Source organism: Pithys albifrons, chromosome 6 (assembly GCF_047495875.1).
Source record: "Pithys albifrons albifrons isolate INPA30051 chromosome 6, PitAlb_v1, whole genome shotgun sequence".
Lineage (NCBI taxonomy): Eukaryota > Metazoa > Chordata > Aves > Passeriformes > Thamnophilidae > Pithys > Pithys albifrons.
The window spans coordinates 10,565,997-10,708,422 of record NC_092463.1 but is presented as its reverse complement, the minus strand read 5'-3'; the positions used below and the strand labels follow the sequence as shown (position 1 = coordinate 10,708,422).

At 42.9% G+C, this 142,426-nt stretch overlaps 3 protein-coding genes across 17 annotated transcripts in view; 2 read left to right on the top strand and 1 right to left on the bottom strand.

Moving 5' to 3' along the window:
- The window catches only part of MARK3 (microtubule affinity regulating kinase 3), a 62,286-nt gene extending 4,212 nt beyond the window's left edge, over positions 1-58,074 (top strand). Inside the window, exons 1-20 of one of the 12 annotated variants that reach the window (XM_071557445.1) lie at positions 2,710-2,749; positions 4,603-4,641; positions 9,088-9,279; positions 15,040-15,093; positions 22,056-22,104; positions 22,796-22,861; positions 25,327-25,397; positions 30,290-30,346; positions 31,250-31,486; positions 31,575-31,694; positions 32,367-32,466; positions 32,716-32,828; positions 33,546-33,699; positions 35,215-35,432; positions 40,584-40,687; positions 45,363-45,527; positions 46,258-46,515; positions 48,852-48,878; positions 53,390-53,434; positions 55,601-58,074. In XM_071557445.1, the coding sequence (XP_071413546.1) occupies positions 2,735-2,749; positions 4,603-4,641; positions 9,088-9,279; positions 15,040-15,093; positions 22,056-22,104; positions 22,796-22,861; positions 25,327-25,397; positions 30,290-30,346; positions 31,250-31,486; positions 31,575-31,694; positions 32,367-32,466; positions 32,716-32,828; positions 33,546-33,699; positions 35,215-35,432; positions 40,584-40,687; positions 45,363-45,527; positions 46,258-46,515; positions 48,852-48,878; positions 53,390-53,434; positions 55,601-55,946 (2,430 nt within the window). In that variant the 5' untranslated portion in view covers positions 2,710-2,734 and the 3' untranslated portion in view covers positions 55,947-58,074. Of the gene's footprint in view, positions 1-2,709; positions 2,750-4,602; positions 4,642-9,087; positions 9,280-15,039; positions 15,094-22,055; positions 22,105-22,795; positions 22,862-25,326; positions 25,398-30,289; positions 30,347-31,249; positions 31,487-31,574; positions 31,695-32,366; positions 32,467-32,715; positions 32,829-33,545; positions 33,700-35,214; positions 35,433-40,583; positions 40,688-45,362; positions 45,528-46,257; positions 46,516-48,851; positions 48,879-53,389; positions 53,435-55,600 lie in introns of those variants that run through there. The other 11 variants (XM_071557443.1, XM_071557444.1, XM_071557446.1 and 8 more) reach the window with 11 other exon arrangements.
- Positions 58,075-78,547: 20,473 nt separating this feature from the next.
- CKB (creatine kinase B) lies at positions 78,548-86,536 on the bottom strand. Of its 2 annotated transcripts, none has more exons than XM_071557440.1 (8): positions 86,431-86,536; positions 85,348-85,560; positions 84,071-84,225; positions 83,025-83,157; positions 81,965-82,136; positions 80,366-80,489; positions 79,477-79,666; positions 78,548-78,914 (listed from the first exon to the last, which is right to left on the bottom strand). In XM_071557440.1, the coding sequence occupies exons 2-8, from the start codon at positions 85,538-85,540 to the stop codon at positions 78,736-78,738; spliced, it is 1,146 nt and encodes a 381-aa protein (XP_071413541.1). In that variant the 5' UTR covers positions 85,541-85,560; positions 86,431-86,536; the 3' UTR covers positions 78,548-78,735. The 2 variants fall into 2 exon arrangements, with proteins under 2 accessions (XP_071413541.1, XP_071413542.1); XM_071557441.1 differs by lacking the exon at positions 85,348-85,560 and adding an exon at positions 84,707-84,894 and having other exon boundaries at positions 86,431-86,521.
- A 4,570-nt stretch (positions 86,537-91,106) lies between these two features.
- TRMT61A (tRNA methyltransferase 61A) lies at positions 91,107-135,760 on the top strand. Of its 3 annotated transcripts, XR_011698154.1 has the most exons (7): positions 91,107-91,187; positions 93,930-94,294; positions 104,968-105,234; positions 114,328-114,540; positions 133,732-133,921; positions 134,811-135,284; positions 135,440-135,759. XR_011698154.1 is itself a non-coding variant. In XM_071559383.1 (4 exons), the coding sequence occupies exons 2-4, from the start codon at positions 93,964-93,966 to the stop codon at positions 114,654-114,656; spliced, it is 927 nt and encodes a 308-aa protein (XP_071415484.1). In that variant the 5' UTR covers positions 91,107-91,187; positions 93,930-93,963; the 3' UTR covers positions 114,657-116,640. The 3 variants fall into 3 exon arrangements, 1 of the variants encoding a protein (XP_071415484.1); XR_011698153.1 differs by having other exon boundaries at positions 134,811-135,760; XM_071559383.1 differs by lacking the exons at positions 133,732-133,921; positions 134,811-135,284; positions 135,440-135,759 and having other exon boundaries at positions 114,328-116,640.
- Positions 135,761-142,426: the final 6,666 nt, after the last annotated feature.

The following is a 142,426-nucleotide window of genomic DNA, read 5'->3' as shown; positions in this document are numbered from 1 at the left end:
TAATGTGAAAACTTTGCTGTTGAAAAATGCCAGCAGGATGGCAACTGTGCTTGCACAAGACTATACAAAAGGATTCTGTGCAGCAGAAGTATCACCTTCTTTAATTTAAAAAGGTTTAGTAAAGGCAGGGTTAGGTACAAAATTGTAATTTTGAAATACTGTGAAGGTTAGTGCGGTATTTCTTGGTTTATTACCAATTAACTATGAAATGCATTAGAGCATTTTCAGACAATATGCAAGCTTGCATTGTTCTATATATTATTTATCAGTCTTCTCCTATTACAAATAGATCTGTAATCAGGATGCTTTCTTCCGTAGCGTGAAATCCTATGGGTTTTTTTAAGGAAGGGGATGAGGATGAGGGAAGTGTTCTGTGGCCACTTTCCATGTATTTCCATATATTTCACGAGTTGTAATAAATATTCTGGTTAGAATTAAATCAGGTGAAGGTGGCAGAATAACGAGAAATAAAAAATATTTTAGGAATTCACCTGGGATGTATTTTTTCATTCCAAACTTTCACAGACCTGAAAAATGGGGGGGTTGTGCATTTCTTCCTGCCTGGGGTGCCTGGTAGGCCTGGTACTGGGTTTGTACTCAAAGAATACCTGGTGGGGTTGAGTGACATTGAGAGTCACTGATAGTACTTTTATATTTTAAAGTGAGAAGTTTCATTCTTTAGCTGTGCTGAGGTGTTTAATCATCTGGTTTCAGTCAGCCCGAGCTGATGGGAGGCTGCTGGGGGGCATCAGCTCAGCTGCCTCTTCCCACCCACGGTTTGTGCCGGCACTAATTAATTACTGTGGGTCTGTGTGATGGCTCTGCTCGTCTCTGATCTGACGGAAATAAACCCTTAAGAAAATTTGGTTTATTCCCATTCTGTGTGGCAGCAAATAACTGACACAGAGGAGGATGGTAATGTCCAGTTCAGGTAGGGAGGTCTGGAAATGCTCCTTACTGTTTTTGTTTTGTTTTAAGTTAAGCCAGTTGTAGTGCAGCAGCCTAGGGCTAAGGTAACTTGAGTTATGCCACAACTGCAAACAGATAAACAACTATGATGATGCATCTTTCACAAATTATGGTGTTGTGCTCCTGGAAAAAACTTTTTTGTTTTCCTTACCTCCCCTTTTTCCATTTTTTCAGGAATTCAGAATAGCTAAGCTACAGACCTTAATCCAAAAGTTGTTAAAAAGTCAGACTTAGTTCATTAGCATCACTGAATGTGATTTTAATTGTGGCCTTAGGAGTAGCAGTCTGAAAAACAAAACACACCTGCAGAAATTACTGAAAGAAAATAAATGAAAGGAAATACTGTATTTCCTAGTCTTTCTTACCCACTCACCTGGTATCCTCACCTGCTCAATTCTCCATTTTAGTTCTAGTCAGAAGACATATTCATGTTGATGTCAGCAGACAGTTCCTGTTGACAACATGTCTCAGGTGACTCAAGTCAAAGGAATTCTAAGAGTGGAGGCATTTGTCTCTCCAGATCTCCATTTCATGTGATATATAAGTAGCATGTGTCTGCAACTTCCTCTTCTTCTCAGTCAAGTAATGCAGCCTCATGGATGTCAGCCAGATCAAAAATGGAGGTCATCTTTTTTTTTTAGGCTTGTGGCATATCAAGGTTGGCTCTGCTTAGTGTGGAGATCATCTGCCACTAAAAAACTTTATAAAATATGATAAATAGATGCTTACTGCTCTTAAAATATAAACCTGAAAGATACTGAGTGTACCTGTGGCAAAGCTCCAGTCAGTCTACTGGATGAAACCCTTGAGTTAACAGGAATTCTTGGCCCATAAAGCACCAAATTGTTGAGCTCTGTGTGTGTGTATATATACATATAAACAGAAATAGGCTTTCAAATAAAATTTGTTCCTGCAGGGTTAAAGCCTAAACAAAGTTCTCTGTCTGCAAGCTCAATGTGGTGTTTGAAAACCAACTGTGAGGGGTTTTTTTGTTTTGGGGTTTTGTTTTTAGGATGTAATTACTGACAGTGATGATTCTGGAAACAACTTAGTTGTCAGTATTGCTGATGAAGAACAGAATATGGTTGGCTCTTCAGCTATTATTCCCCAGGCTGATGTCAATAAATACCCATTTTAATCAGCAGCAAAGAAACTTTGGCTGGAAAGATATGATGAATGTCAGACCTTGATAATGTGAAGCAACAAAAGAGCTTTTAAAGAGCTTTTCTAACCGGCACCAGACTTATCTTTCTGATTATATAAGCAGGATTTCTTCACTGTTGTGTTGTTCAGTGCTAATCATGGAATTACAGATTCACTCTCTCATATACTGTATAGAGTATGAACCAAATGGTGTCAAACACAACACAGAGGCTGTAGTGGTTTTACATGGAAAGGACTCCTGAGCCAGACCCTCTGTGTCTGCAAAGGGGCCCATCCTTCCTTCTCGGAAGGCTTAAATGTTGGCTGTTGGTGCTTTTCCACTCTCATCTTCAGACCAGTGGTGCATTTGTCACCAGCAATTGCACTGCAGTTCCCTGGTCAGTGGCCAGACCTGTGAGTGTGCAAGTGTTGCTGTGGGTGGCAATGCTCCCCCTGCCAGCTGGAGGTGTTCTGTGTCCGGCCTGTCCGTCTCCATCAGGCTGCCCGGTGTAGGAAGTTGCGTTGCTGTGCTCAGTTTCAGCTGGAGCTGCCATGTCCTGAGTATTACTCCTGGGTTTTTCCTTTATTTCGCCTTTCCCTCTGAGGTTTGGAAGAATCAGGAATGTGTGTCAAAGAGGTAAAGCTTACGTGTGCTAAAGACTATTTGCTCTACAGGTTCTCCATTTAAACTGCTTGTTTGACAGATACGACCTAGTTAAAGTAGCCAGTCATTTTCATGGAGTGTCATACTAATTACAGGAATTAATACTCTGACAGTCTCAATAAAATCTTCCTCTTTTGACAATGGAACATCCAAAATAGTGTTTTCTCTCCCTTAACATCTGTATTCTATTTCTAGAAGGTCTTCTTGTCTCTCTTGGTGAATTCTCACTCTTCCAGTTGTTCCACTCAATCACAGCATCCATAATGGTAGGGCTGTAGTCCACTTCAGGGAGTAAATCTGCCCTCATGGATTGGTAACTTTAGTGCCACATTGGGTAGCATTTTTCTTTGTTAGGACAGCATTTAAAATTTTGTAAGATGGAAACCACGACTGTTTACCCTTTAGACAGACTATGTAGCAAGCTAGTCTAAAACCTGCCTTTTAATTATATATGCTGGAAGAAAATAATTGGTTATGCCAACATCAGCATGTGCGTATTGGATCTGACAAAATCCACCTTATTCCATGCCCTGATTTGTGCCCTGGTCAGTGGTAGGAGGGAAGTAAAATCAGAAATAGTACAGGCCATCTTCACCTGATGTGTTCCTCCTTTATCATCTAGGAAAATAATGCAGTATTTTATGGTTCAGGTTGACTTAGGGATTCCCAGAGCAGTAACTGGTATATAAACAATTGTGGTTGAGTGTTTGCTGTGACACCTCTTGGTGGTTGCCAGAAATGTAAGTCTCTGTTTTGACTTTCCAGTAGATTTCCTTCCTCAGCAGCTGCAGGATGCCCTGCTGTGCTGGTTCAGGGGTATCTCTGCTCAATAAGATGTGAATATCCTTAGGGACACCTTTTTTCTCTCACACTGCATAGTACTCAGCAGTCTGTGTGTTCTTAAAGACATTAATGATAAATGGGAAGTAAAATACAATAGATTGTTTGGAAGAGCTGCAATGAAATTTTGTCTTTGCATGTTTCATTTAAAATATTTTTCAATTTTTAAAGAACTATAATGTGTTTCCTGGGAAGTTTTTCTATAAAGAAGAGTTCTGTTGGGGACAGCACAGCCAGAAATTACTATGTATTTATATACTGTGTGCCCAGGTTAAGGTAATGAAGCAATTTAGTGTCTCAAATGTTCATCATGTCCTGTAATGCTTACATGATTAATATTGCAAGGTATAGGTTTTAAGTGCAATTTTCTTACTATAATTAAAAATGCTGAATTGAATGAGACTGTCATGATTGTTACTGGTCTGACAGCTTTCCAAGAAATTTTATAATACCACTCTGTAGTATTTCACACAGAGATGAGGTAACAGCTAAGGTAATAGGTATTCCTAGAGATTTTTGTACAATTAAATTTCATTAATTCATTTTGGCTGATGAGAAGGTAGTTTTCACTATTGTATTAAAAATACTTTTTTAAAAAAATGTTGATGCCATTTTTCCTCCCTGTTTTAGAAAGTGTTCCCTACTTTTTGTAAACAAACACGAATTTTTGCAGGTCTTGAACATTGATTTCTTAACTGGTTTTCAGCTCTTCAAATGGATATCAGATTCTGTCTCTTTCAGGTTTTTCTCAACTGTTGGCATCTGCTTAAGCAGTTCGAGAAAGAACTCTGATGCTACTCATCCTCTGCCCTGTGTGTTTCTAATGCTCTGAATGTTAAGATATCTGAAATCATGCAGATACTGGATAAAACTAACATCTACCAAAAAGATTTCAGTTGTCAACACCTTCATGCTTCATTTGCTTTTTACTTTTTTTCCTTTTCTTTTTCTTTCTCTTCATGCTAATCATTATCTGGCTATGAAAGGATGTCGGCTCCTCATTGGGGGAAGGCTTTTGCGAAAAGGTGGGGTTTGTGTTGTGTTCCAAATACAGCTGGTCTGAGGTTCAGTCTCTCCCTCGCAGTAAGGTCTCTCACCAATGGAGATGTTTTACTCCATTTCCTTCTGGGTGGAGTAATAACAGGGTGGAGCTGGGAGGTGGTGGGGAGGAGAATGTTTTGTTTTGTTTTTATGAGAAAGGTTGTCTAGCTGGCTTGAAAATAGATAATGCAAAAAAAAAACCAAATCCAAAACCTTTTAAGTATTTAAAAGACCTTGAAATAAAACCTGATGCATGCCAAGATGTAGAAGAAAGTGCTTTCTGGTGAGTGGATTTCAGGAGACTTGTCTTTTCAAAGAAGGGGTGACTGGCTAGCCTGAAGTCATACAAAGTGCCCAGTCTCCTTGCCTCAGTTCCCCATCTACAGCATTATGGCCTTGCTTTGTGTTAAGGCAGATATTTTGGGAATCACTCAGCCACCGTGAGTGTCATTAAGGAGTGTTATACAGAACGCACCTCCAGGAGACACAGCTCACCTACCACAGTGTATGGAAATGGATCACAAATAAAAACATGCTTGTTTTAAATGTTATGTTTTTAAGACAAACACCATGTCTTCTTGAAGCCATATAAATGTGGACCTGGAAAAGAAGCCTGAAATTGAACAAAGTTTTTGGGAGTCAGCGTGGTGAGGCAGGCAAAATCAGCAGAGTTGGTTGAGGGTCTACCTGGGAAAAGACAAATGACCTGCATCACAGTTTGGAAAGCAGAGGATGCTATTACTATTTCTCCAGGCTGAGATTGGTGCTGGTAATCTTTTGCTGACAAAACTGCCCTGAGAAGTACCCAAGTACAGCCAGATGCTATACAAGCCAGTGTGTGATTTGAACTTTTCCTGCACCACCTACATTTTGCTTCTTGCCTGCACCATTTAGTTTCCCATCTACCTATCATGGTGTCTTGAAAATTACTTTGTTAGGAGAAGCACTTTCACTCAATTTTGAGTTTATGTTCTTCTTCCATCATTTCCATATGCAAAAGAAAATCCATGTTGAAATGGAGGATCTGTTTTCTGTGGTTTTTAGAAAGCTTGGGTTCTGTTCAATGTAATAATACATCTGACAGAGGAAGAACTTGGTGATAGATTTATTTATGTGGAGTCCAAATTAAGTATGGGTGCAAATGGCTGGATTTCTACAGAGTGAAATGTGGTTATGAACAAGTCAGTTGGAGAGAACTGAACTGCTTAGGAACGCAGAGCTTGATGCTCAAAAACCATAGCTCTAAAAGGTCATATTCTTGAAAAGCAATAATCTGGGTTAGGGTGGAAATGCAAACCTCCATACAAGGAGTTTGTGTTCAGTTTATCAACGCTAGTCCAAATGAGCTGTTAATTCAGCTAGGAAGTATCAGAAGAAAAATGATAGGACACAAGAAGTCGTTTCTCAACAGAGGACAGTGAAGCTCTCAAGGTGTATTAACTGGGTAGTTTACTATGTGGAATAGAGTTTGTTAGTATAACAATCTTTCTTTTGCCTGATACTTCTTGTATTAAATAGGAGATGAGGAAGAAGATCCGTTCTGAGTAACTTGTACAGTTTCTCTGGGTTGGGAATATATGGTAGCTGGTGCCCACGTCTCAACTGCCTCATGGGCTAGCTCAGGACTAACACAGTGTATCAGTTCAAGCACAAGACAGCACAGGTTCAGATACTCTGTTTTCAGAGTCAGCTGTGTGGTTCACAAGCAGCCTGTGTGCTCAATCTGTCTGCTGGATAGCCTGAACTACCAAGCCCTGCTGGGCGACAGGCTGGCCCCTGCTGGAGCCAACTGGTGCGCCTGTGCCAAGTGCCCAGTGTGGAAGGGACATAGTCTGAACAGTTCTGAGGCACCACTCCTTCCAAAAAAAGTTAACAACTCGGTGTAGTTTAGTGCAAGAAGTGCAGTTGTATTCCTGGGATGCTGTACTTGAAGTGAGCCTTCCTCTAATATATCCAAGAAATATCCTTGTGGCCCTGTATGGAAGATCCCGGTGCATGATCCCCGCAGGTAGCAATGCAGGAGGATGTTGGCATCTCGTATCAGCAGTTGCTGCTCTTTTCTAGCTGGTCTGAATAATTTGATACTAGAAGGGACAAAAGGAGCTGACAGAGAAATACTCTGCATTGTGTGTTGCAAGGTTTCTTAGAAGTCAAAGTTTAGGGAAGTGTAGGGGATTGTCACTGCAGTGCCTGTACACACAGGAGTGACTAAGATGGCCTGAACAACCAGCACCAGTCTGACATTAAGGACATGCAGAATACTGAAATTGTTGATACAGGATTTCACTGGCTTCAGTAGTTCCTTCTGCCAGTGTCTGGTCTTGTCATTCCTGTCCTTGAGAATTACTGATTGATAAACACTTACCCAGTTGTTGAAGGTCTCAAAATACTATTGAGAACATTGAATTGTTATCAAGACTTGAATTTTTACTGGATATTGTTACAAGTGGCTTCTTGTTCTTGTGCCAGTCATTAGTGGTTGGGAAGGAATGTCTACTCTTCATACTCCTGAAAACCAGGATAAAGATTGCTAGAATATGAAATAGGTCAGGATGGGCAAGTCATGAGGAACATTTAATATCCTGCGTGAGGAAAACTCTTTGTTTCACTTCAGCCAAATGTGCAATCATGCATGTAAGGATCCAGGAATGAAAGTCATGTTATGGTAAAGGAATGGAAAACAATAACTTTTAAAAAAAGAGTGAGGGTCAGTGTTGGTGGTCAGTTACAGATGTCTGTTATGCCAAGAGGGTTAGTTCTGTCCCTGTGAAACTGACGGAGTGTTGAACAGAAGGTGCAGTCTCTGTGTTTAGTCCTACTGCACCTACTGTTGATACGGCGTGTCCATGTCTAGCATGAGCCCCACTAAAAGATGTTTGAAAAATAGGAGAGGGTTCTGAATGCAAGTACAGGAAGGGTTTCCTTGTCTTTAATCATTCTTACAGCAGCATGTTAAGGAAGGTCAGTATACCTATCACTTATTAAAGCAAAAGGGGTATTGTGATCATGGAAAGTACCTTAGGGGATGTATAAATGTGGCAATGCAGTAGCCAGGCAGTAAGAAGATAAAGCCAGATTGATACTAAAACATGATATGCACCACCCTGCATGGGTTTTTTAAAATAGTAACTATTGAAACACTTTTCCAAGAGTTGCCATAGACTTCTACCAGTAGTAGTTCTCAAATGAAATGAATGCCTTTTTAAAAATAATTTGATTACAGCTGTTGCACTGAAGTTAATAAACTAAGAAATCTAAAATGCCAGAGTATATGGTCACAAGGTTACATCAGGTTATTAAATAGAGTGTGAAACTTGCCAAGTGTCGTGCAAGCACGGATTTGTTCATTTGTGCCTGTACCATGGTTGTTAGCTCTTGAGGTATGATCTCATCTTCATGCTACAATGATTTTCAGACTAAATGTTTCTGTATGCCAGTTCCTTGGTTGTCCCTATTGGGTTTCAGCAAGAGGAGGAGTAGTAGAAGAGCAAGATCTGGGGTTTCTGGGTTGACTCTGAGTTTAATGCATCATTCTCAGTGGAGCCAGATATTTGCTCCACATTTCAAGGCTACTGAGCATTTCTAACTAATACTTTAATTAGTGGGATTGGTCTATAGGCCTCAACCATGATGTAAGAACATAAGGTGACCCCTGCTCTTTCATAAACAGACTGTCAGGAAGTGAAAAAATACTTTAATCTTCACCATGTGATTTAATGAATAAAGGCTATTACAGGTATGATATATGCCTGTTCATTTTTGCAGTTCATAGCTGTTCAGGGAAGCTGAGTGAAAGGAACTTAACAGATTGCAGTGTCTCAGATCTCTGATACTGGTTCTCAGCCTATCAGTATCTGAGATGTCTGTACATTAGGTAAGATTTCTTCCTTAGTTCTCCAGGCTGTCCTGGGTATTGTCAGTCATGTGGTTTTGTAGGAACACTAGTATAGTACAAGAGGGGAAAAAAACCCTTTTATTGTATTTTCAGGAGTATTAAGTTGTCCATCAGGGGTTAACATTTTGTGCTCTTGGAAAAGCTTTATTTGTATTTCCTTTCCAAAGGCTTTCCTGCACTAGTTAGCACAGTAATGCAAATAGGAAGTAATATCAAACACCTCCGTGTTTCATAACTCATTTGGCAGTCCATGTAAGTTTCTAAAAATGCTCAACTGTTGCTGCAGTTCAGGTGATGTTCCACTTGGTCTTTACCAGGTGATGAAATAGATACTGTGTGGATTCTGTGTTTACAAACTGGGATCCTCTGTATTATCCCCATCAGGGCAAAGTTCAGTGTGAATCTGAAGTTCAGCTTGGATCCTTTGAAGGTTTCTTCAAAGGCATTGCTAACATTTTTGAATATTGTGTGCTTCTCATCATTTATATGTTTTGTCTTAATGTCTCAGCCTGATCTGTGTATGTTTTCCTTGCAGCACACGTCCCATGGAGACGGACGGCAGGAAGTTTCCTCTCGCACTGGACGCTCTGGGGCTCGCTGCAGGAACTCCATAGTCTCCTGCGCGGATGAGCAGCCGCACATTGGAAATTACAGACTCCTTAAAACCATTGGAAAGGGGAATTTCGCAAAAGTGAAACTGGCAAGGCACATCCTAACTGGCAGAGAGGTAAAGTGGTATGAGTGGAAACAGCAGTGAATTGCTGTAGCTGTGAAGGTTCTCTTAGAATTAACATCATCTAGGTCTGTGAATGTAGAGCACATTTTACTGGAGATATTGCCACAGATGTAGGAAAAAGTGGTAATTGAAACCAGTAATTTTTAGAGATGATTGCAAAACCATTTCTCTTGAAAATGGTCTTTTAAATTTGTGTTTTTGACAAGTCCCTGTCCATCTGTATTGTGTTACAATTTGCTACTAATATTCTTGGGTAAATCCTCCATTTTCAGAAAAAGGGATCAATATACAGCAACTAAATAAGCTTGCTGGAAAGTCTGCCTCTTGGTGTCTCTGTGCTGCACAGTGCAGGACTATATGGAAGGGAAGCTGGGAGTGAGAGCTAAATATCATCTTGATTATGGTGTGAGTAGCCCAAATGCAGTATTTTTTGCCAAAGCAGTGTCTCTCCCAGAAGTTCTGCTGGTGTCTGTAGTGCTGGGCAGCTTTGGAAGATGCTCCAGTTTGTTGAGAAACAGTTTGTGTCTCAGTGTGTGTGGTATATACAAGCTTTCTCTTGTATCTCTTCATAGTGTCTAACTCAGCTCTGTAATAAGTTTCTGCATGCCATTGCAATGCAATTATTCATTTGCAGTTAATGGTGGTTCTGATTTGGTGACCTGTAGTCCTGTTTGCTTGTTACAAGAAGGTATTTCTTCGTCTTGTTTTATTAACAGTAACTCTTAGGTACTGAAAGAGGGAGAAACACCTTGCTGACCTTTTCTTTCCAAATGTCTTATGAAGTAAATGTTTGTTGATACTAGCAAGGATTTGTACAGAAAGCTGTGTGGCTGACTGCAGTGCTTTGAGGGAGTTTCTCTTTTCTGAGCTAATAGAGTTCAGTAGCTCTGGGAAGAACAGAGGGAACATGGTTTTGCAAGAGATGTGTTGAGGGATTTTTTTTTTAAGCTGACAGTTCCAATTGCCTTCTGATGTTAAAGTTAGTGCTCATTTGTAGAGAAAGATTTAGTTAATTGCTTTCCACTTAAATTCCCTTTTCTTTTTCCTGATACTTAACATGAGACATGCAAGTACTTGGTTGGTATTTCTTTGCTATTATTATAGGTATAGAACTTAGAGATACATATCATGTGTCACACTTTGGAAAAACTGAAGTACATTTTCCTTCTCTTACACATAAATGTGTTGAATGAACTCTTTTCCATTATTTTCGTTTGAAATTTCAGCAAATAAAGGAGACTGTATAAAATTTTCGACTAAGTTTGGAAAGATTTGAATACTAAGTTTCTTTAACTCTCAGGGAATTGATGTCATTCAGTCAATTCAGAGCATAAATACTTCCCAGGGTGTGGTCATTGGTCCTGGTTACCTAAAATGAGTGCCATTCCTTAGAAGGGAACAATTAAGCTGGTTTTATAGGAATATCTTCAGGGTATTTAAAACTTTTTTTCTCTTAAGAGGGAGATGAGCAAAGTTTTTCTTCTTGCTAGATGAACTAGTACAATGTTGGTAATAGTTACATCTTTTAGATGTTTATGACCAGAATTGTTCACACAGTTCTAGACAGCAGTTTCTCCAATATCGTTACGTAACCCTTGCCCTTACAAAATACTTATCTGATCCATCTTTAGACTGCTAACCTTTTTTATTGTTCTGAAATAGATGGGGTTTACTTGTGATCAGCAACAGCACCACCTTGCACTTTGTTGAATTTCACTTTCGTTTCTAACTCATCTCCAAAGTTGTTTAAATCAGTTTTACATTGTATTTGATGGTGCCTTTTAACTCCTTCAATAGACTGAATCATTATGGTTTGACATCCTGTGCCAAGGCCACTGATACAGATATTAAACAAGATTGGTCCCAAGTCTTGTCCTTGAAAAACTCTTACTCGTTTATTTCCAACCTGATATCTCTTTAGCCATCTTTTTCCTAAAAAAAAAAAAAAAAGAAAAATCTCTGTGCACTTTTCAGCTTATCTAGTTTGAAAATTTCCATGCATCCTCCTAGGTGAGACTTTACAATTGTCCAGGTAGTCATATCTTGTGTTTTTCCACAGGGCACAATTAACTGTAGGAAAATATGATGCATTTAACCCTTCTGTCCATTTCTATGGGATTTTTTCTTGCAATTTTTTGCTTAGAAGTTTTACGGGAAATTGGAGAAAAAAAAATTGAGTCTGATAATTTCTAAACCTTGCTCTGCCATTTTGTTCTTGGTAGATGCTAGAAATCTGTGCTACAATAGTGTACTTTTTTTTTCTTTTCCTTTAGACCTGCTGCTGTTAAGAATTCCAGGGTAATCTTCTCAGTCTTGGCTTAGCCAGATGGCACTCATCCTCCTGAATTTGTGATTTCCTGCTTTACACACTCATTCTTGCTGCCTGTCCTGTCTATGTTCCTGTTCTTTCTTCCATCTTACTTACCAAAACATAAACCAAGTGCTTGATTTTGGGAGTCACACTTCAATGGGTTTTCATCTCTGCTGTCTTCTGACTGCATTTGAACCTGACTTACCAATGGGGCCCTGTTGTTAATGTGCTTCTTTATATCTCTGCACTGATTAACTTCTAAATCTTGAAGCAGATCAGCACTTTTTTGTCACTTCCTGGGAGGAATGTTTGTTCAAGCATTCTTCTAGGGTAGTTGCTCATCTCCTTGCATCTGGAGTCCTTCCCTGAGAGTTTTCCTGTTGCTTGAAATGCAGATTTCATGTTCCCAGTTGGAGTAAGTTCCAGAACTATTTCGCATTTCCGTCATTACTGTGTCTGCAGGATGCATGATGAGAGCCCAGCCTCAAATTATGGAAAGGGAGAAATGTTGAGGCCTTTCAGGGCATGATCAGAACATCAGTGTAAGCTGAGGAGGTTGAATTGTCCTGCAAGGAGTGTGTAGCCTTTACTCACTGCAGAGCCTCACTGCACTACAGCTGGTGTTTGGAAACACTGTTTTGAGATCCTCTGCCTAAAAAAGTGTTATTTGTAGTCTGTCTGCCCTTTCAAAGCCATGAATCTTCATTGTCAGTCTGCTTTTGTTCATTCTTTGAATGTAATCCCTGTATTTTCTGTTGTAGTTTTATCAAAAGGGTATTTCCTCTGACAAGTTTCCCATACTTGCCAAAATTAATCTAAAAGATAAAACTAAATTCTGCTGTTACTGAAGTGGCCAAAATTATTATGGACCCTTCTGTTCATTAAAGGCATGTGTTCAATTAGTAGCCAGGGAGTTGAAGTTGCCTAGTGAGACAGAATTCTTTCATGATCCAAGTCTGACTCCAAGGAATCTATTGTCATCTTCTTTCTGTTGTTCTCTTGGAAAAAGTGAAATTTAAGAAGGAAAAAACACTTTGAATGGTAGCAGATTGGCCGATTTGCTCAGTGTCCCAACTTCTCTTTGCTTTATCTCCCTCATTCAAATCATGTAGAAGGGATTTTTTATGTCATGTTATTATGAATGGTGAAAGCAAAGTCAATTTTAATTCTACTAATTATTTCACACAGAATATCATGGCTAATGTAGCAGTTTAATAGTGTAGGTGGACTTGCATTCCTCCAGCATTGGCCTCAGTACACAGTACTTGAAATTGTTCCAGACTCACTTCAAGTGAAGAGTGCAAAGTTTCTTCTTTGGAAGGCAATTGGATGTTTTATTAACTGTACTAGTAAAATGGAGGACTTTCTTTCTCAGGCTCATCAGAGCTATTCTTGAGGGCAGGTTCCCTTTGCCTGTGATTTGCAGACCTTACCAAGGCACCTGAAGTTGCTCCCTGTTCTGAGGATGGGTTCAAGTTCTCAAAGTTCATGTTAACACATTGTGTACTCTTAGTGTTCATGTGGATAGGAATTCTCTAAATTCATTTTGCCTCTGAGGCTGTAATTAGTGGCCTGAACAGGCCTGAGAGTCTGTCTTTAGGAAAAGAAGTGTGTTCTTTCACTGTATCTCCAGGGCTGAATTTGTTTGACAGTGTCAGAGACCTCTCTGATCATCTGGCACCAAAGCACAGTGAGAGAGGTGAGCTGGTTTTGCAGAAACCCAATACCTTAAGAATTTGTGGGTTTAAACAAGTTTACATCTTTTAAGATGGACCAGAATGGTACAGCCCAGAGCACAAATGCCACTTTTTCTGAGTGGAATGCACTTCCCAAGTGAACAGCCATCTTCTGTGGCGTGGGTAGGCTTGGGACAGCAGGTCACTTTCAGATAACATTATCTGCTGTTGACAAAGGCCCTGGTCACTCTAGATCCGGCATGGATTTGTAAGAGATTGCAGGAAGTGAGTAACTTTGAACTATTGTAACAAAGTTAACAACAGGTATAAAGGTAGAGATAAAAATCTTTCACGGTTTTGTACACAGCTGCTAATATAAAAATACCTATTGCTTAACGTGTTTCTCTCTTGTTTTTATTTTCGAAGTGATTTCTCAAGGTTTTGCAATGGAATTTTGCCTCAGGAAATAGTGATCTTTAATAAGCCTGCCTTAGAAGAAAATGCTCCCCAAAGTAAAAGCATTCTTAGGTGGCTGCTTGATTATGTCTCATCATATTTTACATCTAGAAAGGCTCAAAATACATCTTGAGTATCAGTTTCAGAAAACACCATCTCAATTATATAATTCTGTGATGCACCCAAGGGTTCAACACCCTTCCCCTCTTACCCCCTCCATCATGATGATCCATTCCTGTGTTTTTGCCCTTGAATGTAGGGAGATAAATTTGCTTTGATGTAAGATACTCTTTATTCCATATGTTTCCGATCCCAAATTAATGAGGTGACAAAGATAGCATGAAGAAATGCAGGGAAATGGGAGCTGTGGCATGGGAAGGAGCAGCATGTACTGTTTGAGCCAAAAATTGAAGGGGAGTTGGAAGCCCTTGCTTTGCACTAGTGAGTTTCAGCATCTTGCCTCTTCTGAGAGGCACCATCTCCTTGGCTTCTGTAGAGCTTCTTCTGGTATCTGTAGTCTTTAATTTAGAAAGGAAAAATACCAATTGGCATGTAATTCTAGAAAGATTCCTGTTTCCTGTTCTAACTCATCCAGTATCCAAATTGCATTGCACTGAAGTTTCTGTTGCCTATTCATTGCTTCAAATCTGACCAGTTATCATGGTACTGAATTTCTCTTTTGCTTATTTTGTGAAATGTTTATTTTGTTCTTTAATATTTCTGTGCAATATTTACTGAAAACATCAAAACAGTAAAGGAATGAATTTGCCCAAATTGTTGTACTACAGTCAGTGGGGTTTTGTTGCTGCACAAGTGATACTTTTTTTGTTACTACCCATCAGGAAGCAAATTGACACAAATATTTAGTGACTTTCCAAAGACAAAATTAGTTCTTGCCAAATGTGTGTGGAATTGCTTTAAATTTGCTCTGAAATCTCTGTTTTTAGAAACTGCCAATGCCCAGTCACTACTGTGTAATCTGTTGTGTAATTATGCTGTGTAAATTTTATCTGTAGGCACGCTGCTCTATCGGGGCACTGTCTGGTGTTGGAGCTCTCACTGTCATGAGTGTGATGGTCTTAATGTCAAGTAAAACATTCAGCAAGCTTCTTGTCTTAATATGCTTAAAGTACCAAGGTTTTTCCTCTCTCCTGTTTTTGTTTCAAATGCAAGTGCATAATTTGCAGAAGGAACTTCAGGGTTTCCGTGTAATTTTCATGTTTGACATTTCTGTTACTGGGTTCTAACGTGTTGTAGTAATTGGGGGTTGTTCCTATGGAAAATACTGATCATGAATTCTCCCTTTAGGTTGCCATAAAAATAATTGACAAAACACAGCTGAACCCAACTAGTCTACAAAAGGTACGTTTTTACATTTAATCTTTCAACTGTCTTACAGCTTTTTTGCTTCACCAGCTCCTTCCATTAACCCTGAATGCCAGTGCTGGAGAATCCAAAGCATTGCATACCTTGCACACATCTGACTACTGTATTTAATAACTAGTTTTGTAACAGATATTTTTGACAGCCATGCACTTGTTCAAGCCGAACTTGTACAGAGCTGTAAACTGAGCAAATGGTGTGAGCCACTTCCTTTGTCTCCCCAGCTGAGCTGGCTCTGTGGGGAGGGCACTTGTGGTTTGGTGTCATGCCCCGTGTCTCCTTTGGGCGGTCACTTCGTTAAACTTAGAAATGCAAAGCTTGTGTTCTGTCCTCTTAAGCTGGCCTTGAAAATGCTGCCTGTGGACTGAAGGCCAGGCAGTATCTGTGCCTTTCATGTAGTTTGCAGCAGGAGAGGTGATGCAGTTTCATGAAACAAAGTGGGGCATGACTATTCTGGTTTCTTCCCTCTAGCTTCAAATGTTTAATGTGCTGTTACACAGTTGTACCGCCTTATCTGTTTTAGTACAGGGTGATAAACCCTGCCCTTTCATCAAGCAAGCCAGTCTGTTTTGGAGTGCATGCAGGAAGTACATCTAAATGTTTCTTTTACTCAGGACTTTTCTAGCTTTGTCCTTTTAAGTGCTGCAGTCAAAGGCGCTTTGTTTGCTTTTAAGTGCTTTGATAAAAAAGCTCCTTGCAATATTTCTGTTTGAACAAGAGAACACCCATAATCTACCTGTAAATAAAATGAAGTAGTGTAACTGGAGTAAATTGGAGAATATACCCATTTGTAATTAGGGTAAATACAAAAAAGATCATGTGAGTAGACATTTTTATCAAGATTAATGGTGCAGAAGTAAATTGGAAAGACATGCAAGTTTTTATATTATATGGTTTGGTTGACAGGCAAAGAGTAACCTATAGAAGAAAGGCTCCATCGTCCAAGTAGGTAGCAACTTTCTGCTGACTCTGTAGACTGGGTAAAAGTGGATAATGTGGTGCTAGTTTTCTTAGAATTTTTCCCAGCTTAATCCAGGTTGTTGGTGGTTTCTGGGTAAGCAGGGCAGAAATAAAATGCAAATTAGGTAATATGATGGATTAGATCAAGATGATTTTTGTGGCAGATCTGCACAACTTGGAATACCTGAAAAAGTTGTTAAAGCACTTGAAAAGATAAACAAAAGCTGTGTGATACCAAGGGAAGGCATCAGCCCATGGGAAGAGTGGTCAGAGAGGAGTAGAGAGGCTTTGTTTTCAGACAGAAATATAAAATCATAATCCTTCTAATGGTGTTGAGATTGGGCTGTAATGCCAGTTTGAGCTCATTACAAAGCACAATACAAATCTTTTACAAGGTGTGCAGTTGATAAAGGCACAGTCTGGAAGTGTGCATGATGGCCCTTTGATTCCTGATTTCAGCCAGCTCTGTCCACTCATGGCTCTATCTCTGCTGTAATTTAATTTTTATTTACAATTTATAAAATTAGATTATAAAATGTGATTTGTACTTTGATGTTCTCAGCCACTGGGTTTCTTAACTGGGTGTCTGGAAGTGTAGTACAAAGTAGAAGGGTAGAAATCAGATCGAATTTTGAGGGTGAGATTGGTAATGTGCTCTCCACTCTGAGTTCATTTTTGTATGAGCACAGGAAAGACTTAGCAAGATATGTCAGAGTTCTCAAGTCAAACATTGAAAGGAATTTTATTAAAATCAAATGCCTGCTTGCCATAGTAAGCAGAGTGAAAGCACAACACGTCATTTGCCAGGTTTTTGGTTGCAAACCCTTGGCCCTTTCGAAACTGCAGCACTGCTGGCATTGCTGTAGCCTGGGTGCGTTTGGAGCCAACTGCGCACGCGACCTGGAGATGCAGGGGAGGTTGAGATGGAAGTGCTTCTGATCTTGCACTTCTGGAGAGGGTGATAAAATATTTGAGGTATGGTGGGGAGGGAAGGGCCGTGCCGAGGAGAGGGTGTGGTGTACAGTGTCTCAGCTGCGGTGTAGTTGCATACCCGAGTCATCCTTAGGTGGAGAAACAAATGGTGATTAAGGCTGCCAGTTCTGATTTCTTTGTGTTACATCTTCCACATCGATACTTCAGCTGCCAGGAAGAAGTTAACCTTGTTAAGGACTGGCTTTGCTTTCCGGAGCAGTAATTCTTGGTATGCCCTCGCTGCAGCCCTGACAGCTCCATACTGAGCAGCAGCTCTTCAGAAGGGTCAGGTTTCTGCTGCTGCTGAGGAAGTCTGTGGCAGCCACATGCAGCTACTCTGGACTGTTGTTTTAGGACCTCATTGCTGCTCTGATGCTCTTGCTCAGTGAAGAGGAAACTGTTAAGCGGTACTTCCCTGCTTTGAAAGAAACGGGAATTCTTAGAGCTTTTTTCCCATGCTGGTGGTGTTAGTCATAACCACTGTTCTCCACAAATGGATTTGTGTACCCAGTTCCTCTGAATATCGGTCTCACTGGAAACAAGTGCTGATGCCACAGTAGTTCACTTCCTCCTAGACAAAAAAAATTGTTTGTTGTTTTTTTCTTTTGAATTAGCAGTGCGATTATATGCAAGGCTTTTTTTTTTTTTTTACCAAGCCCATGTAATAGCACTAAATCACTTCCCATGTTCCTTTTTTAGAAGTTGGCTCCTCAGCCACGTATTTTTGTTCATTATGTGCGGATGTTTTGCCACTTGTTTGGGCTTTATTTTTTGTTGAAGCATTTTAGACTTCTTTCTTACATCAATATGAACATGGCCCATGTCCTTTCTGGACATCAGTCAATCATTGCTTTAAAAACTGCAGGAAAAGGATGGGAATTTAAAATGCTTAGGCTTTTCTGTTTATAACAAATATTCTTTGCTGTTTTCGAGTTGTGGTTAGTTAGAGAGAAACTTGTGTTGTGTAAAGGCTTTTTGCTTGAGGCTCTCATATGTAGGACATATTTCAGTGAGCAGTTACCAGGAGAAGCCAAATACACAGGTCAAACTTCAGCTTGCTTGGGACAACATGTCCTTCAGAGACAGGCAACCAGAAGAGGTTGGTGCTGTGCAGCTGATGACTGTACTGACTTTTTAGCAAACTTCTTACATATTTTTAAAATAATTTGCTACTGTCAGCCTTGCAGTAGCTATTGCAGGAACACTGCTAATCTGTCTTTTGCTGTGTTTAAAGAAGTTGGCCTAAAAGAACCAGCTTCCATTGTTGGTTCGCTGGGGTTTTTTTATTCAGTTTGTTGGCTAGCAGCATTAATTAAAAGTGATTCTTCCCCTGTATCTGACATGGATTACAGTCAAAGGACCAGACAACAACAAAGCTGAAAGCCATTTGTTTGGCAGACTAAGAATGTTTGCCTTTGCCTGGAAACATTTGTAGAGCTCCTGTTGACAGAAAATGAGCTATTCAACAAGTTAGGAGTAGTTTTTAATGTCGGTATTAGAAATTAAACTGATGAGAACTGATTTCTGGTTTTTGTCTGCCTTTATAATCTCATGATGACAAGTATGTGTGTATGGGCGGTCCTGTGGTGTAAAGGAGAGCACTCAGGACTCTGAATCCAAGGACCTGAGTTCCAGTCTCAGTGGGGACCGTCCCCTGTTAGTTCAATGCCTCCCTGCCATCCCATCCCGTCACATCTCAGATGCTCAGCAGGGTCAGCCCCGGTCAGTACCGGGTGCTGTGACAGTCCCGAGGACTTCCCTGTCACTGTCCAAGCTCGCTCAGCCGTGGCAGAAGGACCTTAGGACTGAAACGGTGGGACCAGTTCTGCGCACGCTGTGCCCTACCTAAAACATCCCCTGCACAGGCTGGAAGGGCTCACCCACGTGGGGAGAGCCCTGCCCAAATCTTTGTTTGCGAAGTTTGGCCATACATGACAATTAAGTTCCTAAAACTAAGAAAATAACTTTCTGTATTGATATTACACCTTGTTCTGTGTTCCTGTGGCAGGGAACCTCATAGGTGTGAGGTTTTATCATACCCATCTGTTGGCAGTGAATTTTACTGTGTGATGAGAGTTACTACTTCATTTGCTAGAGGTTGATTCATATGGTATTTTGGGGGAACAAAATCTGTGAAACCTCTATTCAGCAAACTGTGTGAAAGTTGTATGATATTTTACATCGTATTCCTCTATCAGCAGCAGATTATAATACATAATAAAATATCAGGTATTTGCAGATATGCTGGTGGAAATTGCTGTGTTAAAATGCCACATGTTAAACTGACGGAGGGTGCACAATCTGAAGTGCATGTATCCAACTAAAGCTATAATAAAAGAATTTGGTGGGAGTTGTATCCTGTTCTCAAGTATTTTTAGTTTTAATTTCCTCTGAGGCAAAAATAGTCTTTTATCAAAAAAGCTTATTTCTAGTCACCCACTTCAACAAGTGGCTCATAATGTAGAATCTGATTTTTAACATGTTTTATTTGGGTTAGTATTGCAGTGTAGTTGTCTTGTGGGCCAGTGTTTTAATGAGGGTCTGACTGGTAGGCTTTATCTTGAGTATTGGGGGTGGAAGATATCAGATATCAGTGGAGAATTAATTAAGTGAACTGTCTTCAAAACTGCAAAAACTGATCAGAGGCTTTCAGTTACATAAGCTGTGATTAAAAGTATTAATGGAGTATTCAGAATATATTATACACCAGTTCAACTGAACTGAATGAAAAACAAGAAAAAAATAGCTATAGATCAAACTGCTTTTAGGTTTCCGATGATAAGTAGAAAGATGATGTAGTCTGCCTTTTATGATTACATATGAAAAAGCTCCAGAAATAACATAGTTTAAAAAAAGAAGGCAATTTTACCTCTCTGGAGGATAAAGAAAACAAACATGCGTAGGTTTTGAAACTTTTGCATGGCCAATAATTTACTTAATCAGTCAACCCTAGTTTCATTTAAGCAGCTTGATTTGTTTAAAACCCACCCCTTGCATTTTCTTTTATGAAAAGTTGCAAAGGCCACAAGGATTTTGTTTTCTTGACTCTTTGGTTGTTTTTTTTGTTTGTTTGTTTCCAATGTTTCACCTCTTTTTTTGTTTTTATTGAGTAAATACACCTAGAGATTTTTGAGTTGCTGGTAATACATGTAGACATATTAAATGTCTTCATCTGAAATCTGACCTCAGGCATACCTTGCAGCAGCACTTTCTCTTCCTTACTGTCACAATGCTGCTATCCCTTATTTGCAAAACCCTTTGTTTTTTTCCCCCATGTCTGCATTCCCTTGGAGCTGTGGACTGACATTCTGCTTCAGTCTCTTTACATTAAGTTCAAAAGTAATTTGTAAGGTTACTGGTATTTCTGTAGAAATTTGTGTTAGATTTCTAATAAAACCTTTTGATTACTTCTACTTTTTGAAGCATGTTGTTAGAAAATAACTGATGCTTAAGAACATCAACCCTCTGGAGCCTTGGGCTGGCATGGAGGGAACTGTGGGGGGGAAAACAGCTACACACTCTACTGCCATACAGTGTACTGCATATAAAGAGAGAATTCTTTGGTTTTTTGAATACAGTAGTATTTGCTCTGTAATATTTTGTAATAACATTTTATCTTGGAACTACTTTTAATTCATCTTCTAGCAGCCAGCTTTGTTAAAAGCCAGGTTCACATTGCAGTGACAACACCTGAGGCATTTTTAGTATTACAGTTACGAATTTATGTGTATCTTATAATTGTCTCTTGCAAAAGAATTTTGAGAGGTGCAGATAATTAACAACTGATCAGTAACAGACTTTGCTTTCATTTGTAGTTTTAGGTGTCATTCCCTTATTATCATTCAGTTGCAGAAGGACAGTTTCCTCTGTGACAGGTCAAGTTGAAATCTTCAGAAATAATTATTCAGCCAAAGCCCTCCTCACATTGGTATTGGTGGGGAGGAAGAGACAAACACAGGACGTGGGGCACAACAAGGTCCTTACCAACAGTGTGCTGTCTGTGGATTCAGTACAGTGAGTGTCATGTCATGCTGCAGCTTGAAATGGGCAGTTGTCCCTCACCACCCATCCTGCCAAAACAGATGTGCTGGGGTGGGCTGGAGAGTGCCTTTATTGGGGAAGTTGTGTGTTTTGTGAGATTTTTCTGTTAAGTTTGTTCCCGGACCTTGTGTGTCAGTCTGGGTTAACACGAGTGTTTGTGTAAAGGGAGGCAGCACGGTGGGGTCAGGAGAGCACCGTTTGTGTTCTGCCCTGTTAATTTTGGCAAGTACACTCAGCGTGTTGCACTGGCCGGGCAGGCTGGGAGGCTCCGTGTCTGGCCATGAGTCAGTGGAGCTGTGCTGGCAGACCTGGGACTGGGTGCTGCTGTCCCTCGGTGGCCTTGCAGGAATGCTGCTGAAGGGCACAGGGGTGGCCTTGTCTTCCCATCCCTCCTTACAGCCTGCCCCTTGCTGGTGTAGTCAGATAAAACGCTGTTTGTGCAAAATAAGCAGCTGGTTTTGCACTCCTGAGCTGCTGTTGTAGCACAGCAGTTCCTTGGCTTTAACATAGTACTGAAGAATGCTGTGTTCATACCAGTAACATACTGCAGTGGTCTCGTAAAGGGGCTGAGTGGGGGTTCACAAAACTTTGGAAACTGCTTTCTGTGAAGGGAGTGAAGGATCTGTGAGATTAACTGGTCATCAGGGATCTGCGTGGGCTCACAGTGGTCTTCTGGCCTCAAAAGTCTGCAAACCACAAGCTAAGGTCACTTCTTTCCTGAGCTATCCGGAGTCCTTTGTGGGTGTTTTCAAGTTTTTGAGGGTTGATTTGTTTGGGAGGGGTTTTAAAAGGAGCAGACACTTAACTCTTCCCTCCAGTAAGTGCTGCTTTCATGAACTTCATTGAAATGCTAATAATGTTTGCCCTTTTTGTGTTTAAATAACTATACCAAAATCATCAGTCTTCAGGAGGACTGGCTGTTTGTTACCGATTTCAGTAACTTATTTCATGTTTTATGTTTATTTCAGCTCTTTAGAGAAGTAAGAATAATGAAGATCTTAAATCATCCAAATATAGGTACCTTGTTTCTTTCACATAATTTCCAACAGGAGAAATTTTAGCTTTTTCACTGTTAAAATTGTTGTGGCATGAGTTGAAAAGATTATTTTACATTAGGGTGTCTATACTGTAAAATAGCAGTAATAAATACTATTTCAGAGCTGTGTTTAAAAAAAAAAACCCAACAAACATTTTGGTCCCTTTGCACAAAACTGTTACATAGCCAGCTGCTCATTTTACTTCTTTTGAGTATAATACTAATTTTGACTGAATTCAGACTCTCATTAATAATAAGTGCATGCACCAAAATTAAGAAGTGGTCAAGAATTTGTTCAAGCTTGTACATTTAAATGACATATCAGCAAACTAACTGATAACTGATTCGTCACCATGTGTGCCTGTTCAGTGCATAGAAGTGGCTATTGTTGATGCTCAAATATGTGGAAGTTCTGCTTAGTTTAGTTGCTTTCCCATGCAGCAGAAGCAAAGTATTGTTTCTTGAGGGTATGTTGTTCTGTATGAGTTGACCAAACATGTCAGAGTATTTTCTGTCCAGGAACATTCAACGGAAAAAGCTTCTTTAAAGAGTCTGATATTACCAAGTGGCAAGCAAATAGTTTCGGGTGTTTTTCTCTGACAGAATTCTGCATGGAGTTGACATAATACTTGTGCACTAGTTAACTGATAAATAAATGTCCTTCTTTTCTAGTGAAGCTGTTTGAAGTCATTGAAACTGAAAAAACTCTCTATTTAATAATGGAATATGCAAGTGGAGGTAAGTACCTCTGCTGTGGTGACACATGTAAGCAAATTACCAAGTTAGAGGATGCACTTATTTTCCTGAAAGTTTTGCTTTCTTTTTGCAGCAAATGTTTGTCAAGATAGTGTAAGATATCAAGGAAAATATTTAAGATTCTCTGGGACTTCTTTGGTCAATATAAATACAACTTATAAAACTTATAAAATAAGCTTCTAAACTTATTACTGCTTAGTTGCTTTGTTTTCACAACTTAAATTTAATGGGAATCATTTTTTCAGACATGGGTTGTTCCTGTCCATGACAAATACTGACCTTTTCAATTTATTGTATTCAGTACCCTACCTCTGTCCTGTTTTGAACAAAATAATTGGTAAAAACGTGTTCAGAGGAAACATTTCTGGGTTTCTTTAACTGTTGCTTTCAAAAGCACAAGCACTGCAACTTCTGTTTTTAGATGTTGATGACATCTTACGTATCTTAATCACAGACCTTCCACTGTCAAGAATTCTTGGGCTTAGCCTTATGCCATTTTAGAAGGAACTTAAACATTTTTCCTGATTGTAGATGGAATGGAAAAGTGTATATCATGCAGCGTCAGATATTTTCACCAAAGGCAAAATTAAGGTATTTGGGCTTAAGTTACTCCTTGCTGGCTAAAATGTCACAGTGCTCAGTTTATCAGTGTGGCCTTTCAGCATCAGCATCTGGGAATCTCAACCAGTTGAAGCTTTTCTTTAGTTTTAGGAGGGACATAGACTTTTTTTCCAGAGAAAATCAGCATTGAATTCAGACTCTTGACATTGGATTACATGAAGTTTAATGAATTACTACAAATAAAGCAATATTCTCTACCTGCCAATGTTTTCTTCTAGCAGTTCCCTAAATTTTCAGCCAAGATTTACCCAAGCAGGAGCAGAGTAGGTATGATACCATTAAAATATTGGCTAATACAGGTGTTTCAGGAGGCATCTCTGTGCTGTTTGATGGTTCTGGGCATAAAGGTGAAGTCCTGTTGCCATCTAGTGATTGGCTTCTGGGAGGTAGAGAGGGCACTGCTTCTCTGAGACAGTGAAGATCTTTTTTAGAGTAATAATGGAGAGATATATCCTCTGCTGGTCTAAAGGCCAAGAGTAGTACCTTTTGATGTGCCATTCTGTGTAGGACAGGAATGGATGGTAATCTCAGTGACAGTCTTCAGTTTCCCATATTTTCTCTTTATCAAGGTACAGGTCATCATAATGCACATGAACTCTGACTCCAGGATGAAAGAAACTATTGCTACAATCGCAACACTTCACTTAAATCGGGGATAATTCTTTCTCTAGTGTTCTTTTCCCTGAATTATGAAGAAGTGTTCAGGTTTGCTGCTTCAAGGTTTTGTAAGAAACAGCTGTGAACTGCAACTGAGAGTTACCTGAGTTGAGTATTAAATAATGTACTGTAGAGGGAAGTAAGGCATTTTTGTAGGAAATCCTGACGTTCCCTCAGATGGCTCAGTTGTTACCTTTCTTGCTGCATGGCTGTTTTTTTTTTAATTGGTATTTGGTGGAGTTGCTTCTTGTAAAAAATAACTGTGAAGTTACTCAGCTCTTCTTTGTGAAGTGGCTTTCTACAAAACAGTATTTTCTTGCTTAGTAAAGAATATTCAAATATTTAATCCACTTCTAAAATTTTATATGATTTTTGCATATTGGCAGGGAGTTTGTAAAACTGCCTGTTAGTCTGTGTTTGTAGACATTAGGTACAAGACTTGGCTTTTAGTAAAGAAAATCTCCCATGCTTTCACAAACATGTCAGTGGTTCATGGAACAGTTGGCCTGCACCTAAAGCCCAAACACTGGAGTCTGTATTGATGTCCTGTAACATGACTGCATTGATTAAAGGAGGGGGGAAACCAAAACACAGCAGATCTTTAGTCATCCACAGCCATAAAACCCTGGGTTTTTTCAGGAGTAATCCTTCTCAGTGTATTTTACAGGTCTGATGGGTGTGTGATGGATTATGTCATTGTGTCCTGCTATGCTCGTTATTGTGACCTTCCTTGTGGGCTCCTCTTCCAATCCTAGGTTAGACCTGAGGTTTCTGATTTTGTTCAGAACAATTTCATACACGTGCACAAATAAAAATTCTCATATTTGAAGCTTTTTTTTTACGGTGGGTCAAAAGAAACTCTTGCAGGAAAGTCTGTGAAGGGGTAAATGTCGTCTTTGTTTACAAAACAGAAGTATGTTGCTCAGTTTCTATCCTAAGTAACTGGAAGGAAATGGTTTCCTTTGTCTACATCCAGTCACTCATTATTTTCTTGTAAAAAAGATCATGGTGCAGTAAATTGCACAGCAGTTGTGCCTTGTTCTCTTGAGCTGTCCTGTAATCATAAACTTGAAGTACAGTCGTTCCAGTGAAGCTGCTGTGGGCAACTGCTGGAGAGGAATTTCTGCATTCTGAAATTGGCATTAATGTATCTCATTATTGAATTGTAGGGGAAGTGTTTGACTATCTGGTTGCACATGGAAGAATGAAGGAAAAGGAGGCTAGAGCTAAATTTAGACAGGTATGTATAACATTCCTATATGTCAGCTTTCCCCCCGCCCCTGTTTCTGCTGAAATGAGTAAAACAGCTGTCCTTTGCATTTGACTTAGAGGACTGTTCAGCAAGTTGTGGACTTGCAGCTCTGAGTGAGAAAAAACTTGTGTTTCAGTAGTACTTTGAGGAAGTTGGTAGTCCATTCAGTGGTGCTGGTTTCCATAGTGCTGAGTGCCAGGGTGTCTCAGAACACAGAGACTGCTGGATCTGGAAGTGTATTCCATTCCAAAATGCATTTCCTCTGACTTGATTTCGTATGTCCTTAGCTCAACAGGTCTGTAACATTTTGGAAGTTACTCAAATGTAACAGGCTTCAAACAAGGCAGTGTCAAAAGCAGAGAGTTCATGTAACAGGGCTCTGGTCACCGTCTGTCTGCTGCACAAGAAGATATGCAAGTAATTGTTCTGAAAAGTCATGGAAAAATAATTTCTAGTCTTGTTAGTGAAGCTTTTTATGATGGATAAACTAGCCCTGCCAAGATGTTGGAATTTCATTGATCTGTAAAAAGCATTTCCATTCCCCAGGAAAGCAGTACTGAACATAACCAGATATTTTTGCATAACTAGTTAAGATCCAAGTGTTTGCTCTTGTAGCATCTCGAGTTTCATTCGCAGATCTTACTGGTCCGATACACTTGTTTTCTGCTCTTGTGCAGAAATTTGTAAATGTCTGTTATTTCCATGCCTTTGGTCACTTGGATAACCTAAGTAATGTTGTGAAAAGTAATAAATATCAAAGCTAAGCTCAAACTTTAATGACACTTAAAATAGTAAGTAGAGACAAAAGTGTCACTGAATGATCTGTAGGGGTTTTAAACTGGTGAATTGTGGCAATGTGTCGGTTTCCCTGTTGGAAGGAGAGGCTCTGATGGCTTCACTTCTTAAGCATAGCCATGCGTAGAAGAAATTTGATATGAGACTTCCAGGAAATTAATTAATGACTTTCACAAAATGCTTTGCAAAGAAAACTTCTACAGTTCTCTAATGTGGTTAGCATGACTGAAAAGCATGGTACGTGTTTCTGTGCTGTGTTGGGGTAGATCTGATGGGATGTGGAGCAGTCATTCCCGCTTCAGCCATCTCTTCTAAATCCCAGACTGTTGCCTTTCTCTTTGTAGTGTCACTTGAAAAACTTCAGAGTAGCTTGAGAGGATTGACTGTTCTCTCTCAGATGTGAATATTGAAAATTTCTGATGATAACAGTTCTCTGCTCTTGGTCCTCAGTTGCTTTTATCAGGAGCTGTGTGGAAAAAGATCTTGCAGTAATTGCATTGAAATTGCATGTTTGTTCACCAAATACCTATTTTTTTCCTAATAATTTTACTTCCTTTTAAATGAAAACTTAGAGAAACAGGTCAAACATGTTTTTCAGGTACACTTACTGCTTAAATCTGTGGAATAATGTGGGTACAGGATATATGTAGCTTCATTTTTCAGAAAAGAAATATGAAGGGAAAGAATTTAAAAGGGAGTTACCTGCTGGGCTGGGTGTTTGACCCATCAAGAGTTGATTATTTTGTACTTCAGATTCTCAGCTTGTTTACTTTTTTCGATGTGTTTTTTTTTTACTTCAGTAAAATAAATGCTGTTTGTAAAGATGGATAGGTGGGCTCACTTGTATGCACTGAAGTGCACAAGTATGTTTTCAGGGATTTTTTTAAGTCTTGCAAGTCTCCTGGCACAGGCAGCTGTGCTCTGTCATCCTTCAGCAGCTGACTTCCTGGCTGCTGAGCTCAACCAGCTTTAGAGGACCTTGATCTCGAAGATGGGATGTTCATGACAGCTTCAAAAGCCTCCATTTCTGGGAAGAAAAAGAGGGAACCTTAGAAATGAGCTGAGGAGAGAAGTTGTAGCACAAGCTGATTGTGCTTTGCCAGAGGGAAGAGCATTCATGCAGGATGAAAGTCAGGTAGCTTTGATCAGAGCTTGGCATTTATTAAATGCTAAAACTCGGGCTGAGGGACAGTGTCAAAGGAAACCAGATCTTGCTGGGTTCATGGGTCATGAAACTATTCATTTCACCTTACTGTAGTCCTGGAATAGCTTCGTCTCGCTTTTAGCCATTGTTGGAGGAAGAACGCACTCTGCAGACCTTTTATCTGATGCAGTGCAGCTGTTCTCTGTCAGACAGAGACTTATGACATAATAGGCATTTTTTTTAAGTTTGTTAACTGGTTTAACTGACAGTGGCTCTTTTTTAAACTGAAGAAACAGTTGTGCCCTGGTATTGAGCTTAGTTCTTACAATAGGTTGTATTATATCTTGTTTTCAGGTCATGTTTCTTCTTTCAGTAGATGTGATTTCTGCATCAAACACTTGTGTTTTGTCTGAAGAGACACTTCCTCTCTAGCAGGCAAAGAGCAGAATTTGGTAATTCTCCCTTCTTTGCTTGTTAAAAGTTAAAAAAATATTTTTAGTCCATTTTGTTACACATAGTAACAAAATGTTTTTAGCAGGGAAAAATAATGTAAAAGACAGTGACATTATTGCAGCTGCACTTGACAAGGAACACAGGGAAAGTTATAAACTCTAAAAATACAGCTATGCAATATAGTTCTCCATTTCAAACTCCTTCTGTGTAGCCATGTGTGACAATTTCAAATCCAGAACAGTTTGCATTCTTAATGTCACCTTATTCTTCTCTCCTCTTCCAGGCTTCCAAGCAGTTCTGGTTCAATCTTATCCTTTTTCCATAGAAAAATCTGATGCAGGGCAGAAGGTCTTCTTAAATTCATGTGTATTAATTACCTTTCTTTTCTGCAACCAGTTAAATCTGGCCTTCTTCAGTCTTCCCACTGTTTCCCTGCAGAGGCAGATTAGAATTCTTAATGCAGGTGGATGTTGGGACAGGTCTTGGAAAATAAAACGTACACAAAATACGTCTTAGTTGTATGTTACAGTAAAGAAACAGAATACTCCTGGCAGCGTGGAAGGGACCTTGAGAGGTCATTTATCTATCCTTTTGTCATTTAATCCTTATAAAGAATGGTTTCTCTGCCTAGAGACAACTTGTCCTAACTTGTTCCTTAAAACCTATGTTTATACAGATTTTTGAAATGCCTCCTAAGAAATATGTATCAATGCTCCAATTGCTACATCTAGCAAAAAGCTCAGCTGTTTCTTCCCCGCTTCTCAACTGCCAAGTGTCAGAAAATTCCTCACACTCAAGTAGCTTGGGAGTGAGGGGCCTGTCAATGGAAATAGTGATGAAAGGTGGAAAACAAGGGAGTCAGTCTGGTGCAGCCCAGCTTTGTGCTATTTTTCATTCAGTTATTACTGCTGTTCTTCAATTATTAATTCATACACATTGCATTCTTTCGCTTCTGTATGGATTGGACTCACTTTCACAGTCTCTGTGCCATCCTGTTGTGATGCAGAGCAGTTCAAAAGCATCTCCAAAGGAAGCTACTGATTGATCAACTGCTCAGCCTTCTACTCTTAGACAGCCACAATAAAGCAGTTCAGGAGTGAGTGGTACAGTGCTGTGTCTCTGCAGTCCCGAGTAAAGCTTGAGGTGTTTGTCAAGCTGTCAGCCCTGGAAGCCTCTGCAGAGTGAGCTTGTGACTGGCACTAAGGTAATGGTGGCAGAGAGGAAAGGAAGGGAAACCAAAAGGATGGTACAAGTGGTGGCGTGGGAGCACTTTGGCAGTTTCAATAACTGTAAGAAGCTGAACTTGGAGTCTGAAAAAGAGAACCAGTACATAAAGGAACAAGCAAAACCAGAATGAAAATGTAGGGAATGGAAATAGTACTGCTGCTTCTCATAGACTTCTTGGTCTCTAAGGTGGCATTTTGCACATGCATGATTGAGTAATACAGGGCATAAAGATCACATTGGTGCTTGTTGTTTCAAATACAAAATTTACTGGTACATCAGTTCTTTGACCTACCAAGAACCTTACTTTCACCTACTCTGAAATAAATACTGAGGTAGACAACATTTATTCCTTAGCAGTACAGGAGGATCCTTACACTAAGCTGGGTGATCTGATCGTGAGTTATTTTTTATAACGTCTTTATGTTGGAAATCTTCTTAATCTTGAATGAAGGCTGAAAATACATTCATTAGAATAATGTTATTATTTTTATATGCAGTTCCACTTATTTTAAGAAGCCATCATGTCTGCCTCAATTCTGACCATGCAGTCAATGACAAATAAAATGCATTTAAGAAGCAACATACTATGACACTGCACTGTGCAAATAGCTTACAGAGTTTGCTATATAAAGCAGGAAAATCTTAATGATATTAGGAAATTATGATGGAAGAAATTATTCCGTATTGCTTGAGAGACAGTTTTTTCCTTTGAGCTTGCTATTCTTCTATGGTATACAAAATACAATAAACCATATGCACTTAGACAGCAGACCCCTGTCAGATGCATAGTTGCTTCTCACTGGGTAAGTTCTGACAAACAAGCTGCTTCCCAGTAGTTTCTCCAGTAGCTGAAGCCCGTTTCTTGCCCTTTTCTCTCTATGGTGTGGCATGAAAAATCACCTTTAGAGAGGGCCTGGAAAACATCAGTCTAGGGGGAAAGCTTTTATAGCTGTATACAGTATTGAAATGGAAATACTTCAGTAACCTTTCTGAAAGTCATCGCTTCTACTGGTCTAAAATTAGCCACACAGGAAAAACAAAATCCATGTTCAAGTATAGGAGAAACCAAATAGATCAAATGACAAACACCTACGTTATTTAGCAGCTTTTCCCCAAATATGCTGGTCACTGTAGTAGGTGATTATGTAGCTCTGAGTGGATAAGTACATGTCAACTTCAGTAATAAATGTTAAAAATCTTTGATTAAAGCTCCTGTTTCTTTGAGATGTCACTTACATAATTTGGCTTGTTTTCTATCCAGATAGTATCTGCAGTGCAGTATTGCCATCAAAAGCATATTGTTCATAGAGATCTCAAGGTGAGTAGGAAAAAGTGTGTGCAGTGTATGTGTATCAGCCTCTGTACCTGTGGATGTGACCTTTAATTTGCCACTAAAATACTAAGCTTTCTGATTTATTTTTGTTTGTTTATATATTTTCATATTTTATAGCAAGTTTTGAGAAATAATTAGTTTAGAACCTTTTCAAATGAAAAGGATTTGTAAGGCTTTTAAATACAGAAATTTAATGGCTGCTGAAAGATAACCTCTCACCCTGTGGTCACGTTCAAATCTGATGCAGGTCAGTGTTAGCTGAGAAATTTTTTTTTTTAGAAAAAGTTTTTTTGATAGAGATAAAAGTTTTAGTCTCAAAGAGAATGAATTACTGGTAGTGATGATGGAACTGAAATATGGCTTTTTGTAGCTTGGCACAAAGTGGCATAATCCCTTCTTTAAACTGTGCCTTTTATATTAATAATGTTGCTACATAATTTGCCCAACTTGTCATAAGCTTTGTAGCTTTAAAAAAAAACAAAAACCAACAGCAAAAAAAAAACCAAAACACTTGAAAAAAGTTTAAAGGTTAAGTTTATTACCAAACTATTGCAAGACTTCCACGTGCCATAAACTGTGAATAGTGAGACTATATCTTGTTTTCTTCTGAATAGATCAAAATGTATGAATGATGCATTTCTGTGGAGAAAACAAATAGATGATAATAAGTTTTCAAGTAGTATAACAGCTCCCATAGTCTGAAGCCATTGTACAGAGATATTTAAAATAAGGGATATATGAATGATGCCTCAAGCATACCTAAAGACCTTGCAAGGATGGAAATGTTAATGTATTTCAGTTGTTTCGGTTTCTTGCCTTTTAAGAATGAGTGAAAGCAAGTACTGGTATTCTGAATCAGGTATCTTAAAACCATTCTTTCTCTTCCAGGCTGAAAATCTATTGCTCGATGCAGATATGAACATTAAAATAGCTGACTTTGGTTTTAGCAATGAGTTTACAGTCGGAAATAAACTGGACACCTTTTGTGGCAGCCCACCATATGCTGCTCCAGAGCTCTTTCAGGGGAAGAAGTATGATGGACCTGAAGTAGATGTTTGGAGTTTAGGTGTTATTCTTTATACTCTCGTGAGTGGATCTCTTCCCTTCGATGGACAGAACTTAAAGGTGCTTTTTTTTGTAGAGTCTGTTGATTTATCTAATATTTTAAGTGATTTGCTGCCTACAACTTACTCTCTATTCTTCTGTTACCAAGGAACTTAGAGAAAGAGTGCTAAGGGGAAAATACAGGATTCCTTTCTACATGTCCACAGACTGTGAAAACCTCCTCAAACGTTTCCTGGTGCTAAACCCAACAAAAAGAGGCACTCTAGAGGTAATGGCACAAATAAGGTGCATCATATTTTGCAAACCGTATTTTGAGCTGTAACTGAGTGACATACTGTTCCTGAGCTGTGTATTCGCAGTGGGTGCAGGAGGTGTGATGGTTGACTAAGGCACATGACTCCTTTTAAAGACATTGTTTACTGGGATTTGTTATGGGTGACACACCTGACTCCACAGGTGCTGTGACTACGCTTCTTATGTGATGTAACTTTTCCTGATGATTACCTTGTGGGTTCCTGCATTAATGGATGATCCACCAGGATATTTTCCTTGATTTTCCACATCTTCAAATGTAACCTGATTGATGTGGTTGTGTTTTCCTTGCCCTTTGTGCCATCATGGAGGAGAAGGCTGATACTGTTTTGGCCTTCCATGGACCTACTAGACTTGTCAAGAGTAGTCACACAGCTTCTGGTCTGTGTTACAGCCTTTTGGCTTTAAGCTGTGATCTAAAATACATCTAACTGGGAAGCAGCTTGGCTTGATGTGCATAGCTGGTTCTCCTCACTGGAGCAAAGCAAAATGGAATAGGTGTTGGATGTTCTGGAAAAGAAAAACTAGAAAAGACCTTAGTGTCTGGTAGATGGGAGTGTTGTGCTTCCAACAGCTTATTTTCTTTACTGATTACTGTATTGTACTAACAAAACCTTTTCTTTCATAGCAAATTATGAAGGACAGGTGGATCAATGCAGGGCATGAGGAGGATGAGCTTAAACCTTTTGTTGAACCAGAACTAGACATCTCGGACCAGAAAAGAATAGGTAATCAAGTACTTTTCAGAGTATGATACTGTTTGCATGATGTGGGAGAGGTGGGTTTTTTCTCCACCACTCTGTGTTTGTTTGCCAGTTGGAAAAAGTAACTAGTGTTTTAATACTGTTATTTCATTAGGTTTATGTTCTCAAACTTGATGGTTTTAATTCTTTAAATGTTCCATGCTTTCTCTTGAACACTCAGCCAGCCTGAACATGAGAGTTTCTGTTACTTAGAGAATGCGTGTTTGTTTTTAGATATTATGGTAGGAATGGGATATTCTCAAGAAGAAATTCAGGAATCCCTTAGTAAAATGAAGTATGATGAAATCACAGCTACATACTTACTGCTAGGAAGGAAGTCATCAGAGGTAAGTACCAGTCTTAAAATTGGAAAGTGTCCCTAGCAAACTTAGAAGCAAAAATATAAGTCAGTAACTGGAGGCATTGCACTGCTGCACAGAAGTCCTTTATGCTTAAAGTCGTGTTATTCTAATCATCAGGAGTCCAAATGATGCTATGTTTGTTCTCACCCTGATTCTGAGTCGGTAAATTCTTGCCCTTAGGTTCCCCAAAACTCCCTGTTTGCTCAGCAGTTACTCCTTTGAAGGATTTTGTATGCAGTTACTGTCCTGTTCAGCCCAGGAGCTGAAGTGTGAACGTGCCAACTGTAACTGCTTAAAGAGAAACAAGGAGCAGGATGATCAGCCTGAAAAAGCCTTTAAATTGTAGATGACCTTTCCATATGATGCTGAGAGGGCTGGGCCTCAGTGAGCTGCCCTTGGTTTCTCTGTTGGAGGAGTTCTTGTGGTGGCCTCTAAAAAATGTATCTTCTCTTCTGTTAAAATCCTGGAGAACTCTGAGGAAAGAGTACTGAAAGTAAAAATGGATTTTCCTTATCTGGTTCTCCTTTGAGGAGCTTCAAATTTTGTTGACAACCTAAGAGAAGGTGGGCCCTCTAAGCACCTACATGTGCTGTCTCTAAATTTCCCATATAGCAGAACCATCTTCCCTGTTCCACTCCTGTAATGTGATGGATGTTTGTTTTGTTTGAACTCCTTGTTTTAATATTCTCATTTATATTGTAGTTGGATGCAAGTGATTCAAGCTCCAGCAGCAATCTTTCACTTGCCAAAGTTAGGCCAAGTAGTGATCTTAATAATAGCACTGGACAATCTCCTCATCACAAAGTTCAGAGAAGCATATCTTCCAGCCAGAAGCAGCGGCGGTACAGCGATCACGGTGAGCACTTCTAATTTTCAGCGTACCAGAATACTGGGACTTCCAGTTCTGCTCAATTTCTGGATTTCTTCATCCCCCAAGTGCAAGGACGATGACAACAGTGCAGTTAACAGCATGATGGTTAAACATTTTGCTGAATAATTATTTTTTTTAATTGGTTTTGTTATAAAGTCTTCATAAGCAGCTTGTGGAGGAATGCTGAAGACACCACCTTAATTCTCTTATTGTGCCTTGTGTTGTCCCTTACATTCCTGGCCGTGCTGGGAAAATCTTGTTACACAAATGGAAGAGAATGTTGCAACCCCCTTTTTCATGAAAAGCACAGCACTCCTCCCCCATGCTCTTGTATGTCTGTTCAGCTTTTGTTTTCTTTTGACACTAGTAGGTCAGCTTGTGTCTAAAGCTTGAAGAAATGTCAGTTTGCCAATATTTCTTGTTTCCTGTTTCCTGAGGGTAATGTCACTTGATTGTCCTGCAGGAATTAAATTTCTAAAGAACAATGACTCAGACAAACTTACAACTCTTCTGCTTAATGAGAGAGCAATATAGTAGATGAGGGCTTTCTAAATATGTTAAACATCTTCCTGCTCAGACTTAACTCATAAAAGTAGTCTCAGTTTAGGTTTATTTTGAAATACCTTGAGTGCATTCAGAGGTTGCTTTCCTTGGGAAGTCTTCCGGGATGGCAGTTCCCATGGGGTTTTGGTGCTTTTAAAACCTATTTTAGTTAGGTATTACATATCGGGAAATATTTACATGTTTATGTGTATTTTTGTCTGTGTATATACATACACTTCTTGATTAATGCTTATTAAAACACTGTCAACTACAAAGTTGATGTAACTGGATGTATCCTGTTCAGAGGTGTAATTGAGGCACCAGAAAACACAGTCTGACACCCTCACAGGCTTTTCCCGGTGTCCAAGAACCTCTTAAAGCAAGAGGGAGCTTGGGACTGTTAAAGGGGCTGCCTCATTCCATTCTCAGGTGTGCTGGATCAGTTTTCTGTTCCTGGCACACCAGGGGAGGCTGGTGCCAAACTGCTGACGCTTCGGGGGCAATTCACCAGCCATCAGTGCTGGTCTGGGGTGGTGTCACCAGGTACCTGTCTCAGGAGCCCCGTTTCATCAGGAACTGGCTTGAACAGCCTATACCAGCTTTGTGCTAGTGAGGGATGGTCTGGTTTGAATGAGTCAGTTACTTAAGTGTCTTTAAGGTGATTCTTAACGAGTTTTCCTAGGAAGCCAAACCAGAAACATTCATGAAATTCATAATTTTTTTATGGAAATCAAGTAGTATCTTCACCTGGAAAAGTTTTTCATTATGTTTTATTGTCTCCTGAAATATTTCAATATTTTAGTAATTTGATAATTTAAATAATTACCATTTTGCAGCTCTGATTCCCAGTGTCAACTATGTTGATTCTCGTGTGTGAATACATTTCTGCTGCAGTGAAAAACACTGGACTTCTGAGAAGAAAAATCATTTTCCTGTTTCTGTTGTTTGTTTTTTAAGCTGGACCATCCATCCCCTCAGTAGTGGCATATCCCAAAAGAAGCCAGACTAGTACTACAGACAGTGACCTCAAAGAGGAAGGAATTCAGTCAAGAAAATCCAGCAGCAGTGCTGTTGCAGGAAGGGGGATTGCACCAGCTAGTCCAATGCTTGGAAATGCCAGCAATCCCAATAAAGCTGATATTCCTGAACGTAAGAAAAGTTCAGCTGTTCCTAGTGTAAGTAGAAACATTTATTTATCAAAACTGTGAATTTTTGAGGGATGAAAAAACCTGTTAAACCTGTGATTTATCAGTGGTACTGATCTTACCCACATTTACTCTTGATGAATGAAAAGTATCTCACACTGTTGCATTTTCCCCCCTGCAGTTAGTCAGCTACTCAAGTTACCTCCTAATAGTCTTGAAGCGGTCAATATTCATAATTAGCACTAGTAGCTCTTAGTGACAGGCATCATTTGGGTATTGGAAAAAAAGGAGTTATGTTACTCCTGATATCACCAGCTGCTCTTCTGTAGCCTCTGTGCAAAAGAATTAATAGTTTCCTGTGTATAAGAAGACACCTAATCTTTGTCCCCAAACAAGTCATAGTTATATTTATTATCAGTGTAGTTCTAAGAACTGTTCAGAGGTGCATTTCAGCCTGTATTCAAAAGCAGGGTGGTTGGGTTTTGTCCTGGTGGGCTTCTAAACCACAATCACAAGAAAAACACCTAAGATGCAAAACTAGTGAATGTACATGGTCAAGCAGTAGGCAGAGTGCCAGAAGAAAGAAGATCCTTTGTTCAGCTTGGCTTTAACTTGTGTCCCCTGTGGTTCCTCCCTCTGAGACAAGGTTGGAAGTCTGTTTCCACATAATAAAACTTGAGTCTTGTAACATTTTATTTCCAAAAATTCAGGATTTTGTATTGAAAAACTTCCCTCTTTTCAGGAGAAAAACCTTCCCAATCCTTTATTTAGCTTTCAGTGGAGTGATTTTTTCCCTCTCCCCTCCAAAATTATTCCACAAAGCTGTCGTATTTGGTCACAATACTCAGCCCCAATACTTAGAACAGATGAGAGCAGAACTACTGAGCTCACTGCTTTTTGACAGTCTGAAGCAAAAGAAGTAAAATAAGACTTGTTTCACTTTATTGGCTCTTTATTGTCTGTTGGCTCAGTGGCTAACAGTGACTTGACTCAAGACATTCAGGCAAGAGATTGTTTGGAAAAACACAGCTATTGTAGCAGCTGTTACTCATAAATGTGAACAAGAACTCAGTATTTCATGGACCTTTTTCTGATTTTTGTGGTCCCCTGCACTTTCCCTTTGTTCTTGATCAATCCAGCAACCATTCAGATCTGTTTTTTTCTTACATGTCAGTTCTTAGCTGCTGAATCTAGGTAGGATAGTCAAATCAGTTCTGTCCTACATTGGACTTCACTTGGTATTGTGTAGTGCCTTTTTCAAAAGCTTAGTGTCACAGTTACAATGTATTTTACATTCCATACCTTTTCACCTGCTATTCTATACCACTCCCAAATCCTGGGGATTTATTCCAATAATCTTATTCCAAATTTCTTTAGCTGCTGTACCTGAAATAATATTTGAGCTCCTCACCATAGGATACTTCTCTGACTCAGTGTGCAAGTGATATTTTACAAGCAGTGATACAAGGTGGTGAATGTGGAATGAGACCTGTGATGTCACTTAATAATTAGTGTTTAAAATTGTCTCTATTTATGGCTCTCTTCATGTCAGGTAGTGCAAACTCTTTCCCTGCTAAAGATGAGTCTTTGGCTTTCTGGCTGTTGGGGATGAAAGGAAGCACTGACTTATTACACAGTTCCTGCAACTGATTAGGAAGTTTTATTTCTTACAATATTGGCATGCCTCTAGAAGGAAAAAACATTATTGGAGTTACCATATTGTCCTGAAGTTGAAAAAAGTTTCAGGTGAAAGGAGTTTGTATTCTCACTGAGCAGTGAAGTCCTAAAATCTGTAATAGGATGGAAAAACACTGAAGAGACAGAAAATACTTTATGAAAACAATTACTATTTCAACAGAACAGCAAAAGCAGTAGAACCAGTCCTTGCTGGAGACCCTTAGTCAGTTGTGTGCTGCTCTTATTAAATAAAAAAGCTTACAAGCATGCCCTTAAGGTTAAGAGTTGTGCTTATGAAGCAGATAGCCAAGTCTGGGGTTGGAGTAAGGGGCTCCAGGCTGTACTGCTGAAGTTGACAGAGCAATTCAACTCTTGTAAACTAAATAGCTCTGCAAGCTGAACAAGTGCCTATCAAAAATCTTCAAGCTTATTGGGCAAATAAATACCAAAAACCTGCTACAGGGCTTGCATAGTTAGCAGCAACTCATAACTCCTTGTTTTAATCATTCCTTGTTTGTTACTCACAGCTTTGGATTTTTCCTCAGTGTTATAATAGGGCTGCCACAGAACCCTTAGAACAGCTTTAAGAAAACTGGAAAAGGAGAATAGATGGTACATTTGGAAAATCATTTAGGACCACATACCATACTGGTTCTCTAAGTAAATAGATTGGCTCACTATTTTAAGTCAGAAACTGGCTTTTTGTAAGTTTTTTGTCGGTCCTTGCCATGGTGTCTCTTATTGGGAAGACAGCCTGTCTAAGCAGTGCACACAAGACTCTCTCAGGAAAAGAGGAGGACTCTGTACCACAAACTCATCCTTTGTGCTGTGATTGGACCCTGTACATGTGCTCACAAGTCTCAACATGTGCTTTTGCAGTGTCAGCACTCCTGTGAGCAAGGCAGACGATGCCATGAGGGTGAACTCGGGCAGCTAACCCTGACCCTAGGGGTTGTCATTCCATCGGGAAGCAGGGTGCCATTGATACCAGTTCCCTGTGCTGTGCACCTGTGCCATTTAGTCATGCCCAGAGATTAGCAGTCTGTAGATGGGCTGAACAAAAAAGTCGCAGCTGAGGAGCTTCCTTGATGAATTGTGAAAGGTCATCTGCTAAAAACTCTAAAGGCTCCAGTACCATGACTGTGCTTGCTAAAACTGAAATTTGAAACCTTGAAATGATTAAATCTCTTCTCCCAGCCTCTGAAATCTGAGCCAAACAGGAAAAACTGTATACTGATCCCTCTGTCTTCACATTTCAGAATGAGCAGGAGAAGTGCATCCTTACAGTCCTCTGATTTCAGATATGAAGACCAAACCTAAAAATGCTTAGTCTTAGTTTGGTCCAGCACAGAGATTAGTCTTGTTTTTGCAGATATACAGCATCACAGTGCATTGTAATATTATGTGGTGTCGAGGGGAACAAATACTTAATGTTCAAAGGGAGCAGGTGGAAAGAAAGAAGCCACTCATTATTGTGGGTGTTTCCCACCAGAAAACCACTGTTGGATATTCCAAGTGCTCTGTTCTCTTAATATGTTCAGGAACACAGAACAAAGTGATCTGCAAATACTAATATGCAATACTTCACTGTACCATTAGTTTGCAAGGCCTCCACAAAGTGTGACCTTGCACAGTGTGACCTCCCAAGAGCACATAAACAAAACTTCACCTCAGGTGCTGCCAAGTTTAGTAGAGAGAGGAGAGTTTGCACAGGGACAGAGTTTGCACAGGAAAGCAGAAGAATCAATGGTGTTCTTTTAAAAAATAAACACATTTGAAGACAAGGAATGTGTAAGGAGTAAAGCATAAGAAAAGGGCCACGGTGACTTCTGGTGATGCTTGGCACGTGCCTGAGGAGTATCCAGTGAAGAATACTTGAGAACACTTCAGATAGCTACATCCACCTTATGATTTAATTAATAGTTCTGCTGACCTAAAATACTGTTGATATTATTTGTACTTTTTAACACTAGGAGACTGCACACTTCACTGTTGTATTTTAATTTGTACATTCACTAAAAAGATACATGACAAACAGGTCAGTCTCTTAGACAAGATGGCTTCATTGTTCAATCTGTAGCTCAGGGATTCTGTTACTTGAGACTCCTTGGTTAGCAAGTATTTTGCTTTAAGGCACTGGAGGAGCTTTTGCTGGTTATTGAGAATACTCCGCTTTTAACAGTTTTGTTTCAGGTTCGGAAACAAAAAAGGTTTGGATACTCTCTTTTTATGCTTGAACTAGTTTTTCTTTTTTTTTCCTAATCTTTCTTCCCATGGCTCTCTCCTGTGACCATTTATGCAAAACCTTTTCTTAATGCTATTTTTAAAATCCACTGAATTTCCCTTGTCTGTCATAGCATAATTCTTCAAAGAACTCCAAAAGGTTAGTTGAGCATGAAGTCCCCTGCCTGATTCTTGGTGGCCATCCTTACTCAACATGTGCTTATCCAGGTCCTGACCAGTCGTTCCCTTAAGCCGGCCTCCTCCAAGACTTTCCCCAGCAGTGATGTTTCAAGTTAATAGCCTATTTTGCTTCCTGCTTTGCCCTGTGATCCTTTTCTTTAAAGAAAACTTTTAAAGGTTTTTTTCCCACTTTCCAACCATATGCAGTTTCCTGTGTTTTGTTTTTGGGGTGGGAAGAAAAATACAAGGCTTGCCGGCTTTTACTTCCTCTCTGACCCGGGGGTGCATGTTTGTCTGGACCACCATGCTTTTCCTACAGTAATTGCATCTAACTTTTCATAATTCTGTTATCTGTGAATTACCTGTAGCTTCTCAGTCGTTCCTGGAAAATTGACCGCCAACTTGGGCATATCTCCACCCTCTTTCTCTGTAAAGACAGAGGCAAAGTAATTCTATTTCTTTTCTCCCCTCTAAAGTAAGGTCTGTAGTTTAAGTTCCCCTGGTTCTCTTGTCCTCAATGTATTATGCTTGTATTTAAATGTGTATTTTTAAAAATGTCTTACTAAAATTCTCTGAAACTTGTCTCTTATTCTTCCCTGTTTCTAAAACTTGCCTAGTGTTTTATAGTATCTTAATAATTAGAAGTCCATGTTTAACTTCCCACTGAATTTTACCACATTTGTTTGTTAAGTCTTTGCTTTTCCTATCTTGTTTAAGGGTATGATTTTAACTTAAAGGAAAATTCTACAAGCTACAAGTGGTAAAGTATTTAAAAAATAGGCTATAAAGACACAAGCTGTCCAGATGTAGATGAATGCTGTATATGCTAAGAATTTGTAATTCAGAGCATCAGTACTTAAAAACTTTAAGCAGTATTCATTTTGAGTCTGCAATAGGAAATACAAGAACAACTTTTTAGAATTATTTTTTCTGATTGCCTTATTCTTTAAAAGTAGTAGATGGTGTATGTATATTCATTTAATTATTGTCAGTTTTACAACTGTGTAGAACTGACATTAAATAAAACAGCCTTTGATTATCTGTAGACTTAACCCCAGAATCTTTTGTGGGTAATAACAAGCCTATGTTTTTTAATTGTAGAATAATACTGCCCCTGGAGCAATGACACGGCGCAACACATATGTTTGTAGTGAAAGAACCACTGCTGATAGGCATTCAGTGATACAAAATGGCAAGGAGAACAGGTATATGAAATGTCTTCCTATGGTGTATGTCCCTTGTCTTCACATTTCCAAAAAATTGTAATGCCTAATTTAGAAACCACTAGTATTCTAATGTAATTCATAATGAAAGGTGAGTACAGATCTTTGGTTATGGAGCACCAGTAAGTATGTTGGGGTTTGTTGTTGTTTTTTTTTTCTATACTCAATTTGTATAGTCTTTATAATTAGAATGTGAGAGGAAATTTCTAACTTCTACTTAAATACATGAAATATTTGTAACAGCCTTCATGTTAAATCTGTTGTGAGCTCCAGTGCCCACACAGCCTATGCTTGCAGAATAAGCTTGCTTAGTGTCAGACTACAAAGTCCTTCTCTCTTGGGCCATTCTCTTTTTACATTTCACTCTAAACTGTGCTTCATTAGGACTATTTTGAATACCAATTTTGCTACAAAGTCTCAAGGAGAAGGTATGTTTTTTCTGAGCAAAGATGAAATAGGCCACTGCCTTGGACTGATAGCATTCCATAATCTGATCCTGGTAGTCTGGTTGCTTCCCAGTATTTACAGGACTCATCTTGAGGGGGGAAGCAGCTGTCTCTATTCTGAGTGAAAACAGTCAAAGAAATAGCAAGTTTCTTCTTACTTCACTGAACCAAACCCTGACTAGAGCATGCAGTGGAACTGGAGTCAACCATGTGGTGTTTGGCACTGTAGTCCCTTCTGTGCCATCCTGTGAAGGCTGAGAGAGCTGTCAGAAATAATATAGTAGTGAATGTAGACATTAGGTATAGAGTAACAATCAGAAGAATACCACCAAATTTCCTGGCTGACAGAGGTATTTTAAGTTCCAATCCCTCTTCAGAATTCTGCTGTTGTCAAAAGCTGGTAACAGTGAGTAGTTGACCATTGCCAGGAGAATGCCTAGATAGCTGGTACTTAATGCTTAAGCTTGGAAGAATGTGTACACCTCTCCTACTCTTTCTAATTTTCTCCACTTCTTCCTAATTTTATATTTTGAAGAGTAGGAACAAAACACCTATTTTCTAACTTGTGATGAAGTTGGTGAAAGATCTGCCATTTTTGCACAAAACTTTTCCTTTTGGCAGTTTATGAGTGGCCAAGTTGTGATGTTAAATGGAAGGTCTGTCTGTCCCCCATTTGATTCCTGGAGCCACGGGATAAAGAACATGATTTTGACCCTGTCTCTTCCTCCTAGCTTTCTGCAGTAAAGGAAACAGTCAAGTATAGGTTTGAAGACTTTGCCAAAAGTCTAGTTGGCCAGCTGGGCCTGCAGTCAACTGTCTTGTGAAGTACAGCACAGTGTCTCCTGGTGTGTCTGCCTCAGCCTTCATTGGTTACTCCTTGTTAATGTTACCAAGTTTGTTTAGATTAAAGTTCACCATCCTTTAATTTGATATGGTAATAGCTTTTTTCCTTTCCAAATGCTCTTTGGAAAATTAATCTTTCTGTCCAAAATAGTTTTGATCATTTTTTTTTACTTAATGCTTTGGTTTAATGTAATTCTTGTTCATCCATGAACTAATATCTTTGCAATACCTTGTCTACAATTTCTTTATTACATTCTTTAAATTTACTTGGTATTGTTTACTAGCAATGGTTGAGATTCAGATGTCCTCTTAATTTAGGAGTAATTACATACTCATAAGGAGCTATCTTTTGAATGGTTTTTTCCCAGCTTTGAGTTTCTCAGCAAACTGATGTCTTTCTGGTTTGTCACATATGGACATTAATCTAAAAGTTCACATTGAGTAGCACTTGGCAATTATATCAGTAGTGTTTTATATCTGTAACTGGTTTTCCTTGTGTAATTTACATTTTATTGTCAGTATGATATTTCAACATTGTTTGCTTTTCCTACAAATTAGCCTTATTTGGGTCATTTGAAGTGTCTGAGAATTTATACATATATGTATTTCTATATATTCATTGTCAGGTAAAAAAAATCTTTATAGCTTTTATCATGTATGTTTGAGTACTACATTCATTACTCTTTATAGAGGGTTAAAAAGAGAAAAGATAATGAGAATGCATTGCTAATTGTATTACAGTTGGAGACTTGTCATTGTCTGAAATGCTTTAGTACTAAACTGCATGTTCATTTTGGCACAGTTTCTAATTACTGTGATTTGGCACAGAATTTATGTCTGAGTATATTTTGCTGCTGTAACTGGGTGAAGCATTGACTGGTCACATGAAATGCAGGGATCTTTAATGCAGGCTAAATCAACATGGCTATTGATGGGACTGGCTGTCCAGAATGAATCTCCAGTGTTACTGTACTCTCAGCTTGGCAGAAACTACCTTTAGAAACTTGTTAATTTTTTGTCTTCTGTGAAGCAAGATCTGAAGTAGAACCTGGACTTTGTACAAATCCCGGGTTTCACTAAAACTTGTTTCTGTGCTTTTGAAATGTCTATTGGTGGCAAATGTTGCAGACAGAAGTAATCCCTACAAATGTTTTGTTACAGATTGGATGTTAGATTTTCCATAGCCAATCAGGTACTGACTGTGACCCAGTCAAAACTTAAGAGACTTACCCTAAAAGGCAAGATACACAGAATTAGTGTCTCTATTTTTTCTGTGGAGAAAGTGTTAAAATGTTGCTTGTTCTGTTTTTATCTTGCACATTGAATCTGAGAAGGCACTATTTGCAAGTATGAAAACTTTGAAGAATTGATAGTCAGCTATTTGATGTTGGAGAAAGTAGTCTTGAAAACCCCGTGCCAGACTGGAAGAAGAATCGGGTTTTTCAAGTCTCACATCTCTCTACTTTAACACATTGTGTGGCTGACACAATCATTCTGCTGGAGATGGTTCTGTTGGCTTTCCTCCAAAGTCTGAACATTAATTAACGCACTTGGGGACTCATGAAATGCTCTTCATAATGATAGGCAATTGCGTTAAATCATTCGTAACACAAAGGATTTACAACAGCTTCAGATTCTTAATAAGCCTTGGCACTAATTGGTAATTGTTAGCTCGCCGTTCCTTTGTTCCCGAGGTAGTAATCCAAGGATGCTGATTTCTAGAAAATCATCAGAGAAAAAGATATAAATGTTTTAATGTGCTCTGGTCCCTTATTGATACCTTTAGATGTCATGTCTTTGGAGGCAAGTGCCTAAGTAAAACTGGAGTCTAGCATGTTGTAAAACTAGATTCTTTCTTTTTTTATCTTCTGCAGCAAATAGAGAGGAAAGGAGCTAGAAGTTGTTGAGAGGCTAGTGACCAATTATTTGGGGATTATTTGACTTCAGGGTATTAGTTTTGAGATGAATGTTCATTTTCTTACAATTTCTTAATACCCTGGGGTAATTTAAATGCTGGGCTATGTTGAAGGCTTCGTTGTAAGTAGTTCTTATAGTTGGCATCCCGATGGATTCAGCATTATAAAAAGATGCATGTGTGACTCAGGCGAAGTTTTCTAGATCCTGAAAAGTTAAAAACAACCTAAAACCAAGAATATGTTGCTAACCATTGCAGTCAGCCATTCAGAAGTCTGAGCTGTGTGGTCTTTTGTACCAGTGCTTTAAGAGCTAAGCCTGAGAAGTGGATCAGCTGACACTTGTTGATGGATTGGCATCCGCCTCTCCAAAGTCTGACAGACCACAGTTAGATAAATGGGACTTGAATTTTTGTGCATGTAACCATGAAGTAACTTGGAAGTGAACAAGCAGTATCATGAAATGGTCACTGGCAAGTGCTGATTTCTTAACCTCGAGCAATATTTCTGCATTACAATTGATTTACTTTTAAAGCAAACTTCAGATGAATGACATGTGATGGTGTAGTCTGAAAGGCCCAAAACATGTTGTGGCCTCTCAGTTTTCTCCTGTCCTTATCATTTCTAGATAATGTGAAGGCTGCAAAGATTATTTTGGCCCAAAGAAAGAAAAATATTTCATGCTCCTATTTTAACATATTCTAAAGCTGACAGCTTACTGGCCATTCTTCTGTCAGTGCTGACAGTGCTGTATATATTCTGGGTTGGTAATTTGCAAAATTTAATGTTTGTGGCCAAGCAATAAGAGATACTGTTCAACAGTCATATTTCTTTCTTCAGGAAACAGCAGGTGTATTCATTGCCTACTACATCTACAGGTTGATGATTACTAGTAGCCTTTTCTGTTTTGCCTCTCTGGAGCTGTTAAAGATTGTTGTCTTTTTGGTTTCAGTTGTACCTGTGAAGTCCCTCAGTTACCAGACATAGATTTGACAGCTTGCCCAACTTACGCTAATTTCTTTTTAACACGGATACATTCTGAAAACAAAGGATTTCATGGCAGTAATGGAGCTAACATCAGTCTTTTGGAAACTGTTTTGTGGGGGTTTTAATGCATTCCTTGCTGTTAGACCAATGCAAGTTACATAAGTGCTTTATCCCAGGGCTTTGGCACAGAATTCCGAGTTATTCAGGGTCTGTACATCACTGCAAACTGATGCTAATGGTAAGAGCATGGTCACTTCATAGATGTCAAGTGCTATAGTAAAGATACTTTTTAAGGGAAGCGTAGGGTAGTTACTGCTGTATACATAGAAGAGGGCTCTTAGAGTTCGTGTTCTTTGATAAATCAGTTAATAGACGGAAAAGTTTGCTTTTTTTTTCCTATGCAGTAGTTTGTTGTTGGTCCATCATGCTCTTCTTTCTGCCTCTGCCTGAACCCAAACCCCCTCGCAGCCTGACAGAAATGTTCGCTTACGCAGCTAGCCCTGCTTCAGTTTGTACCACATCCTTCTCCAGTGTTCGGCTGCGACATCAGAAGTCGATGTCCATGTCAGCCTCTGTGCACACGAAGATGATGTTGCCTCCAATAGACAATGGCGCAGATAACTTCAGGCCTATGTAAGAACCTGAAATCGTTGTGAAACTAACTTATACCCACTGCTTCTTAACTGTGCTGTGGAATTTTAGTCTTAGATTGTTCTAGTATATATTGCCCACAAGATGTGTGTTTCCTCATTTTTTAGTCTTGTTTACATTTGTCTTGTGGTGTGTCAGGCTGTCTGTGACATAATCCTGCAATAGTGAACCTTAATTTTTTTCCTATTGTTAGGAGTATTGGACATTCCCTATTGTCAAAGTTTGTGGGAGACTTAAAACTGTGTATCCTGAAGGACTTCACTGCTTGGAGTGGTTTGTTTGTGGAGAATTTTGTATAGGATACTTTCAAATTAGCAAGACTTTCAAAGATGTATGTATAGAATGTGGAGGGAGAGACATTAAAGTTACCTATTGCTTCTCTTTCCTGGGAGGAAACTTTACTCGTCTATTCTTTTATGAGTCTTCTCAGTGAAACACCATATGCTTAGTTTATCTGGTCTTTTCCAGGATACTCCTGTTTGCACTTTTCTGCCTATGTAGGTTTCTGTTTCGGCAGCCTTTTAATCCTAACTTCTTACGAGTTTTGATTCCATACAATGCTGTAATAATGTTGGTATTTCCAACCCTGGCCTATATAAAAGTGTCTGCTTATGCTTTACTGTAGAGCGTAGTGTTTTGTGTTTCCTGCTGAACCGTAGTGCTTCCGTAAAGAAGTTCTAGCATTGTTTTTTTTGTTTGTTTTCTGCCCTAGCACTATTCCCGATCAAAGAACTCCCGTTGCTTCAACTCACAGCATTAGCAGTGCAACCACCCCTGATCGTATTCGTTTCCCCAGAGGAACGGCCAGTCGGAGCACGTTCCACGGGCAGCTCCGGGAGCGCCGCACCGCCACCTACAACGGGCCTCCAGCCTCCCCCAGCCTGTCCCACGAGGCAACGCCGCTCTCACAGACTCGAACCAGGGGCTCCACTAATCTGTTTACTAAACTAACTTCAAAACTCACAAGAAGGTAAGCCTCCTAAAACAGTGATGCCTTTGCCCTTTTTCTTTCATTTGTTTTTATAGTAGAAACACCTAGTAACTTGTTATTTAGGTGGTTTTGTCCACATTCTCTGATTAATGGCTTAACTTCTGCAACTTAAAATGCACTTGCTTTTGAGTTTTTCATAGTTCTTTTTTGGTTACAGAAGCCATTTGTTTTTAGCAGTTCAGTCAAATGGGATTAAAAGTTTGGTCTGTGGTTTTTATTCTGTGCTCTTCAACCTCATGTCATGAGTGCTGCAGAGATGAAATGTTTCAGCTCAATTGAAAAGCTGCTCACTGACTGTGTGGTCTGTCAGTAGATGGCATAAACTGGGATCCCAGTCTCAATGTTTAATGTAGCATTAGAAGCTCAGCTTGTGTATCCCAGTCACTTACTCTGTCAGTGTTTCCAGAATAACCTTGCTGGCAATACACAGATAGAAATATGACAGGTGAAAGGGTAGGGGCGGGAGATTGGCAGTGGTGCTATCATAGGCCATCTTAAAATTGGCAGTACTAGGGTTTCAGTCTAGGCAGGAGTCTAGTCAAACCTTGAAAACAGACTCCTGTTTTGACCTTTAGTTCATGTGCAGGTTCTGGTTTTGGTGTGAAGGTGTTTTGGTCTAGCCAAAGCCTGGCTTGAGCAGGTGTTGATCCTGCACTAACAATTTTTATTCTAATCAGACTTCTAATTTCAAATCTATGTATGACTTAAATCAATTCCAGCAAACCCTATAATTGTAAACCACCTTTTTTCCTTCTGTATTAAAACCCATCAGTTCACATACCACATACTTCAGGCTACTCTGATATCTGAACTTGTGTTTGCAGAACTTAGGGCTTGTTTGCCTTTGCTTTAAGGTAATCAAGATTTAGTACCCTCCTCATCATGTGAAGTTTTTTGGACACTACCATTTTGATCCAGGCCTGCTTAGCTTTTGGTTTAGGCTTATATCACATCAGCACCAAGCCATTTCCTTCCTGTTTTATGATTACAGGTGCCTCCCTCTCAGTATCCTCTTTGTAGTCTCCCGTTTCTACAATAATGTTAAGCCAAACTGTTTTTTCACAAATGACTGATTTCAATTTAGAGAATGAATTTCTTTGAAAATGTAGAAGTTGTTTCTGTGAAAAGAAAAAACATGACAGTTTAATAAATGCTTTAATTTGCTCAGTTCTCTGCCAGGTAACACATCCCTGGGAAATACTGTGCTGTAGGAAATTGGGTTGAGTGTTTCCCCCCCCCCCCCCCCCCCGTCTTTTCTACTGAGAGAGACAGAAGTTTAATTTGAATATGTTTTAAGCCTTAAGTCATCTGCTTTATATCAAGTGAAGGCTTAATCAGACACATCCTTTCAGTGCTTCTTTCATTCTGTAGTTTTGTTTGTAATATCCCTACTTAATTTTCCATTTGACATTCCAAATGTGGACACTCAAACTGCGAACATGCAAACTTTTCACTCAGTTGTTTAGACAGCATTCAAACTTCTATCATTGCCTCCAAGTTTCAGCTTTTGCAGTGCAGTGTGGTTTTCTTGAAGAAGTTTTTCCCCACGACTTTTGACAGCAGTTTAAATTCCATCTGGACTTGATTAAATAACATTCAGTTGTAACACAATAGCACTGTTACAGATGGTTAGTTTGCACTTGGAGGACCTCTTACAGCTGGGACTCTCATACTTGGTGTTGTAAAAATTACTCAGGAGGTGGATAGTGCCATCGAAGGACAGGGTTATGTTTCTGCTCCTTAAAAAATGTTTTTAAGCATTAAAATTTGTTAGTTTATTCTAGCATTCTGTGTGGGGAATCAGAATTTTTTTATTATGAACTACTTCTGTCCTACTGCAGACAATTGTTACAGCTTGTGCCACTAAATTAGCTAAATATTTAAGGCAGTTTTTGACACAACATGGACGACCTGATGTTTCGAAGGAAGGAAGAAACCTAACTCTGAAGATACTCGAGATATAGTTATAGTTGAATTACTGATATTTGCTTTCTATGGGAAATATATGAAGAAAATCCAAACATATTTTTATGTGACCTTGCAGATTTTGAGTTGTAAAGTGTTTTGACATCAGTACATATTTTAATTCATAATAAGTACTGGTGACATATTTCCCTGGAAAATATGGATGTAGCAGTGCCAAGAGTTTGACTCTTCAGACCCTAAATCATCTGCCTAATCTGATAATGTATTGAAGTGTAATTTAATTGTGCATTTAAAATGAGATCTTTTTGCATGCTTCACTCTAAATGCCTTTTTCAATTTATTTTATACAACATTTTTGTTAATAATTTTTTTGGCTTAATTTCTTTTAGAAACATGTCATTCAGGTTTATCAAAAGGTAGGATTTATTTATATTTAAAAAAAAGTGGCTCCTGCAATTAACAACAGATTTGGCTTTTCTAGCCTTGGTTTTCTGAAAACTAAACTTCCTGCTGAGAACTAAATACTTTCTTTCTTCAGAGGAAAGCATAGAATAAATCCATTAACTCATGATGATACTCAAGAATCTGTGGCACCTGTATAACAAGATGCTAAGCATGCCTTGTGAATTCTTCTTTCTTTGATAGAGTTGGTAGTGCCAAAGCAATTCTGTTCTCTGTACTAATACACTTAGCATGCTTATGTTTGAAGAATGAGGTGTTTGATAACTGATGAAAGTATAAACAAAACATAAGGTTACAACCAAATAAAGGTAAGTGATGTTAAATTTACATTATCTCTTTTGATATTTAAGAAAAACAGAAAGATTGGAAGTGTTGTCTGCAGCTGATACCATGGGAAGCAAACTGAGCACAATTGAGAATGGAACAGTTTTGTGTGGAAGATTGAATGGAGGTGCAGTGATTGTGTGTTTGCTTTTGAATGGGACACATTTGCTGAAGTGAATTGTACAAAAAATACGTTTATGCAAATTTATTAACAAAAGGATAAAGTTCAAAAGTCTGAATCACATTTCAAACCCAAAGGATTTCATTTAGTTTTGCAATCTGGGAATGGATCAAGCTGCTATGTATGATGTTAATCCGTTATGATTCATGAAAGGCAGTTACACAATTTTGGTGTTCAGGTAAATTTTCCAGTAGAATTTTGTAATAGCCTGTTTAGTTGTATCATGTCTTGGTGCTTTTTAAAGGGTGGTATTCAGATTTCCTACTACTGATCAAAACCAGGGAGATGGGGCCAAAAATCAGACATCTGTTTTAACTTTCATGTGACTTTAACTTGTGCATGTGACTTCTAATTTGAAGTTCATCAAGGAAATACATAGATTAGGGAGGCCTGAGGTATGCAAAATGCTGCCTAAATTTGGATTTATTATGTACAGTCTGAGGCTAAAGGTACCCTGTCTGATTAAACAAATAAATTCCATGCCATGGTAATAATAATCAGTGCTTTTCCAGACATGACCACGTTTGAAACTCTTGTTGCTTGGGCTGGTTGGCAATGTCACAGCTGACCTGAGAAAAGGAACACGCAACAACTGTTAGTTAAGGAAAGAAACCACCCAACACAGCGTACAGATGAAACTGAGCAGTGGCAATGGTTTTAACCCATCGTGCATCATGAGCTGTGGGGTGCAGACCACTTTATTAGAGGGAGCTTTTGTCTCTCTTCTGTAGTCACATGGCTTTTAAAACAAAGGATTGTGATCTCTGCAGTCTGGATGCATCCAAGTTCGTTACACTGCTGCTCTGAAGATGGGAAATGCTAATAGGAGTACAGTTTTAAAGTAGAAGGTTACTGTTCAAATTTGAGACTTAAGGTAATTTTTAGATCATTTAAAAAAGAAACTTATTTTGACTGAAGACCAGGAGTCTTAGACCATTGTGGAAATAGCTGCTACAGCTTCCACAAATATGTCTTTGAATAAGAGATTTGCCAAGTCTTACACCACCTAAACAGGATCAGACTGTGCTTTTTAAATTCTGTTTTAAGTGGGTGTGATGTCCCTCCATACCTGATCTGTGTGCAGGTACAAAACATGAAAATTTTGAGGGTTTGTCCAATTTCTTCTTGCTGTGTATGCTGTGAATCTTACCTAACATCACTGCACTTGATACTGAAAAAGCTACTGTAACCCAGTAGCATAGTACAACCATCAATTCTAGGGAGCTGAATAGAGGTGGATAATCAGTCACTCGTTAAACTGCTGAGTTGTAGTATTGTACTCAGTACACAGATACATATATATGTATACGCACACACGTATATGTATGTATGTATATCTTGTACTATGCACTGTCCTTGCCAATCTGCATATTGTGGAAGTCTAACTTTTTTTCTGACAGCAAAAGTGACTCAATGTTCTGGATTTTATTGCAGCATCATTTCTCCATTTCCACAAAATTATTTTATCATCTTGCACTTTTGGTTGGTTTTCCTTTAGACAGTTTTCTTTGTGTTTATTTGGATTTTTTAAAACTGAGTATACAAAGATGTAAAGAACAGGAAACACAGCATAACTCAGGACAGATGTGTGGAAACAGTCTGATTTGTGAAAGCCTTTCACAAACCATAAGGGAGATAATGTGTAGGTATTGCATGACAAATGAGAACATAACTTGTCTGTGTATTTGTTCCATTCTCAAGACCAAAGGAGGAGCATCTTGCTCCATTAAATCAATTTTTGTGAAAACACAAGGAAAAGCAGGAAATTTAGAACACAAACTAGTACAGAAGTGAAGATTGTATTAGCAGTGAGGAGGCCCGGGGGCTGTGTCTGCCTTAAGGACCCAGGGAAACAATACTGGCAGTACAGTAAGTGACTGTTCCCAAAGTGCCGGTGCTGGGCTGTAGAACTGGACTGTGACTGTGTCCATTATGAAGGAAGGAGACACTGTCACAGCTCTCCAAAGCTTGGCATTGTCCAAGCTCATATTTGAGGGAGCATGTCACTGAGCTCGAGCTCAATGAATGGAACATTGATGCATAGAAAAACTGAACAAAGTGAGGGGTTTTCTGAGAGGCTTCCATGAAAGGGCATTTATTATTTCAAAGTGGCAGGTATATTATAAATAATGACCTTTCTTAGATTTAGAGTACAGTGGTTTACAAGCTGAACAGTTTGGCTTAATTTCAACCTGAAAAGGGTGTCAGAACATCATTAGGGATTTTTCCTTACAGACTTCTCTGGGCAGATTCCAGTAACAGTAAGACTATTCATTGTTGCAAAAACTGGTTGTGCTCCCATATTCTACAACCTTTGGCAAGATTCAAACCAAAACACAAAAAATTCCCACAAATATCCATAAATGTTTGCAGCTCTTAACAAAGCTGCCATCTGCCACTTCCTAGGAACACAGTAGGCTTTTTAAAATTCAAGTACTCTCAGTTTTCCATTGAGGAGTGTTTTCTGGCTTGGTTGCTTTGCCCAGTAAAACAATAATTTGAAAAGTGTGGATCTGCTCCGTTGGTACATGAGATGGTTCCTTCCTACCTACCCCTTTTTCAGTTCAGAGTTGCAGTAGAGGATGACTGTGGGTATACAGACATGAAAAATCTTTTTCCACCTTCCCATGAAAACTACAATAGCTGCCCCCTTTGAAGTGCTGGGATTAGTCAAGGTCTTCCCAGTTGTTTTCATCTCATTTTTGCCATACCCCCTTTGCTTGTGGCACCTGTGCAGTACCTCGGAGAGCTGTGTCTGGTCAGATGCTGCTGTGAAAGCAGCTCGTAGCTGAGTAGCTTCCCACTTTATTAGGTGCAGTTGCATTGCAATATCATGTACATTTGGATTTGAGCTGCCTCTGTGGCCGATGAGCAGCCCCTTGCTGTGCCTGCACAGCACCTGGTCCCTTGTGACAGGGACTGCCAGAGTCTTCTTACAGGGCTGATCTCTCACCACAGCCTTCAAAAGGAAGGAAAGGAAGAAATTAAGCCTCATAACACCCCCCACACCCTGATATAAATACCACTGTGCAGCACATTGCTGACACTAGACATCTGTCAGCCAAACTGCTGTAATAATTTACGTTATTCAGGGAGGCCAAGAACTACCTTGATACTCTTGATAGGAGCACTGTACAGGCAGCACCCCTCTGAGCAGAATTAATGCTGAGCCATGCTATGGTAATAATAGGAAGGTGAAGGGTGATAAATTTCCCCTCAATTCTTCTTGATTCTGGGCCTTTAAAAAGTGGTAGTGATCTGCAATGAAGCTTTAAGCAATGCAAGAAGAAAGTTTGACCTTGCTCTTGGGTTTGGAAGGTGCATCAGTGTGGGAATTAATAGGATGCAGTTACCACAACTTGAGAAATCTTGGATTTGCCTCTCAAACTTCCATTAAAATGTTTATGCATCTACTTTTGCATTAAGGTATTTTGGTATTGTTTAAACACCTCAGATCTGATGTGCATGCAAATACACAGGGTGATCAGACTTGTCTGTAAATAGGGGGTTTCTTTTCAAATATGTATCTTATTCCCAGATAAAACGTTTAAATATCATTAGCCTAAAAGTAATTGGGAGTTATCTCTCTAGTAGGAGTTACTTACTAAGTAATACAATCACTTCAGTATGCTTTATAACTTTAGTTTCACATTTTCTGCTTTTAGAATTTCAACTTTATTGAGTTAGTTCCACAGATTTAATATATAGATTTACACTGATAAAATCAGTTATGGTCATTTTAAAAACTGTAGTTTAGAGACTTCTATTTGATTTGACAAGATGTTATATTCTGAGTTTGCCCTAACATACAAAGTTCTTTACATCTTTGTTGATTTGTATTTTAATACATCTTTGGTATGATTGCAGTATCTTTTAGCAGCTACTCAGATGTTGTATATTGTAGTGTAAGATTTGTCTTCTCTTTCCCACTTCCTTTGCTTCTGCATTCTTTTCAATGAGGCTCCCGACTGAATATGAGAGGAACGGGAGATTTGAGGGCTCAAGGTGAGGGTAAAATCTTTGTTTAAAATGTTACTTAGGTGAGTTTGAACCTTTCTCCCCTTGATTATGTGGCATAGTGGCTTCAGGCAGCAGCTTTTGTTTCGTGTAAGTCATTAAAACTAAACAAAGAAGCCTTTTTGTCTGCAAAACAGCTATTAAAATAGTGACTGATTCTAAACTTTCATCTTTCCTGTTGCCTCTTCCGTGTGTGGTGGTTTGGTGATTTTTTTAAATTTTTTTAATTCTTTTTTTGCATTTTAGTAATTTTAAGTTGCTGTTGTCATGTAGATGTGGAGATAAGTGGTCTCTAGTGAGGCTGCAAATGTGTGGAATAACCACTGATTCTCATCTCCAGAATCAGGGGTAGTTAAATATTTTTGATGTTATACTCTTCATCCAAAATCAGCATTTCAGAAAATTATCGAACTTGTGCTGGATTTGCCAACAGTTTTGAAATAGGAAAAGCTTTAAAAAATAACATCAGCATTGAATAAAAGTTGTTTTTCCCCTGGCCCCTTACAGCCTTAATAAGTTAAAACCTTGAAGCAAAATACTCTTTAATTTGCTTGATGAATTTTATAACATCTGTCAAATCACATAGCTGGATTTGACAGCCTAGTCCTATGACTCTCAGAGTCACTGGAAGTCTTTTAATAGAAGGGAAATTATGAAATAATTCTCTTTTTAAAATATATTTATTTAGTTGTGGCCTTGCTATCACTTTTTATTTAACTTTTTCATAATTGCCTGCTTCGTGGTAGTAGAATTAAAATATTGGGTAACTAAAAATTCCTTGCCAACTGTTTTAAAGAGCATCTTGTCTTAATATTGTAAATTGAACTTGGAGGCTCAACATGAGACTTAAACTGCATGGTTTGGGGTCAGTTAGGTTAGCTGCTTTCAGGAAATAGCTCAGTATGACAGTCAACATATTTAACTAAATTTGAAGAGGCAACTGATGGTGTACAAATATTCACAAAGCAAATCTGTAGTTTTTCCCTGGAGGGCCAGATTTAGTTCCTTACTCTTTAGCTGTGTGACCACTGATTTTAATTGAAGTAGAAGAATGATTGCCAACTAGAAATTTCTGGAACGTTTCTTTCCTTTGTCCTGTATAACTTTACTTATCCTTACAATAGGAAAAGCTTCTTTATTTGAAAAACAAAAACCAATCAAAGAAAAGGTTGCAGACTTTGGAAACACAGGCTCAATATTTTGTGCTTTCTCCCTTAAAACTGTGATAGCAATGGTAACTCTTATTCATCATCTTTGCAAACTACATTGAGGGGTTGTCTAATAATGACTTCAGCTCTCCTTCCTGCATGTCAGCCTCAGAGGCACTTCACTGCAGAGCTTGTAGCCACAAAAGACTTCATCACTTTACCTCTTTCAGTCGTTGGTATGTAACAAATTACTGACCAACTTAAGATGAAGCATCTCCTCCCTGTTGAAGGCAAGCCCAGTATGCTGCAGTGTGTATGTCTGGAGGGATCGTCTCAAACACACCAGCACAGGAAGGCCAGGGTGTAACTGCACCAGTCCAGATCTGGGGGTGCATGTTGGCCCCAGGGCAGCAGATGGGTGACCCTGGTCCTGCTGTCCTTCCTCGTGCTTCCAGCCAACTACTCTGTGACTCTGTGGACTCTCTCAGTTATTGGTCTCCAACCTGCTGTACAGCAGGTGCAGGGGAACCCGCAGCACTTTCGTGCGTGGGCTCTCACTCCTTTGCGTCTAAGTGAGCACTTAACATGGACTAGCACTCCCTGAGCACTCTTTTGTCGCAAGTAGCTGCTATTTGAATGTTCCAGAAACTTCTAGCACAGAGCTGGTGTTTCAGCTGTCCACATGGCCCAAGAACCTGCCTTAAAATCAACTTGTAGGTGATGCATGTAGTTCTGCCTCCAGAAACTCATTCCCCTTATGCTGCTGAACCCAGTGACTTCCAGTTGTGTCACACATTGTGCCATACCTTTGTTTCAGCCCCTGCAGCTCATGCTTTACCCTGACTGTGTGTGTACAGCACCTGGGAAAGCGGGGTTTGGCTCGTGGCTGGAGCCTCCAGATGCTGCTCTAATACCAGTAGTGTGTGTTGAGTGTTAGTTTGCTTCACTAATGTGACCCGTGGGGCAGGTGACCGGCCCTGCTAACTCATAAATTCCTGTCTTTCAGCCGCAATGTAGCTGTGGATCAGAAGGATGAGAACAAGGAAGCCAAGCCTCGGTCGCTGCGTTTTACCTGGAGCATGAAAACCACCAGCTCCATGGATCCCAATGACATGATGAGGGAAATACGAAAGGTCCTGGATGCCAATAATTGTGACTATGAACAAAGAGAGCGTTTCTTGCTTTTCTGTGTCCATGGAGATGGGCACGCGGAAAACCTTGTACAGTGGGAGATGGAGGTGTGTAAACTGCCAAGACTGTCCCTGAATGGAGTTCGCTTTAAGCGGATATCGGGAACATCCATAGCTTTCAAAAACATTGCTTCCAAAATTGCCAATGAGTTAAAGCTGTAACAAAAAAACATAGTTAAGTTGTAAATTAGTTAGTAATTTCAAGTGTTTTTGAGAATTCCGATGGAAATGTATAGAATAACATTTAGGCAATAACTTCTGCATCCTTCTGAATAGTGATATAAAAAAAAAAGCTGCTGAGCTGGGAGGGAGAGTTGGACTTTTTTATAAGTGCACTACAGCATTAAAGTTGCCTACTATGTAAAATATTACCCCTTCTGCTTTATTTCCATTGCTCTTTGACAACAAATTGAAACACAGAATATATTCATTTAAATATGCCTCCTGTTTGTGTGGATGTGTGAATGTACAGTATGTGTGTAATATATAAAGTATTCTATGTAAACAATTCATTTACAACATCGAGCTGTACCAGTACCTCTTTTTGGGCTACTTTTGGTGCTAAAAATTGAAATGGCCAAGGAGGAAACACTTGAGTTAATATTTAAAATGACTGAAGCGATAACCAGTAAACGCAGGTTTACAGTTCACTGCTGTGTTAAGAAAAAAAAAGTGTGTGAAGGGTTTGGATTTACGGTTGTGAACATTATTAGTCCTGTTTTCTAAGTAGATCTCATGAGATTATTAAAAATCCACTTTTACTGAGTAAGTCTGGCATTATATTTTGCCCACCTATTTATTATTTAAGTCTGAATCAAATTTTAATAATGTAGTTAATTTGTGGATTAATATTTGGGTAAACGCTTCCATTCTTCTGCTTTTGCTAAACTACTAAAATTGTATCTTTGTCCTTTTGGCTTATGGGTCTTGATTGCAGCTGAGAACACTTCGCTGTTGTTCCTGTGGAGAATGGGGCCGTCTAAAAGGAGGTGCTAATTGCTGACTAGTGACTTTTCTTTCAGAGCAAGTTTTCTGCCTTAGACTAGGTCAGACTGATACAAAGCACAAAGGCGCTCTCAAATAAAGGCCATACTTCACTGCAAGCCGCCACATCGCCGGTGCGCTCTGAAGTCTCGCTGCAGGTAGGGCAGTGCTGTCCCTTTGTCCTGGGCACACACAGAGTATTGAAACCCAAAAGTGGGAATCAAATTGGCTACTGATCTCCCTGTGTTGTAATGTCCCAACTTGCTGAACAGCAGCCATAGGCAGTAGCAGTTAAAGCTTCTCCTTGCAGCTCCCTTCCAGCGTGCTTCCCTTTGGCTCGGGGTGTGTTGCTTTTGATGGCTCTGGGCCAGTTGTGTCTCTGGCTCCTGCTGCCGAGAGAAATCCACCGTCCTCTGGTAACAAGCAGTGTGGAAACCTGCCCTTGATGAACCCTCTGATGGCCAACTGGCTGTCGGTAGGACATGAAGCTGTTCTGGGATAGTCCCCATTTTTTAACCATCACTGCAGTGAGCCACATCTGATTTTGCAAACTAGGATGAAGAGATTTCTTCATGCATTGTTTCCTACTGATAGTGGTTTATTTCATGGAGGACTTGTGTAGATAATATCCTGCATTATCTACTTGAATTTTTGTATTAATGTTTTGTGGTTTTATTTCAGTGAAGCACTTAAGCATGTACTTAACATGTGCTTTAAACTGGAGCCTAAATTTGCATTTTAAATTTGCAGTGAGCTAATAGTTACTCATAGTACACAGTTCAGATTTGACCCGAGGTGAAAATGCAAAGTCCTTAATATTTTGCAAGTTAGTTCTTGTGATCTGTAGTCTGTGAAGGCAGCAGACTTCCCCTCTCTTTCCCCCTAAGCATTGATATTGATTATGCTAGTTTAAAGGGTAATCATAGTTGTTAAATGTAGTAAATATTCCTGAATTTACATTTTATTCTCTGTATATTCTGTATCATGCCATGGCTTGAGAACTCCAGGTGCTACCGGAGTTCAGTTGGCTTTCAGTGCTCTGCCCGTGCCTGTGCTGCTCAGTATGGTTTTTTCCATGAAAACTCCATTTTGTAATAGCAATAAGACATTTCAGGGCAGTCATTGTACTTTCTCAGGTGAATGGTCACCTATCCTTTCACTTCCTACGTTTTAAGCACTCCTCCAAATGTATTTTTTTCACCCGGCAGTGCACTTTGTTGTCTGAACTGAAAAAGTGTTCTGATAAATGATGTAAATCTGTATCGATGGAAGTTCCAAAAGGTTTCATATTAAATGTTTTCTGAAATACTCTCTTCTTACTTCACCTGTTAAGTATTTAAGTATTTCTAAAAAAAGTGCACCACTATCATTCTTTGGATATTTAAAGTTTGTACGTCGAGGGGTTTTTTTTTAAGTGTTCTCAAAATGTTCTTTCAGAGTAAATCTTTATTTGAGGTATTAAAATAATGACTTATAATCAGAAACAGATTTTTAACAGCTTCCTTCCCAAATGCCTTGTGAAATTACTGAGTTGCAGGAATATGCCCTTGTTTCTTTAGCACACTGCATACTTGGTGTTCGGGCCTCTGGGAGTTGCCTGGGAAGGAAAAATGCTTTCTTCAGCTCTCCAAACCAAAGATGAACTTCTTCCCAAACACGGGCCTTTTACCTGTTCATATTCCCTGGGAATCTGTGTAGGTTTGCAGGCACTGCTGCTGATGGGATTCTGCAGAACCACAGCTGGTTTTTCTCTCCTTAAATGGCAAGTTTTAAAAGTAATCAGAAGTCATTGTGTGATGAGGAGGTAGCAGCGAGCCCTGGGTGTTTTGGGACATGTGAGTAGCAACCAAGAAGTGTTGTTCTGTAGTGACGTGACTGGTGTCCTGGAATGTGTGGTCCAAGTGGTGTGTTGGGGTGTGTTGGTAATGGGCTCTTGACTGAAGGTTTGTCATGCTCTGAAGATTTCTTTTAATTGCTGGATCTGGCAGAGAAAAATATCTTAAAGTTTGAGATGTGGGGGTTTTACTACATTAAATAAAAGGTTTTAAACATACATATATAAAATAAATATCTGAACACTGAGGGAACAAACAAGTCAAGATAGACTTTTTCTCATGCAAACCTTCCCTGTACTTAGGATTTCTAAAACACTTCAGTCTGTTTGACCTCTGCACAAGGTCTGAGGTGCTTGACTGTTGAGAATTAGAGAGAGGTAGGCTAGAGGAACAGCTAGTCCTGCTGGTCTAAGTGTTTTGCACACTTTCTATTCAGGCTGCAACATCTGGTCCACCCTTGTGGGTTCAATGATTTTTAGTACAAATTTGGGTAAAGTTAACTTTTTTCTCTTTTATTACAGTGAGGTTTCAAGATAAAATATAATGAGGTACTGTATTCTATTTTTTTTTTAATTACAGCATTTCATGTCAAGATAAATAAGATTATTTTTTTAAAAATCTGAAGTTAGTATCGCTGTGTGGATGTTGCAGAAATGAAATGCTAGGTTCAGGAGTCCTTCTAGTCATATGGGAAGATTGCAGCAGATCTGCAATTTAAATAGAGAATCTCTCCAGTTCAGTTAAAAGCACAGCTGTACATGGCCCCGTTGGGATAATGTGTAGAGGCTTTTAATCAGTATTTCCCACAGCTTCTGTGTCATAGACCATGTTGTGGATTGCAATTTAATTAGGACTGCAGCCAACCCAGAGCCATTTTCTCTGTGAGCCCTGGTCTGGAGCAGCAGTTTGTACAAGGCGGGTTCGAGTAAAAACCTGCTTGATCAGGGTGGCCTCTGTTCCTGAAGGGCTCAGGTACCTCCCTGGGCATGGGCAGAGGCCCCTGTGAACGGGTGTCACTGTGTTTCAAGGGTGGGCTGGTTGGGTGTTTCTTGCTGTTACCAACTATCCAAGACCACATCTTTACTAGTAACCTAAAGAGTTAAATATTTAGAGAATCTTGGTAGTAGATGGTATTTCTGTTATCTGGGGGGGGGGTGTCATTCACATTGCAAATCTTTTGAAATAAATAGAGTTTTGGAAAGCTGATAGCACTGTAAATTAACATTTGGTTTTAAACATGTAGACTTGAAACTGTCCGTGCAATCTCATTTCTGTAAGTTTTCATAGAAAAACCCTGGAGCTTTCCAGTGAAGACAGGCTCATGTTATTACAGATCACTGGTGCTGCCAATTAAGCCCCTGATCTGACACACTGATGCAGTGGGGTTGTGAAAATTCCGCCTTTGGAGTTCTTCCCTCCAGTAACAGTGAGTTGTTTCACTGATTTCACCACTGACCATTACTCCATTGCTTCAGAGAATAAACTTATCCAGGAGGAAGGGGTGTGAGCTTTGGAAAAAGCCCAACCTAGTGCAATAAATAAGAATTTTTTTAGAAGTTCAACTTCTTTATACCGAATTTAGGCCCACCTAGGTGAACCCATAACAATACCTAAGGCCTATCAGAGTCCTGCATTACAGCAGCAGGAAATCCTTAGAGAAAACCAAGAACAAGGTGAGTACAGTAATTGCTCTTGTGTGTGCTCCTTCTGGCAAACAAGAGTAGAAAAAGGCAAACTAGTAAACTTACTGGTAGCAGTTCATGGTTTTCATGCTCCTGTTTCTGCCAGTCTCTTCTTAGAGCACTACCAAGTACTGCCTCCAAGCAAAGGACTGGATAAAATGAGCAAAACCATGAAGGAGCAGTTTCTTCACCACTTCATGCTTCTGAAGCTGAAACAGTGTGGTATGTGAAGCAAGGGAATTTGAAAAACCCTTAACTTTTACCCTTCTAAGAATGTTTTAACCTTCAGTACAAACAGTGGGCTCTTGTGTTCCAGCAATAACTGAAAACAGAAAGGTGTCAACACCAATACTATGAATCCTGTAAAATACCTGTGCACAGAAGCCAAGTTCAGAGCACTAATTGTCAGTTGTTGGGGAGTTCACCTGCAAGGGCCATTAGACATCTTGTAGTAGTTGTGACTTGGCAGGTAAGATGTTTATTGCAGAGGAAAGAAATGGTTTTGCTTGGTTATTGCTTATATGTTGAGCACTTGGAACTGTGTACTCAGACTCAGATGTAAAATCCATGTGGAGTGGCCATGGTTATGGTTGCTGTGGGAACCACAGCATGGAATTTCAAGGCATAGAAATGTTGCAGTTCTCACTCCATTAATATCCTTATGTTATCATTTAACATCCTTAAAAAATTCAGGGCATACAACCAAAATATTCCTACAGTTTGTGTTTCCTTGTAGTTGCTGACAAAACTTGAATGTATTAGGTGAATAAAATCAGATAACAAAATACCTCACTATGAGAAGAATTCTGTTGAAACAGAGAGGGATGCTAAATCAGAAAGTAAATTGCTGCTGGTGTTACAATCTCAGGGTTTTCAGTCATTTGCCTGTCTTGAGGTAAAGTCCTGTTTGCCTGGAGGTGTCTTACAGAGACCTCAGCTCGACATGAGCTCTGTAACCAACTAACACCAAAGTTTCTAAGCGTGGAATTATTTCCTCCCTCTGGCTTACCCAGCCAAAAGGCACGAAGTGAAGCACTTTTGCACGTGTTTCCACATAGATGCGAAAACAGCACCTGATGCGAGCTTGGAGGTGTTGCTGTCATTGTCCTGTGTGTGGGGTGCCCGGAGGAGCAGGAGCAGGGGCTGGTGGTGTGGGAGATGCTGGAGGCTGCCCGGCAAGACCAGGGCTGGATGGGATGAGTGGATGGTCCCTTCTGAGAGGCAAGGCAAGTGCACGGCGGCGCTGCAGTGTCTGCAGTGGCCACAGGATGTCTCTCAAATGCAGAAACAGCTCTGACTGGGGTTCATTTGGAGTACTGGAGTACTGTGAGAGAAGAGCTCCAAGGATCACTCACTCCATTCGATTTCACTTTGGTTATCGCTCCTACCATCCACTGGGCAACTTTGACTTAAAAGCATTAGGGAAGAAGATGGGCCATAAGATATTGATGGAAGTAGTGTATTTTTCTGCTTGAAATAGACTCCAGTGTTACATTTCATTTTCCATTATATTTTATTGCTTTTGGAGCTGAGGTGTGGTTTCAGTGGGCTTTACCTTTGCCATAGAAAACCTGTAAGGCTGTAAAACCCTTTTCCACTTCTTTGTCAAGCCTTATTCAGTCTCCTTTCCTAGAAAACAACCATGTTGGGCAGTTTTTCTGCTGAGAAGGACAAAAGTGATGTAGAATATTTTACAAGGAAAAACCTTTGTTTGTTTGGAAATTTAGTTACTGAAGCTATTTTGCTCTTCGTCAATCTAATTGAGGCTGTAAAGTGCAGCCAGCCTTTTCTAAAATAACCTAGGATCACTTGCCCTTTATATTAGTAGTTCTCTAATGCCTTATGTCTGGCATTTTCCATGCCTGCAGTCTGTTTTATTCTTCAAACAAATCATGTCACTTGTGCTTCAAGTAGGCAAGAAGTGAAACTTCCTTATTTGCTCAGGATTTTTTTCAAATCACATATTTTGCTCTGGCTTTCACTTGTATTACAATCCAAGTTTTGCTGTTGGGGAATTAATAGTGGCTGGTACTAATATTTATCATTGGGATGTTTGGATTTGGCACGTAGAAATGGAGGAGCTGTTTATTTTGCTTGATCTTGGGCTCCTCTGTGTTTTTTCTGTGCAGGAGCCCTGTGTCTCATCCCCTCGTCCTGGTGCTGCTGAGCCTTTTTCTGAGCCTCCCAAGGCAATGCCTGGAGCATTGGTTGCGGTGGGAGTCACTCACTGCTCCATGTGTGACTCTAGTGGGAGCAGCAAAAGCAGATCTTTGCTGTATGGGAAGTTCTGTTCCTCATGACTAGTCTGGGAGCAGCCACCTGAGCAAATTCATTGGGTCAAATATATTTTAGTGGTTTTATCTAACTGACCCCTTGATGAACCTCTTTATTCCTGGCTTCTAAAACTTGTTGCTTTTTCCTTATCTCCAGAGACAAGCCTTGGCTGAGCACTTGGAGCTGAGTCTCGCTTCAAGGGACAGTCCCTTTTTGTGATCTCCTGTGGTGTCAGAACTCTATGAGTCTCTCCAGACCAGATCTGTGAGTGCCCTTCCAGCTTGGAAAAGGGGGCAAGTGCTCCAAAGCCCCTGAAGCATCTCCATGCTAGTCTGTGGTACAGAGCATGGCAAGTGCAATGGGACTCTTTAGTGTTCAGTTGCTGAAGTGAATCTTCAGGTCTGGAGGACAGTTTAGCTCAATTAAGGTAATGAATGGTTGAATTTAGAGCAGTTCCTACAATAGGAGGAAGAGAGTCACCAGTTCTGAATTACTTCAGTTCCTGGGTGTTTTCCAGCCCTCTCATTAGGGAATCCAAGCCCCACTCTTCATACCTGGGGGCCTGCACAGTGGTGGGCAGCATGTACAGGACACCCCAGCAAGGGGCTGTGTGGGCTCTGCTAATGAGCAGGGGCAGGGCTGTCCTGGCTCTTCAGGGAGCAGCCTTGCTCTCACTGTGAGGCCACCATAAGCAGAAGGAAAAGCTTGTCCTTGGCTGTGTTGCTGGAGGAAACCACACCCGTGTTCCTCCCCTGTGGCCCTTTGGCTCCGCTTCTGAGAGACATCAAAAGGTGAAAAGGGAGCAATGGTGGGAGCTTACCAGTGGCAGAATAGGAGCTCAGTGAGCAGCACCTCAAATGCTCCTTGGCTTGTGTGGGTTTGAGTCTGGGGCTCAGCACACCATTTCCCATATTGTCTCACACTCTGCTGGAGCAAACAGCTCCTGGGGTGAAGCTGCAGCCGACAGGGGCTGCAGGGAGAGGCCTGTTCCTCCTCTGAGCTCTGTCAGGGGACAAGCAGGAAGGTTTATCCCTGACCTGGCCACCTTGCATGTTCCACAGCTACATGCAGGACAGACTGAGCCCAAGTGCTCAAACACAGTGTGGCTATGTAACGCTTTTTCTCTGAGAAACCAGCCCAAAAACTGTGACAGGTCACAGCAGGGACCTGAACTGCTGATCAAGAGGGAGGTCCCATTAAAAGGTCACTTTCCAGGTCCGAGCTGCACTCAGGGTGAACAGTATTGGAATAGGGATGAACTACCCTGTGCACAAAGGGGAGCTGAGCTCTGGTTTGTGCACCTAATAGCTTGGGTAACTTAAAATGGCAAAGACTCTTCTCCAGTTTTCTTTCCATCTCTGACATGATGAGCTTGGTTTGCCAGGGTGGGCATTGCATGATATGAAATAGTGAGGGGAAAAAATTGTCTTATATCTGGTTAAATCTGCTGAAGCAGGGAAATGTGGAAACACCTTTGCAAAGCAGTATAAGTAAAGGCAGTGACAAAAGCGTTTGTCAAGGATAAAAATAAAGCAGAGGGATGAGAGCCAAGGTTTATGGGGACACACGCTGTTTATTTAACCAGCATCCAGCATTTCTCATTAACTTACTGTTACTTCTACCTTACCCTCCCCTTCTGTCCTCCAACAACATGTGAGAATAAAGAATGTTTCATCCTTGTCTTTTTTTGTCACTCAGATGATGCCTTTTCCCAGTTTTCTGTCTTGGAAGTGGTAGTGTTCCACATTTCATTGCAAAGCTGAGTTTCATTGATCTAGCAGCACAGTTCAGGGAAGGCAGGAGCTGAAAACAAGTCCTAAATTTGGACTGAACCAAAGATAGACATGCTACTAAATGAAAAAAAACAAAAACCTGGAAGTAAAGCTTTGATCAGCATGGCATCGCATTGAAGTTTGTGGTTATGCTGATTGTACCCGTTACACTGGCTATGCTTGAGGATTTTCTGGATGCCTCACAGGCTGTAGGGTGTGGAAGTGCAGCACAGAAGAGGAGGCACCCCCAGTCCTGAGGGTGACTGCCTAGGCTGGTATGATAATCAAGCTGAGAACTAAACCTCAGTCTCTTCTTGAAGGGGTGCCTGACACCCACCCTGCCTGCAGAGCATCCTCCAGCCTGGCTTCTGGTGCAAGAGCAAAAGTCTGAGGCATAAAAGCAGATTGCCCTTGGAAAAGGTGGCCCTAACAAGCTGTGGATGTCCTGTCCCTGAAACTGTTCTAGGCTATGTTGGATAGGGCTTTGAGCAACCTGAACTACTGGAACGTGTCCCTGCCTACAGCCGAGAGGTTGGAACTGATTGATCTGTAAGGTCCCTTCCAACCCAAACTATTCTGTGATTCTATGAGCAGCTTCTTCAGCTCACAGACCTTCTTTGTGCAGCTTGTGAGGACCTCCACCAGCTCTCTGGTGCTCTGATGAGCAGCTCGTGCCCATTTAGAAATCCATGTGTGTGTGTGCAGAGTGCAGTCACCTGCAAATCTTGGGCTCCCAAACCAGTTCTTCAGTCCATGGCTGCCAGGGCTTGTGTGGTGCTGTACAATTTGCTGTTGAGCCTGAAGGGCGCACAGCCCCCTCTGCCTCATGTTTCTGGGGCAGACAGCAAAGGAAATGAGGTGTTAATCCCAGTAGGAGCTAAACACAGCCCTGCTCAGCCTTGATGCCATCAGAGACAAAAAGGCCTGCCAGCAATCCCACTCACCAGCTGCCATGTGGAAAATCCTGGAGTGTGCTGAGATTCAGGAAAAGGTACTAAAATCTGTCTTTGCAGGTGACGGGGGTCCCTAACTAGGCCATATCTGAAGCAGGAGACTGAGCAAAAACAGAGGAGGGTCTAGAGAAGGAAAGGCTGGAGTGATACAATAATCAGTTTCTGTTTTCAAGCAGGTGTAATAGATCAATGGATTTGAAAAGGGAGTAGCAGCAATTCCTTCCCCTTTCCCAGGCATTGCTGAAGGACTGGGTCAGGTTTTAGGGCAGTCACTTGTTCCTCCTCCCAGTGCTTATAACAGGGACACCAGTGCATGGTCACAGTGGTCACTGCTGCCTGCTCACAGCAAGGGTTGGGCCTGGCAGGTAGGGGGGAGTACCCACAAGAAATAAGATCACTCCCTGGCACATCGTTCTCTAGATGTGGTTTTCCACAGAACGGCACCCTGGTCTGCTGCTGTCTTACCCTGTATGACAGAGCCCTGGCTGGCAGTGGTGGTGCTGCCCCAGGGCAGGGGAGAGCTGGAGAGTGCAGGACAAAACTCTGCCTAATCATAGCAAAAAGTCTCTTCCTATCTCAGCTGGTTTCATTTCTCTAGTCTGGTCTGAATCCAGATTGGATTTGGGCCAGGACACTTCTTAGCCCTGTTTTTTTGTTTTGTTGCTAGACCAATTTCTCCTTTGGCTGTCTGGATGCTCTTCTGCTGATGTTCTATGTGGCTGAGAGTGACCCCTGTGTGAAAGAGGAAGGAAAGGTCCTGATCTCACACAGCGGGAGTGGTGCAGCTTGTGCAAGTGTCAGTCACAAGGCAGGAAGAGTAGGAGTCAGACTTTCCCAAGCCTTAAGTTAGATCTCATTCTGGCCGCTGTGATGAGAGTGGGTATGCTGAAGTGTAGGACAACAAAAGCTCTCTGTTGGTAGATGTAAGTGGAGTAGTTTGAGAACATCCCAAATTTTCTTCTTGGCAAAGTGAAGCAACAATTTTTCACAATGCTATGAGAACTTTCCTGAGATTTTCTCCCATGGAAAAGGGAAGAGAAAGAGGTTAACGGTATGCAAGGAGGACCTTCAAAACTTATTTTGTAGTCATAAGACTCATCAAAGAACTAGGGGGAGGCACAATACCACAGCCCTGTGGCTATTTGTCCTGTGTACAAGCTGATGATGATCTTTATGGGGGTCATAAATATTCAGTCAACACAGATGGTCAGCCAGTGATGTCTCTGGGGAGTCAGAAAGTCTTTTGGATGCTCACTGTAAGGATCTGGTGTCTGTTTGAAGGTGATGAAAAGGGCTGTACATGTCCTTGACAAGCCCTAGCTATAGCTGAAGCGTGGCCATTGCATCAGCTGGACTGGAGATGTCCTGTGCATGTCCCAGGGGAAGGAGCTGGGGACTGCATGCCGAAGTCTCCCTGTATGGATAACTGTCTCACACCACAGAGGGAAGCAGCAAGCTGTTTAGTGAGTCCCTTAGCCCAAAGCAATCCATAAAAATCTAAGCTCTTGCTTAGACCCCCATATGCTTGAATTCAATAAATGTTTTTTGCCTTGGCAAAGAAGCAAAGCCCCCTCTGATTCAGTGCTAGGCAGGAGCATCACCTCTTACCCTCCTGCCCCAGCCCAAGCTGTTCCCAGGCTGGCTGCCAGAACTCTGTCCCTCCGGCCATGGCCATGGCCATGGTCCTGCTCTCTTGGGCAGCTCCTCCCTACCTTTGACGTGCTGCAGACATTGTCCCTGGAGAATCCAAAGGAAGAAGCACTTGTCACCAGGAAAGACAGGTCTGTCAGATGCCTTTTGAAGCCTTAGAGCCCTGGGAGTGGGCTGGGCTGAAGTAATGAGTTCTTGGAGAAAGAACACGCCAGAAGTCTGCAGGAAAAACAGTTATGAAAATAATAACAATCAGAATAGGTGGGATCAAACTCAGCACAAAGACAGCACGGTGGCTGAAGCAGGCATCTGTTTCCATGGAAAACATCATCTGTTCCTGTGATGAGCCTGCACCCCCTCCTTGCCTTTGGGGAGCTGAGAGGAGAAGACAGGAGGGGTGGAGGTGGCTCCGTGCACTGGTGGCCAGACCTGGCAGTGCCTGAGCTAAAGGCAAAGCTCAGTGCCTTGTGTGGATGTGGGAAAAAGCAAGGGAGCTCTTATCCCCTCTCACTGCTCCCAGAAATCACCACCTGCAGCTTTTGTGAACCTCTGGGCCAAACTGAACCTCAGGAGGGTAAACACATCAGCAAAAACCTTAATGTTTTGCAGAAAACATCATGTCAAGTTTGGCCCCATTCGGCTTTGTGGACTCTGAGGTGACAGTAGAGACCACTTGTGGCTTAAAACAGATCGGTCCCAAATTTCAGTAAGTCGGTGGTGGCACTGGGTCTATGGACTGCAGATGAATGGTAAGGAAATACAGCTGCAGAGGTATGTGGAGTCTCATCCGCAGCCTGCTGCTGAGGGGTCACCCTGGGCTGACCCAGTTGGAGGTCACCGAATGCTGGTCAGTGAAGGGCTGTGCTCTGCCTGCTGGCACCGTTTGGTCACAGCCAGTGATGGTGACAGGCTTTATCACCTACCAAGTGTCCTTGAGCCTGGCCCAAAGCCAGCTGGGTGATGGGGTTCCCAGTGATGGGCGCACTGGAGTGCTGTGACCCCGCTCACAGGGCAGTCCCCCCATGTTAGATCCTCAGGTCTGGTGGGTGCTCACCTAACCTGTCACCCCCATGGTGGAGGTTGTCCTGCAGAACCCCAAGGGGTTGATGACACATTCCTCTCTCCTGGCCTGTGTTCTTGTCACCTGCAGAGTGACATTCAGGCTCACAGAGCATTGCGGGTCTTACACGCCCACACCAGTCTGGGTCTGTTCTAGGGCAGGGCAGGGCATGGCAGGGGATGCTGCCCTGTGGGTGCATCACACATGCAGTGGGATGGTGGCTCAGCTCCTGGGACCCATCAGCTCTGCTGCAAGCACACCTGGCTGTAACAGCAGCACCCTGCTCTCTCCCAGATCTCCACCCTTGAAAGAAACACAGGCATCCCAAAACAGGCCTGATGTCCTAATGAGACTTGCCAAGGATTTCTGCTGGGCTGCAGCTTCCAGCCTGCGTGAGCATCAGCCCAGCTGGAGATTAAACAATATCCTTTAATAGGAACAGACAGACACCCGTTTGCAGCGCAGGGAGAGAAGAGCACTCCCCATTCAGTGCTCACACGCAGGCAGCGTCAGGGCCACAGCGGGACTGGGATGCCCTGATTTGGAAGTGTCTTGCTCGACCCAGCTACTCCAAAGGCGGCTGCTTCCTGCGCATGGGCCAAGGGAGGCTTTTTATTTAGAAGATTCTTTGTCTGCTCAGTGTAGAGGGGAAGTCAAAAGATACCAGCTTGTGCTCCGGGCCTCTGCCGACTATGACTTTGACCTACAGCAGACACAGGAGCTACCACGGGCTTGCCAGAGCCTCAGCACGTGGGGTTGGGCCTTGCTGGCACTGCCATTTATGGGGGTCCAGCCGTCCCCCGATTAGATAGTGCTCACCCAGCACGGGGGCAGCTGCCCCTCCTCTGCCTGCAATACTTCCCTTCTCCTCCCTGGGAAGGGGCTGCCGAAACGCTGCTCTGAGTAAACAGGAGCTGCCTTTAAAAATAAACTGAGAAAACAGCCAGGGTGGAAGGCATCACTCCTGTTTCCATGAGAACGAGGGAACACAGCCTGCCAGGGCAGCTCAGCTCTGGCCTTGGCTTTCTGACCTCGCTTTCACCCTGCAAGAAGATTTCTCCCCAGCTTTTCCCTGATTTTGCCCCTTTTTCTTACTGGGACTCCTTTGATTGGATCTGTGCTGTGGTCCCTGCTCTGTGCAACTATTCCTGCTGCCCTCCAAGCCCTCCTGGGGCATCAAAGCCCCATCCTGCCACCACCAACACCCCAGAGTGCAGAGGACACCCTCACCCCAAAATGGCCAAAACTTGGAGGACAAAGCGCAGCACCTGAAAAAATGAGTCTGGGGACTGCAGACCAGGATTCAAACAGATCTATTGCAGAATGTTGTTGCTGCCAGCACTTGGCTTGGCACAAGGGTCTGTCCTAAGCTGGGTTGGAAGGTGATGTCCCCTTTAGTGCCCTCCCCACACTGGTGGGCGGTGACCTGTAGGAGGGACCAGAGTCTGCAGCTGCAAGTGGACCAAAAGACTCTTCACCTCCAATAATGTGCTTGTTACAGTCTTTTCCATTCCCAAGAGGAAATCTGCGGGAATTTTCTATTTCTGCAGGAAAGGCAGCAGGGAGAGGAAAGGTTGAGCTCTCTTGAGACCTTTGTACTTTATTTTTACTTTTGTTGTTGTTTTTTTTTTAATCTTGAGAAAGGAACAGACTAAAAGGGGCATAAATAAAATCCAGTTAGCTGGGACAAATATACTTGGTTGAAATCCTTGCCCAGTGCTGTGAGTGAGTTTGTACATGAGACAGATATTCAGCTAAATGGAGGCTTCTGCATCTCAAACCAGGATCCTTTACCTTTTTTCTATGTTTCATCTGAAGAAAAAGAGTGACCAGGTTAACTCTCACCTCTGAAGAGGGTGAGCAGCACGGCAAAGGATCATCTCTAAGAGCCACCTTGGCCACCCTCTCATCAGCCTCAGCAAAGCAGCTTCCTCCCCACAGTGAAATGGGGTTAATGATATTCTCCAAGGGCCAGTTAAAAGCCTGAATCATGCTTTGATAAATGCAACATCATAGAAGCACAACGTCTAGTCAGCATCAAGGCTGCCATAAGCTGAGGAAGCGATCTTGTTTTCTTTTCCAAGTCAGACTTTGGGATTTCACTGTTGCTGATGCTCCCAAAGCCCAGCCCTGGAGGTTTCCTTCACCTGGGTCAGCATCACATCCCCTCACCTGGGGGTGTGGCAAGAGGCTTTTCTACCTTGGAAAGGAGAGAAAATGCTGTCAGGCTTTCATCTGCTTGTAAAACATACTGTAGCTGCACACTTCATGCAGGGTGTAAGTGCCATTGCTTAAGATAAATAGATTAATATCTAATTTTCTTTTGTTACAAGGACCCCAGTCCTAGAGTGGCTTGGCAATAGTCTCTTAGTACAGGTTACCCTTTCTGAGAGGCTCATTTCCAAGTCTCAAAATATCTTCCACAACAGCTCATTTGGACACTGCAACCCCTCAGCCACAGCCACGGTGTCCTGGGTGCCGGTGTGAGCTGCGGTCAGATTGCTGCCGCCGTCCAGTTCCCTCTGCCAGCACCCCAGGGATTTCTCAGTGGGATGGAAGGACAAGACACAACATGTTGGGAAATAGCAAAGAGAAAATTACGCCAAGTTCAAAGATTAGTGGTTGGTTTATTAGATTTTCCCCCAAGCTCAGTATTAAGTAATGCTAAATGACCCACACAGAAATCAGAAGGGAGGATTAATAAAGTTTAATGGTGGAGGTTTGTGTTTGGAAGTGTCATGGGACTAAGCACGGGCAAACAACAGTGTTTCCCGCCACCCCCTTCATGGTACGCACTGGAAGATGTTTCTTAGTATTTTAAATTTTTTTAGAAGTGTTTTACCTTCACTTCCTAGTTTTATGAGGCTTTTTATTAAGTGTTCCCATGCCTATTCAGCCTCAAATAGCTCTTGGATTTATAAATGTATTTCACTGTCTCTCTATATCTTTTTGATGTGTTTATTCCAAATCTTTTCTGGATAATCTAATCTGTGGTTTTGGTTGTCCCTGCTCAGGGCTGGCTTTAACTGGAAGTAAATAAACTGAGCTGAAAGGCATATCAGGTGGGCACTTAAACAACTCCTGTACAAGATGATGGCTCTCCAGAGGAGTTGTTCTTGATGGAGGCTTCACTCTTGAGCTAAGTTGTGTGGAAAAAATCTCAGTGTGGTCATGCCAATGTCAATGGAAATTATCTTAAAAGAGAAAGAGGGTGTACAGGTACCTCAGGAAAGTAAAGGAAAGTCTATGTACTCATTCATGAGTATATAGACTGTCCACAAAGACATGTCATTGCTGGCTTTGACAGTGATTATATAAAAGCATTTGGAAAAGATACCCTGGCCATCTGCCTCTTCAGCTGACCCACTGCTTGGTGTCATTTCTCATAAGTACTGCTCCAGGGCTAATCCTTTATGCCTTGTGAGAAAGTACAAAATACAACTTCAGTCTGCTTTTAAAGTTGCATTTTATACCACATGGAAGGGTCTTCCCAGCCACATGGTCTGGGGTGTCATGGCCCAGCAGCAGGTCCACCTGAGTCAATTCAAAGGCAATTCCAGTGGAGCAGGAGCGGGCTCAAGGGAGGAATGCTTGGCCCTAGGAGAGGAGAGGGATATTTGCACCTTTCCAAAAGCAGGTAGCAGCCCAGGGCTGCATCCCAAAACATGCAATCCTGTCACCTGTGTGAGGACACAAGAGACCATCAGCATGAAATGCTGGTGAGTATCTGTGACTGCCAGGTGGGAGAGAGCCTGGATGCTCTAAGGGTGGCTCCTGGGGCCAAACTGATGATTGCCAATGGGTCTGGGGCCTGGTTTTGTCCAAAATTGAGGTTACTGCCAGGAAGTGAGGGACATGAACCAGGGCAGAGCCCTGTGCTGCCACAGAGACCCTTCCACTCTGACATAGTCAGAAACCAGCTCCCATGCCAACAGAACACAGAGAACATACCACTTGTGGCTCTGGGCTGGTCAGTCTCTGCTTGCCTGGAGCCCAGGTGAGCCCTTGGCCCTGCCCCACTTTACAGCACCCCATGGAATAAGTCGGAGTGGTGCAATGGCCCATGGGCAATTCAGCTGCTGTACAAGGTGTGATTCACAGCAGCTGCTGCATTAGGTACCTCTCACACAGCCCTGCCCAGAGCTGAATGGTGAACTCCCCTCCCAGCAGTGATCATCTACTTGACTCTCTTCCATTTAATGCAGTCAAGAGGTGCCTTGCAGTGAGAAACCACCTGTATGGGCACCAGTGGCCAGGGATACTGGCCAGGGGACAGCCCTTTGGGACAGTGGGGACATCCATCCCCAGCACTAACCTCCTGTTGCTGGGATAGGGTTTCATAAAGCATTGAGGGAAGTGGGAAGGATGGACATTCTGGGGTGTTGTGAGAGCTAGTGTGGGCTGGGGATCAGCCTCCAGAGAGCCACAGGCAGAATGGGAGTTGCCCAAGCACCTGGTGGACACAGAAGCTGAGCACAGGTGCAGCTGGACATACTGCAGCCCCTGCACACATGTCCATGCATGCCTGGCCTTGCATTCCCTTCTCAGCTTTCTTTCAATCTCCAGACAGCTGTAAGAAACCCTCAAGCTTCTCCCAAAGCTCTCAGCAGTGGGAAACAGCTGAGCTGTTGTTTCCTTATGGCCCTTCCCACCCTCCAGGCCAGTACAAGGTTTGGGTCACTGCTGGGGCCCCACCAGCCACCCCTCAGTGGGAGCAGAGAGCACCCTGTGCCACCCACCAGACAGGAGGGGAAGGAGTGCTGGCAGCAGCACATCCTCTTGGCTGAGCCAGGGGAAGGGGGGACATGCCAGAGTTGGAGGGAAGGTGGTAATGCACATTCCAGGTCTGAGGGAAAGAGCATCCTCAAGATACTCAGTGATGTTTTCCTTTAAAACAAAGTCTTATTAAAACAAAGCCAGTTACCATTGTCCCATGGCAAAGAGGGCCATGAGTGCTCCCATTCATCACAATCCTCTTCTCATGCATATTCCCACAAGTATTTCTGGAGCCACCTCTTCCCAGACAAGTCCCAGCTCGGAGGCTGTTACAGCAATGATCCAAGACATCCCAATGCCCTTTGCTGAAGACAGCCCACTCATGGAGCAGCATGGTTCCACAGACCTCTCCTCTCCTGCCCTTCTGAACACCTTCAGTCCCTCACTCCCAGCACAGCCTCTGGATCAGACCACCAGCACAGGATGGTTTCTCAGCAGTGGCAGACGTGCTGTGCCCAGCAGCCCAGGAACATCCTCATCCCGAGCAGGAATGAGCGATGATTCAGGGGATTTCACCACAGCATGGAGGGAGGCTGGCCAGTTTCCATGGGCAAACCACAAAGGATTTAGTGAAACACCAGTTTTCCTGCCTGAAATGACTTCATCACTTGTGCCCCAAAGACATCTTGTTTGCATCCTGCTGCCTCCAGTCTGTCCCTGGCTAGCTGGGATACTAAAGCAGGAGAAATCACCTTGGTGCCAAAGCCAGTGCCCAGCCTCCATCAGCACCCATGGGCACAGCTGGTGCTAGAGCTGAACCTGCCATTGTTTTTTCCTCCAGTTTGCTGCAGTTTAGATGTGCAGCAGCATTTGAACTGCAAACAGACACTATTTACACCCCACCAAACCTGTCCTCGGAGTTTGTGCTCACTGCCCTGCTAGACCAGGCTAAAGAATATGGGGTTTTAGAAGAATTAATTCACTTATTTTCAAGTGTTGCCCATTCCCAGGTAATCCAGGAAAGCTTTCCCTTGCTCAAGTACTATTATTAAACACCACCACAGTAAGTCACTGCAAAAATTTAAGCTGACACTTCCAAGGTCTCCTCAGCTCAGGTTATTCTCAGTTTCACTCTATGGTCATCAATAATGGATGTGGAAAAAGCAAGCAGACTGCAGCCACACCTCACACCCACCTGCACTAAACACAGGGAGAAGCCGAGGTCTTTCTGTCAAACTTCAGTTCTGGTTTTATTCTGAAATTGCATCATAGAAAGCTCAGGGTTGCCCATTCTGTATTTTTAGCTGAACTCTTCATATTCATTAAAAATATCAATGTTCACATTTTTCTACCCATTTTCCTGGGTGTTGAGCATGAGGCATTTTGCCCTTTCAAAGTTTAATTCACATAGATAGATAGATAGATAGATAGATAGATAGATAGATAGATATAGATATATATATAGAGATATAGATATATACACACACACACACACATATTCACGAACACATATTTATATATATGTATACAGACAGATACCCAAATGGTTTCTCACAGTCTTACTCACCGGTTGGAGGAAAAAAACAGAAATGTTTGGTGAGTTTGGATGCATCTCTCTGTTTATTTTTACCCTGTCTCATACTGCAGATTTTCTCTGTTAACTGTTGATCACCGGCTGAGCCCACCCTGCCCATTTAATCACTAGATCCACACTGAGGGTGTGGCAAGGTAGGACTTCTCACCTGGTGCACTCAGCCTGGCTCTATGCAGTGTTTGAACAAAAAATGGTCTTTCAAAAGGCGAGGGAAGCACAGTGGTTTATGTACCAACACCTTGGGCAGCCAGGAAGGTGCTGGTGGGCTGGGAGTCCAGTGTAAGTGTTCTGTGCCTTGAACTGGAGCTGGTGCGGGACATGTGTGACTTCTGTGTAAAAAAATAAATCCTAACGTTAAAAACAGGTGAAGAGGGTCAAGCAATGCAAGAGGCCCAGTTCTGATCAGCCTCTCATCTCAGCATCTCACACTATAGAGGGTCGACCATCACTGGGCTGGGCTCCCCTTTCACTGGGGTCAAATAAAACCCAACAAAGCCCCATGATGGTGGCGAAGTGCCCTGTCCTGCTGGTGGAGGGCTGGAGAAAATGGTCACCCGGGCTATTTTCAGCTTTGTAGCTATGTTTTTTAGGAGAAGTGGGAAAGCAGACTAACCAGAGGAATGCGTAGCAGCCAGAGGAGCCTGCTGGCCTGCTGCTTTCCAGGGGAAATGAAAAGCAAACAGGAGATGAAAAGGCTGGGAACCTGTCTCCATCCTCAGAAGATTGCCCTGACTACCATGCTACCACATTTTCTGTGTGTGGGCGAGTGGGTGGAGAGAAAAAAAAAATCACTCAAACTCTGCTCAAGCTATTCCATGTTGCGTAAAAGTATGGTCATGCTCATTTGAGGACAGGCTGCAGCCTAAACCCTCCCAGGGGGTGCCAGAGACATTAGGCAATAGCACCTTCCTTTTCCCTCTTGACCTAGAAATGGATGCTGAGCAAAATGGAAAGCTGGAGGAAAGCATTACCCTGCCCTTGGCTGTGGTTGGAGCTGAGCCGAGACGAGCCAAACAAGGATCCTCTGCAGAGGGCAGGACTCAAGCAGGAACCTCCTGTGCCCCAGGCAGGACTCTTACCAGACATCCAGCAGGTAAAACCACCTTGTTCCATTCCTTGTCTTTGTCAGAGGAGGCACAGGGTTTGCCATCTCATCCCAAGAGACAGAAGCCTCCCTGGCACACCTGGACCTGCTTGTGAAGCGGCTGTTCTGTCCCATTGCTTGGCCAGAAGCACAAGGGAGCATGTGGGGAGCTTGACCACTTTCCTGAGGCCTGGGAGCCTCCCACGCCATGGCAGGGAGCCCAGGGTCGGTGCCATGGTGCTGGGCTTTGCCACTATCCTTCGTGTGGCTGAGTCCACAAACGGGTGAGAGCCCATGAATCATCTTCCAGTAGATAGCACGGAAGTGGGATAAGGAGTGTTTATGGGCACTCTGCTGCCAGTAACTGTAACATGAGAGGTAAATGGTTTCCCAAGCAGCTCAGTTTCTTGAGCAGGGACCCTGGGGTGCCAGCAGGCAGCATGCTGCCTGTGCCATGTGCTGCTCAGAGGGAAGGGGACTGACTGCTGCTGGCACAGGTATTGCCTGGTGCTGCCACCACATACCAGCCAGGGCTGGGCAGCTGCTCCCTGAGAGAAGTAGAAACGTTCAGAAGCAATAGACAGTGACAAGCAGAAATTCCCATTGAAAACGTTATAGAAGTGGTGCATGTCTCACAGCATCCAAGGGACAACCTGCCTGCCTGTGGGACAAGGTAGCCAAGAGGACAATGCAATGAGGGGCTGCCTCAGAGCAGTGTGACAGCAACAACCATCACTGGTCCCCAACCTGTGCATCAGAAAAGCTTGGCTGAAATGCCACGAGAAAGCCTGGAGATGGCCCAAAGGGCTCCCAGCCCCTCTCCTCCCACAGCCCACACCTACACATCCCCAGCACTGCTCACGCCAATGTAGGAACCGCATGCGCCGCCCCAGGCCTGGTGATGAGTGACAGGAACATGAGCCAGACAACTCCTTCCCAAAAGTTACAGGACACAGGTGGCTCCATCACCAAGGGTAACTGCAGTTCCACTGTACAAAGCACAGCAGCAACCGGTAACCTCCCCCTCCTTCCCTGATTTGGGACCAAGAACCCTCATCCCACGGGATTACCTGGCACCACTTTCGGTGCCTGAGGAACAAGCAAGTGGCTGCTCCACACAATCCACAATGGGCACCCAGGGCACGACCGTGAGTAATGCCAAGATCCAAACCAGAGGTTTTAAGGCAAGGGGGTGGGAGGTTTAATTTCTCTCTTGATCAGAGGTTTTTAGCGAGTGCCAGCTGGGGTAGGTTGCTGTGTCCAGCCTTTTGCCATGGCACATTCTTTCTCTGGAATATTTTCAATTGCTTTGTACAAGCTGAAACAAAAGTAGGGTCGTGTTGTTCCTCACAGCAGCAACAGGAGGGAACACAGCAAAGGTGGTGGGTGGGAAAGAAAACCAATTTAAAGGAAGTATTTTCTAGTAGGATTCAAGAACTAAAGACTGGCTTGTTGCTTGGACCACAATTTTTTAGCCTGCTACAAGTGCTGCCTCAGACTGGGAGGACTCAAGGGCTAAAAGGAGACAGATGGAGCAGCTTCCAAGGGCTAAGAACATAGGAGAAACAAGATGCATAGAGAGAGAAATGTTTTTATTAGTCCAGCTGATATAGCTAGAAAAAAATAGACAAGTTTTCAGGCATCTCCTTCCATTAGGTAATTGCTGTGAGCGCAGTAATGATGCCTTGTTGAGGAGAGGCACCACTAAATGAACACTCTCTGATTACAAGAAGCAAAACCAGCTATTTGCCAAGCATCTGTGAACAGTGACATGAAGCACAGCATGGGGGTTCTAAAGAATATACAGAACCAACCGGTTGTCTCTTGCACCATTTTCTCTTCCTTCCTCTCACAAGCTTCGTACAGAAAAATCTCTGTGCTGATTAACTCAAAAATAGGAACATACCCAGCACAGAACAAAACTCTTACATATGATCTCTTCTCCCCCACCCAGTTAAATCTGAAACACATAGAAAGCTGCATTAAAAGAAAAAAAATCTAATCAGAGATGTTCACTCAGCCTTTTCTCACCACAATTAAATTAGGTTCACCCTAGCTGGAGTCATCTCTTCAGCGAAGTGACAGCCTGCAATCACAGCCTCAGAAATATCACAGCCTTTACAAAAGAAAGCTTCAGTTATCTATGCAAACCTATATAAAGCCACATGCCATGGAGCTTTGCATCAACCTTTCATCACGCTCCCTCTATCAAAAGCTGGGTTTTAGCTGTGGGTAGAGCTGTTGAGCAGGTGCATCTGCATGAGCTACAAAGGCTGCTGTTTCTAAGGGTGTGATGCTCATAGTTACCAATACTTTTGGAAAACGTTGCTCTTGTAGGTTAACAATGTGATGCTCCCACAAGCAAGCACACATGCACAGCCAGTCTGGGAAACAGACCTACTTGATGCAACACTCCAAGCTCCCACACAGAGAACAGCCTGAGCTTGCAAGCCAGACCCAGTTTAGGGGATAAAAAAAAACAAAACCCAATGTTTTAATGGACTATACTGCTCATTTTTAGGTTCATTGGACAACTGGTGCACAGGCCAAGAGTCAGCTGAAGCAAGTTCATTGTATTTTCCTGTAACTGGCAGCTTCCAGTCCACATTTCTTGCCTGGCTGAATTGAAATCTCTTGAGACAAGCATGTGTTTCATTAATCTAGATTTCACCTCACTCAGTCTCAAAAGAATAATAGGTTGTTTACACCCACTAAAACTGAAGATAATCTCCCCACAAACTGGCTCAGGTCAGTAATACTATGGCTGAAGTCTGACCTTAAAGCAATGCTCTGGAGGCCCAGGAGGAGCCACCTGAGAAGAGCAGCCCTCTGCACCCAGCCCTGTCTCCCTCCCCTCCCTCACTGGAGTCAGCCTGGCTTACTGTGCTCAGGATAATGACAGTATACAGTTGGCATAAGCAGATGCACAAGTCAAAGCCTTGGAGGTAGGGCATGTTTGCAGTGACATGTTTAACACTAGTTCTCAAATTTACAGCAACTACAATCAAGGTTCAACTTTTGCTTTAACATTCCAACTCAGGTGGTCTGCAGCAGCACAGCCAGGAAGATGTGCTTGCACATCAAACCAGCCCATCTGGCATAACTATCAAAACCAAGTCACTTAAATCTCAAAGACATTCAGTTAACATATCTAAGACATCTCAGGCCAAACAATAGTTTATTTCATTTTGAGCAAACATCTCAACCATCAAAAAAATAAACTCTAACACAGATGGATGGAAGACTTCTCTACAGTGTAACTAAGTGGGCTCTGACCCCAAGGGTTTGAATTGGAGTGACATTTTATTATTCATCCAATAAGTTAGGAAGCATGAGAATAAAGTGCTTTATTTCTGATCTGGCATGAGGTCATCAATGGACTGGCCTTTTTCAAGGCGTTTTTCCATTTCAATGAGCAGCTTCACACCATCCACCACCATCTGCACCAGCTCCACCTCAGAGAAGCCAAGACGATCAGCATTGGAGACATCAAACACTCCTCCAACAGCAGCTGTATCCACACCACCTGCAGCAAGAGAGTTTGTTAGAACACTGACCACAGCTAGAGCAGGTGAGTCTGCCTTTTTTCCCCCCCCTCACTACCTGGAGGTGGGGACACAGCAAGATGATTCTCTCAAGGTGCCACATGTTACTGCCAACATGAACCACAGAGCTTGCCACCAAGCCAGCTCTTTATTCTTCTGATCCATGTGCAATCTAACCCATGGTCAGAAATAACCCCCTGCAGCTACCTTCCCAGCCAGAGGTTAAACCAGGATTCCTTCCCATCCCTGCTCACAAAGGCAACAGCTGTCAGCAGCAGGTCAACCTTATCTGGCGCTCAGAATGACACATGGGACACAACCAGATAGCCAGACACAGCACAGTGTAAGCAGAGCACTGGCAACCCCAAACTCCCCAGTACACAGTTTTAACACTTTGTTCTCTCCATGTGCTTTACTAGAGTACTTTTTGAATGGTCTGACAGGTACTGACAGTGTGAACAAAGGCCTGGCTCTGGGTGTAGCCAGGCTCTAGATGGTGTCATAGTGCAGACTGACTTCAGCTGTCAGTGTATCAACTCTCACCTGTGCCTCGTTTCTGCAGCCTAAGTCTCTTGAGGACTTCTCCAAACTTCTCATGTTTGCCAAGGTTTGGTAGTTTGATGTGCACACCAGCACGGAGACCGGTTCCAAGGTTGGATGGGCAAGTCAGGATGTAGCCCAAGTGTGGATTCCACATGAACTCATAGCTTTTGGCCTTGAAGAGATTTTCTATCTATAAATAGAAAGAATGGATGTTTAGAGATTGTTCTCTGCCTGAAGGATGTAGGACATCCATTAGTGCTCCTTTACAGCTTCAGTCACCTAGCAACAGCCACAACACTCAGAACAGCTATTTCAGTCACATAAGCCCCCTCCATTTGGAGAAAGGGCCACCAACAAGTGGCTTTTAAGGCCTTAGCCTGTCTCACCACTAAGAGCAACATTAACTTTAAAAGCTACACTTATGTCACTGTCTGTTGGAAAGTTTGATTTAGTACATGTCAAGCTAACGTGTCTCTTAGAATCAGGAAAGAGGCTGGTAAAACTCAAGTTCATATTGAAACTAGAAGCAGAGAATAGCCTCCAGCCTAGAAACTTCAGTCCAGCTCCATCCTCATTCAAATAATTTCTCCTCCCACTCAAGGTGTCTTCAATGCTGTTGAGAACTACATAAAATTTCTTTAGAATACAATTTAGACATTTGGATAAGGATGCCACCACATCACAGCTATGTTTCTAGATTTCATAGCCACAAGGCTGTTGGCCAGTATAGGTGTTTTGGAACCCTCACAGCTCTGGACCTCATCAGGATGTTTCCAAGAGATCCAGGCTATGAAACACAAACATACAGGACTCCAGAAGGAGCCCGAAAAAGTCTACATTTCAGCTCTAATCAGAGAGCCATGTACCAGCTCAGGCACTATTGATTTACCTTTGTCAGCCCAGTACAGAAGCGGCTAAATACTTCCTTCATGTTGCCACCTTTCTGCATGGAAATAACTCTAAGGTGATCCTCCTCATTGATCCAAACAAGGAAGGTCTTGTTATCATTGTGCCTAGGAGACAAAATAAGCAACTTGTTATCTTTCCCACCTCACATTTTGAAGACAGCACCAAATTGCTCATCATTGCAGCTTTTATTTCAAGGGGCTCACTTAGTTGCTTCATCAAAGAAATGGATCTTCTTTTATCCATGCAGGACCTGAATTAAGCTGGTAGTTGTTATCCTGCTCTTTTCAAGAGATAGTTTGAATTGGCCTTTATCTAAACAGGTTAAACTAATACCAGATCATTAGTTATGCTTACAGTACCTAAAATCCTCTCATGCCCTTAGCTCACGTGGGCCCCATTTTACAAACTTAAGCTATTTCATCTGCTCAGCAGTTTGCAGAAGGGTGATCAGGTACAGACTTTGAGGCAGCCCTGTACAGTAGTGACCACAACAACACCCCATTGACCACATATAACAACAAAGCTTTGTTAGAATTTTGTTAGATTCTGTTAAACTACACTTTGTATCTTATTTTCACTACTACTTTTACATCAGGACTCTTCAGTGATTCTATAAAAACCTCTGAACGATGGGCCCCTCCTGTCCCAGCTTGCAGCTGACAAGTACTCTCACCAATATTTATCATGCTGGTAATTTCTGAACTTGATTAGATCAAAAATTAGCTAGTACCCAAGGAAAGTTATTTATGCAGACAACAAACATTAAGATATTACACTTCAAGCCTGTAGATTAGTCATGCTCAGATGACAGCACTATCTGGTGCTGGCAATCTGCAGGTAGATGATGCAATCTTAAAGGTGACCTACAGAGACAAAGCATGCTTCCTCTGGGTTGTACTGAAACAGCTGCAGTAATAAGACTGGTTTTATCCTGTTGATAAAAACCTAGCCAAGTTAATCATGCTGCAGAAGCTCCTGAGATGCAGAGCTTTATGTAGGTGACCTACATCTAACAAGGAGAGTCCTTCCATTCCACACCTCTGCATCAGTCAACTCTTGTCCCCAAGTCTCTGGGGACAGGAGGTAAATCTCATCACTAGTACAGGTAAAATTATACTAAAGTTCAGCACCACTCAGTTTCTGCAAGCAGAAGTGATAAGACTCCAAGGGATTAACTGTGCATTCAGGATCAACTCTGAGCTAAGACACTGCTATGGTTTCTACAAGTTACTCTCAACTTCTGGAACAAGAAATGAACATCGTGGTGTATCTACTCCATTAGACGTAATCCATTTTCATAAGCTGATTCACTTTTTCTCTGGTGCTCACTAACCTGTGCTGGACAGGCAGGCTCTGGTTCCAGGCCAGCCAAGCTGGCTTGTTCCTACCAGCACAACATTTGTCTGAATTCTGCTGGTTAAGCTGCAACTTCTCCAGAAGACATCCCTAAAGTTTCTCAGATGTCGTAATACAAGTTGAGAGGCTGATGTTTAGCCCAACAGTACAAATTACCATCAGAACCAAAAGATTTTTTTTTTGCAGGGCTATCATATGACTCCTTTCTTCCAGACATACTCACCAGATCCCTCTGGCATCAGGCCAGTCTCGTGCCATCCCAGATGCCAACAGAAGAGGAGAAACTGGCTTGTCAAACAAGAAATGGTCATCAATCAGCTGCTGCTGCTCTGCATCAGTCATGTTCCTCAGAGCATAGTACTTTCCCTTGAGATCACCATCCAGGCTACTCAGTGCTGAAAGAAAGAAGCACTTTCAAGATGGGACCAAAGGTGCTAGACATTCTCAGCACTTTAAAACCACACACATAGAATGACAATGTCTGATCTGCTGGGTTTGGTTCCTCCCTTGCTTTCATCTGCAGTAGCAACGCCTTTGTGGCACTGCAGAACTTGAGGCAGTATCAGATGATTTGTCTGCACCTTCCAGGCTTACACCAATAGCTTTTGATCCCTTATATGCAGTATAGAATCGTTACTGCTGCTGAACTGTACAAGTGGACTGCTTTCTTCCAAGGAGAACCAAGGTCATGAATTTGACAAACAGTATTATTTTAGTCAAGGACTATTACCCTGCCCTTGAGAGGTTTTTGAACAACTACATCCTCAGTCTCCAGAACTGCACCTTGAGTGTATTATTCTTTCACTTAAAGCCACTGGCAGGCAACAGAAAAATCTTCTAGCTGAAGAGTTTCACTTGAAAACTAGGACTTGCTCTACTCAGCTGCAGATTTGGAGCAAGACTACACCTCTAAGCAAGCTGAACATTAATGAAAGTCAATGAAAAGCAGCCACAAAATACTGCACACCCATGACTCAAGGCCTATAGTTGCCACATACCTGTTACATTTCAGGTTTGAGCCCTGATGAACCATCCTCTTTCCCCACACACAGACAGAAGCTTTTGAGATCAGCAAAGGTTAACTTAAAGCAGTCCAGCTCTGACATGTGCTCTTGCTCTCAGCTACAAGCTGCAGTGCTGAGGCAGCTCTAATATAATCAGTATTTTCCAGGAAAAGCTCTAAGTTCAGACAGTCTCCAGGGAGGTGGCTTTTGCCAACTGCCTTGCCTCCATTTTTGAACCGCAAGGGACACAAGTATTTCCCTGATGCACCCAGTTCTCACCTTCAACAGAGAGCTTCTCAATAGCCCGCCTCTCTCCGCGACTACAGTGCGGGGGAAGACAGAATCCACGGATGCTTCTACCAGTTCTGACACGGGAGCTTAGCACATAATTGGGATCCAGGTCATCACCTCCCTAAAAGATTAAAAAAATCAGTGAGTACAACCCTCTTTCCAAGATACCTCCCCTAAATAGATGTAGCTCCCACGCATTTAAACATGCGCCTCACACCTGAGGTACTGACTACCTGGCCTGTAACCCAGTGTCTTACTTCAGTACTATTTTCTTCAGCATTATGTCAAGTATCTGTGTAACACACCCCTTGTTTTCAGGCCAAGGATACAGCTACTGAGTCCTAGAAGACAAGGATACCACCAGACCATCAGTTTTATGTCCATTTCAGACTATGGTCTGGGCTTCTGTTACCACTTCAGACCTGCAATCTAGAGGTATCAACAGAACATAAAACCTTCCTTTAGGTAGGTGTTTACTCTTTCAAATAAAAAATATTCATTACTGCACTCCACAGCTTATTTTCAGTATGACCTATGGCAAGTCAATCACCATGGCATTAGAAACTCAGAGCTCACAGTAACATCTGAAATCCACAGAACAAGCAGAAATCCTTACTCCTTGCCACAACATCTATTCCATAGTGTGACACCATCAGCTGATATTTAAGATCCAAGATCAAGTAACAGGAAGTGTTTAATTTTTACAACAGACCATGATTCCTAAGACAGTCTTGCTTTGGCTTGACTACCACAGCCCACAGTTCATGGAAATATACAGTGAAGGTGTTTGGCACAACCTGTGCTGCACCAGCACCTCAAGTAAACTCTTGCTGCACGCCAGCTGCCTGGTTCTACCCAGCTCCTGACATCCTACAGCAGCAAACTCTTCAGTCTGATTGCACCCGACTCACAGCCCATGAGTTTATGCTCAGTGAAAGCAAGGGGGATAGAGCCTAAGCAGTCAGTTTAGGCAGCTGCCAACAAGACTGTACAGTCCTCAGACCAATAATCTGTAATTGATCAGAAGTTTATACCTGCAGGTTATCAGCATTCAGGTCAGTCTTGTGCTGATCAGTTGGTTTGTAGCCACCATGCCTGTCTTCAATAACTGGATCAAAGAGTTCCTTAAACACGTCATAGGATTCTTCATCACCAGCCACACATCCTACTGTCATTATGAAGGGATGGCCTGGAGTGGTAATAAAGTCAGAAGAACTAAGTTTGGGTGATGTTTGGCTGGACTCCAGCGCAGCACTAACCAGACAAGTTCTTTAGTGGCAAGTCTAGTCACTTAGAAATTCATTCTTACATAAAAACATTTGGGGAGACCCTAAAGTTTGCACTTCATCCAGTTAGTCAAATGCAATGCTATGGAAACCCATAGCTGTTGTCATTAAACCATGCTCATTTGTCAAGCTTGGTTTAGGACAAATTTGCACAGCACATCTAATTTCACTAGCTAATTTAGAACACTGGATAGAACTTTATGTCTAAACAATCATGCTTTGCTGTAAGCAAGCATGCTTTGCTTTTTGCTCCTTCTGCTACAGAGCTATATTTCTGTAGTCTGCTCATAAATACCACCTCCACAACATTAGTTTAAAGTCACCATATTCAAAAGCACCAGTTACTTCAGCTGGTTCACACGGAATAGTCTCAACGCATTTTACCAGGATTATCAACCCCAGTCTGAATGACATCATCCAGGGTGAAGCCACTGGGCGTGACTCTGTCTCTCAGTTTCGTGTATAAATCCAGGGTTAGAACTTTGGCCATGTGGTTGTTGTGGGTGCTCAGGTCCGGGTACTCCTCATCAGGAGGCAGTCTCTGATTATTTAGTTGGGCCATTTTGATATTGCTAGAGTAAAAATAAATACTGTAATGTTAACATGTAAACACATCTGCTCCCCCTTTTTCATAGAAGTGCTAGAGAACATCACATAACCAGTTTGGAACAGGAACAGACCAGGACTGCCGGGTAAATCAACATTTTACCCCCCACTCCCTCCTCAGTTTTGTTATAATTAGAATGTGTTTGGTTTGAGGGAGTTATTTTCCTCCCCTTCAGATTTATAGTATTTAGCAGAGTAGTTACATAATTGAACTGTCTGGGAATTGATATGTCAAATCACAGCATGAATATGGCTTGAAGGAGCACATCCTCTTAAAAAGGCCATGCCTTTAGAGATGTCTCTCAATGCTTTAGAAGATTCGCCCTTCAGCAGCTCAAGAGCTTCGGGTGCCGTTGTCAAGAAGCACTTCCAGTCAGGAGGGAGAACAGATCATTTTGCAGACCTAACGGTCCCATTACCTGGGTTGTCAACCCCAGTCTGGATGCAATCATCCAGGGTAAATCCACTGGAGGTCTGCTTATCCCTCAATTTCTTGTACAGGTCCGGGGTCAGCACCTTAGCCATGTGATTGTTGTGAGCTTTCAGGTCAGGGTACTCCTCATCAGGACCGTGCTTCATCTTCAGGAGGTTGTGGCTGTTTGAGAAGGGCATGGCTGACCCTACCGCAGTCACTAGGGGAGAAAGAGGGCAAGCCTATCACTGGGGGCTTGGCAGCCTCCGAACCGCTCGGGGGAACGCCAGGCACCCAGGCAAGGTCACCTTGGCTCGTGTTCCACCCGCGCCTTTCACACCTTTGCTGCTACACCACTTTCCACAAGCGCCAGGAAGGAGGCAAGAACAGAAGTTCTTCACCTCCACCAGTCCATCCTCATCATCCCGGCCGCAGGACAGGGGCTCTTCCGCAGCGCCGCCCGAGTGCGGGGGCTCATCCAAGGTCGCCTGGAGCGGCCGCGGCGGGCAAGCCCCGCCGGGGGCTCCGGTGCGGGGGCAGCGGCCGGGCGGCGAGCGGGGCTCGGCCGCGGCGGGACCCCGGGCCGGGATGCAGGTGAGCGGGGCGGGGTGGCTCCGCTGCGCCTCCTCCTACCGCGGCCGGGCGAGCGAGGGGACCCGAGTGGCGACAGCGCCCGCCGAGCACGGGCTGCTCCCGGTCGGGCACCGGAGGGGCGGGCAGCGCCCGACAGCCCTTACACAACAGACGGCTCCCTCGGGGGACCTGGACGGGGCGAGCATATGTAACTACCCTGCTAAATACCAGGTTAATCTGGTTTTAAAGCGGGGCCAGTCCACTGAGCACCTGCCCCGCGCCCCGGCTGCGCCCCTGCCCCGCGCCGCCCCTCGCTCCCTCCTCAGCTGGACCGGCTCCACCCCACATGGTAGCGGGTAAAACAAAAAAAAAATGTAAAAAAAAAAAGGCAAAAAAAAAAAAGCAAAAAAAAATGCAAAAAGGAAAAAAAAAGAAAAAGGCAAAAAATACACACACACACAAAATTAAAATCCCTTGTTTGAAGGCTGCAGAACAGCTCGGCTGCCTCGGTACTTACCGAGGGCTCCGCAGCTGTATCAAGGATGTCCGCGCTCCTCCGCGCCCCGCGCTGCCCAAGCTGGAGTGGAGCTCAGCGCTGCCGTTGCGCGCCTTTTATATACAGCGCCAACTGCCGCCCCATTGGCCGTTATTTATAGCCCATTCATTCCATTGGGCCGCGCGGCAGCGGGTGGGGCCGCCGTTCGGCACGGGCTGGTCCCGCGCGTGCCGCCATCTTGCCCGGCGTCGGGGCGGCCGCGCGCGGGTCGGGGCGCGCCAGGGGCGGTCCCGCAGCGCTCCCGCAGCAATGGGGCGGCCGCGGCGCCTCCGCGGGACGCCAACTTGGGGGCAGAGTTCCGTGCTCCTGTGCATCGTGCAGCAGCATGGCCTGTTGGCACGATCATTGGTTCTTCACACCTTGGTGGGGGATGCAGGCGCGCTGTGAGAACGCGCCATCCCAAAGGCGAGGGTTACGTAACGCCAGGACTGCCGGTACCCGCCGGTACCCGCCGGTAACGCCTCCGGCCCCACAGCGGCCCCGAGACGGGCGCGGGTCTCGCTGCCACCCCCACAGCCCAGCGCTGCAGAGGCAGGACCTGCACCTCGCCTCCAGCACCTGCGAAGCCGTGGGCTCGTTTAACAGTTTAATTTGAAAGGAAGTAGGGTGGTTGTGTAAAGCACAGCGAATCCTCGGCTTGTCATGTGCCAAAAAAAAAAAAAAAGTTTTAAGCTTTTATTGGAGAGTGGGTGATTTCCTGCTAAAGACCGGCACAGGAACTCTGGGATCTGACCCATCTAAAGCTCACCTGAAATTTGCAAAACTAGTGACTTCCAGTGGTGTCTGTGAGCACGTTTGTCCCAAAGTTAAGATGCACCTGAGAATCCTGTTGTTTGCAGAAATAAATATATTAACAAGGTGAATGGCTGTCTTGATTTGACTTTCACCTTTACATAATAGTATCTTTATCTTTCTGTGATGTGTGTTTCTCACAGCAGAACCCATGTATATCCTTCTGTCCAAACAGTGTACTTATATCAATGTGAATGTGGATCTGAGTCCCACAGTTGCTCTCCCTGACGTGAGTTGTGAATGTCAGGAGACACCACCTAAAACTCTTTCCCTACCACAATCCTTTCAGCACCACAACCAGTACCCTCACCCTAACAAGAAGCAAGTACACTTCACAGAACTGCTTAGGATTTAAAAACAGTAAGAAGAAACATATAGAAGAAACCATTGCAAAATAAACAGCCTAGACTGGTCGAAATAAAAATGTACTGCGTTTGGCTGCCATCCAGATTTCCGAGTTATTCCAGGTCTGGTAGACTGAGATGCTGAATACACAGATCTCCAGGAGAAGCCAAGGGCTCGGCATCTGTACAAGTCCGGTCTCTTTATCTTCCGGATCAAAGAACAAATCCTCTCTCTAGGACTCCTCTGCCCTTTTAACCTCACAAAATCTTCCCCTACATATTACTAGTTGCACACAATGCTCACACTTCAGAATAGTGCAAATTGCAAGTAATGCCATGGCTAAACAAGTATTAAATGAATGTAAGTGTAAAACTCTAACCCAGAGTCCTCAAAAAATTAAAACATAAATACAGTATTGCTGGATTATCTTAGGTGCAAACTTAATTCAGAATGTGGATTTTTTTAATGTAAAACACGTATTTTTATATGTTATTTGAAAGAGAAATAAAACTAAAACTATTTTCTTAAATTACACCATATTTTTGTGGTGGTGTTCCTCACAAAAAGAAAAAAATTGTATCAGGCTATGTTCTGAAGGCTCCTTTAATCTGGTTCCATAATCTATTGCCACAAAACAAAGAAGCAATCAACTGTTCTGAAGCGTAATTGTTCAGTAGATTTGTGGAGTCAAGGTCACCTCAAGATCCAAAATCCAAGGATCTATTTCTGTTCATGGGATATGCTCTTTCCCTCCCAGTCTTGCAGAACAGGGAAGACCAGTCCTTATAAGCAGGTCTCAGTGTGCCATACATTTCACATTCCAGCATCTCCAACGCAGACACCTCTTCTTCACAGTACTTTGGTCTGAGAAGCAGACATGGAAAGACAGTCACAGGTGCAAAACCACTAAAATATGTTCAATTTATATGTTCAATACACAGTCCACTGTCTACCCCTTTCCCCTCACCACTACTTGACAAATTTCTTGCGTGCTTAACGTCAGAAGTGGCTGGGGTTTACTCAGACAGCATTTTAAGATTTGCTGAAAGCTGTGTGTAAATCGGATCCTGCCTTTGTCACAGCACCCCATGCCAGCTTCCCTGGTGACTTAATTACAGATGCTGTGTTGTGTGTCAACACCCTCTGATCACCTGCTTTATCTACCTCATCTGCTGGGAAACACTTGCTTTGAGTAAGCCTGTATGGCCTGTTAGACTGTAATAAATGCGGCAATACTCACTTTCCATGCTGGGATGGTATCTTAGCGAATACCGACTTAGGCATGCTGCATTCTGCAGCTCAGGATGGAAAGGTGGGGTGGTTACTCCAGAGATCTCTGCACTGAGCTTTAACAATGAAGAATTAAGGGAAGTTAATCATGGGCGACTCAGCTAACATCCTAAGAGGCTTAATTATAAATGTTATGCAGTGTACAACTGCAAGAGGAGATGGGTGCTAGCTAGTGAATGTGTCTTCTGAAATGACTTGCATAAATGTAAGATGAAGTTGAATATGCAGAGGATAAACATCTACTTGAAAATGTAGAAGAGTATTCCAAATTAGGAAACAGCAAGAGAAAGTGGTTTGTTATAAAAAACAGAATTGTTTCCAATTTCTAATTGGCAACTAAACAACACTTGAAAATGAAACATAACATTCATGTACCAGTAGATTAAAGAAACTGGTTATAGCTGCATCTGCTTGTCAAATGAAACCTCTCTTCCCATTTTTATTTATCACTTAAAATATATCTGCCTAGTTATTATCCTTGGTGTATTTTTCTCACTGCTTAGGCAGTCTGTTGAAAATCGCTGATAGTTTCCAGGGTGCTGAGGGCCAGTGGAAACTAGGAGTTGCTAAGTGTCTCAATGGTGCATACAGTCAGGCCCACAATGATCTGAACATCAGCTCATCATGGGAAAGAAAGGACATGAGAACATAAACAATGACAAATATAACCAATGACTCTAAAAATGTCAGAAAATTAAACAAAGTGGGTGCAAATATAAAGGCACAGCAGAGCCATGATTGCCAGTCAGAAAAACAGCTGAGTAGGAGTTTGCAGTTTAAGAAACCTCTGAAACTGCATACATTATGTTTAGATTAGATGGAGGAGAGTTTCATAACTAACAAAGACTAATGCAATTATGCTATGGGCATGTCAACACCATAACAAAAAAATATGTTCTCACTGAACGTAATGGGAAAAAAAATCCCTTTTATTTGATGGAACCACATTAATTAAAAAAATCACAGCTCATCATCTAAACAGATCTCCGTTACTGTTATTCATGATTGTGAAAGGATGACTTTTCCTCCATTATGGTGTACTACATGTTACTGGTGAATGCAGCACAGTACAGAGCGTTATCTGATTTAGCTGGGAACACTACCTGCATGTCCAGGGTGATTCACATGCTCTCTGCTATGCCCATACCCCTCCCATGCCCGGTGGCCTGGGCTTGTTTTGAGCAGAAGACGAGGTGATTACTCTCCTCCTTTGCTCCTCTTGACTACATCCCCCGTACCACCGGGGCACACAGGTCTCTCCACATCACTTCAATCCTAAACATGAGACACAAGTAGGAGTTAGAACCATGCTGTTAGGGGGTTAGATAACGATTCTGCTGCTTCTGAGCCCACATTGTGGTTTCTGCTGCAGCCTTATGAAACCCCTGTGAGTAGCTGGCTTGGCCTTGAGCTGCCTTTGCCCGAGTGGGCTGCCCTGGGGGAGGGCAGGCAGAACTTTCTGGAAGTTGGCTTCCCCAGGCACTGGAGGCAAGGCTCAGGTCTGCCCATGGCAAAGGCAGAGCTATTCCCTGGGGAAGGAACTTCAGTCCTCCTCGTGGTCCTCGAGATTCCTCACACATTTGATGGGTGATGAACGCGAGTGCCCACTGGGGCCATCAGGCCCCGTCATGGCTCTTCACAGGGACCCACTGGGAGCCCTCAGGTTTCACACAGAGGGAAGGCAGATGCCCGAGGCAGGAGCACCTTGGCTGGCTCGTCGAGGGGTGCCTGGGGGGCTACTCAGGGCGATCGGTGACTGTCCCCCCTCCTCAGGGACCCAGCAAGGAGCGCTGGGAGGATGGGCTGGGGAGGGCAGCGGGACATCGGGCAGACGGAGACATGAGAACATAAAGGCATCTCGCTGGGACCATGGACACGGTGGCCTGAGGGGGGGACAGGTACTTCAGTGACACTATAGACATTGGCAGCTTGAGGGGGACTATGGACAATGGCAGGCTGAGGGGCACGGGCGGCTCGATGGGGCTGTGGATGGTGGGGGCTGAAGGAGCCGGGCGCCTCAGTGATGGTGACGGGGGACGGGGCGGCTCGATGGGGCTGTGGGCATGGCGGGCTGAGGGGGACAGGTGAGCGATGAAGCTGACGGACCAGGCGGCGATAACTGTGTCTGGCCGCGGCGGGTACAGGCGGCGACTCGGCGGCTCCAGGCAGGGCAGGGCTGGCGGGGGCGGAGGCAGCGGGAGCGTCAGCAGGCTGCGACCGGGGCGGAAGGAGGCGCTGGGCGGGCTCCGCGTGTGAGGAGAGCCGGGCCGGGCCGGGCCGGGCCTGGGGAGGTAACGGCTCGGGGACGGGGACAGCCGGTGCCCGCCGGGGGGATCGGATCGGGGCGCTGGGGCGAGGGCGGTCCCGCCCGCGCGGAGCCGCCGCTCGGGGCCGTCACGGGATAACTCTGCTCTCCCGCAGGATAATCCCGCCTCCGACCCCTTCCCTGCCCCGTCCGTGCTCCTCAGCCCCCCACAGCAAATACAGCATTAAGTCCATCGGGCTAGGAGCTGCCGTGGGGTTCCCGGGTGCGTTGGGACAGGCTGATGCGCTGCTGGGGCACGGCAGGGCCGGGGGGGCCCTGGCACCGCCATCACCCCCCGGAGCGCGGGCAGGAGCGATTCACCAACCCGGGGGGAGAGAGGGCTGTGCCCGCCGCCTCCTCTTCCTCTTCGGGAGCTTCCCCTGCCCCCGTGTCAAGCAGGCAGGCTGCAGGACGGGAATGCCAGGCTCTTGTGGAAGCTGGTCAGGAGAGGGACAGGTGTACCTGGATTGTGGTTGAAGGGAGCACAGAATTATGTTCGTGGTTTAAATTGAGAGGCTGCGAGGAGTCGCCTGGCGTGTTGGGTTAGGTCGCTGCAGCCATGGCAAGCCCACGGAAAAGTCCTGACCCCATCACCTCACTCTTCTGCCACAGTCATTCCTCCCCACTGCCATCCCCCTCACTCCCATTCCCTCCACTGCCATCCCCTCAGTCCCATTGCCTCCACTGCCCTCCCTTCACTCCCATTCCCTCCACTGCCCTCCCTTCACTCCCGTTCCCTCCACTGCCCTCCCTTCACTCCCATTCCCCTCACTGTCATTTGCTGCTCCAATCCCCCACGTGCTGCCCGCACAGTGCAGGAGGCTCTGCACTAGGAGGGAATGGAAAATATTGCAGCTGTTTGCAGCTTACTCTGCTCTTTGCCATGGCGGGGAGGAGTGGTGGCAAAGAAACTCCCAAAACATCTCACAGACACCAATTTTACTCCAAGTTTATGATTATAATGTGCCAGGTAGAGGTCTGAGCCTGAGAGGTGTGTCCCTTGGGATGTCAGTGTGCACTGACATGGACTGGACTTTCTGGACTTGATGATTTTGAAGGTCTCTTCCAACCTTGATGATTCTGTGATTCACTGCTGTGACAATTGGCTGTGGTGTGTAGTGGCTTAAAGGAAGGCAAAGACACTGGGAGCCAGTTTGTATAATCAAAGGGAAAGTAATTCTCTCTGTGTCCCTGCAGACATGCTTCAGGAATGTTACTTTTGCACATGGGTGTAACTGCAGGAAATACTGGGAAAGAAATGGATTACAGTGGAGATCTTTCATATAGCACTGTGCTGAGAGCTGAAAACTGCACTGCATTAATAGTATCTAAAGTGAGAACTATAGGTATCATTTATGAAAGATTAAGACATGAACATAATCAAAAGGTGCAAGCACTAAAACACAAATGAACATTTGTTTTAACTCACAGTCTTGTATGTATATATATTTCTGAATTCATTCTTACTATTTCACCATATGTCCAGACAGGCCTGTTCTGCTTTGGCATCTGAACACCTTACGCAATAAGCATGTCATAAGCTTTGGAAATTTTGGCCACAGACATATCTGTTCATCAGCTTCAGTGACTGAAATTAAAAATCTAGCTGCTTAGCAGCAAATTAAGCTACATGGAGTTCTGGTCAACAAAACGAGACTGCAATTTGAGAGCTGAAAGTTTTGAACGAAAACGATAAAGCAGGACCAAGCTGTTACACATTCAATACAAAAGTGCTGGAATCAAATCATTATTTTGAAACTAAAAGTTATGCTGCTTTTAATTCTATTGTGGAAGTACTAGCAGAAACCTGACTTTAAAAGCTATCCATCAAAGGCCTTAATTTCTTACTTTGGGATCACCATTACTTCATTAAAAAATTAATTCCACAAAGTGATCAACCTGCAGCTTAGATATTCAGCTGCCTTATCTGAAAGGCAATGCCAGGTTTCATTGTAAGCTGCCTTCTGATTTCTACATTGTCTACTCAAAGCCAACAAAAGTTAATTGTAGTTCTCTAAACAGCTCTGAGACCATGGGGCTGAAGTGTAAAAACTGTTTGCATTAGCTTGCAAATAGTTATTTACATTCAGCTGCAGCCCAGATCACTTCCTAATTACTTTGCACCCCTAATGGCAAATTAAAGGCCGCAATGTTCTTTTTTTTCCATGTAGTTAGTGAGATTTATCCATAAATTAGTGCAGATACTGCCTTTATCCAATCTCTAAACCATCATTTGGAAAACTTTAAGGTTTTGTTAGTGGTCTATTTATGTCCAGGCAAGTAGCAGTATGTGTTTATGTTGTATATCACCAAAAAATAAGCAAGAAAATGGGAATAAAAGTTAATAATAACATGCTCTGAGTGCTCGTGAACTGGAATTGAACAGACTACTGAAATTGGTACTACCCTGCAAGTTTCTCAGTAGCATTGTGGAGCAGCTTGAGCAATTACAATGTATTTCCCATTTTTTACTTTAAAATGCACAATAAACCACGAAAAATACTGGTTATATTCAAATCTGTGGGATTTTCCATTGATTTTAATTGGATCAAGAGTGCAGCAGCGGGGGCAGGTCTCTGAACCTCCTGGAGCTCCTTTGCTAACCTCTTATTTGCACAGTGTGGTTTTGTTCTATATTGGGGAAAATAGAATTACTTGGATTTACGTCTTTACATTCAGCTCCATCCTGATCCTGTGAAACTCTCCTGACATACTCATTCTTCTCTAGGTGACAATCATCAGCCAACTACAGGACTGTCACAATGAGTTTTGTTGAATATGGAGACACAATAAGGGATGGTGACACAGCCATTGTGTTCTTGGGCCACGAATCCATGTTTCCTGTGAAAGTCCAGCATGGCACTGTAACACAGACTAAGTATGGGGTCATCAGGCATTCCACAGACCTCATAGGCAAGAAGTACGGCTCCAAAGTGACCTGCAGTAAAGGAGGATGGGTGTTCATTCTCCACCCAACTCCAGAGCTGTGGACCATGAATCTCCCTCACAGGACACAGATTCTGTATTCCACTGACATCTCCATAATCACCATGATGTTAGAACTGAAGCCAGGCTCCATAGTATGTGAATCAGGTAATGATTACTATGTTGAAATCCTTGATTAAGAACTAACACCAACACTAATGAGAAAACAAGCTTTTCTTTATATTTTATCAAAAGTTGTGCTTTTTTACACTGTGGTACAATTTTCCCAGCCTACATGTTGAATAATGCTATTTCATGTGCATGTTTTCAGCTGCTGTTTCTTCAACAAGTGATGCTGCCTCAGTAAGCTGCCCTCATGTATGGGTATCTCTGAGCATGTGTGTGATTAATCTTCTTAGAACAAATATGTAGATGTTTTCATTTCCCTTTTCTAAACTGCTGTTAAGTACTTGTAAAAATGTTTTAAAATATATGATGTGAATCAAAATTCGGGCTTTGAATTTCCAGTTTAGAGCATGTAGTTGACATAACCCAGTGAAAGATATTCTGATGATAGGGTGTTGAACTAATAAGAGAGATAAATTGGCAGTGTTTATATGATGTGATACCATGTAAGTCCATGTATTTAATTTTTCTCTTCCCATGTGGGATCTATTTGTAGCACCACAACTACATGCAAATTCACTGATACAATACAACGGGTGATGTGTTCATCACAGGGCTCAGTTTTGTTTCTAAACTTGGTTTAATTTATTACAGCTTTCATGATTTTGCTTAATTTGGAAATAAGTGAAGTTTTACATAAATAGCTATTTTCCTGGTTGCATAGAGTTTGTAATAATGTCTTCCACTTTATTAGTGCAGGCAGTGTGAGGGTTGCTTGATTTGATTGCATTTCTGTAGTTTGGAAAAATGTGAACTGAGCTAATTTTTGTTTTTTCTGTCTGTTTCCTTTGAGTGTTTCTATGAGTCAGTTACATCCACTTACCTCTCAAGCACAGATATGGGAAGGGATCAGCATGTCAGGATTCACTGGTACTTTCTTGCATTCAACATTTCCTGTTCCTTCTCAGGCATGATTTTGAGTGGCTTTTCAGGCATAATGACCACTCACCTCTGCATCCAGTTGTACTCCTTAAGAACCAGACAGTATATTGGGCTGGTTCATGCACAGCAGCACTTGAAACAGGCAAAGTCATTTGCAGAAGCCTCTGATACTGTGACAGTGGTTGGGTCCTGTGAGTTTGTAATTTCGTTTGTAAACAATCAGACGTTCTTTGGTTTGTCATGGGGAGTAGCTTCATCAAACAGCTTTGTTTAGGCAGGATGGGAAAGAAACCCACAAAACATTATGTGAGGGAAGGGGGGAATTTGAATTTCTCCATGTCATTCTCGCTTGGAATAGTCAAGTGTACAGAGCAGCACTTAAAATGTTTTCAGTAATGTCAAAGGTGCCTAAAGAGAATGAAAATGTTTAATCACTTGTTTATCTAAACAGCTAAGAAATGGAAACACTTGATGATTTCCAAAAATGTTTCAAGTCAGAAGTCATAGCCACAAAAATTCTTTTTGCTAATGGGAAGCTGCCCCCAGGTTTGTTTTAATGCTTGTGCTGTCAGTGTATTGCAAATTCAGTTTCCAGGGAAAATGAATGGTTTCACTGCTGTGGTTTGCTTACAATGCTTGAAAGGTTCACTATTCACAAAGAAAAAAAGCACTACATCAAACCTGTCTGGTTAACCTTGAAGCAGGAGATTTTACTGCAGATTTGCTTTGAATTACAAATTTTACAGGCATTGACAACTGGAGCTTCCATGTGGTGATGTAATTTAATTTGGTGCCATCCTAAATTAGACACTATTCAGTGATGCAAAATCATTAGTTCTAGATTAACCTCATGTGTGCTAGACAGAGCCAGCCCAATGGCAATGAGTAGAAACAAGACAGGAAATCTGGTCTAGCAATGACACTTGAGTCTGCTTTCTGCTGATGCTGGTTATAGATGTGTTTTGGGCATTAATTAGCATGGAGGTCTGTTCTTTATTATTGGAAGTTACACACAGTTGGTGTGTGTACTGGCAAAGCAGGCTCTGTAAAGAGGCTGGACTCCTTTCTGACTGGACTGGGAAGTGTGTCCTGCATTTACTCAGTGTGAGCAAAGCAGAACTATGGATTAGTCTCCACAGCTATGTGAAGTAATGATTAAAAAAGTAAGATGAAATACCCTCTGTGTCGTGTTGTAATGCTGTGAATAGGAGTATAAATGATCTTTAATGTGTGATTATAAAAATGGAGTAGGATACCCAGAATTAACTTCATATCACTTGAATTATACAGTTTAAATTGATCAGTCATGATTTGCCATAAAAGATACAAACACACTAATACAGTTTTTGCTATTTTTAATCATCTTTAATAAACACATAAAGCACAAGCTTGTCAGCAGTACATGCATAATTAAAATGATCTGGGCATACTCAGTAAGGGAACTCTGCATCTGCCTGATGCTTCATGACGGAGGTGTAGGAATATGATCCTTTTTCTGTCTTCTGCTAATTTCTAATTTATAAAGGTATGCTAAGATTTTAAAAATGTTAGCACTAATGCTGGAGCTAAGATCTTGTGAAAATATTGGTCCCTGGTCTGAGGAATTCCCCACTTGGATGCAGATTTAACATCCTGATGTATCCAAAATTAGGGGATACTCAAGACAGCTGCTTAAACACCTGCTGTGAGTGGCCCAATAGTGTGAAGGGTTAATTCTTATCAGATAACTCTGATCCAATTTGTGTTCATTGCATGTGCAGCAACTGTCTAGATAAAGGAATAAGCTGATTCTTTTTTTTGTGTGTGTTTGTCGTCCCATTCTCCAAAAGTAATCTTGATGTCAACTTCCCAGACAAGGCTGCCTGTAGTATAAGAACTCCATTTGACAACAGATTTTGAGGGGTTTGCATTTATTTTTGAGCTACATTGGAACCAATATGAAACTTTTCAGATATTTTTTCCAAACAGAAGTATGTTTTTCTAGTCTCCACAGATTGAGGCTTTTTTACTGTCCTGTCTCTCTGGTGAGACCTAAACAAATGTGTGTCCTAACCCTCAGAATTACAGGGAATGTGGTACAGCACTATGAAACCTCATTTAATCTGATAAATCTCAGAAATATTTTGGCTTTGATGGAGCATAGTATCTAGACAAAATGTAATTCAGTCAAAAGTACTTTAAGCACCACCCCAGTGAGCCTTCAACAATCAGCAAAATCAGACTCACATGAGCAAAAATGGTAATTGGATTTTTTTGTTTTCCTTCAGCTAAATCCCAAATTAAAAATTGCTAAACCCTCTTCATTGCCACACAGCAATGGGTTTCTGAGCTCATGGGCTGGATTTCTCAAGGCTGAGAACAGTGTTCTGGGTTCTCCTAGTTTCTCAGTGAAGGGGTGATGGGAGCTGCTACCCTGCCTTATACTAGAGCTTCTCAAAAACAGTTATGAAATTTTCAAACTCACAGCCTGGGTATAGATTTTGTTACGAGTACACTCATAAAAAATTAGTGAGGACTTAATGATTAATGGACACTTAATAAATCATTAATAGTTTAATGTGGAGTCACAGGAAGTCATCTGTCTGCTTCTGACTCTTCTGAAGTGCTTATGGACTTTTTGACAAATACTGCTCATGTCTTTACAATTTTTGTGTCATAAGTATGTGTGATTTATTTGCAGCTCTGTCTTTAGTGTAAAGTATAGACCAAAGTTTGGAAGTATTAACTTTATTCTGGAATGTGCTCACACTAATTATGGCTGTGTTTTATAATATCTCCCTTATCTACCTCTTAGCAGCTGTTCAGGTTAGAGTGATAGAAGAATTAGAAAACCTGATCCTTGTATAGCACCTCTTGAAGAATTAGAAAGGCCTCGTCAGTACAAATGTCACAGAGCATGGTATTTTCTTGCCATGCCAAAGCACTGAACTGGTCCAGTTCTGGGGTCATCAACAGAAGGACAGCAAGAAAGACATGGGCCTGTTGGAGCAAGTCCAGAGGTGGCCATGAAGATGCTCAGAGGGCTGGAGCACCTCTCCTATGAAGGCAGGCTTAGAGGACTGGGGTTATTTGGCCTGGAGAAGGCTCCAGGGAGACCTTACAGCACCTTTCAGTACCTAAAGGGGCTACAAGAGAGATGGAGAGGGAATTTTAGAAGGGCGTGGAGTGATGCAACATTGAATAATGGCTTTAAACTGAAAGAGGGCAGTTTTAGATTAGATACTAGGAAGAAACTCTTTATTGTGAGGGTGGTGAGGCATTGAAGCAGGTTGTCCAGAGAAGCTGTGGGTGCCACATCCCTGAGAGTGTTGAAGGCCTGGTTGGATGGGATTTTGAGCTGTCTTTTCGTGGTCTAGTGAGAGGTGTCCCTACCCATGCCAGGTGTGTTGGAACTAGAGAATCTTTAAGATGTCTTTCAACCCAAACCATTCTATGATGATTCTATGAACCAAAAGTGACCACATGAGTGGGATGTATTCAGACTTGTGGCCGTCATGCAGCTGATGAGGAGTGCTGTTCATACCCTAAAGCATTTGTTTCCAGACTTTCTGGGCCTCCTTTCATCTTGTAATTTCACCTGACCACCAAGTTCACTCCTCATGCACCTCTGAACTTAAACATTTTATGTCCATTCTGTAGAAGATCCTTCCCTAATGAACTCAGACTCTTGAATCTCTAAGAAAATATTAATTCTTCGCATCCTTTTGTAGGCAGTGCCAGCCTTGAAAACTTCCCTACTATCCTTCCCTCAACTTCTCAGTCTGGTCAGTGGCCCCCTCTGACGTCCAGCCTGCTGCCTAAATTTCCTGCTTCAGCATGGGCTCCACAACAGGTAGGCAGGAGAGCAAGCTAATCTTCTGTAAAGGGAACTTCTTGACTGTAAAGTGAACTTTTTGATTTCCTGTTTTCTCTTTCAGCCACCAGTTCATCTCCCTGAAATCCTCCCCCTTCCTCTCTTCCTCCTCTTCTCTGTCCCTGCTCTTGCTGTGTCTCACCACTGGCACCATAATTTGTGTCCTTGACTATCTTCACAGTAAGGTCTTTTGGTTAATTTCCATCAGTTGTTTAATATCTCTTTATATATTCATTAGAAGTCATTAATGATTCTTCGGTTACATAAACTTGTCATGTACAGTGAGCAGCCTTCCTCTGTTCAGTGTTTCTTGACAGATTTTAACTGTGGAGTTTTTAGCTCTGTCTAAAGATTTATTTTCCCTTGATTTTGAGGCTCCTTCCGTTCTCATGGCTGACTCATGACCCATCTTACTATTTGCTGGGTCTAAGTGGCGTAGCTAGGAGACAAACACAGCAACACTGTCATTGTTTAGTTGTGTTTACTCATTTTGGAATATCTTAGGTAGCCAAATTTTGTATCAAAAACTTTAGTTCTATTAAGATGTCGGTAGATATTGTAGGGACCCAGTTTTAAATAAATATACTTTTCCTGTTTCCAAGCAATACGAACCTATGTATGCACTTAAGAGCTTATTCAGCTTTATTCCAAAATGCTTTTGCTTATGCATAGCTGTGAACATCAATAGATCCTAATTCATAATTTGTAGTTCTTTTTTTTAAAAAAGAAGCTCCCCTGATGAGAAATTTCTAGGGAAGACAAGCCAAGCTATAGCCTGCAAAACAGGCAATATAGTGTAACACAGAATCAGGTCACTAATGTTTATGGCATGGGTGGGATTCCAGAAGATTAGATGAATATCTCTTTGCAATAAGAAAACCAGACTTAACAGAAAACAGTGTAAAAATGTACTCTGTATTCCATATCAGTCAAGCACTGTGCTAGATGCTGTGGTGATACTCGGATTTCCTTCTATGCTGAAATAACACTTGTTATTTTTGAACAGGTCACTTGTTGTCCATTGCAACTTTGAGGTGAGAAACATGGACATTGTGTCCTGGTGGGTGTGGTGTGTGGAGGCTTCTCTGTGGAAAACTTGTCACTTGAATAAGTGAAGAGTGAGAAGAACATAGAATCATAGAATCAGTTGGGTTGGAAAAGACCTCCAAGATCATCAAGTCCAACCCTTGGTCCAACTCCAGTCCCTTTACCAGATCATGGCACTCAGTGCCACAGCCAATCTCAGTTTAAAAACCTCCAGGGATGGGGAATCCACCCCCTCTCTGGGCAGCCCATTCCAATGCCCGATTACTCTCTCTGGAAAGATTTTTTTTCTGATCTCCAACTTAAATTTCCCCTGGCAGAGCTTGAGCCCGTGCCCCCTTGTCCTATTGCTGAGTGCCTGGGAGAAGAGACCAACCCCCACCTGGCTAGAACTTCCCTTCAGGGAGTTCTAGACAGTGCTGAGGTCACCTCTGAGCCTCCTCTTCTCCAGGCTGAACACCCCAGCTCCCTCAGCCTCTCCCCATAGTGCTTGTGCTCCAGTACCTTCATCAGCCTTGTTGCTCTTCTCTGGCCCTGCTCCAGCACCTCAATATCTTTGCTGAACTGAGGGGCCCAGAACCGAACACAATACAGATGTGTTGGAGGTCAGGGCAACAATTGAGCTGCTCACCTAGTCAGTACTTTACTGTCTGCAAATCAGAAGGAAGTATCAGTTGGTGCTGAGCTAGTGTGTCATCTAGGTATCCACTTGTTAAGATTGAACTCCTTCTAAAACTGTTGTGTTTTCCTTCACTTGGGAGAGTGCAGAAACGCTCCCCTGAGCTTCAGTGTATCGGAGAAGGACGTGCTTGAGCCCAAGAAGGGAAGGATACCACATCAGTATGCAGGGCCATTAGCCTCCTAACCCGTGTGGGTTTAACAGAGGATCTTAATTCCTGCCTTTGGGCTGAGATGAACCACACTCCAAGTTTACACACTGATCCCCTGCAAAGTGCCACCTCCTTAGATTTTGAGCTTGGAGTGTGGCATACTGGGGACCCTGCAGTGTCTCATTAATGCCTGCAATGCAGATGTCTGCTTTTTGACTAAGATGTTTGAGGTCACAGGGTAGTCAATGTAAAAGAGCATCATGTTTTCCAGGTGAAAATTAGCAATGACACAAGTGCTCACCTAAGCGAGCTCTAAAGCAGCAGCTGTTAAGAATGTCTTTGGTACAGTTTGAACTGTCATTTTTTTTACCTCTCTTCTGTAGAGTCCACTCATGATTAATGTGTGGTAGTTAAATGGGCATTGTCCTGTGGTGGAGAGCAAACAGTTTCTGAGGGTATTTATAATGCAGGTGGTCAGAAGGGGAGCATCCTGGTGGAAAAGTTATAAACTGTATTTGTTCTAGCTGTCTTACCTTCTGCTTGCTAGGTCACATGAGGAACGTGGGCATTTCACTACACCTGTATGAGAATGAAAATCTATTGAAGTTCTTCCAGTTCTTATCTTGCCTCTTCTGATGTAAAATAGTAAATTTTGAGCATTCAGTGTTTTATATACAGGCAATTCAGCTATGATACTTGTGGTTGGGTAGCATTCCAGTACATGTCTTCAGTAGGTACTCCTTGCATTTTGCTGCTGTCCTGGCTGATTCTTTGTCATGCTAAGGATTAAGGAAACCTTTCGTTTCTCAAGGAAACTGGTACCTGGCTAGAACTTAGTGAAAACTGGTGTCTACAACTCTTTGAATCATGTTTTGTTGAAGACTACTTTTTTCAGTAGTGATTTTGAAATGAGGACAAATTGAAATTGAAAATAATTGAGAAGGTGATGGAAGGACAGAAATGTTGAATGTTGCAGGTTTGCAGTGAAGACGGTGAATATAAACATCCCTTTCCCCTTCTACAACATCACAGAAACATAGGGTTGAACTGCTGCCTTCTGTGGACAGTACTGATTGGGCCCTAGGGTTTGTGGTGAGTATGGACTCATGCCAGACTCATATTATTAATGTATTACATGAACTGTGCAGAACTATCAGGCACATGACAGTTGAGGGTCATAATAATTGCACAGGTCTGGACTCAGAATCTGTCATGTCTTCAAGAAGAAGGGAAGTTCTAGTCAGGTGGGGGTTGGTCTCTTCTCCCAGGCACTCAGCAATAGGACAACGGGGCACGGGCTCAAACTCTGCCAGGGGAAATTTAAGTTGGAGATCAGAAAAAAATTCTTTCCAGAGAGAGTAATCAGGCATTGGAATGGGCTGCCCAGAGAGGTGGTGGATTCCCCATCCCTGGAGGTTTTTAAGCTGAGATTTGACGTGGCACTGAGTGCCATGATCTGGTAAATGGACTAGAGTTGGACCAAGGGTTGGACTTGATGATCTCGGAGGTCTTTTCCAACCCAATCGATTCTTTGATTCTATGATTCTAAGAGATTTGACAGTGATGGTTGATTCATAACCATCTTGTTGTTTTGTTTCTTGCAGTTTTGGTGGTGTCACAAAGAAGGCAGGCAGCATCTTCGGAAAAATTCTCATTAATGTTGTTAATGTGATAGAATTTGATATGTTATAATGTGATACATACGTATTGTTCTCATGTTTTGCAGTAGCCAGTCAACAATAAATAATTCCTGGCAAGCTTTTTTAACAAAAGCTCTGCTGTAATACGCCTGCAAATGGTGATTTCCAGCCAGTCCTGGGTTTAGTTATGCATTTGGCTTGGAGTGGTTTTGAATAAGAAAAGAGTATCAGAAAAGAAGCCAAAAAATCTTAATGGGTTTTCCTGTGAAGGAGACAAATCATATCTTCTGTGGTGGTTTTAAGAGCATATTTAAAAGGAAAGTGATTAAAAATGTAAAAGAATATGAACAAGGAAACTGGATACATGCACAAGCTGCCTCTTTTTTCTGCTTACAGCCCAGCTGTGCTGACAGGCCTTCTGTTCGCTTCTCTAGATTAGCAGAGAGAGTTGCAGAAAGTGCACAGCATTACCCATTTGAGAGGTAAAATAATCAAATTCCCTCATTTTACAATAGTTCTCAGTTGTATAATCCTCCCTTATGGCATTAAATGTGAAGGTAGAATTTCAGTCTTTAGTGCTCGGTGAACAAGACTTCCCTACCTTTGTCATTAAAAAAAATCAATGGAATGCTGTTTCTTCACTATGGACATATGTCAGTGAGTTTTCACAACCACATGGCTACTGTACTACCATTACTCCTTACTCCTTTTGACCAGGGAAAAGTTTATGGTGATATTTAGAGCCTACGAGTGCCCTGACCAGATAGTTTTTGATGTGAGCACATGTGTGTTTTGATTTTCGTCTGCTTTATTTTAATACTGGCACGAATGACTGGATTTTCACTTTGTTAAATGCACATGTCACAGTTTCTTCCCCTGGACCTCTCTGAAGGCAGTGCTAAAATCTGTAGGTCCTTTCTCTCCCTCTAATCTGCCCTGCTAAAGCTGGGGTGGCGGGGAGGGGGGGGTGCCAGTCTGCCTGTCGGGGTCAGAGCCCTCTCAGAGGGAAGCAGAGGAGCAGAGCCAATTCTGCAGTGGAGTTGGTTGATCCGGTGGCAAACTTGGGCCCTGAGCTCTGTTTACAGTCTGAATGTCTCCCTTTTCAGAGCTGTCGGATTAAATACAGTGCCCTGACAGTGTTTCTCCCCTTGTGTGACTAGAGGGCAAGAACCTTGGATCTGTCAGTGAACTTGTGCTTCCTGTATGATTATGGAAAGTATTGCTGCAATTAAGCCCCTGTGCCCCCTAATTAATTTCCTTTCTGAGCTGCTCTACGTCAGATTCCGTCCTTTATAAGTTTTTTAAGATTTGTGCTAGTTGAAAAAACTTGCTTCAGGCCGAAATTTAGCCTGAACAGTCATTGAAGATAGCTACAAATAGATCTTTCTACAGGAGAAATGTGTTCCAGGCACAGAATTATGACTCAATAAACACAGATAATTTGCTGTGGATTTTTGAATTGGGTTGGTTGTGGGTTTTTGAATTTGGGGGGTTGCTCTGTAAATGCCACTCGAGTGAGTAATTTGCAATGGGAATTTGTATATGGATGTTTACTTCAGAGAAAATGTTCATTATTAGTCATTCATCTATTTAATACGCCAATGGATCATTTAAAATAAGTTTCCTAAATTAGCAAACTAAACCCAGGAAGAATCTGCAACTTGTAGTCCCTACTTGTGGTAATTCCAGTTACCTGCAGTTTCATGTTTGTGATGGATCTTGTTTAGACTAAGTTAAGATTGTGTAGGTGTGTATGTGCTTGAGTGACCTGTGAAAACAGGTGTTTGGTCAGTGTGTCTGCAAGGAGCCAAGAGGCCTTAGTTTGGGATAATTTCAGTGGGATTTGAGGATGTCTCTTAAGAGATCTGTACAAAGCAAACTCTGTATTCTGAAGGCCATTTGTTTGCATGGATATTAGGCTTTTCAAGCACGGACCCTTGCCAACATCTTTTCTTTGTTTAATGAAGTGTAAGATTTTGAAAATCCATTAAAATTTGCCTTAATCTCTTTTCACCCTAGAAGAGCCTGGCACTTTGAAAAAAACCCAAACCTTTAGTTATCTTCTCTGAACTTTTCCCATTGCATTTACTTCATTTTCTCTTGTGGCTGTTCTTAGAGCTGTAGCTGACTCTTGGCATTAGTTTTTTGCTCCAGGGGGTTAGGACAGGTCCTGAGTTTGCCATATTTTTAGTGCATGCTTTGAGGGCCCTAAAGACTGTTTCCTAGGTCACTTAGTCCCTCTCCCCTCATGAAGGAAGGACTGTTCTCTTTCAGTATCTCAATCAGTGGTTTCTGTTAATTTGGTTTTTAAGTAAGTGTTCCAAGCAGGAGGACTAATGGACAAAACTTTTGTTCTGGTGTTTGGCACTGACAAAAGGCATTTCATGAGTTGTTTGTCTTTTCTAGGTACAGGCAGTGGATCCCTCTCCCACGCTCTCATCCGGACAGTGGCTCCCACAGGACACCTGTACACAGTGGAGTTCCACCAACAGCGGGCTGAGAAGGCGCGGGAGGAGTTTCGGGAGCACGGGGTGGAGCACCTGGTCACTGTGACCAACCAGGATGTCTGCAAAAATGGGTTTGGAGTCTCAAACATTGCAGATGCAGTGTTCCTAGATATTCCATCTCCATGGGAAGCCATAGGACATGCAAAGGCAGCATTAAAAGCTGAAGGTAACTGCATTTATCTCTTTCTGTTCAGGAAGCACAGTGCACACACATCTCTGCCTTTGAGCCAAAAGCTAGATCTGCTCCCTTCCATTGTGTCATCACTGTTCTCAAATGTCAAACTCTCTAGGCATTTCTAAGGCTGAAAAACCTTCAAAAGGCTTCTTCAATTTACAGTGGAAGATTGGAAAGGAGAAGAACAATTTTTCCTACAGGCCTATGCGAGCTGCCACAATTAGCATGGGCAGTTTATAAAAAACCCTTTGAACCTTTGTCAAGTGCATTTTGCTAGATCTGAGGAGTGTGGGAAGCAGAAGTAACAATAAATTCTGAAAGCAAATTTCTTGGGCAATTCAGTGGAAAGGTGTTTGTATAAAAGGTGTTCAGCCTCAGTTCACATCAATCATTGCAGATTTGTACCTATTTAACAAAGCACCCCATTGGTAATGTTAAAAAAATGTGGTTACACTGAAATGTGCTTGCCAGTTTCTGCCCTAAATCTTTGTGGTTCGAGCTAGTGAGAAGTTTGCCATTGGATGCAGTGGGACTGGAACGTAAAGGCTGTTCTAGCTTAGGCCATTTATTCTGGGATTGTGTCAGCAAGTGAGCACTGCTGTGGAGGTTTTGCACAGATTTCATCACTATTATAAATTTTTTCCCTATTGAAAAATAAGCGTCAGTGAATAAATAATTCTTTTATCCTGGAATAAGTTTTCCTCTAATTAATATTATATTAGTGTGGATCTGAACTAACTTGTGCAAAATCACTTCCATCTACAAAAGTGACTTTTCTAATCAAGAGAACATGGAATGCTGAGCAGTGCCCATGCTAGGATGTGAGTTTAGTAAAACTTGATTGTGTACTAAGGCCCAGTTCTTTGTTAAAATATGGGCCTAACTTCAAGTGAATTACTAAGACTTCTTGAAATCACCGGATTTAAGCTTTATCTTAAAGGCCACTGAACGTGCAGTACCTTGAGTCAGGACCAGCCCCACTGTTATAGGCTACCTCAGTTACTACTGAAAATTTTCTAGAAAGCTTTCTGATCCCAACATAACACACACTTTCTTTAAAAAGTTAATAGAGTAAGACTTGTTACCACTCTGTACCTGCAGTGGTTACAGCTGTTTGTAGCTGTTTTCCAGTACGTCCTGAAGAAAAAAAAATCACTGCACTGTACAATGCCCTACCCATGCTGAAATTATCTAATCTAGTGAGCACAACACTCAGCTGACTTCCCAGCTTAGAAGGCGCTGCATTGCGCAGTCCAATTTGAATTATTTAAGTGGTGCATGTTTAGAATACTAAGCAGGGCTGCTTGAACAGTTCCAAGTTTTGAATCCTTGTATTACTACAGCCTTTGAAATCCTAGAAAAGGTATTATAGTCTGAAACTGGCCATAACATCTGGCTGTACTTTTCTGTGCTATGCTACAAGGTTACATCTGCTAAGGCAATATAAATAATGCTTCAAAATCCCACATTTTGTGTTTGTGAAGTGGCATAATGCACTTTATGAGCCACTCAAAAGGCGAAGTTGCTGATCCTTGCTGCAATTTTTGCTACAAACAGCCACGCATGTCTGAGATCTGGTGCTGGTCTAAGGCTCACGTTTTGGGCTCCACAGTACCTGACTGACTGGGGGCATTTTTTTTATTTTGCATATAAACAAAAGCTGCTTTTGTTTTTCGCATAAAATATAATTGATTGCAGTAGTAATATGTACAAACTTACACACTTTTCTGTTTTATTCCAAATCATGCAGGCAGTTCTGTTATGGGTTTTTTTACTGCTCTAAAACCTAAAATATAACAGAAGGTTATCTGTAACTGCTTCCCTTTCCCTACCCACAGGCAGATAATTTTATAGTGCTCCTTTGTTTTGTTTTCAGATAGTTAAGGCTCTTCTGCAGTAAGAACAGCCTGTGCACATACTGCTGTTATTCAACGCCGTTCTGAGGGTTAGTGTAGTGATAAAGCATCACCAGAGAAAATGAGTCCTGTCGCTCTTGTTTGTCCACGCCCTCTGTCTCTCTCTGTCTCTCTCTCTGTCTTTCTCTCTCTCAGTTCTGGACAGTCACATTTGAACCATCCACACTGTGGGTTTTGTTGTGATGTGCCATGCAAATATCACAGCTGTACTGCTAGATAGTGGTAATTTAGCAGGTATTTTGAATTAAATCAGAGCTAAGCAAATTCAATACATAGCATTAGCTACTCTCTAAAACTGCAATACTCATGATAGAGTTCAGCTGAGACAGTATGTAAGAGAGAGTTCTTAACCTTAACAAAACCTTATGAAATCAGCGTTTTCTCTCCTACTTCAGCTCAAGGCCCTGAATAGGTGCAGCTCCCTGGTAGGCTGTGTTAATGATCCTCTTTGCAGAGTACATTTATCACTCACTATGCCTTGCAGTACACTGTAAATACACTACTTATAGCAGCTTGGCTACCCATTTCAAGCAGTGCCAACCTCTGAAAAGCTGAATAAAAAAATAGCACAGTAGGTTTGCGACCAAAAGATCCTTGTTCTGTGGTGATGCACTCTGCCGGTGCTCAGGTTTGCATCTCAGCTGCATCCTTTTGTGCTGATTTCACTCTAGTCACACTTCCAGGAGAAATGCTGCTTGTAATACCTTTCAGGCACTGCTGCACTGCAGAACTTGCTTTCATTTCTAGACCTGCACTGTGTTTTCTCTTCCAGCATCTGCTGATTAATGCTTTTCTGTAATCATTGCTGCTGTTCCTAATTTCTGACCTTGATGGTTTTTCAAAGCTGCTGTTAACCCCTTCAGGCTAAATTAAAAAAAAAAAGGAAAAAAAAAGAGAAAATTGTGAGGTAACAAAAATATCCTCAATATTCTATAGTTCTTAAATGCCCTGAAACTTTTGACTCACAGTCATCTCACAGCTGAATGCTGTAGTGCTTTGAATATAATTCTGCACCCACCTACTCTACCCTCATAAATACTGTCTATTTCTTCCCAGGCTGTGGAAGATGAGGGAGAAACATACTGGTACAATAATTTTCATACAGATTTTAAATTTTCAGGTAAGAGGATGGAATAATACAGCCGCATATTAGGTTGGATTGGCCTCTTGCATTTTAAGTTGGTCCTTGGTGGTGTCTGAGTCACAAAATTATTAAAACCACCCCTCTTTTATTGCCTCTCTTTAAAGATTTTACTCTTAAATTCAGACTTTCTGTTCCCCCTTGAGTATCATAAAGCCCCTAAATTATGAGTTTTCAAACTGTGATCCTTGAGATACCACCTGAGTTGGGAAACAGGGTGCTGTCTGTACATAAAGTTCCCTTTGAACATCTCCCTGTTTGGGCCTCTGCATTTCTTGCCATCACAGAAGCCCTTCAGCAGTACTCTGTGGTATAACTGTTTTTAATTTCCAAAGTCCTATATTTGTTTTGTTTGTACACAGTGAACAGGGCTAGTTTGCATTTTCCCCCCCCTTAGCATAGCCACTGATTGTTGTCCTCACCTGCCAGGTTTGGTTATTATAGGTGCTGTATAAGAGCATAAATAATATCTCATCCTCCCAGTTGCCTGTGGTGCAGGTAAGGCATTACCTGGTTTGCCTAGTTTCAATTTTCATTTGGGCTTGCCTCCTTCCTCCCCTGGGCTTTCAGGGAATACCTTGTCCATGTAGAAAGGCTCACTGGCTACTTTTCTTGAGCTCCAGAGATTATTCTTGGTCCCATTATTAAACCACCTAGGTGTGGCTTTGAGGAGCAGCTGAAAACCCTGGCTACCTGGCTGTGGTGTCTGGTTAGGAAGAACACCAGGCTGAATCACACCTGAGAAGGGGGCAGTGACATCAAGGCTGATGTTGCTTGGGCTCAGGTGACCTCAGGGACACACATGGAATGTGTTGGGGCAGGAAGAGCAGCGTGACAGTCTAACATGCTGTCATCCTCCACCCATGCAACTGATATGCTGGTTGGTATCACCACTTCTCATGTCCCCAGGATATTGTTTGGGAATAAACGGATGAAGCAATAAATGCTTGCTAAAATGTCAGCACCTGTCTTTGCTAGTGTAGCACCTGCTTTGATTTGAAGGGGAATTAACTCAAGGGGAGGTTAAAGATCGACAAACTAACTTTAAATTGCAATATATCCTCTCAACATTGAGAGGCCATCTGGTCTAGTGCAAAGCTGCCCCACTAGGATCCTAACCCACAAAACGGCTTCATCTGTTTCCCAAGCACTGGCTGTTTGCTGAGCCAGACCCAGTTGTATCTTGTGTGAGTGCATCACCCTGGCTCGTGTCTGTCAGGGCTTGGTAGGTCAGGTGCACACACGGCCTGGCATGAAGTACGAGCGATTCTCTCACATGTAGAGTCAAGCGGAAGGATTCCTGCATCAAAATCCACACTGTGGAATGCCAGCCAAAGATACTGTCTTTTTAATATAGTTTGTAAGAAGTAGTTTGAGATGAAAGGATACTTAAGGAAGTTTCTAGGTTTTGTTCCACAATTTGGAGCCAACTGATTTTTAAATTTCCTTGTAGCATGCTTTTGCCAGCCCATAATAATGAGCAGGAATAAATTCCTTTTGGATGATGCACCTACAAATGCAGAGGTTAAGGTCACATTTGCAGAAAATCACATCAAGCTCCTGTTAATGAGCTGGCAAGTGGTTTGGAGAAAATTCTCTTTTCTGAATCAAGAAACATCCTTTAATTTCAGCAGCCAAATCCTCTAATTTCACTTGTCAGGGAAGCTACATCAAATCGCCCACGAGCACACGCACTTAAAGGACATTCTGTCCCCTTTTACAGAGCCAATATTTTTAGTGTTCTACTAGCACAGAGTAAATGCCACGGTGATGCTGCTCAGTGACTCCTGCCTCGCCCCTACACAAGGATAATGCCTATGTGATTTTTGCTTCCTTGGGATCTTTGTAACATAATCTCCCAAAATTATGTCAATACAGCAAAGTCCCAAAACCCAGAGGTAAAAGTGCTGTGTTGTATTCTTTACATCACAGCATAATTTCTAAGATGACTGGCCCTTTTCCCCAAAACTTAGTGGTGCTGTACTACCTGTTGTTTTGCATCTTCTGAATAATACTGGGATGATGCAAAAACCACAGCACATGTGGCACACACTGTAACCTACAGAAGTAAGAGCACATTACTTGGGTATGTTTTCTGTGTCGTAAGCACGCACTGGAGTTCTTGTCAGTTGGGTAGCACTGACATTTTCTGTACTTGAAACCTAGTGCAGCCATTAGCAAAGTAGGACTGGTAGAGGGTGTTTAGTTCTTGCTCAGAAAAACCAGCAGCAGTATTGTTTGTTGGAGTGGCACAGGAACGTTCCGGGAACTGTTCTTGCAGGAGGAGCAACTTTCAAGGCGCTGGCAGAGATGCAATGGTGTGTCCCTCAATCACCAATTAGATGCTGTCAAAATGTACAGTGCTATGTGGATGAAACTCTTCTCTTTTATTTCCCCCTTCCCTCAAGCTCTCTTTTCTATCATTCCAGTCTAAATCGTACTTCAGTTTTCATATCCTCTCGACCGTGTTGCTGGTTACAATGACTGCCAGGACTCTGTGGGTTTGTTCCAGCGTATGGATTTGGGACATTTAACCTCTCCATTAAAGGCTTCAAACTAACTCACTCCCTGTAAAATTGAAGGTAGAAAAAAAAGCTTAAGTCCTTCATGCAGTCTCATTATTCCCTTCTCCTCAACTGTAGCACTTGTCAGATGCATTATACATGAATAAACACATTTTTAGACAGCTCTTCAGATCAAAAAGCTCACACAGCTTCCCAATGTGAACAGGATTAATCTCTCATAATTACTATATCAATTTATGATGACACACAGATCTCATTAACCAAATTTAGGAACGGTAGCTTTCCTAAAAGGAGAGTCTGAAAAAACACAAATGCAATTTGTACAAAAAAGTTTCCGTTCAGAAGTTTTTGTTGCCCTCTGGTCTAGTCCACTCCTTTGTGATCCACAGACAGAGCAGGGTGCCCCAGCGAGCCAGCACCAGAGGAGAGGGAGGGAGTACATGTCTTTTCTTCATTCACTAAGGAATCCTTGGCATGGCAAGACAAAGCAATGCATATTCAAGTCCTTTAAGTTCTAAAAGCCTCTTGGTGTCTAAAGAACAAGAGGGCTCTCAAAGAATCTGAACTGTGAATGCTGAAATCTAGATTTATATCTGTTTGGTGATTGTGACAGAAAGGGTGTTGCCTAGCTGGTAATCCCGGGGGTACAGAGGGCAGCCCACAGCGTGGAGAACTCAGAAGCATCTGGTCTGTTGAAGATGACAGCGTCTCTGCTCCTAGGACAGATGAGCATGCCCTTCTCAGTGGTGGTTTTCTACTTTTTCTGCTGGTCTAAACACACTGTAGCAATTGAAACTTCCCAAATGTTTCTATTTTAGAAAGCCTCTTGCAGTCTGGAACTGCAGTTTCATTTTTGCCTTCAAACCTTCTGCTAATTGTAGCTTTCCAGTCTTCTCTTAATATCTGCTTAATCACACAAATCCAGCCTGCAAGTCAGATCTGGCCTGCCTGATGGTGTGTACAGGAAAGAGCAGAGGGGATCCTTCTCCCACTTGTTAGGATCCATAGGGACAGATGCTTGGTGAGTTTGCTTCTAATTTATTTGTAGGTGTATTTATTTGGGAGGGATACATAAAAGTATCCAGAACAATAGGTATAAAAGGGGAAAAACCAAACAGAAATACTTAAACCCACTGGATGGTCTCAAGTTATATGGAATACCAGCAGTTCCACTGTCTCCTCACTTGTCATACCTGAGAAGCTTCCAGTAGTGCAGTAAGTCTAGTAACATTATTTTTTGTGCTTCCCCTCTGAATATTGACTGTTTCAAGCAAGAGGTTTCTTCCTAACCAAACAGCTTGGAGGCCTGTTTTCTGTAACCCCACTTCCCCCAGCAGCTGGGAGGAGGCAGGCTGATAAATCTTCACCAAGTTTGGTGTTGACGTGCTGTGCTCAGCTGACCACCCCGAGGCACAAGTACGGGTGCTCTGCCTTTAATTGAAGGCTTGACAAGAACCGTAGGTGGCTTTGCAACTTGTATAGCAACAGCTGTGTGCAGGCTTCTGAGTTTGTGACTGTAAACCTAGACCATGTGAATTCAAAAGCCTAAACATATCTTAAAACCCTTGGAGTCAGAATAAATAAGAACAGATTTACTGTAAATGTAAATATATTTCACTTTTTTATTGCAATATAAAACACCAAAACCAAAGAGCCTGAATGAAATAGTAGTAAGTCTCTGGTCTCTCTGCAAATTCTTGCTTTGCAGACAAAGAGTAATTGTGATCTGACATTTAGCTAAGTTAGACATTTGTTCAGTTCCCTACACAATAAGAATATGAAATCTTTTCATTACAACAAACATGCATCATAGTAGCTTTCTAATTATGTAACAGAATCTTTTTGTGAGCTTTTCTGTTTTACATCTACAGACATTGTAGAAGTGTGTACTGCTTTGGCCAGGAAAAATGAACTGTCTGATTTGAAAAGATTTTGGTAGTGCTGGCCATCCTGATGAACATACAAATCTAATTTGATGGAAGATAACAGACTGGGTGTGTGATTGAATCAGCATCCACAGTCTGGGTTAATAAAGACACATACCAGCATTAATTTTGCAGGTGATTATTAGATTTAGGTTTTAATTGTCACTCCAGGGAATTAGTCGTCCAGGGTACTTTGTCTCAAAGATTCATGGTAAGAACCCCTTGCTGTGTAGACTTTATTTCAGGACTAAAATTAAATCCTACTTAGTGTATGGTGGATTAATGGTCGTGGAAAGTGTTCTTCCCCAGGCAGTACCTAGCACATCATTGCTGCAAGTAACTGGAGTGCTACAGTGACGCTTTCAGACCTGATGCTTGCTTTTTTTAGAGATCTGACTTGAGAAATGAAAAAGGGAAAAAAAGAGAGGAGTTTGAGATAAAGCAGGCTTCATGTAGTCTCAGTATAGCCTCTATTTTTAGCAGAATGCTTTGCTCTGACTTGCACGGGTTCTTTAACTACTTAGACAACTGATGTTGGAAGGCTTGACTGGCTGAGCCTGAGAGAGCACTGGGAGGGAATGCAAATCAGGTCAGCAGGCATTTTCACCTAATTATAATAAGTAAAGCAATAGCTGAAGATGCATTGCCCAGTGTTCCTTCCTCCTGCACTAAAGCTTTTCAGGAAGGGCAGTTGCCTTGGGGGACACTGTGTCCTGGGTGAAAGCACATGCCCTGGCTTTATGGCAGACAGTGTCCTTATAATTCTTTGATCTGATTTGGCTGTGGCTTTTCAGAGTAAATCTGAATCGTTCTATTCTCAGCTGTTAAGGTGACATTGTAGCACTTAGAAAGGTGTAGGAGGCCTATTAATACTCTGTATTTAGAATCAAAAGTCAGAACTGTACAGACAAGGAGATAAGTCTTAGTTTGTCACTTAAAAGTCCTGTCCTAGAGTTTTACAGCATTTGCTGTAAGCCTACCCGAAGTGATATCCAGTGAACTTTAATGTTCAGGAGACATGCTAGTCAGCTTGACTAAAAGGGTAAAGCCTTAACAGCACTCCATCTATGGCCTGGAGAGCTCCCTCTATTCTGTGCACACATACCATGGCTCCCAAATAAACACAGCCACTTTGTCAGGGGGTGTGTGCACACGTGCCTGTACTCAAATGAAGGCAGCGCTGTACAGTGTGTGGAGAATGGCTTTGTGTACGTGCCAGCTGCAGTTTGGTGCCTCAGTCCAGAACAGTGGATAGTGATTCCAAAAGAGTCACTGCTCTAGGGGAGTCGACTTTAATGGTTTTACTCTGAACAAATGTGGTGGGCAGCATTGGATGCGAAAGATGAATGAATTTGCTGTTGCAGTTTTTAAAGGCTCTGAAGCATCCTGTGGGGCCATCCATGCTTGATTTTGTGCTGACACTTTAAAAACCTGCAGAGTTGCCTCATGGAGATTTTCTTGAAGAATGTTTTCAGTTTGTCTGTAATTCTATGGGCATCTGGGAGAGTTTGAAAAAAGGTTTAAACTGCATCATTTTGGTTTTTGCCCTCTTTTTCACCACCTGTCTTATTTTGCAGGTGGCCGCATCTGCTCTTTCTCCCCCTGCATCGAACAAGTTCAAAGAACCTGCCTAGCCATGGAAGAATATGGTTTTACAGAGATTAACACCTTGGAAATTCTTCTCCGAGTTTACAATGTAAGGACAATTAGCTTGCAAATCCCTGACCTTGGAAAAGCAGCCGAGGATAATTCTAGTGCTGGCGTTGACAGCAGCAGCCCATCAAACCAAGGTATCCCATGTGCTAATCTGCAGCAAGGGACTGTGCAGTTCAAAAGTGGTGTGCCACTGAGGGAGATGGTGGGGCACACGGGGTACCTGACCTTTGCCACCAAGAGCCTGGTTTAGGACATGCTCAGTTTGTGCAGTCTGAAGTGGGGTTTGTGTGCATTCTGTTTTCATGGCGCTTTTTTGTAAGGCATCCAAATTTTTACTTGTCAGGGAATTCCATATATAGTCAGATTTGGTTGGAATATGCTTTGTTTAAATAGCACACAAGCTTCAACCAGAGCAGCATCAAGGGAATGTTGAAACTCTGGAATGGTGCTCCACTTGCTGTCAGAAAAAAGATAAATTAATAGCAAATGGCCATTCACTGGACTGTGCAGAATAAAGATTTCTTCTGATAAGAAAGCAAAACAAGACAAAAATTGTAAGGTAGTTGGATTTTTTCCTCCTTTTTTCTGAATTTCTTCCCCAGGTTTTATGGGTTTTAGTTTTTCCTAGCACCACTAGACACTTTTTTTAACTTCTCTAGTGTCTGTGTTGCTCTTAAGAATGTGAAGGTGCCTACTTCCTCCATTTTAGATAAGAAATTTATGAGATTATAGAGTTGCCAGCACAACTGTTCACAGAATTAGTGTTTCCTTGGAATAGTGTTCCAGAGGAATTGTTGGCAGTGCTCAGGAACACAACCTCTTACTCCATTCCAGGCTGGCAACTGCAAATCATTTGGATTACAGAGAGCTCAAAGAAGTGTGGTAATTAAAGGATTTTGTTTAAATTGGTATATTGTGCTCGTCAGTTTGTAGTAGAAATTTGAACCTGGATCCATACTGTCATTTTCTAGTGGAACATCCACTTCTGTAGCTGATGAATTCACTTTGAAAATTCACTGAGCAGCTGATTAATATTATCTGAACACCTCTTTGTAAGAGGCTGAGGTTCCATTTGTTTGGTGGTTTATTTGCATTATGGGGTATTGTTTTCCTGCAGCTGAATGACAGAAAGATTGCTTTTGGCAGGATTTCTGTCTCCAAATTGCATCAATAATGCATACTTAGTAAAATACTCAACCAGCCTTATTAATTAAGTTTTCAGATCATTTACTCTTTGGTCTTCTATACAGAGCTGGTGGGTGTGATGAACTGTTTGAATGCTGGATTACATTTTGTATTTATAGATTAAAATAATTATGCAAATGTATTAAGTTCCTTCTTTATTTTATTTTTAATGGTATAGTCACAGATATTTCTATTCCAGCCACTAGTGCTGTCACTCAAAGCCTTTAGTTGTGCTTTGCCTTCAGTACCTGAACATATTGATTGCTGTGTGAGAGAAACAGCCATTCATAAACTGGTGCCTGAACATTTAACCTGATATCCCTCCCCCATTCTTGACAAAAATAAACAAAGCTAAGCTTTTAACGTGTTACAGCAGAACGCTAATCCATAACGGTTTAAAGAAAGCTCAACCGATCACGACAGCAAAGATAAACTGTTGAGCAGATTAAAGGCAGAAAGCAATTCTGTTGAACTAAATCAGTTATGTAAGTTGGCCTACAACTGCAGCATTTCTCTCTAAATGATGTGAAAGTTCCCTTTCTGTCTCTACTGGTGTTCTCCAGGATCATGCAGTGAACTGCTAACATTGTGTTTGGGGTTTGGTGGCTCTGTTACAGTGACGTGTGTGCATATTCATGTGTTTGTGTGTGCTGGAATCACCACAGCAGCACGGCTGAGGAACTGACACACCACAAGAGGATGGGAAAATACAATCTAAATGCCACAAGGCTGTTCTTAACTTCCTTCAAGGTGATCCTCATACACTAACAAGTGGGATGCCCAAACTTTTCTTGGGATAATTCCAGCCCTAAACTTGATTCTCTTTTTCCTGACAGACCTTATTTTAAATATCGTAGCATTTAAGCAGTATTAAAAAGGAACAAAGTCACATTTCTGTCCTACAAATAGACATGGAATGGAAATACCAATGTATCTGCATGGAGTTTGAAATGAGGCTGATGCCTTTTTGCCTACAAAGCCCAATTCAAAACCCCTTGAAATAAACCATTGACTTTGCTTGGTCCCAAATTGATTTGATCTCTGCTGAGGAAGGGCAAGCATTGTGTAAGAGGAGAAGGATTTAATTTCTGTCTTTGCAATATTAAAAGGCTTCTGTGTTTCTGTTGCTGATGGCAGCCATGGCCAGCCAAACTGCACTGCTTCCTGCTGTTCCTTTGCTGGCAGGGTCACAGGGAGCATCCCACATTGTACAGCACGGACAGTGCTGTGCTGCCAGACCCCTCTGTTTAATGCTGCTTATGGTCACCTGTGTTCTGCATTCTGGCTACATTCCCTGCTAAAAGTGGTAAATCAGAAACGTGGGTCTTTCCTGCCATGCTGCGGGAAATCTGCCTGGGTCACAGTTGCAGAGACTCATTTCTCTTTTTGACACGTTTTGGTCTCCAGTCTGGAATGAAACACCTCTCCTTCCTGCCCTGATGCAGTACAGTCACACGTTGGCAGGCTGCACTTTTTCACTGCTGCCTTCCACTTGGATCCCTCAGTTATTGTGGACCAGCACTAGGACACAGCTCTGCCCAACAGTCAGGTCCTGTTGTGCTCCATGCCCTGCAATCTGGAGAGGAAAGCAGTCTGTGACACCTTGCAGCCTACAAGGCAAACAGCAGGGACTAAGGAGGCTGGTAAAATACTCAGAGCTCTGCTGCTGTTTTTACCTGTGCTTTAATTAAAGCATCACAGATCTGTATCTCACTGTGGTTGTTTCCTGCCTACCTGTTAGTGCAACACTCCTCTCTGAAGATCATAAATCCTGCTTGAGAACCTTAAAGGGATAAAGTAGCAAAAATCCTAAGAACTTGCCCTTCTGCTTAATTTCCTGCTCTGCCTTCTCCTTAGGTACTTTGGGATACGTGATGGTCAGGAGATGGTTCTTCCTGGGAAACATTCCAGAGATGAGGGTTCTGGTTCACTTTCCCTCCCTTGAGAGCACATCTGTGCTCCATTAGTCCTGGTGAACGGGATGAGTGCGGAAGTCATGGTGTGACCTAGGAGGGAGGGGGGGCCAGAGATGCAGCGATGTATTTGTGAATACTTGTGCTCCTGGAGCAGCGTCTGCATCATTCAGGTGCAGGAGTGCTCTGGGCAGCCCATGTGTCCATGCCTTGCCATGTTCTTTCTGGACAGAGCCTGGAGCACTGTGCCCTCCTGGGCTGCAGTTTAGCAGTGTTTGGTGTTCCCAGCTCACCTCTGTGCCAGTGGGAGCAGTGCAGGCTCAGAGAAGGAGGGCTGGGAAATGTCTGGGCTCTCAGAGGCTGTTGCTGGGCTCCGTCTTGGCTTCTGCTTGCACAAATATTAGAGAGGCATGATAAGAGCAAAGTGGGAGAGTCAGCATTGCATAAGCATGATGTTACACCAAAGGTACGTGCAGCTGTAACCAGTCAAAGGGAGGAAGGAGGTTGCTCTAGTACCAGAAAGTTCTGTCTGTGTCACCATGAGAGAAAGCATTTCCATGCTGCTTGGCCTCTCATATGCTCCTGAGGAACTATGTTGTTCTGATGCCAAAAGAGGGGAGCCAGACTGTGTTATTTCCTTTCTCCCTACGTGACAGCTTCTGAACAGGAATGAATCTGCATCAATATCAACACAGGGAGCAGAGAAACCTTGAATTAAATAATGAAATAAAAATAATCATCATCACTAGTGCCCAGCTCTTTACCTGCATATCTTACCCAGGAGCTCTTTGTCCTTTTGCAGGCTGTTCAGGACAGGCTGTTCTCAGCTGCAGGGCAACAGCTTTGAACTCTGAGGTAAACTGGCTGATATGCTGATAGAAACAAACGGAAAAGCCAGCTGAGAACACTGTCCTGTGGGCATCTCACTGTAACCTGCTTGTTTCTACCTGGCTGCTAAGGTTGATTAACTACAACTGGGCTTCCCTTGCCATGAGTGGTCCCTTCCTGTCATGTCCATGCCCCTGCCCTCAGACCCAAAGCTGTACTTCTACCATGCACCACAGCTCTTCCTGCTGCTCCCAGGCCACTTGGGTTGTACAGCCAGGTTTTGGGCAGAGGCAAGCATTTTCCTCTTCTCTTTCCTGGAATACAGGAGAAGGGCTCTGTTTTGCCACTCCATTAGTCCCGGCAGGTACAGCTGCTGTGAGGTCTGAGGGGAGAAGCCCCTGAGTGCTCCTGACCAGGCATCCTGTGGAGACTGGTAGTGCTGCCACAGCACAAGAGCTTTCCAGCTGCTGAAGGACTCAGCCTGGAGTTATTTCGGTGGGGCTGAGTGGGTTGATGCTAAATAACATATTCCTTTATAGCTGTTAAGAGAGCAATTTGCATGAATGGTGCTAGTGGAGCTGTGGAAATCTCCACAGGGGTCCAGATAGCTGCAGGATATGTCAGAGACCAGGACTGAGTAAATTCAGAGCTTCTGCTCCCAAAGGTGCAAACTGAGCAGACAAACCTATCTAAGTAGAAGAAGGAGCTTTTTCCATTTTTTTCTCAATGCTGATCCTGATTCAGGCATGAAGCCCATGTGTGTGACTAGGTCTAGTCAGCTAGAAGAAACTGTTGCTTTAGCAACCTCCCTCTCTATTAGGCACTGTGCAGAAAAAGGAAGTCTACAGTGGGATTTTCCTCTCCCTTATGTTCTTTGGGCAAGCTGTAGTCCCCCCTCCTTTCTTGAGTCAAGAATACATTTGCAGTAGTTACCCCTAAAATGCATCTGCAACTCAGCATGGTGGGTCCCTGGGCATGTGGAATGAAAATTTGTGATGCCAGAATATTCTGAGACAGAATTTGTTTTATTCCACTTGAGGGGTTAGGAAGATGATGAAGTAAACTCTGTGATACTTGTTAACTGGTCCCCCATGCCCTTAGAAATTGTGGGGGGGTCTACAACTGATGGAGTGGAAAGGAGGGAGGGAGAGGAAAAGAAGTCTGCAGTCAGCTTGGCCTGTTGGATTACATGTACATCATGTTTTCTGTTACATGATTGTTATAGGAGTCTAAATTAGCAAAATACACAATTTATATAACACTCACTTCAGTACGTTACTGGTCAAGAGCATGGAGTAAGAAAGAGATTTGATTGCCTATATTGAAAAATCAGGTTTAACTAAGAAACTAGCTGCAGTTTCGGCATGTTTTCTCGATGCGTTTTTGTGTCCTCTGTCAGATAAGGTGGAAACATTTAAGAAAATGGGTAATGCTTAAGTGGAATATAAACCTCACAAGCACACAGATCTTCCCAGACAGGAGACTGACTTGCAGTTTTTACCACCCAGTGCTCCCAGGAGGATCCTTCATTGTCAACATTTCCTCACTGATCTTAACAGCACTTTAAAGAGAGAGGAAAGTGCCCTTTTTCAGTGGAGAGAGAGCAAATATTCACGTGATTATGGCTAATTACCAGACTGGGCACACGTCAGAGCAAGGATGGCAGCACTGGACTCCTTAAGGTTTCGTATATGGACTGTAAATGGGACTGTATGCCCTCTGGAGGGGTTGCTGGCGTGACACCCAGCCCCTGTGTGCTGCTGGCATTACAGCAGCACCTCAGGGGAACACACAGGGCTCAGTGTTTCCTTCAGACAAAGTGCCTTTGCACCTGCCAGCTCCTTCTGTACCTCTTGTGACAGAGGTGTAGTCTGACAGTCAGGGAGCAGCTTCCCTAGGAAAAGAAAATTCAATTCTTCTGCATGATAAATCTCCATGTGAGACATGATTTCTGCTTCGTAAGGAAACAGTTCCTCATTTCTCATGCAGTTTGACTTTGATCCTGCAAACATTTGCTCAGAGAGGGGAAAGGATTTGCAAAATGGCTGCAGCAGGAGATGGAAGTACCTACTGCTGTTGTGAGTGTGGTGGTACCTCCATTTTAGGGAGATCTCTCAAGGAAGGTAAAGGGATTTCATGCCCCAGCTTCTACTGACTTCTTACTCATTTATTTCAGTGAGATTTCAGCAAAACTCCCTTGATCACCTGGGCCCTGATTGCATAGGCTTCTTGGGAATTGTGTGGCACTGTGCTGCTTTCAAAGGCTGATGCATAAGGGGGTTGTGCAAGTCAGTGGCAGGATGGAAAATAAGACCTGACATCCCAGATCTGCCCAATACTAGAAGTGTCACAGGTCCTTCCTAAATAACTATGCTCTCCTAATGCTCAGCAAGAATCTCCTCCAGAGCAAAGTACTCACATGGCAGCACCTCAGTGCCCACAAGTTCTTACAGTACTTGGATGCAAACATAGTTGGATAATGTTCACCACATCATGACTCATTACTAAATCAGAGCATGCAGACATATCAATGCTTAGTGATCTTCTGAAACTTTAATTCATTTTACTCTGTAGCCATTTTCATTAATTAACTGTATTAATTTTATACAGATTAAAAATTTAAGTCTCTCTTTGAAGCAGAAAAGTGGCATTTTAAAAATCTATATTCTATCCCAAGCCTATAAATACATAGAAATCAGCTGTTTATGGTAGTTCTTATAGCAGAGGGTGACTCAAAGAGGCTTATGTGCTGCATTACTTTTATGAGAGCTGCAAAAAACCTCCCAAATTCCCTGTGAATTAGAAGGATCAGTGACTATAGACAGATTCTATGCTTTCCCCCCACTAGATGAAACATGGCATTGGTTTCAGATAGTCTGGATCTAATGCAGTCCCACTAGCAGAAAACAGTCACATCTTGTCGCACTCTTACAGAGTGCCAGCCAGCATTTGATTTTCTCAAATAAAAATCAACAAAGTAGCAACACCACAAAGGCTGCTAATTGCTCAAAGCACCACATAGTCAGTGTTTTACTCTGCCCCTGGCCCACTTTGTTAGAGAGCACCTAAAAGTGGTTGAATTCAATTATATACCCCAAAATAATATTAAAAGACCATGAGTAAGGTTGCAGAGCCACCCATGCAAAAGGCTAGGGAATCAGTAAAATTAATGCATTTTCTGAAGGTGTTAGTTGCAGGATAAATAAGGCTGAGTAATGAATTCAGGGATAAGGGACAGAGGGTTGAGGTTCCACTTGGGTCTCGCAGGAGTGTGGAAGTCACAAATGGCATCCCAGTGTCTGTGCTGGTACTTGTGCAGCTCAACGTTGTTATAAATGACCTGGAAAAAGGGCTGAGCACTTAGCTGAGAAAGTCTGCTGATGGTGCACAGTTATTTATGGCAGTAAGGATGGGGACAGGTTATAAAGAACTATGGAAAGACTTCACAGGTGACTCCTTCTTAATGCCTGACTGGGCAGTAAAGCGCAGGTGAAACTCAGTGCAGATAAATGCTAAGGGTTACCAGGGGGCAGGGAAGGGGGCAACTCTGTTGGGAAGTGTGAGCTGATGGATGTGTGGTACCAGGTGCTGGAGCTGCAGTACCAGGAGAGAGAAGCTCAGTGCTCAGCTGGCTCCTCCAGGCCAAGCAGCACTGTGAGAGGAGCACTGCCATCCTCTTTGAGGGAAGGACAAGCTTTTCCTTTCCATGGGAGCTGTTTTCAGCCTCCTTGCAGAGCATGACTAAGTGAAGCTAATCTGGGAGCTCATGCCCATTTACTCCAAAGTCCCTCTGTACTTTACTGGCAGCAATGGTTTAAAGCTCCATGACACTTCCCAAAACATGTAATGGCTGCTTGCTGCAAGTCAGAGTCAAGTTCCAGTTGGGTTTTCAACCACATAATTAGATTTATCTTGCAAAACTCCAATGGTTCTTATCAGCACTTTTGCTCACTTGTAAGACGAAAGGTTTTCCTTCTGACTTTGTTTCCTAAACATTTGAAAGCCTTTGAAAACCAGAGGTCTTGCTCAGCTGTGTCCATAAACACTGAAATTACACTTGACTTGTTTTCTCCCCTGTATTTATCCTCTGCGTGCGTGTTGCTGTTTAGCAAGTGCAGCAGTCCTGTGAGACCAATGACAGAAGCCTCTTACCTGCAGAGCAGCCTGGGGAGTTAAACCTCCTTGGCTTCCATGCCTGAATTTGTGATGGTCCATTACACCCCACAAACAAGGGCAGCAGCCACTGCAGCGCCAGGAAGGGGCCATCACATTTCAGCTTTTTTCTGGTGACTGTAGGTCCAATTCTTCCACTTATTTTGGGGGAAAAAAAAGCAATAAACACACACTACAATTTTCATAAAATTTTTCAACAGCCCAGGCTCAAATCAGTCTTTATGTGCCTGGAATTCATTTAAAATAATTGCTATTTATGCTTTTATTTTTGGCTTTTACCAATCTAATCAGCATAATTTGACAGTGTTGGAACAAATCTATAAGACTCCAGAACTGCCCTTGCAGATCATGAAGATTAAACATGAACTAATTGGTAGATTTCTGGATCTCTAAATCCATAGCTTTGAAAAACCTGACAATGCCTATCAGTCTTCACACAAAAAGACAGAGACAAAACCCAGTCACACAAGAAAAATGGCTACAGATGGAAATATGTGTGAGAAGTCCTTGCAATGGAAAAATATTATTAAAAAAGTATAATAAAACAAACAAAAATTATTTTAAATAAAGACATTGGGATACTAAGCAACAGCAGCTGATTTTTTTTTCCTAAATATTTCAAGAATAAAGACCTTTTTCTGTCTTTAGTTCACTTTTTTGTGGAAATTAAACATGGTTCTATAAGAACTAGTGGCCATAAACCACCGTGGGATAAAAAGGAAAATGTAGCAGAAGCTGCGAAGATGAATATTGAATTCACCCACGAGTTAGTCTGAGCACATCCAAAAGCCATGACGTCAGTAAAAAGGAAAAAGTCTGACTATGGCCCTGGGAATGAAACCAAAAACTTGCTTTGCCAATATGCAAAGGTTTCTTCATTCTGAAAGTCTTCTAAAAGCTTCCTCGGGGACAACAATAACTCGATCAAAAATGTTCCAGCAGATGATGAAGAACAATAACAGCTGCTGAAGAGCTCACGGCAAACAATGGAAAGTCCCAGTTGATTTGTTCAGTCTTGAATGGGGTCCAAAATTCACAGAATTTCAGAGAAGAGGTAAAACCAGCTGTCTGCCTGAAAGAGCAGCGTTCACACAACGAGAGAACTGGCCCCATAATTCAAGCTCCATCCAACAACTGCCACTGATAGGCAAGAGCCTGAAAAAATGCACTGGAAGAGTGAGCTCAGTGCTGGTCCCAAAGAGGTTGCTGCCTTTCCAGGCTTGGCATTTAATGGGATAACATGGACAAACTTGGAAAGGTCTCTCTGTAATTTAAACCTGTCACTCATAAGGTGACACTGTTAAATCCCAGGTGCCTTAAGGAGGTGTTTTTACCTTCCTGCTTGGTTAGTCACATGCAATCAAGGTGCCCTCTTGATTCCACTGGTACCAGTTTTATGGGAGGTCACTTGGTTGCATTTGCTGGCACTGAACTTGTCAAGCTGGATAGGCTAGGCAGGCTCTTCTCTTTGGTCTGAGCTCATCAACACCTGCACTTACTTGGGGGATACCTGTACTTGTGATGGCTCTAATGTTTTCTGCTTGTCATCACCATCTAAGACTTTTCTTCCTTGCCATCCAAGAGCAGCAGACTGCCATGTCTCTGTCCAGATTCCCCATTCCCATGCCCTGTGCAATTAGAGCCCATCCCATACCCAGTGCAATTAGAGTTTATGAGGAAATTTAAACCAATGATACTAGAAAGGTGATTGGCTCATTATCTTTAAAACACAGATGAAAGAGGCAAAAACATCTGATGAATGTCCCAGAGCTGGAGTCTGTGTTCCAGCACAGCCCTGGCACCTGGGGAGTGCCAGGCCAGGCTCCCCAGGGGCACAGGCTGTGGGTGATGGCTCAACCTTGCAAAGGATTTTGGTTTGGTTTAACTACAGATAAGGAACTTTGCTGCTGTGGAGGCAACAGCATAAGCAGTGGGTTTTGCCAGCAGAAGGACAAATTCCTCTTTCACCTCTGGAGGACCTGGAGCTAACCTGCTCAGTGAAGCTTTGTGCCTTCCCACGGTTCAGAGCACAGCGACTTTGCACTGCAGCACAGTAGCTGAGGAAAGTCAGCAAGAATAAACTGAATCCTAATAACATCCGCTTCACTTTCACAGCTCTTCCCCCACCACCACCTCACAAAAAGAGAAGTACTTGGGAAGTCCAAGAGACACTTTCCCACCTAGCAGCTTCAAGTTGGTTTCAAAAAAAGACCACACTTCTCTGCAAATGAAGCTTTAACAGCAGAATTGCTTATTTAACAGGAAAAGCAAACAAAGACAAAACAAAAATGAACCCTAGTGATGTAGTTAATCTGCCAGGCTTCTCCGTATTTATACTTGTCCCAATCTTGTCTCAAGACTTTCATTAAGTACATGTTTATTCTGTCATTTTCCACAAAACAATGAAGTCTTGTATTTGAAGGGAGCTTGTGTTGCTCATACCATTTTGGCCAGATACAATAAATATTCCTAAAAATAATCCTACTAAAGCTTGCACAAGCATGCATTATAAGCACGCTCCCTTCCCAGTCCCTGCCCCATGGAACTGAAATCCATGACATGGTTAAAAGCTGTGCACAGGCTGAACACAGGCTCTGAATTTTCATTCTTGTAGTTAAAATCCCTCTGGAATTTGTGTCCATTTATCCAAAGGGGTACTTGGAAATACTGTACAGGACTTAAACCCTGCTCCCCTGTGCTATTTTCAAGCACAGGCTCTAGCAGCTCTGAAGCATTTATTCCAATTTCACCCACAACTTTTCATTTTGATCTCTTTAATGTGTCAGTTTTAATCTCTTCCCCTTCCTCAGGCAGCTCCCTGGCTGTGTGATGGCATTGGAGCTGATGCCCAAGAGCAGAAACAGTGCAAGGTGCTCTCACAGCAGCAGCACTGCAGGGACAACTTTCCCATCTTGTAGCTTTTAGGTTGGTTTATGCCCCAAAAGGCCTGTTGGCATGTGTGAAGGCAATGCACTCAGCAGCCTTTGCTTTATCTCCCTAATCACCTTTATAGTTTACCTGCCTGCGTCATATGCTGCGAATTCAGGCATTAGTTATGGATGGGGTTTTATCGCATTGAAGGTTTTATTTGGGGGAAAACCAAGCTGTTGTGCCTTCACAATCATGCTCAGCCATCAATATGCACTTGCAAAGCAAAGGCTGGGCAGCAACAGAAATTCTCCCCAGAGGTGGATGTTCCCCAGAGGCAATGCTGCTGTGAGCTGCAAGAGCAGGAGGATCACACCTGCGCTGTGCCCATATGTCCCTGTCACCTCCTGGGACACTGCAGGGAACTGATGTTATCCTGCTGGAGGTATCATGCTGTCTCTACATCTCACCAGGAGCATGTGAGGAAGGAGGAGGCAATTTCAGAAACTCACACCCCAGATCTGGAAAGGCTTTTTCCATGTTCCTTGCTGAAATCAGTCTTTCCACTTTCCTCCTCCTCCTCCAAGTCAGGCCTGTCGCTGAGGAAATGCTAAATTCCAGGAACACCAGTGCTGATTTGGGGAGGCACAGGCAGGGAGGCTGTCCCCACCCCTGTCTGGGGAATGAATCCCTCCATCTGTGTGGCAGTTTCTTGTAAATTCAAAACAAAGAAATCAAGGAAAATGTGATTACCTACAGGAAAGCTTCAGCTGATGGAGCAGGGCCAATGTCCCTGCTTGCTGCTGCCAAACCAGTCTCTGTGTTTGACCTTGGATGGGTCACTTGGGTCCAGCACAGCACTATCACAGGCAAGGACTCTGCAGTCAGCCAGTACAGGACCAGACTCTGCCCTTAGTGTTCTACTCTCTGATTATTACTCATTTTAAGCCTTCTAACATGCTTGTTTATAATATTAGTTTCTACTCCACAAAGGCCATATGGACATGGTGATCGATTATATGCTGAAAGCAAAGTGAAGGGTGCTTTGTAAAGTCAGCATATTAGTGGTTTATTCAGTAAATTAATGTCTTTTAGAATGCTTATGTACACTGAAACAAAGTTCTGTTGTAATTACATCATTCAGGTTTACAATTGATATTTCTGAAAGCCAGGGAAATATCCAATATAATTCAGCCCCATCTCTGCATGAAATAAGCTCTCTGTCCTTTTCATCTAATGTGAAAGCAAACTGTTTGGAGATCTCTGGAGCAGGGCTGCAATAGCCAAGCTCAGCTGTAACACACACTAGCAGGGAGCCAGGTGAGCTTGTGGTAGTGCACAGTAAATAGGCAGTGGTGTCATGCAGCCTAGGGCATCCACTGCTCCCCTCTCCTGCATCCCACTGACCTGGGTTGTATGGGGGCAATGCTTCAGTTTGCTAAAGAAAGCAATCTGTCGTTTTTCTCCAGTTCTTCACAAGATATAGCCTGGTCACAATGTAAATATCAAGAATCTCAAAAAATCCTCTCTCGCAGCACACAGGTAAATGAAAATGCCCCTTCCTTAGAGCCAGCAATGTTTAAGAAGGCTTAACGAGCTTCTCTTGTTCATAAAAATGCTTTGTTTTTAAAAGCTTGCCATTTCACTAAGGGCTTTAAATGTGTCTTTTGCATCTCTCCAAATCTGCAACTTTTTCCTCCAAAAGGGAATGTTACTTTCCTCTAAAGTCCATGTTAGGGAGTATAAGTGATACGGTCTTGCAGCTGCTTCTCCCCAGGGAAAATCCATCAGCTCACCAATGGCAACTAGGAGAAAACGTCAGCAGGGAGAGCTAATTTTAATGAGAAAAAGAGCAAATGCCCTGAGACAAAAGTCAAACCCAGCTTGTGCTGTCAGTGGAAACCACTTGGTCCTGTGGGACTCCTGGAAATCATACCCAGAGGACTCAGCTCATACAAGCACCTTTCTTGGGTTTTCTCTCAAACTTTCTCTGTTAAGGTCCAGCCCAGCATCATGTAAGGTGTCTGCATGATGCCTCTCTCAATTCTGCCTGCCTGCAAAAGAGTGAGGAATTGGGATTTTCTGTTAATTTCTTTTCCAGGCAAGAATATTCTTTTAATTACAGGTTTTAACAGGATATAATGTCGTTCCTGCGCTCTCAGGCACCCTGCTGTGTGTTTTGCAGAGCAACAGTAGTATCTGGCAGTGATAAGGTCTTTATAAACCTGTTGTCCTTGTTAAACAAAGAGGACTTTGATTCTATAGGATCATTGCATTCGGTGAAAACTTGATTTGCAGACAGTTGTTTCCAGTCAGTCTACTATAAAACTCACCCATTGACCTTCAAAGGCTTTTGTGTTCATGTTTAATAAAGCAATGGCACAGTGAGCACCTGACTTTCAACCCATTTGTCAGACCTGCCATTGCTGGCCCCACCTCAGCCTCTAACCTTCAGCCATGGCTTTGAAGCTCGTAGTCAGCCCTTTTACCACCTGAGCTCTTTGAAATACCTTTCAACCCCATTGCAAATGGTAATATCGGTGATAGAGAGAGATTAAAGGCTGATAGGAGATGTCATAGGAACTGTGGTATCTCTCCAGTTCTCTGCCAATATTTTCCAGGAGCCTATTTCCTCTTATATCAGGATATATATATAATTTTTTAAAAATCGATCTGCCTTTGGCAAATACTTCTTATCAGCAGATAATGCACTTGCACCACCAGGCATATGTGATTAAGGAATCTGAGACTGAGGTGACACAGCAGTAGCACGTGGTACCATGCAGAACAGCAGCTGGGCTCCCTCTATCTAAAAAGTTGCTTGTACTAACTATAAAGAAAGAACCACTAGGCACAAATGACCCAATTAACAAAATGCTTTACAGAGCACCACTGAGTGGACCCTCCAGTGTAGCCTATATCTGCCAGTTCAGAATTGGAGTGAGGGGAAGATGTGGCTTTAATCCCTTAAACTAGTGAGATTAGCTAAATAATATAAATATGTATAATACAAATTGCATGTTTATGATCCAGTGTGCCATTGTGGCACCCAGAAGGTCATCAGCAATGCTTCCCTTCTTCTCAGAACAGTAACTTGGGAGCCACTTTTCAAGGCTGCCATGTATTAAGTGTTTCTCTCAATGAAACCATTCCTAGAATTTGGGGATCAGACCCGTGGACATCATTGGAAACCCTCCCATTGACTTCAGCAACCTTTGAATCAGCCCCTTATTTCTGTGGGTGCTGTGGGAACAGGGATACACAGTGCTCTGGCAGCCACCTTTTCAAAATTTATCTGGGATAATTTCTCCCTCTGGCAACCTTTAGTTTAGCAGCTTAATCATCAAACAGGAATAAGAGTAGCTGAAAGATCTTCCACCTTCCTGGAATGAGTTAATTTTCTCCCCTGCTATATTAGCCGTCATCCATCTATATATACTGTCATTTGTTTCTCACCCTCCTCCAGATCAGAGAACTGCTTAATCACTGCCTGTCAGCTCCTGCCTTGCTATATTTCAGCCTGCTCATATGAAATGTTGTTATTTGCTCCCTGGGCAGCCAGTAGTAAACCAGAGAAGCAATCGATAAATGTCCTTAACCGGAGCTCAGGCTGCAAGTGGAAGCATTGTCTGAAACAACGGGGGGAGGATGAATCCTGTTTCCTTCCCCCAGCACTGCTGATTGCACATATGCACTGATTCGCTTGTCAGCTTGCCATTAGCAGTCGTGCTCTCCCTCCCAAGGCAAAGGGCTTGTGGAAGGAGAGAGGGCAAAGCCACACAGAGGAGCAGCGCTTGCCCCCGTGGCCAGGCTGAGTCTGCTCTCCCAGCTGGGCTCACGCACCCCAGGGCATCCCTCCCAGATTTGGGTGCCTGCAGCCTGTCCCTGTCCCCAGCACCTATGAGAGTCTGGCACTGGCTGCCATGTCACAGCCCTGCAGCATCCCAGGAGCAGGCCATGCTCCAGGGAGGGCCTGTGGCATGGCAGATGCACATCAGTGTCCCTGCTAAGGACTGAGCTTTGTGACTGTCCTGCCCAGCGATGAGCTGACCCCCAGTCCTGCTGGTGCATCTCACTACCAGACCCCCAGAAGCTGCAGCACAGGGCAACAGGGTCTTCCCACCCAAAGCAAATCTGGCAGAGAAACTGGGCAAGGAGCATTTTTTTTGGTGCTGCAGTGGGCAAGAGGCACAGGTGTCTAAGCAGGGACAAGGATAAGACACTAACTAGCTTTGTTTCTCTGCAAACTAAGACATCAAAGTGAACCAAACTCAGGCTGAGCAGAGCCACAGCTGGCAGCCCCATGGACATGTGCTGATGGAACTGCTTCCCCTTCAGAAGCAGAGAGGAGCTGATCTCCTGTCTATCATGACAGTCTGTGCCAGGTGCCCCACCCCTCCCACCTGTTGCCTGCTGCATCAGCAAGATCCAGGGATTCCTTTCTGGTCTCAAGCAGCACTATCCCTGCACCCCAAAACTTCCAGACCCATAGTTCTTGTTAGAGCTGTAAACACTGCTCAGATGCAAGCAATGTCTCCCTTCTGATCTCCCAGCCTCCTCTACCAGGATTCTTTGGATGCAAACCAATGTTACTACCGTCCCACCAGACATCCCTTTGGAAACTAGAGAGATTATTCCTTTTGCCAGCACTTTACACTTGGACAATACCACAAGACTACAGCAAAACAAAAGCAAAAGCCCAACTCAGGTGTTGCCTACTGCAGTTAAATTCAAAGGCATTGTCCAGACTGGAAAGTTACCTCCTGTTGTAACATGGCGATTAAACAAAGGTACCAAGTGCCTCTTTAACGTCTAAATAAAGGCTGTTAATTCCACTGCTGGCACAACCAGTAACTGATTGGAAAAAGGTTGGAGGGAGAAGAAATGGTAGAAAATAGTTTTACTCTGTTCTGCCAGTGATGGAGCTCATGTAGGTGACTCTGTCCCTGGGCACTCTCCCCCATCTCCAAAGCTCCCACCAGTCAGCGTGTGTGTCACCACACTCCTGTCTGGCCTCAGCTCCTGAGCAGATGTTTCCATGCCATTTAATGCCACTGTGATTCATGTCATAAGGCATAAACCTGGCATTAGCAACAGGGACATGAGCTGCCCCTTCTGAGGCTGGTGAGGTGCCAGACTGATTCCTTGGGGCTGGAACTTGGGGACCTGCCACAGGCGGCATGGGAAAGCAGTGGCACAGCCACTTTGTCCCTGGGTGTACAGTCTTGTTTCCGTCCTCAGTGCTGAGAGCTGGGAAACCCCATCTAGGTGCACATGCAATTTAGTTATTAATATTTAATTTTTAATTCGGTACTTGTGCTCTGATCATTGCTGTTGGTCCAAATGCAGCATGACAATTCTCCTACAAACCACAGAGACAGTCCTTTCCAAGTCAGCAAAGTGATTCCCAGTGGTGCTAAAGCACATCTGAAGTAGATATATGATACAACAGCTGCATGAAATGGAAGGAGGGAATGTTGTAGGAAAAGAGTAAAGGAAACAAGAGGTTACACAGATTGCTCAAAATAGCCTTTCATTCCTGCCAGATATTAGCCAGTCTTGTCTGTTACTGTAACATATCTTCTAGTACAGCCTAAGAAGCACCATTTTCTACGCTCCTTCTCCAGTTGTGGTACAAAATCTTTTGCCTTGACACTGGAAGCTGGGAGCAGGCACCCAGCTGTTGCATTTGCAGCTGCCAAGATAGAGAGAAAAAATTCAGACAATCCCAGCTGATCCATTCATGTCTCGTAGTGATCAGCTGTCACCAGGGACTGGCTGTCCACCTTGTCCTGTCCCATACACTCTCTGAAATCAGAGTTGCACATACAGATGGACCTGGCCCACATTTTTAACAAATTTTCTTCTGCTTCCATCTTCTCTCGCAACAAACCATCTCCCTGGATGGTTCATGCTACAGAAACACTCAACTGCAACAGCTCTTAGGTACAATCACAGTTTGAAAGATGCTACCGTGGTGCTGGCTGGAAGTAAAAACATCTTGTAAACTCCATTCTCAGATGACAGAAAGTGTTACATGAATCATCCCCAGCCAGAGAGTACTATTAGTGACAAGGACAATAATAAAGAAGATAAGGAGTGCAGAAGAGCACATGCAGACCACTCTAATTACTCCCATCACTAACAAGTCAATGAATTGAAGCATGAAAGTGAATGTGTGCAAAAATGTGTAAAGCTGAAGAAAGCATCCCTTATTCCCTGACAGAAAGAGAGAACGCCTGTGTCAGCAAAACAAAGCTTCAAAAGCAGTATGAAAAGTTGAACCCGAGGCTCTGCTGGTAACACTGTGCCCTTGGGTGACTTTGGATAATATCAATCTCCCTTCTACAAAACAGTGATGGTACCTCCTTTCCTGCACCATTGCCCATCTGAATTTGGTGCTTTCCCCAGCTCCCCTGGTAGGTGACCATCCTCTGCTTAGCACAGAGGAACTCCCGCATTAGGCACAAATCCTTGAAACCTAAATAACAATCTGCACATTAAACATAGAGGCAGTAAGGCAAGAGCCTCTGTCATGGGCCGAAGACTACTAGATGGGAAGACTACTGTCTGGGATCAGGACATTCCTGTGAGGAGATTGAAAGTGTCCTATTTAGTGCCCTTTCTCCAACACAATCATCATTACTGTTCCTCTTTGTATTCCTCCCTCTTGTCTCCACTTCAGAGGGCCTGTGTCATTACAGCAAACTGGCAGAGAATGAGAGCACCCAGGCAGGTTTTAATCAAACCATACAATTAGGGTCTTTCCCTTCTTGTTCTGCCATCCAGGGATCCTCGCCATCATGCTCTGTTAATGCCCTCTGCTCTGGAGCAGGAGCATCAGCTCAGACCCTGATTCAGGTTCTCCATGTCTGGGAGGGAAGGAGTAGTTCACAACCTGATTCAGAGCCTCCTGACACTCAGGAAAAGGACGCATTCCAGTCCTGATTCACACTGTTGTGATCTGATTCAAACTCTCCTGGCCCAGCAAGGAAGTGGGACTGTGACTCAGATATCCAGGTTCAGAACAGGGTGACTTAGGACCTCCACGGACCACAGCAGGGACTTCTCCAAAACCACTTCTGCTCCTCTGCTACCTACTGGTGAACATGCTACTGCCTGGGCCCTTGGGATGAGTTGTTCCAAGATGCACTTTGGACCAGATCAATACAACAAAGCTGCACGTTCAGAGAAGAGTATGGCACCAGGATTTTCAGGCTGAAGTTGCTGAAGTTGGGTAAATAGGTGCCAATCCACCTCACTGCCCTTTCAACCTGTTGCAAGAACCTGCCTGGCACAGCCCCTCCTTCTGACACAGAGCCAGGTCTTGCTCTGCAGACGCTGTTGGATTGATTTCCTTTGCGTACCACTGTGAAGAATTCAATGATCATTTTCGACATCAGCAGCTCAGGGCTGCTGGGTTTTGTACCTCGTGCTTACACTTATGGGACCTGACAGTGGCTCTTTAATTCTTAATCCTTCTGAGAAGCAGACTGTGTATTCCCTCCAACTTGGATCAGTCTGGACCTCATTAACTCCTCTCACTTGGTTGTGCCTAGAGGAAGCAGCAGACATACAGACCCAGGAAAAATTTCAGTGTCTTTGCAGTTCTACTGCAATACATGAATTTTATAGTAAATTAGAACTGAACTCCTCATTAAAAGCCCCTGAGGCTTTCCTGGTATTTCTGATTTCCCTTGGTAAATTTTCCTCTTTTGCCTTCCAGAAATCCACTTCTGTTCAGAAGGGAGGTTAGGGTGGGCCACAGGATGCAAGTGCTGATGCAGCATGTCTGAGGCCCTACTCTCAGTAGTGATGGGTGCTGACTGGCCCCACATCTTCAGGGGCAAGTGTTTGGGTATAGGGAAGGCTGGAAACTCCAGAAAATCTTCCCTGATATCATTGATGAACAGTGGGAAGAGCAGTTAAAAGTTTTAAAGAATCCAGAGCAGGATCTTGTGAGCTGGAATTTTCTACTGGTGCTCTTGGTGAGCACTGTCCTTGGATGAGGTCTCAACAAGGCATCTTTCAGGTGGGCTCAAGACACCAAACACATCCCACTGGATCCCAGTGTTCTCCCTGGGAACAGGAGAACAGGGCAAGGCTACTGATATGTACTTAGATAAGGTTGGATCAGCCTTTCCGCAGTATCTCAGCTGTGCAAACCATGCACAAAGAGAAAAAAAAGGAAATGGGACAAAAAGGAGAGAGGAGGGTAAAAAAGGAAGAGGGGAGCAGAAGGGAGGGGAGAGGAGAGGCTGTTAGCTAGGCAGGTTCTCTAAAAGTACCAATACTGATGAAAATGAAACACACATAAAAATGTCACTAAACATAGTAGCATTTGACTCCTCCCCACAGGACCAGGAGTCAGGAACCAAAGAAGGAGAGCAGCACATCTCTAGCATCACCTGCCTCTGGCTGTTGACAGAGGGCATGAGTGAAGGACCCAGGTCTCCAGCTTGAAGCCTTCACACCACTGAAGGGTCCAACCTCCCACAAGGAGAATTGTAGCTTCAGAAGCCCAGTTCATAGCAGCCCCTGAGATGTGGTAAGACCAGTAAGCACTTTTAACATGGAATTTTATACCAAGAAATGCAGAGTTTCCTTCTGCTCTTTAAGTTTCTTTCTGCAGAGCAGTGTCTTGTTCAGAAAGGGAAAAAATGCCTGGCACTCCTGAACACTGCCTGAGCACTCATCATGGAAAGAGGCAGAGCTTCTCCTAGGCACTGCAGCCCTGAGATTGTTTGCCTTACTAAAAAAAGGGATCCTAACTTTTTTTAACCCTGAAATCCCTGTCATTTTCCACAGTGCCCATCAGAGTAGTCACAGGGAGCTGAGGCTGAGGCTCAGGGTGGGGGCTGCTGTCCGGGTGGGAACCACGTGCTTGCTGTTACACAATGTGGAAGGCAGAGCCCCCAGCTCAAGGAAAGTCTATCTCTAAGGGCAGCAGAAAACAGGCAGGGCCCTTGGTTGAGGTGGCTTTCCAAAGGGGCAAGCGAGGACCAGAGCCATGTACCAGCATCACTCCTGAAATATCCACCTTTTAGGATATGAAAAATATTTCATTGTTATTTGCTATTTTTGTCTTGGCCCTGTTTATGTTAAGCATGGCAGGGCCAGAGAGGAGGGGGAAAGTTGTGTTAAGGACACTTCACACTGCATCCCAGGGAAACTATTTCCCTCATGTTGCTTATACTGTGGGACTTCAAAATGCACCAGAGTCTTAGATAATCTAAGCACCAGCCTCCCAAGAGTTAATGCCAAACACATTGTAGGATGGTTAAGGAATGCTTTTCCACATGGTGCAGCTGCAACTTATCCCTCATTGTCACTAAAACAAAAAAAAAAAAATGGGAGTAAACTGTTTAGTTAAATCAGGACAGAGCTAAATGACCAGCAATCTTGCTACTATACTGAATGTATTTTTTTTCCCACAGATTGATGCAGGCTGAGATATTTGCATTTGCTCCATCACTCTCACATGATCAACAGTGTTTCACTCCCCCAATTTTCATCGCAAGAGGGTTATTAGCAGATAAGTAATCTATGCAGCTCTATCACCATTTTCCTTGCTGAACAGCAGCATGTGCAGTGCAACAAACCACAGACACAGCCAAAATACAGAAATCAATTGCTCGGGGCAGCAGGGACAGCAGAGGTAACAGCCTCTTTGTAATATTAGCTCTCCTTCCAGTTGCATCCAGCACCCTTGGGCGACCTTGTTAAAGTTTCAATCAACACGTGCCTTTTACCCGAGCACCATGTCAGCCAAATGTAAACCTGCATGTGGTAAACTGAGTCTTAGCTGATTGAGTGAGAGCTGTGAGTTTCCATGTTTCCTTTTTTCTAGTAAAATATTTCCTGTTCCCTTTTTCATTAGGGGCAAAACCAGTAGATTGGGTAGCAACAAGGTAAGTGCAGTCAATCTGAACACAGTCCAAAAAATGAGTGGTCATGCAGTTTATGCTGAATTAATAACCTGGCCTGAGTTGATTTTTCATGATTGCAGCTCGATTAGTTTCACTGCACTCTGCCTGTTCATGTGGTCTTTCTCTTTGGTCCTTAGACTCCAAACCATTTTGTTGAAAGGATGCAGCACCACAACTCTCCATCACCACTGCACCTGTCCCCTGCGCTGTTCCCAACCTCATCTTGAGCACAAACCTGCTGATGCCAAGGCTCTTTGCTCACTGCAGAGGCCTGCTGGCATTCAAGTAATTCTCAAGATCTATTTTTTTTAAAATCAAAAAATCAAAGAAATGTTTTATATATTATATGTTTTTATATTATTTGCTGCCCATCTTTAGAAGATGAAGGTACAAGAAAAATGCTGTTTGTGAAATAAATAGCCTTTAGCTGAAAGAGGTTCATATTCTTGTTGCTCAATCAGAGAAATCCCAACTTCATTATTAAATTCAGAATCATCTTCCTTTACTTCTGATGTTTTTTGTCTAATACATGCACAAGTTCCCAGGCTCTGCTCTTATCTGACCTTTACTAAATGACCCTTCTTCAACCTGGCTGTTCTGTACCATGTTGCCAGGCATCTCTTTACTTCACCAGCTGCATGGGAGCTGATTTACTTGCTCTTCAAAAAAAAAAATCATCTTCCCCTAGATATTTCTTCTAATTACCCATAGCTTTCTTTCCTTCTGACTGCCTGATAAGTGCTATTTATAGCTACATCTGCTGAAGTATCTTCTTCCTGATAGCAGGGGAAGAAGATTCCTATCACAGCACATGCTCTAAAAATCCTGTTCTGTTTTCTGAAGTCTTTTGATGCTACTTGTCTTTTGCCTTGTGGAAACTGCCTCTCTGTATTTTGGTGGCATGTACAAAATGACAGGAATGTCCCTGGGAGGGGGTAAAGCAATGAAAGGAAAGCACCAGCACAATATAGTTAAACTGATTGCAGAGCTGAAAATGGTGGTCCCACCTCCCCTCTCCTGCAGTTAAGCACGGGGGCTTGTCCAGCTTTGTGGAGGAACCAGACAGCTATCCTCCTTTTCCTTGTAGGTTTATTTTTCAGATTGGCCAACTCCTTGAATGTCCTTGCTCTGCTGGCACAAGAGGAAAAGTGGAAGTAGCAGGGGATGGTGGAAGAAAACAGCTATCCCATACATAACTAGAAGTATACTGGGGCTTGGAGATGTCTATCCTGAGGTAATTATTTTGATGGAGTTCTAATCTGCCCCAAACTCAGAGGAGACATGTGGAATGGTCATACAGGAAGTCAGTTGCTTCTGGCCTGTGTTGGAAACCTCATTCAATGCTGCAAACCTCATGCAGACCCATTCCACACAGCTACGCCCAAGCAAACATTCCCAGGGTCAGCAACACCTGTGCTGCAAAGCCCAGATTCAGATTTTCAGCTTCTTACCTGTGGTACCAAGAAAACCAAACCTTCATTGCACCTGGAGATTTTGAGCTCTGGCATTTGTTTGTCCAACCACAGAGCAGAATTCACACCTGAACTCACACAGGCTTGGATCCCTTTTGGATCCGTCAGGCTTCAAAACCTGTGGTTAAAATTGAAGCTTGTGTTAAAACTGACCCTCATATTAGCAATTTCACTGTAATTATGGAGAACCTTTTCCATTTAACCTGACACAACAGCGCCTTCAGGCTCAGCTGCGTGACCAGTGATTAAAAATAAAAAGTCCATCCTAGACAAATGAAGAACAATGCTACAGAACCCACTGAGAAAGGAGCGCAGGTACAACTCTCTGTACCTTGAGGGCTGGTTTCTGCCACGTGGAAATTTGCAGACCAAAGCACAGAGACTCTGGCAAGAGCATGAAACCTTCCACTGCAGCTGTATGCCAGGCAGCACAACTGTGCAGCCATTGGTCCTGAGTCTTTAAAAGTTTTGCAATTGCTCCTTGAGCCAAAGGTGGAATGAGCCACTTGTGACTCTGTCTGGAGAGGGGTCAGTGAGCTGCACCCCAACAAATTGCCAGTCAGATGATGGTCTCTGCTGGCTTCAGCTTTATCAGGCACATTGCAGGTACCAGTGTGCTACAGAATTAGTTTTAATTCAAGCACCAGCACCTTGTGCTCAAGTTCAATGTCCTGGCATCTCAAGTGAGACTGACAAGATGTTCTGGGAACTCTCTTAGCTCTCCAATGTCAAATACTTCAAGGGAGAATTGATGCTTAAGGGATACTCGGAGTTATTTGCTGCAGAGTCATCTTGGTTGACCCATTGTAACATATACATGGGAACAACTCCCCAAGTAATCATAAAAAGTGCAGAACGTGTAATGATGTGTCACATGACAACAAAAAGCAGACACTGCTGTGATCCCTGAGCTCCGTGCTATAAAGGTAAGCAGCTAACTCCATATTAAAACAGTTACAAGGTTATTCAGGGAGGGAAAAGGGGAGGAAGTCAAAACAGAGTCATGAGAAGAAGGCTCCTGTTAGAAAAGAAGGAATAGTTTTCAGAGGGAGATAAGCCATCATGAGCAGACCAACCCCTGGCAGGGTGCTGAAATAGCACAAGAGAATTGGCAGACCACAATATGACCACATGTATTAGGACTCAGACCAAAAATGCCAGCCTTGTGCAAACACCTCTTCCAGGACACAGTTATTGTGGTTTCTACCCACCGTGCCAGGCCAGCATGCCAGTGCCTGTGCGTCACTGACTGACACCAGTTAGGCAGACACTGAAACACTGTGTCCTGGGAATGCTGTACACATGTGTGCACTGGTGAGGAGACATCTAGTGATACATTATGTGTCACTGGAACCTCTGCTCACAAAAGTCGCTTTGATTTTGGACCTCTCTACCTTGGGAAACCAAGTCTAGGACACACGAGTATGTCCTGAGAAGGCACCAGGTAAAAAAGCACAGTCCTCAGCACAGTCCTTGTGTCGGGCTCCTGGGAACGGGTGTCTACATGCACCAGCTGCAGCCCCATGTAAGCACATGCAGACCAGCAGAAGGAATGGCCTTTCCTCTGCAGCAGGAACACAGCAGCAAAGGCCCTGCTGTGCCAAGGGCTGACAAAGGCAAGCAAATGCCCTTTACATTCACCAGGATCTGGTGCCTCCCTTGGTGCACTGTCAGGGCCATTATTCATGAATACTTGGTAAACAGAGGTGTGTTTGCTGCAGCGTGTTCCCGACTGGTCTGGTTGGAGCTGCTGCAGCCAGGCAGGAAAGGGAGAGAGGAACATCCCTCTTCTGTGTGCTGCAAGACATGTGCCAGTGGCACAGCGCCAGTGACAGCTATGCCATGGGGCTGGAGTCTCTTTGCTGTTCCTCAGGAAAGGTCCACATTCCCTCGGGTGGGTACAAGAGGTCCTTGTTTGTCCCTGCAGTCCCCATGCACACCCACGTTTATCTGTGGGTGCCAGGGGGGCTCCCACCACAAGGTGCTCTGAGCTCCCTTGGGCCAGTGTTGGTCCCCATTCACTGCATGCATCCCCCTCCTCCTCAAAACATCCCTCCAATTTTCACCAAAATGACCTGACCTCGTTTGTAATAGCTTTCCCAAAAGTGGCACACATGGAGACCTCTGGCTGTGCCCAGCCCTCAAGTCTTACCTCCTCCCTGCAAAAGGCCAGTGCTGGGTACGAGAAATTCTGTCTGCCCTGTCCCTTCCCAGGACAGATTTGCATATTGGGTCAGGCAAGTGTTTCTAGCCACTTGATTTCCAGGGGATAATATTATTCCTGAAGCCATTTGCAGTCCCCAAATCCTTGGTTGCTGTTTGCTTCTTTCTCACTCCCTCTTCCCTGCTTTTTACTCCCCCTTGGCTGTTGGTCTTTTAAAAAAAAAAGTTTTCCCCTGGCTGCATTTTCAGTAGGACATTTCAAAGTCAGGCTGAGATGGGTATTAAATGAGGATAGATGCCAGGTTCCTTTTCACTACATCCCAAACTACTAGAATAGCACTGAAAGCTGTAAATTAGGTCAGCTTTGCACAACAGCTTCCCAAGCCTTGCTGGGAGCGATGCTGCACAGCCTTCGGGTGACTATCACTTTAAACAGATCTGGTGCAGCTTGTCTTGGGGGACTGGTGTGATGCAGTGAGAGCTCTCCCAGGGCTGTCCCCTCCCCTATTTAGACACAATTTGGGACCCAGACCTGCCCCTCTGAGGGTGCATATTCAGGGGGAGGCACTGGAACCCCACAGCAGTGCAAGGCTGGGGCCTGACAGTGCATATGAATATGGGGCAGGGTCCCAGCCCGCAGAGGGGAGAGGCTGTGCACAGTCAAGACGGGCAGCAGCAGCAGCTCCTGAATGAACAGCAGCAGGCTGAGCAGCAATGCTGAGGTCTGAGATTGGCTGCAGGAGCTTTCCATCAAGTCCCATGTGGCTTCCAGTACATCACTGAAGAGGGTCAAAAACTTCTTTTTGGATACAACTGATGAACCAGGAGGATTGCTGGTGCTGAGAGGCAGCTACCTGCATGAGTTCTCTTGCCAGATAAGCCATTGCCACCTTGGTATGCCATTCACAAGGTGAAGCCAGTTTCCTGCTCCCTGCGGTGGAAGACTAGCTCCCATATTTTGAAAACCTGGAAGCAAGCAAGTGGGAATATGGCAGGGGATGTTTTGAGAGAGATTCCTGTGGAAGAGAATTACTGGTTTCATATGAATTTTCTGACTTTGCAGAGCACTTGGCTGGTGCAACAGAGAGGAAAGCTAGAAACAGAGCAAAAATATGTGCTCCCTCCCCAGAATGCTCATCTGGCTCCCTCCAACCCACAGCTCAGGGATGTCCTCATTTAGGGGTCATGTCTGTGTGTTTAGTAGTCCTGAACATATTTATCTTCAGTGAGTTTGTCTGATTGCTTCTTGAGCCTGTGTAACCTTGGGGTGACATGTCCCACCCTTCACATTTTTGTTTGGGGAACATGCAGGCTGTCTCCTCTCTGCTCGTTTGGATTTAGGAGTCCTGCTCCATCCCATACACTGGCCATCCTCAGCACTGGCCCTTTGCCTGGTACAGGACCATCTCCTGGGGCAGGGACAGGTATGCTGGGAGGAGAGAAGGAAGGAGGAATGGCTCCAAGTCCTCGGCCATTAATGGAAACACAGGAGCACCAGGAATGTAATTAGCATCTTGGCATAGTGCTTGGGAAAGTCAGAGAGGCAGGTCAGAGAGGGGAGGAGAAATGGATCAGAGGATAAGCCAGGGAGCAGAGATCACAAAAACAAAAAGTAAAACACAGCCAACATTGTGAGGCCCTTGAAGGCTTGGGCAGCTCCACTGTGCCTCTTCTGGTGGCTTCAGGGACCTGGAGGACCTCTGGGGATGTAGGAGACAAAGCCTATGGTGTGAAAGGATTCTTCAAGGACCTGCAATCCTTTCCAAACCCTTTCTTACCCTGAACGCCATATCTGTGGTTTCCATGGAGATGTCATCAGTGGGAGAGCAAGTGGAGGTCCCCACATCCTGGGTGGGAGGTGCACCTATTACAAGCCTGAGCAAGTACATAGATACAGATTAGCTAGGAAAAACTCCTCACTGCCCTGACACTTGCAGAAAGCACCTTAGGGGCTCACACATGGTATTCCCATGAGACCTTTGCATGCTGGAGGCAGGCAAGAGGAGATAGAGTGTGAGGGGGATGGAGAGCTCCTTACCACCTCCAGCTGAGCTCCCCAGTGGCAACACAGTCCAAAATGATGAGAAAACAACCACTTTCCACCCTAAATGGCAACAGCAGATCTTCAGCAAAGCCTTTAGTTGGTTTAAATTGCAGAAGTGAGCTGCAGCTCCACTCAACGGAGCCACCTGCCCCTGTTCCCTCCCAAGCAGTGCATCTGCCCTCCCCACACTGTGGCCATCGCCCCCAGGACAGGGACGGGGTGCTGCGGTGGTGATCCACAAACACGGAGGAGGGAAGGCTTGGGCTTTTGCTGCTGAGTGTTTATTTGCAAGATGCTGTTGTGTTTGGATAGAGCTCCAGGCAGGATGTGTCTGCAGTAAACACAGGAAAAGGGCTGACGCTGGAGTCGAGTGGAAAGGCTGGCAATAGTTTCAAGCTTTAATTAACGTGGCCCCTCTTGGGGTAGCGTGTGATTCCCTAATGATGACAGTAAAGGCAGGCCAGGGGCTGAGGGCTCCCTCCTCAGGGTGCTGGGGAGGTGCCTTGGCCTTTTGAGTTCTCTTTCTAGGAATGCCCCAAGGACATGCCAGGCACATCTGGGAAAATACATGCATGGATTTGAACACTGAAACATGTCCTGATAAGTTTCTTTAACCTCCAAATCAAGTGTGTGTTTGACACAGAAGCAAAGATGACACTGTGCAGAGACAGTCGTGCACAAGTCCTCTCTCACCACAGATTAAGAGGGGTGGTGAAGAAGCTCCAGGCTGCACATCAGGCCCGGAATGTCACAATTCCCATGCTCAAAATGGCTGCATGACGGTGTATGGATTTTCCATAGAGCACTGCCCCCTGCTGTGAGCTCCTCAATCCCACATATTTCACTCCTCACAAAACCTCCTGGTAGGAAAAATCTCCAAAATCATGGCAGGCTCATGAAATTCCAGGCCATTCGCTGCTGTCTGTCTGCTCGATGTCCTGCAGATCTCCCACGGAGCACGGGCTTCCTCAAAACATGAGGAATAGGCAATACCAACAAAACAAAAGGGAGGAACAAGGGGCAAGGAATTTGGTCAACATATCCCTTTACCTCAACAAAATCCCTGACGGATACCTGAGATCTGGGGGCACTGGGGCTGTAGCAGCTGCAGCCCAGCCCGTGACACCGGGGCTTACCCTGTGCAGAGACATGTTGTGTGACTGACACAGCCGGTGGGGACAGGTGGGGCCACTTGGGCCCAGCTGCAGATACCATGTGCATGTGGGGGCCTTGATTTGACTGCTCAACAGAGATGGAGAAAATACACATGTCTAAAATGTTGCTCGTCTTGAGCTTGAACCCTCAGCTGCGATGCTTAGGGCATTACAGTCCTGCACTGCAGTGGGAGAGGCACCCCAGGAAAGCTGCAGCTGCTCATTAGGGTGCCTCTCTGTAAGAGCTCTTTCCAACGAAATGCTGCTGTCAGCACTCTCCCAAAGTTCTCC

Coding starts and splice junctions, on each gene's coding strand:
- CKB (XM_071557440.1), bottom strand. CDS start 85,540: ATGCCCTTCTCAAACAGCCACAACCTCCTGAAGATGAAGCACGGTCCT. Junction 82,137..83,024: donor TGAGAAGCTCTCTGTTGAAG/GTGAGAACTGGG, acceptor TCTTTCTTTCAG/CACTGAGTAGCCTGGATGGT. Junction 78,915..79,476: donor GCTGCAGAAACGAGGCACAG/GTGAGAGTTGAT, acceptor CTCTTGCTGCAG/GTGGTGTGGATACAGCTGCT.
- TRMT61A (XM_071559383.1), top strand. CDS start 93,964: ATGAGTTTTGTTGAATATGGAGACACAATAAGGGATGGTGACACAGCC. Junction 94,295..104,967: donor CTCCATAGTATGTGAATCAG/GTAATGATTACT, acceptor TGTCTTTTCTAG/GTACAGGCAGTGGATCCCTC. Junction 105,235..114,327: donor GGCAGCATTAAAAGCTGAAG/GTAACTGCATTT, acceptor CTTATTTTGCAG/GTGGCCGCATCTGCTCTTTC.